We start from the raw sequence: 144,179 nt of genomic DNA, 5'->3' as shown, positions 1-144,179 counted from the left end.
TCCATATTTCTTAGTTTTTTTAATCTTGCTCCCTGTTCAATTAAGTGACCTCTTATGTATGCTTTGCTGGCATCCCAAATTATATTTATTGATGTATCTTTTTCTGTGTTGAACTGGAAGAATTCTTGTAGTAAATTTTTATTTTTTTCCTGTTCTTTGGGGTCTTTTAATATATTGTCATTTAGTCTCCATCTGAATGTTCTTTGTCCTTCCTCTTCTTCCCGTATTGTTATTAATAATGGGGCATGATCTGAATTTAACATTGGTAGAATTTGGGATTTGGTGACTTTATTTAGTATCGTTTTGGATCCCCAAATCATATCAATACGTGTCCATGTTTTATGCCTACTCGAGAAAAATGTAAAATCTCTTTCATTTCCATGTTGGAACCTCCATATATCCTGTAGACCTAGATCCTCTTTTAGATCTCTAAATCTCACTGGTAATCCCCCTGTGATCTTTTGTTTTGTCTTAAGGGTTCCCATAGACTTATCCTTCAATTCATCCAACACCCCATTAAAGTCTCCCATGATCAATAACTCATCATAGACTTGTTCTTCGATCTTTTTTCTCAATTTATCAACAAAGTTACTCTTAGAGTCATTAGGAGCATATATATTACATAGCAATACAATTTTATTACCCATCTCAATTTTAACCCCTAACATTCTTCCTTCCATGTCTCTGAAGGCTAAGACAGATGTCATTTTATCGTTAATGTACGTCACTACCCCCTTTTTTTTCTTTGGACCGGATGCGTAGTACATCTTCCCCAAAGCTTTGTGTTCTAGATATGTAATATGCTTACTCGAGATATGGGTTTCTTGCAATGATATTATATCATATCTACCTTTTTTAAGTCTTTGCCATATTTGTTTTCTCTTCTTTGGGGAGTTTAGCCCATTTATGTTGTTAGAGTATATCTTAACTTCCTCCATTTTGTTCTTCTTGTGTTTTTATCCTTGGTGTCATATCCATTTCGTTCATACTGGAAGCGTCGTCATTAAGGGTCGGTGATTTTTCTCTTGGTCTTTTCCTGCTTTTTTCCTGTTCCTCTTCTTCTGTCTCTTTTCGCCCTCCTCCTCTTTCTTCTTTAACTAGCCTTTCCCAGAATTCTTTTGCCTTCATTTCTGATGTCAACCAATATTTTGTCCCTTTCCACGTTACCATTATTCCCTCTGTTCTTTCCCACTTAAACCTAACGTTTCTTTTTTTCAATTCGTTTGTCAGGAAGTGGTATTTCCTTCTTCTTTCTATTATGGTCAGAGGGTATTCTTTCAATATTGCAATCCTACTCCCTTTATACATCGTTGGGGACTTCGCGTTCTCCTTTAACACCTCGTCTCTAGTTACTTTTCTTACAAATCCTACAATCACGTCTTTGGGGGTATTGTGTTTTTTGGAGTAGCTTGTTTGGATCCTGAAGACCCTGTCTATTTCTGCCTCTATTTCCCCTTTCCCTTTTTTAAGTATGCATGTTATTATGTCTACAGCAATCTCTCTTATATCTTCTTTGTCTTCTTCTATTATATTACGGAATCTCAATTGGTTTTCTTTTTCTTTAACTTGTATAGCTTCTATAGCATCTTGTTGATTCTGCATTTTTTTTACAGTATCTTCCAGATTTTGGATTTTTTTTCCTCATTCCTTCTTGTTGGTTTTTGATGACTTTATTTTCATTCTGTAGTTCCTTATTTTCTTGTTTCAATATTCCTATTTCCTCCTTCATTCCTCTCATTTCTTCTTTAATTGTTGTCTGCATTTCTTCTTTTAATTTCTTTCCCATTTCCTGCATTTCCTTCTTGATGTTTTCGCTTTGCGCCGCCTGACTCTCCTGTATTTTCCATATTTCTTTCAGTAAGTCTCTCAGACTTAGTTCTTCTGGAAGCGAGTCTTTTCTGGCTGTACCTGCTCCTTTTTTTCTCTCCCTTATCTTTATCTCTTTCTTTTTCCATTTTCCCTTTTTGTGCAGACATTCTTTTTGTAGGGCCAGAAATATTTTATTTAAGTTGTTTTCTCTCCTCGCTAGGTTTATTTTTATATACTCCCTAAATTGACGTGTTGTATCCTAGTGTCTATATGTACTGGGCTTGCTATGTTCTATAATCTATCTGTATCTTATACTCCCAATTTTCTCTGTTCCTAATCTTAGATGCCTATCTTTTTCTCTAATAAGTTTATGATCAATTCATAGTAGTATAATAGTATAATCACAAGTCTTCCTTCTTATATCAATTCGTTACCCTTCTAATGTCCTTCTGATGTCCTCTTCTTATCCAGACTAATAGTGTAAACTTTATGACGGGAATTTCCTCAAATTAATCTTCTCTAGTTCTTTCTTATTGCTCTATTTTATATTTTCTAATATTTCGGATCATTTAATTTCACTGTATCTTTACTCTTTGTATATTATATATTAACTTAACTTTTAGATTATTCAATTATATGCACTCGCCCAGATATTAATTATTACACTCTTATCTTAATTCTCCAGTAACAATTCATCCACTAATACATTCAAGACATACAGTTATTAATTATTGCACTCTTATCTTAATTCTCCAGTAACAATTCATCCACTTATACATTCAAGACATACAGTTAATAATTATTGCACTCTTGTCTTAATTCTCCAGTAACAATTCATCCATTAATACATTCAAGACATACAGTTATTAATTATTGCACTCTTATCTTAATTCTCCAGTAACAGTTCATCCACTAATACATTCAAGGCCTACAGTTATCAATTATATACATCAATCAATTATGTGCACCTGTCTATTTAATAATTATTGCCCTCTTATCTAAAAAAAAAGTCAGAAGTAATTCCAAGGTCTGGGTATATAGTTAATAAGTATATAATAAATATCCATGCAGCATCTATCTATATAGCATCTATTACATGTATATTTCACATTAACATCTCTAAGAATCTCCTTTATCTATATATTGTTTTACTTTAACACGCTGTTGCCTCTATTACAGTAATTAACACAATAATTGACACTACTTTTTGTATCCCCGGCCTCATATGGTCTAGTTACCCTGGTATGTTCACAGTTCATCCAAGTCTCTCTAATTCTGTTCCTTCAAAATTACTGTCCTTAATTCATTCAATGATGTCAAAATGGTCTTTCTAATCTAATTCTAATGATTTAATGGCAGTTAATCTAAAGTCCTTTCTCCCACACTGATCCTTTATTCCCTTGAATCCTTGCCTGTACCTTCTTTTCTTCCGTTTCGTTCTTCTCCTCTCTTCTCCACTCTGTCCGGTTCTTTTCCACTCTTCTCTTCCCTTTCCTACTCCTGGCTCCTTGTCTCTCTTGCCTTTCCTGAGGTATCTTTCTTCCGTTTCTTCTTTCAGGTCTCTGCCTCTTTCGCTGCTCGAGGTACCTCCTCCCCTTCTTTCTATCTCGCCATTCTTATTTCCGGTTTTGTTCTGTTCACTTCCGTTGGCTCCTCTCCGCTCTCCCCTCCCTCTTGGTTTCTTTTCTTTTCCCTTTCTCTTTTCTCTTTCTCTTTCACTTCTCTTTCTCTTTCACTTCTTCTATCCCCTTTCGTCTCTCTCGCAGTTCCGTCTCTTGTCCCCTCCTCTCTTTTCCCCTCCTTTCTGTCCTTTCTTCTCGGCACAGTCTCCGTTGCCTCCCTCGTTCACGCTCGATCTGCTCGCGTCCCTTTCACCATCCTCGGAAGGTAGGTGGATTCATGACCGTGGAGGGGTGGAGGGGTGGAGGGAGCTGGGGTGGAAGGGGAAGGGGGGGAAGGAGGGGTGCGGGGAGCGGAGGCTTACCAAGTCTCGCCGTTTTGCCTCCCTTTGAGCGGGTTGGAGTCGCGTCAGAGTTTGCAGCGCCTTCAGTCCATAGGCTGGAGTTTGTATTTCTTTATCGCGGATGAGCCTTTGTCCTTCTGGCGTTTTGGTTTGGTTTCTGAGCTTCTATATTTCGATTAACCCAGAAGTGAATTCCACTCTCCCACTCTTCCTCTCTCCTCTCTCTCCTTGCCTCTTACTTCTTCTTACTTATTCTCAGAGGTTGATAATTTCAGTCTGTTGTTTATTTAGCGTCGACCCACCTTCTCAACTTGGGGTTCCCTTTCTTCGTTGACTTCCGGTAGCGGCAAGATGGCGACTTCCGGTAGCGGCAAGATGGCGGCCGCCACGGTTCTCTAGAGCTCTGAGGGAACCGACCAGCTAAACACCCCTGGTAGAGCATACGCTCCCCCAACCCTGCAGCTAGAAGCGGGTTGGTGCCTTATCAATTGGACTGACACAGCCTGGAAATGGGGGAGCCACAGAAATGAGGAACCCCAACTATCGAATCCAGGATGTCTGAAGCCCAGTTGTGCGGGGTTTAGTAAGGACGCCCGGGGCAGCCGCAAGGCTGCAACGCGGGTTTAGACGTCAGCTGCTATTTTAATCTGAAAGAAATATGAAAAGCAGAAAATATATCAACGGAGTCGCCCGAGTTATTAATATGGCTGCCGAGCATTGGACGAGTTGTAATTTCCAGGCTGTCTTCAAGGGTAGCCCCACGTAGAGTGCATTGCAGTAGTCCAGTCTAGAGGTAACTAAGGCATGGACTACCATGGTCAAGTCAGACTTCACAAGGTAAGGTCACAGTTGGTGCACGAGTTTTAATTGTGCAAAGGCCCTCCTGGCCACCACCGACACCTGTGCATCAAGTGTAAGCGCTGAGTCCAGGAGGACCCCCAAACTGCAGACCTGTGACTTCAGGGGGAGTGCAACCCCATCCAGCACAGGTTGCTACCCAATACCCCGGTCAGACGGGCAACTGTCCTGGAGGATCTCTGTCTTGTCAGGATTGATCCTCAGCTTGTTCGTCCTCATCCAGATTATCACAGTGGCCAGACACTGGTCCAGTATCCACGAGGCTGCCTTGGAATCTTGTGGAAATGCATAGTGGAGTTGGGTGTCATCTGCGTAGAGATGGCACCATACTCCAAAACTCTGGATGACCCAGTGGTTTCATGTAGATGTTAAAGAGCATGCGGGACAGAATAGATCCTTGCGGGACCCCACAGGTCAAAGGCCAGGGGCCAGAGCAGGAGTCCCCCAGCTTCACCAACTGGGAACGACCCTCCAGGAAAGACTGGAGCCACAGAAGAACCATGCCCGCGAGTCCCATTCCAGCAAGTCTCCCCAGAAAGATACCATGATTGATGGTATTGAAAGCCACTGAGATATCCAAGAGAACGATCAGGGTCACACTCCCCCTGTCCAGTTCCTTACGAAGGTCATCCACCAAGGCGACCAAAGCCGTCTCTATACTGTGCCCATACTGAAAGCCAGACTGTGAATGATCTAGAAAATCAATGTCGTCGAGTTCTGCAGAAGAAAGCCTAGATGTGAATGGGAAAACTAAGAGGGTATCTACACTGCAGAATTAATGCAGTTTAACTCATGGTTCAACGCTATGGAATCCTGGGAGCTGTTGTTTGGTGAGGCACCAGCACTCTATGGCCAAGAAGACTAAAGACCTTGCAAAACTACTATTCTCGGGAATTTCCCTGTTTTAATTTTACAGTGTAGATGCACCCTAAGAGTACAAGCCATAAAATGTTAGCTATGACTGCAATTCATTTCCCACCTTTGATTGTGGTTTAGTATGAACCAAGGAGGACTGTCAAAATGGGAGAAGAACTGTTATCTTGACACAACCCCATGCACATAAAACCGTAAAGACCCTATGTATTTTCAGATACCAGCATGCCACTTTGCCTTATGGTTTGGTACAGGATGAGTCCATGGGGGTGACATCATGAATTACTTCACTGGGTGACACCACTACCTGATGACCTAATGCTGCACAGTTCATCTGCCACCTCTGGTGGTTCACTCATGTTAGATACAAGCAGAAAACAGGCATGGCAGAATGCGGCCACAAAATGCTCCAGTTTTCCTTGAAGTGAGTGAAGCTGAAATGTCTACAAATTATCATAGGAAGAGAGAGGAGGGAGAGGGGTATGGAGGATGAGGCAGCTACATGTTGTTTTCTTTTGTGTGTAGCTTTGCTTTTGTTGAGAGCAACAAAATCCAGAATTTGTCCAGAAGTATATCTATTGTATCCAGCTGTGCCTTCCTACTGCCCCTACCTATTATCTGAAGTTTACTCCACCAAGATGTGAGAAGTCTAGCATCATCCCACATTCTTTTACTCATTCTTTTTTAGTTTTGACTTATTTATTTTTATTGTTTACAGCAACCTTTTCTACACACATCAGAAGTTCTGGCAACAGAATTTAAAATTCCCTGTGCCCCCTCTGCTTCACCTAATTAAAACTGACATCTCCCGTTTTGAACTACAAACATAATTACCTGGTTTCTTCCATGAACCTGGATAGCTTCAACTGTCTATTGATAATTTATGAGCATCAGAGAAGCTGCCTAAGACAAATATCAGGCACTAGGGAAGAAGAAAAAATCTCACAGCAACTTCCCTTTGAAGTTGCAGTATCTGTGAGAAGGAAATGAACCTTATCCGAGAATGTTAAGAAATAAGCTCTGCTTTAAAAGAATGCTGCCACGCTTGTTGAAGTGATATCATGACAAGCACCTTGCTTTGCATTTTCAAACTTTTTACATGCTTGAGAAACAGTGGTTCACCAAGGGAATTTCCAGATGAGTTAAAAGGCCTGCATTTTCTTGAAATGCTATACTTGCACCAACCCCAGTCCAATGCCAGTAGCATGATAGCCCAAAACAGTCTTCCTCCTTGTAGTCTTCTCCAGATGATTGGTGAGCTTCAGGTGTTTAAAACTACAATCCCAGTTACCCCATCCAGTATAAGCAATGTCAGGAAAATGAGGGCCCTTCCAGACAGGCTCTATATCCCAGGATCTGATACCAGGTTTTCTGCTTTAAACTGGATTAAATGAGGACCCTTCCACACAGTCTTATATCCCAGAATATCAAGGCAGAAAATATCAAGGCAGGAGCCCCTGGTGGTGCAGTGGGTTAAATCCCTGTGCCAGCAGAACTGAAGACCGACAGGTCGCAGGTTCAAATCCAGGGAAAGGCAGATGAGCTCCCTCTATTAGCTGCGGGGACATGAGAGAAGCCTCCCACAAGAATGATAAAAACATCAAAATCATCCGGGCGTCCCCTGGGCAACGTCCTTGCAGACGGCCAATTCTCTCATACCAGAAGCGACTTGCAGTTTCTCAAGTCGCTCCTGACATGATAAAAAGGCAGAAAATCCCACAATATCTGCTTTGAACTGAATGTGCTATTTTCTGCCTTGATATTCTGGGATATAGGGCTGTGTGGAAGGGCCCGCAGATAATTTCCTCATTCAGGGCAGGGATATCTTTGCACCTACCATTACTTGTGTCATTTTAGTTATTTTCAAAACATTTATGTAACTTCAAAAATGCTTTTTAAGATGTTATAAAATATATACTCTCAGTTAATGAAAGTTGTCTGATTTTTGGACACTTGGCAAAATTTCTGTGAAATATCAGTGTATGTTTCCTGTGACTATGGTGGCAGAACATAGTGGAAATGTCTCTTGCTTTCCACAGCTTTGTTATGTGCACAAGTCACAGCTCAGAAAACACACCTCAGAGCTTATAATTCTGACTTTTTTTGGCATATTTTTAATTTTATAATGATTTGAGTAAGCAGTGCACTATGGCCATTCCCACCACCTCCCTTTTCAAGAATCCCTTATAATTGCAAATCTTATGAACAGTTACTTGGGAATAAGTCCCCATGAATTAACTGGGATTTGGTTATGAGCAAACATCTATAGATTTGGGCAGTGTACCATCAACAGTGGGTAAAGATATTTGGTTTGGTGCATTCATTGAGATTCTTCATAGACAAATGCATGTACTGGAGCCTATGAGAACAGTGAAACCGAAACAAGATAAATCTTCTAAATAATTCATAATATGCTTTCTTGATCACAGACATCAAAAGTAAGGGACTGTTGTTTTGTGATTAGAAATAAGCTGTTTGAGTGAAGAGTTCAAGGTCCAAGAAAGTCATCAGAAATTAAAATCTTCAAAATTAAATAGGATTCAATCAATTAGTCCATGTGACTGGAATAAATTAACCTGCTGTTCACAGATTGATGATGTGGATTTTAACTCATGCTGACACACTGACAAGGGGCTCAGGGCTGGTGACACTTGCTGGATGTAACAAGCTGTACTTCATTTCAGCAATGCATTACATGATTCTCTGAGGAATGTATCTGTCTACCAGATAAATGTTTGTGAATCCCTCTGGGAGCTCTTGCTTCCATGAAAACTATTCTGAAAGCAGCTTAGTGGCAGACATCTGAACAATTTCACTATAGCTCATTGGCAGCTGGTGGCTTTCTCAATATCCTTTTGGAGTTAGTGTGAACTTTAAAGGGCCATAAGAAATGTTGTATCCATAGGGTTCAGGACCCTGGATAGCTCTTTTAAAGTATCATCACTGCATCTTTGGTGTTAAAGCCTCCACTGTTCCACTGTCTCCACTCCTCATTCCCAGAAAAGCAGAATTATTCTAGTGGTTCTCGGTGGACTCCCAGAGAAAACAATCATACTCAGTTAAATGCATAGTGTCCCTGCCCTCCATTATTTTGATTATGCAATAATAATAATAATAATAATAATAATAATAATAATAGTCTCCCTGCAGCTCGAGGCGAGATATCACATTGTTAAAATAAAATTAAAATCTACTGATAAGATGCAAATTTAAAATTCGCAACTTCAGATTGACCAGGTAGGCCCGTCTAAAGAGATGGGTCTTCAATTGTATCTTAAATTCCAACAACTGATCTAGTTGTTGAGGCTCTTCTGGTACGTCATTCCACATTCTTGGGGTGGCTAATGAAAAGGTCCTCTGGGTGACAGGTGCCAGTTGGCTTCCAGCTGGTTGGAGTAGCGACTCCCTAGAGGACCTAAGTGTATGAGATAAGGCAATCCTGTAAGTAACCCAGACCCAAACCATGTAGGGATTAAAGGTCAAAACTAACACTTTGTACTTTGTCTGGAAATTAATTGGCAGCCAGTGGAGTGACTTTAGAATAGATGTAATATGTTCACTCCTAGAGGTTCTTGTAACTAATCTGGCTGCCATATTTTGAACTAATTGGAGTTTCCGAACTTGGTGCAGAGGTAGCCCAATATACAGCACATTGCAGACATCCAATCTTGAGGTTACCAGTGCATGCACTGCTATCTTTAGGTCCTCTAATAAGGACCACAGCTGTCAGAACAGCTGAAGCTCATAGTAAGCACTCCCGACTGTCGCATCTACCTGGGCTGATATTTGGAGGAATGGATCCAGGAGCCTTTCAGATGGAATGTAACCCCATCCAGAATGTACACACCTCTGTTCCTAGATTAGGACTCTTGATGGCAAGCACCTCTGCCTTATCTGGTTCAGTTTCAATTTGTTTACCAATGTATGCACATACCTTTTACAGACTAGACCTATGGAATAATGTTCAATTGCCTTTTAAAGGCAGAGAAACATATTCTGGGTTTAGACTTGACAGTCTCTTGATATTCCAGCTCCTTATGTAAATTAATTCACAGTGTTTCTGATTTTTTATATGCATGCATTTCTTATGAATCTTTGATATGCAGCTGCAATACTAACTTGACCAATACTAACCAGAAGTAATACTCACCCTCTATTTTAAAATTAACCCAACTTCATGTTAGCTAAAGAGACAGAGGTAGGCTCTTCACAGATTTAAGCTGTATTACATGGGAGATTTAAGCCAGTCACAAAGAATGGAAAGCAGAGTGAATGGTCCTTCTCGGTGCTTGGAATTATAATTGTCCCTGTGATTGGAATTCAACATCAGCTGCCACTCTGCATTAACACTAACACGGGTGACTTAGAGAGACATTTGCTAGTTAATCTTTAAGCTGTTAAGAGGAGCCCATCACTGAATTTATTGCCCATGAAAAGTCAATGTATTCTTAAGGAAGAGTGGGGGGGGGGGGGGGGAAGGAAGGAAGGAAGGAAGGAAGGAAGGGAGGGAGGGAGGGAGGGAGGGAGTTTCTCTGCATTACTGTGTCTGTAACTGACAAAACCACAAAAGGGTAACCTCTTCCTATCATTAATAGTCCAATGATTGTAGTTCCTTGTCTTAGGTGGACATTTTGTTTGATCCGTTGATCATAATAAATTATTCACTCATGTGGACATTGTGTGATGTGTTTTTTGTCTTGATCCTACAGCTTTAGAAATAGACTATGATAAAAAAGGATTCTTGCTGTATTATGCATTGATAAACTTAAATGTAGTCATTGTGAAGCCTTCAGAAATGTGCTAAGTGATGCAAATAGCAGAAAGACTGCTTTCCTGAAATAAAAAAATTCTGAAGGTCAAAGTACAATGCAAATGGAAAGCAGGAAAAATGCATGCTCTTTGTTTTGGAACTTCTACAAAATTGGAAGCTTTGCTCTCTTAATGTGAGATAATAAGGGAAGAAAGGGGTCAACAAAAAAGTTGGACAAGAATCCTATACCTTTAATAGGCATATAGTCAGAGAGATTCCAGAAGGTGTAATTTTTCACACAGCTTCCTTACATCCAAGACCGAAAGCACTGTTTTTTTTTAACATCTGCAAACCTATTTAGTATTTGTTCTCTTCCACTGTATTGAATGGGGGGACTTGATAGCATCACCACATGGCTGAATGCAAAAGGATCTTCTAGCACCTTTGAGATGAACTGAGGATACAACTTTTTTTTCCCTCAGGATGTCATTGCATGAGGCAGGCAAACCAGCATTGAAGTTGTACCATCACCTGACATGATGCCATGTGCATTCTGCTGCCGATCTGCTTCGTCCCTGAGATTAACCAATCCCTCACTATTGATGGATAAAACCTGCCAATAACTTGCAATCCTGCAATATTCCCATTACCTATCTAGATGCAATGGGTCCATTCTGTGTTTCTGTCAGCATACCAACAGTAAAGTGATATTATGAGGAAGGCTTCTCCTCCTGAGTCTCTCCACTCACACATTCTTCTCAAGCTTCCCATATTCTGTTTGTTTATGTTTTATAGTTATATTGTCTTTTTGTTTTTAATATCTGAAATTGCATAATTATTCTGAAAAGATTTTAAAAAGATTGAAGAATGGGCATGTAGGGTTATGAGAGCATATAGGAGCATGATCATGATACCACGGATTGCCAAATTGGCAATATTGAAGGTACACAGCTTGGTTTGTATTCATTTACAATTGTTGTTGTTGTTGTTAATAGACTGTCCTGCCTTGCTGAGGGGACTCAGTGCAGTTTACACACAAAAAGGCAAATATTCAATGCGTAAGCGAGTGAAAATATATTAAAAGCAATGCAGCATAATACAAATAATGACAACTTCAGGGCAACTACTGTGTGGTAGCAGATCTGTGTGATAAAATCCAATGTTAGTCCCAAGGTGGCTCGCCATCCCTTTGCATACTAACATTTCAGACTAACATAGCTGTGTCTTTGAATTCTACCCACATGGCTGGATGATAAAAATAACTGGCTTCTTTTTTCCCATAACCTGTAGCCATTTACAGTTTATAACCTGTAATTTCTATAATCTGCAACAGTTTATATGGTTTAGTAGTGATTATGTGTTGCTGCCCCAGAAAAAAAGCACAAACTTGGTAGTGGCCAAGCAATCCCATCTAGCTGAGTGACCAAGATCCCTAAGTTTAGACTGGAAAACAGGATAAGAACTGAGAAATCTGTTTCACTCATACTAGTAAGGTGGCAGGTATTGAATGTGTTGAAAGAAACCTGGAGGCAATTATAGATGGAACCATAAAACTCTTTCCATCATCATATTTTTAGTAAACGGCTATAGTGAATTTAGATTTTTCTCCCTATGACGTATGTTTTATATATTTAATTGCCATCATAAACCCAGGATTATAGTGATATTCATGTCTCAAAATGCATTAAAGTTTTCTTGAACATGTGCTCCAAGTAAAACACATTCATAGTTGAGCAGAACCTAAATGTCTGCATGCCTTTATTATCTGCTGTTAATTCTCACCCAAAGTAGTAATCCTTCTAAAGAAAGAGTTTTAAATAATAGAGCAGAATTCTGTGTCAGGCCAAAAGTTGTTATGTGTCTATCAGTTTGTGTCGATTATAGTAATTAAAACTGGTTAGGCCAGCTGACATTTTGTTAACATGCATTACTCAGAAACTTTGGGGGGAATAATTTACATGGTTTACCAAAATGTTAAACTGCAGTTCTATATACTTTTAAGAGGAGACTGCCTTGAACACAGAACAAATTGTTTTTTTTAAGTAGATCTAAAAATAAATGGGGACAAAATGGCTTTACTCTTTACTCAATCATATTCATAGAATCATAGAATCATAGAATCAAAGAGTTGGAAGAGACCTCATGGGCCATCCAGTCCAACCCCCTGCCAAGAAGCAGGAATATTGCATTCAAATCACCCCTGACAGATGGCTATCCAGCCTCTGTTTAAAAGCTTCCAAAGAAGGAGCCTCCACCACTCTCCGGGGCAGAGAGTTCCACTGCTGAACTGCTCTCACAGTCAGGAAGTTCTTCCTCATGTTCAGATGGAATCTCCTCTCTTGTAGTTTGAAGCCATTGTTCTGTATCCTAGTCTCCAGGGAAACAGAAAACAAGCTTGCTCCCTCCTCCCTGTGGCTTCCTCTCACATATTTATACATGGCTATCATATCCCCTCTCAGCCTTCTCTTCTTCAGGCTAAACATGCCCAGCTCCTTAAGCCACTCCTCATAGGGCTTGTTCTCCAGACCTTTTATCATTTTAGTCGCTCTCCTCTGGACACATTCCAGCTTGTCAATATCTCTCTTGAATTATGGTGCCCAGAATTGGACACAATAGTCCAGATGTGGTCTAACAAAACAGAATAGAGGGGTAGCATTACTTCCCTAGATCTAGATATTCAAATTATATGATATTTATTGGACTTCCGGTGGAGGCTCAATGGCGGCAGCAACGAGCTTCGGACGCTCTGAGTGTCAGTGAAGACTCGGGCCCTCCCTTTCTGGGTTTGGGGTCGTGGAGACCCATAAGCCGACGGAATTGAGGTCGGCTTGAAAGCCAAGCCTGAGGAGGGATTGCGGGGGCGGGAAAGCGCGGGCCCCCCTCAAGGGAGACCGCGGGTCCCGCCTGGCAACCTCCCGGGTTCGCGCCCAAGGGAGAGGCAAGGTTCGAAAGAACCACTTTTGCCGCTTGCCTCCATTCACAACAAAGAAAGAAGGTGAATAGTGATAAGAAGGAGAAAAGAGAGAAAGAATCATAGAAAGCGGGTACAATAGTTCACTTTTGCAGAAAGAGAGATATAACAGAGAGAAAGAAGAGAGAGAAAAGAAAAAAAAAGGAAGAAGAGTAAAGGCAAGAAGAAAGCCAGAGGAAATCGCTAAAGGAAAAGAGAGTGAAGAGATGTGGTGGAGATATAAAGGAGAAGGAGAAGCAAGGTAAGCCTACTCTCCTTGCAACCCACCCACAGCCCCACCCCGCCAAACCCCGCGGAACCTACCCCCCAAAACCCCCCATCCTCACCCACCCCCCTCCCCTCAAGAAAGAAAGAAAGAAAGAAGAAGAAAATAGAAGTAAATACAAGTAAAATACAACAAGCGGGCCGGTACCTTTAAGAGCAGGCCTTGAAGGGAAGAGGAGAGAACGCGGAACGTGCGTCCGCTACGTGCGTGAAGGGGGCGGAGACATAGGAAGAGGAAGGAAGGGGTGGAGCTTCAGAAACGTCCATCAGGAACGTCAGAGGAGCGGAGAGGGGCGGAGATACGCGAAAGAGGCAGAAAGGGGCGGAACCACAGACAGAGGAGGAAGGAACATCGCGCGAAGGATCTAGACAGAAAGAAGAAGGGCAAGGGAGGGAAGGAGAAGGAAGGAGAAGGAAGAGCGGAGATCCTGGGAAGGACGACCAAAAAAAAAAAAAACCATAAAACCACAAGTACGGCCAAAGAAAATAAGAGAAGAATCAAAATATAACAACAGAACAACATAAATAAATAAATAAGTAAAACAAATAAAAATATACAATTAATAGTCAGCAAAAAAAAAAGGAAGAAAAAAAATCTCACCAAAATAATTGCAAAAAGTACAATAACAACAATTTCACATAACAACAACAACAATAATAATAATAATAAATACAAATAAAATAAAATAAAATAAATAAAGATAATAAAATATTTTTTTTTAAAAAAAAACAACAACAACAACAATGAATCCTTCCAAAAGAAGAAGAAGAAGAAGAAAAAAGAATATTAAGGGGAGGAAAATAAAAAGTAAAATAAAACAAATAAGTAACAAAGTAATTAAGAACAATAACAAGAGAAATGGCTGACTACAAAGGGGAGAAAAAGACTGGAACATCTAAACAGAACAAAACAACAATTCCAATGACATCGGCACCAACAACACCGCCATCAACACCAATTCCAGCAAGAAGGCTCTCCGTACAATCTGAACCCTCGCTTTGTGACCTAATGCAGGAAATGACTAAGATACAAGAGCACATAGAAAAAAAAATAGAAGATAATCAGTTGAAGACACAGCAGAGCATGGAAAAACTCTTCCAGAGAGAGATGGGGAAACTAAGACAGGAAATGAAGGAAGATTTGGCAGGGATTAAAAAGGAAATAAACGCTATCCAAGAAGATATAAAAGATGTTAGGAAAGATAACGCAACACTGAAGAAGAACTACGGCAAAGTAGAACATAAAATAAAGACGCTAGAGGTAGTAAACGAGAAACTGGAAAGACAACAGGAAGTGTGGGCCAGTAAAGAAACCGAATTTCAACTGCGATTTAGAAATATTGAAGAAAATGAAGAGGACACCCTGAGAAATATAGTGACTGGAATTGCTGCCGAAATTGTAAAAATGAGTAAAGAGGAAATGAGTAGAGAAATTGATACCCTCCAACGAGTTAATTCGAACTATGCCAAGAAGAATAAGGTCCCTAGGGACATCGTGGTCAATTTCTGTCGAAAAAGTTTGCGTGATGAAATCATAAAGATGAAATCTAAAATCCAACCCATGTATAAAGGAAAGAAAGTGATAATACTTAAGGAATTTTCGACAACATCAATGAATAAAAGAAAAAAATATTACTTTCTTACTGATGAATTAAAAAAACATAAAATCAAATTTAGATGGGAGAGACTTGAGGGAATCTCAGTGTCATACAACGAAAGCAAATTCTGGTTGACGTCAGAAGACAAAGCCAAGGAATTCTATAAAACACTTAAAAGAGATCTGGATAAGGGACAAACCACGGCTAAAGATGAAACACCCTCAGAAAAGAGGAACGAGACAAGGAGGGAGGAAAGGAAAGGGAAAGCATGGGGGGAAAAGGAGAAGAAAAGACCCAGACCAGACTCCACGGAAGACGACGAAGGAGAAAACGGAATGGGAACCGCTGGGCAAGATAACCAACGAGAACAGGATGATGAAGAAGTTAGCGATATATGTTAATAATGTAAATGGAATGAACTCACCGAATAAAAGAAAACTAATTTTCAATGCACTTAGAAAGGGGAATTTTGATTTCATTGCTCTTCAAGAAATTCATATTGCACAGAGACACAGCTCTTATTTAACACAGACACAACTGGGCAAAGAGTTCTATTCACTAATACCACAAAAAAAGAGGGGGGTGGTAATTTATGTTAAAAATACCATAAATGCAAACTTTGCATTCAAAGATGAGGAAGGCAGGATGATAGAGATCAAAACCAAAATAAATGAAAAAGAATCACTCATCTGCAACATCTACGCCCCGACAGGCCCGAAAACAAAATTCATAAAAGTGCTAAGAAAGAAGCTACAAGAACAATCCTATGAAAACCTAATTTTAGTTGGTGACTTTAATGGTGTCTTGGACTGCAATCTAGACAAAACAAATACAAAAAGAAAAGACCCAAATGGAGGGAAATTACCAGCAAGTTTTCTACATCTAAAAAAAGAATTATTTATGAAGGACGTCTGGAGAGAAAGAAACCCGACGGAAAAGGACTTCACATTCTATTCGGACAGATATAATTCTTGGTCTAGAATAGACATGGTCTGGGCAACCAACTCCATGCTAAGTATAATAAATAAGATCAAAATACTTCCCAGAACCAACACGGATCACTGCCCGATATTAATCGAACTACAAGGGGAAAGGCACCAGAGGAAATGGAAACTGAATGAATTCCTGATAAGATCAGACAAAGACATAGAGATCAACAAAAATCACATCAAAGAATTCTTCAAGTTTAACAGCAATAAAGGAACGAGAACCGAGGTGGTCTGGGATGCCTGCAAGGCAGTGATGAGAGGGCACTTCATCCAACAAGGGGTTGCCCGAAATAAGAAAAGACATGAAGAACAAGAAGAGCTTAAAAAGAGAATAAACGACCTGGAAACAACTTTAAAAAGAAGACCTGGAAACAAAAAAATTAAATTGGAACTTGAACTGATAAAGAAACAACTGAATTCAACGCAGCTAGAACAAATAGCAAAAAATCTCAAATATACAAGGGTAAACTATTTCACCAATGCGAACAAGCCGGGGAAGCTTTTAGCTAAAAAATTGACAAAAAGAAGACAACAATATTACATAACGAAGATAACGAAAGAGGGGAAAAGCTACCACACAGAAGAGGAGATCAGGAAACAATTCACAATGTTCTACAAAGAATTATATCAAAAAGAAGAAATAAAAATGGAAGAAATAGTCAACTTTCTATCAGAACATAAACTAGATACAATAAATGAGATACAAAGAGAAAACCTTAATAAACAAATAGACGAAGAAGAGATAAAAAGAACAATTCAAAATCTCCCTAACAACAAAGCACCCGGGCCTGACGGACTAACAACAATATTTTACAAAGTATTTCAAAACGAGCTCATCCCATACCTGAAAGAGCTATTCAACAACATTCTACAACACGCAAAAACCCCGGAATCATGGCAAGAGGCGGTCATTACATTAATTCACAAAGAGGGATCGGAGACAGACAACGTTAAAAATTACAGACCGATATCGCTTCTTAATAACGACTATAAGATCTTTTCCAGCATAATAGCTAACAGAATGAAAACATACTTAAGCGACATCATTAATGAAGACCAGACCGGCTTCTTGCCAAAAAGGCAGATGAGGGAAAACCTCAGAACGATACTCAACATAATAGAATACTACGAAGGAAATCCACAAAAAGAGTTAGGTTTGCTGTTTGTCGATGCTGAGAAGGCATTCGACTGCGTCAATTGGAATTTCATGTTGCAGATTATCAAGGAAAGGGATATGGGCTTCTACTTTTCTAATGCGGTAAATGCCATCTATTCCAAGCAAAGTGCAAAAATCAGAGTAAATGGGCATGATACAGAAAAAATCGAAATAATGAGAGGCACCAGACAGGGATGCCCTCTGTCTCCTTTACTTTTTATTATGTCGCTTGAGATACTTCTTGATGAAATAAGAAGAGATGACAGTTTGAAAGGCACCAAGATAAGGAATGAAGAATACAAGCTAAAGGCATTTGCGGATGACATCGTATGTATAGTAGAAAACCCATTGGAAACCATTCAGAAATGGACGCAAAAATTTGAAAAATTCAGAAGAGTGGCTGGTTTAAGAATCAATAAAGATAAGACAAAAATCTTAACCAAAAATATGAACAAAATCAAGAGAGATAAGTTACAGGAAATTTCTCAATACGAAGTCTCCAGCAAAATAAAGTATCTGGGAATACAATTGACATCCAATAATTCACAGTTGATCAAACACAACTTCGACCCAACATGGAAGGCCATCCAGAAAAAGTTAGAAACTTGGAGCCAATTAAGATTAAATCTTCTTGGCAGGATCGCGGTTGTTAAGATGTGCGTCATACCGAAATTGATTTTTCTATTTCAAACAATCCCTGTCCTTAGAACTACCCATTGCTTTCTTCAATGGAAAAAAGACATCCAAAAATTTGTATGGGGAGGAAAAAAGACTAGGATCAAATATAAAATAGTAACAGATGCAGTAGAAAGAGGCGGTCTAGGCTTGCCTAACCTACAGCTATACTATGATGCCTGCGCCTTATCCTGGGTCAGGGAATGGGCAACTCTTACAAAGAAAAAATTACTAAATCTGGAAGGTTTCGACATTAGGAGGGGCTGGCACGCCTATCTGTGGCTCGGTAAGGCAAAAATCGAAAAGAATTTTACAAACCATTTTGTCAGAGCCGCCCTCCTGAAGACATGGGAGAAATATAAAAGGAATTTTTATGATAAAACACCATCCTGGTTCTCCCCCACAGAGGCCTTCCATAAAAGAGAAGTCCCAAGCAAAAACTGGCACACTTATAAAGAGCTTATAGAGAAAAAAGAAGGCCAATGGACCCTAAAATCTCTGGAAGAACTAAGGAAACGAGAGATAAACCTCTCTTGGTTCCAGTACATACAGGTGAAAGAAAGCTTCAAGGAAGATAAAAAAAAGGGGCTTTGCACTACAAGACACATTTTGGGATAGGATATTGAAGAAGGAAAAGAAAGTAATAAAAGCACTATATCAAAAACTTCTCGAATGGAACACAGAGACAGAGCTAATTAAAGACAATATGGTAAAATGGGCCAAGGATTTTGGGCACTCCATCCTGCTCAGAGAATGGGAGAGTATATGGAAGGAAAAAATCAAATACACAAAGACAGCCAATATAACTGAAAACTGGAAAAAAATGTTTTTCCGCTGGCACATCACTCCGCACCAACTAGCCAAATTTCAAAAAGGAGCAAATAATAATTGTTGGAAATGTGGCAAACAACTAGGTACTTATTTTCATGTCTGGTGGCAGTGTAAAAAATTAAAAAAAATTTGGTCTGAAATACATAAGCAAGTACAAAGAATTTTACAAATTAAATTTGAACTTAAACCAGAGTACTACCTCCTCCACCTGCTGGACTTCAACATGGATAAAAATAAGGACAAGTTATTTTTCCACCTGACAGCTGCAGCAAGAATTTTGATTGCAAGTATGTGGAAAAAGAAAGAATTACCAACAATAGAAACCTGGCTGCTTAAAATAAGAGACCTGATGGAAAATGATTCTCTGGCAAATTTAGTATTTGACAAGAGCAAGAAAAATAAGATAGATTGGAACCCGATAAGGACATTTCTAAAAGAAAGGAGAAACATACTGTTGCCAGAATAGGGAAGCGAAAGTGAAAAGGAAGATAAGAATATCACAACAGCAAGTTCGTGAACCTGCAATCTAGATTGGAAGTCAACTTTGTTTTTTAAATGGATTCACCTATCACTACTTATCCATCCCCCTCACTTCCCTCCCAATCACCCCTACCCCACCCTCCCTGCGTACCCTCCCCTCCTCCCGATAGCAGGTAATATTGGTTGTATAATGAAAATCTGTCAATAAAGATATTCCAAAAAAAAATTATATGATATTTATTGCTCAGTTAACTCACAAACCCCCAGTGGCGCAGCCAGTTAAACCACTGAGCTGCTAAACTTGCTGACCAAAAGGTCGGCTGTTTAAATCCAGGGAGTAGGGTGAGCTCCTGCTGTTATTTATTTATTATGTATTTATTTCAAACATTTCTATCCCGTACTTCTCAACTCCCAAGGGGGGACTCGGAATGGCTTACAAATGGCAGCCATTAGATACCGATAATAACATCAATCACATTACAAAACAAATTGACAATTAGGTGAACAACAGAATTACAAATATACATTAAAATGTTAAAAATAAAATGTTAAAAAATTGAAACATTAAAACATCACCAAGCCCAAATCACAAATCCAAATCAAAACCCAGAGTTCCAGTCCGATGTCTATTCATGGTTCATTCTCATCAGTCAATTGCTGTTACTGCTTGGTCAGCTGCCCAAATATTTGGTTTCAGAGTCATGTTTTGACCTTTTTTTCTAAAGGAGAGAAGTGAGAGGAATAATAGTGCTGGGGAGTGTGTTTCATAAGCGGGGGCACCACCAAGAAGGCCCTGTCCCTTGTCTCCATGTACCGCACTTGCGATGGTGGTGGGATTGAGAGCAGGGCCTCCCCTGATTATTGTAAACTCTGAGATGGATCATAGAGGGAGGTATGTTTGGACAAGTAAGCTGGGCCCCAGCTTCTGCTAACCTAGCAGTTCAAAAATGTGCAAATGTGAGTAGATCAATAGGTATCACTCCAGCAGGAAGGTAATGGCACTCCTTGCAGTCATGCTGGTCACATGACCTTGGAGGTGTCTATGGACAACACCAGCTCTTCAGCTTAGAAATGGAGATGAGTACAACCCCCCAGAGTTGGACACGACTAGACTTAATGGCAGGGGAAAACCTTCACCTTCACGTTATTCACAAGGAATATACCTACCTTGTTTCTAATAAGTGTGATTTTGAAGTCATTCACACTGATTAGATCCAACTGTTGACTGAAATCTGTGTTATGACTGTATGAATTGAAGTGCCTTTCTCTTAATCATTTATTTGTATTCAACATATATTTGAATTGAAGTGTCTATATATTGTTCAGTTCATTTGGGTTCAACATGTTTCTGTTCTTTTCATGCTATATTCCAAAACTTTTATTTTGTCCCTTGAGCTCAATGTATTTGGGAACATTGGTATGTATTCAATATATTATGAACACATAACATTGCACTTATATCAGAACAATATAATTTTTAACCATTCTGTTCAATCCTTGGGCTTCCCTGGGACAAGTGGACTTTAGAAAGAAAAGTCCAACACAGCTCTAGGATCAAATACCTAACTGTTAAAAATGTACTCCACATATGTATTTATTTTTTTATTGGGTTTATACTCAACCTTTCTTCTAAAAAATGGATTGTATTTGAGGCCACATTGTGTCCTTTGGCTGACAAAGGGGTGTTAAGACTAAAACAAATTAATGGTGTGCTTACAAAGAAACGTTTGAGCCTTTTTATATAGCAGGTTCCTCTAGGTACATGTTGATTTGTTTTAAAATTGAACTCTCTTCTGTCCATCTGAACTTGCAGTATGGTTAAGCCCAAAGGATAGCTGGAAATATTTTCCTTATTACTTGTCATTATCTGAACCATTGACCTGCGTGGAAAAATCTATACCTGCCTAGCCATTTCTTTAGCATGTACTCCCTCAGGTTTCCTTTGTGTTGCCAATGGGATTATGGCAAGTTGCCGATTCTTATGAAAACAAAGATGAACAACAGTGTCTCTAAGCAAATCTCACAACCAGCTTGAAAAGCCCCAAAATACATTTGAAAAAAGAGGGAAGCTAATTGCAATAAATGATAGAAGACTTAGGTATGAGAATCCATGTAGCTTTATGGTTATCATCCTGTGGTTTACACATAATAGATACAAACAATAGGATCCAAGATCTGATCTGTGTTCAATAGTGAAATGGACTCCTTGGAAGTAGGAGGTTTTTAAAAAACAAAGTTTGGATGATCACCTATCTATGGTGCACTAGCAGTGAGTAGGATTCGACAATACTCAAGGTCCATTTTTCTGCAATTCTGTGAAAATACCAATATATGAGGCTTCAGAGCTCTCTGTGTTTTTCAAAATAATGAGTTGAAGTTTCAGGTGGTCATAACTAGAGAACCCTAGAAATTAATGCCTTATGTCAGACATGATTAGCCTGCTTTCAGTGAGTCTAATTTAAGCATGACCACCAAGCATTAGACTGGCATCCTGTTGGTGACTTATATGCAGGTAAATACAACTTACACCTATGTAAGTGTGTGTCTTTTGAGATTGCCAATCTCCTGCAACAACCCAAATCCTCCCAAGTCCATCTTTTATTTGTTGCAGGTCCTCCAACAATAGCCTACGTTGGTTGTTGAAAGGTGGAGATAATGATGCCCAAGTGCCCAGCTCTGTATCTGCAATTGGAAAAACAATAATGATGTAATCCTCTGGAATCTCTGCAGGATCCCTGTTCATTGTATTAAAATATATTTTATTCAGTGTTGTTATTTGCTGTCAGGTCTACTTCAATTTAAGATGACTTTATGAATGTGGGAGTCCTAAATGTAGTACAATGCCCTTATCTATGGATTTGATATCTGCAGTTTCACATACTCGTGTGCCAAAAATATTTTCCTCTAAAGTGTTTGTAGTCTGCTCTAGATTCTTCAGTGCAACTTCCAGCCTAAGTAAATACAGAGGAGGATCTGAATAGAGTTGGAAGAGGCTATCTGGCCCCACCCCCTACCATACAGGAAAATATAGCCAAAGCACCGCTAACTGCTGACCTTCCAGCCTTTGCTTAAAAACCTCCAGAGAAGGAGACTTCACAACACTCCAAGGCAGTATATTCAATTGATGAACATCTCTTACCATTAGGAAGTTCTTCCTAATATTACCAGGTGCTGTAGGTAAAGTTTCAGAGCAAGGATCTGGTAAAGCCATCTCAGAATATTCCTTGCCTAAGAAAATTCTGAGAAATTAATGGAGTTACTATAGGTTGAAAGATGCATGAAAGTACATACATGCACACATGAATGTGAGAACTCTCAGAGCTCAGTCACCAACTGCCCTACTCGGTTATGACTTCTTTGATTAAATTAACCCACCTGATTCCTTTCTTCTTCTGCCTTCTGTTTTACTTAACATTATCATGTTTCCAAATAGCCTCAGTTTAACCCTCTCTGGAATGGGTTCAGGCTTTATTTGTTCTAGGATCAATTTATTTGACTTTTTGACTCTCCACAGTATCAACAGAACTCTAATTTCAAATGAGCTAATACCTTCCTATCAACTTTCTTCACTGCTCAGCTTTCACACCCATGCAGATTAATCAGAAATGTGATGACACAAATTATTCTGTCTTTGATAATTAATTCTATGTCTTTACACTTGAGATCTTTCCAAGTTTAATAATTCCTAGGCTGATTTTACAGCCATTCAAGGAAATGGAAAAATTCCATCCTAGAATCATAGAGTTGGAAGAGACCTCATGGGCCATCCAGTCCAACCCCCTGCCAAGAAGCACTTTAGGATGCCAAAAATACTGTGTATATAAATTTTGAAGCCTAAATGGCTCAGAAAAATTAGTGCTGTGGGAATGGTAAGGAGAAGGAATTTTGAAGGGATGCCATTTTAAAGTTCTGCAATCTCTTCTGTCAAAAAGGTAGAAAAGTAAAGGAGAAAAAGCGACCAATTTCTGAATAAAGGAAAAAGAAAAAAGGAGTGGAGGAAGGGAGATTAGCAAGCAGTGCTGTGATCTAGAGGATGTAAATATTCAACTATTTCATCCGTCCAAGTGAAGATAAATTATTTCTTCTGCTTCCTCCTGCTGTGGAGAAAAGAAACATTACTATGCAGCACTTGTTTGGTATTCACATGTCTTAAAATGTTTTCAGAAATTATTGTGTGCAGAAATATATGGGAGGTGATGCTCCCTTCTCCCCCCCCCCTTCCTCTTCCTCCTCCTCCATCATCTTTCTCACCTTTCCCTAGGCCAAACCAGCACAATGAAAATATCAACAACATACAAAAGTTTTAAATACGTGAGAAGGTTCTATAGTAACTACTTAGTGAAATAGTGACTGCTGACCCAACACTTACCATAACAATCCTGCTTTATAATGTCTGCTGATCTTCTGTCTCTTAGTATGTGGCAGGCTGATGTTTTCATCCCTCTTCAAGCAGCAATCTCTGGTGCATCAGTCAAGAGGAGGACCCTTGCCACTATTTTTTATCACACCAGAAATTGCTAGGAGGAAACATCAATCTGCTGTATCCCAACTGACAAGAGAACAGACCTCCATCACTCACAGTGGTTGATGCCTTGATAAGGCAGGATTGGGGGGATTTTATGCTCCCTTTGTATTCTCTACACTATTGCCACAAGTGTAATTCATAGGCATTGTGAATATGAATCAGTTACAGTTACACATTCATAATGGCAAATGTGTATTCCATCCATAATTAAACTAACAATAGGATTTAAAACATTTAAAAATGGGACCAGTAAAAGAGAAAACAAAAAAAAATCAAGAGTACAGCACATTCTGAAAGATCCTTTCAATGCAGTCAAAAGGATGTAAGAAGACATTGCTTTAATTAAAGCTATTGGGACTGCCTGAATTATTATTATTATTATTATTATTATTATTACTATTATTATTTGCTCTTCTACACATTCCACACTTCAGGACTATGCCACATTCTGTCACACTCTGGAGTAAATTACTTTGAGAGTTTTGCAGGTCCAAACTGCCACAAGGAAAACAAAGACTGGAAGAGGGGAGAGGAAACGTGTGCAACAGAATTATTAAATAGCATTGTCTATTTAATGCTATTTAATAATTGGTGGCGACCTTTTAAAAATTGTAATGTTCACTGTGCTCAGAACTCCAGAAAGAGGTACCATCCATACGCATATAACTCGAGGCCAGGTTTGAGGGCTGAAATTATGGATTTTGATAGAACCCTTTGATCACCGACTAAGCTCTTCTCTTCCCTTTCACTCTACACAGAGAAAAGGATGGCTCCTTTTTATTGGAGTTGGGGTACTATGATCACATTGAGCTTTTAGTAACTTTACCCAGAGTCTTTTTGTTTATTTTTAAAATAAAATTTATAGAGTTATAAATGAGTAGATAGGTTAGTTACAATAAAATGGATTGAGTCAGAACCAATGAAAATGCTCCTTACACAAGATGTTGACCAAGTTCCTACATCAGAGATGGAAATACAAATACTTAGCTACTATCATCTCCTGATCTAACTCCCCAAACCTACCTTAACAAACAGGAAGCATGCTGAGTGATGGAAGTGAGTTCTGTCAACAACTGGGACCTAGCAGGCCGGTATTTCGAGTCCCTTCCCACCAGTGATCAGCACTGGAACAAGGTGTTGTAGTAGGGATCCTAGCTCTGGAAATTATAGCACAAACTATTGGTAGAGAAAAAGAGGATCAAAAACATCATCTTCAATCAACAGCTGAACAAACCTCCGTTACTCAGTGTTGTTGGTGAGGGACATTTGTGATCATGACAGCAGTTCCACCATTGAATGCATAACCCTAGCAAACTGCTTAAAAGATTGCCCACCATTGTTCTTCTCATCATTTAAATGCTGTTTCAAAGCACCCTTGTTTTCCCCATAAATGCTTACCTTGTAATTCCAACGGCTATGATGAGAATCATGACATGCACAAGACAAGATTTATTATGCCTAGCACTCCATATTATAGCTGCTCCACTAACCACAATAAACAAGCTATGAAAAGCAATCATGTAGATAATGCAAGGCAGAAGGGGGGCACATCATTACCGTATCTTTCTCTATTTTCCTATAACATGACCCTGATCAAACTTATTCGATAAAAATAGGATCCAAATTTGAGTCTCTTAGGCTGGAATTCTGTACCAGCTACTTAGTTAAGTGCAGTATGACTCCCATATTCATAGGGGATGTCCCTGGATTTACCATGGAAATGCAAAACCATAATAATACTGAATTCTACTGAAATTTTCTGGTCAAAGCATATGATAGAATCACAATGGAGGACCTAGAAAATCTCTAGAGAGAACATATTTTTTCAGACACAGGTAAGTGCAACTGCTGGTACCAGTTCCATGGATATGGGGGTCATACCATAGCTAACACAAATATGAAACAGTTTTCTATATTTACTTGTCTGTAACCATTTTGTACACACAATTGCTGCTAATCTATTATTGTGACACTATTGCCACAATCAAAACTCCCCCAATTCCCCTGTGCTGGATGGGGTTGCACTCCCCCTGAAGACACAGGTTCACAGCTTGGGAATTCTCCTGGATTCACCACTGAGTCTTGAACCCCGGGTCTCGGCAGTGTCCAGGGGAACTTTGACACAATTGAAACTGTGTGCCACTTGTGTCTGTACCTTGGGAAGTCAGACTTGACCACAGTAGTCCATGCTCTTGTTACATCCCAAATAGACTTCTGCATGCACTCTATGTGGGGTTGCTTTGAAGACTGTTCTGAAGCTTCAAGTGGTCCAATGGGCGACAGCCAAATTCCTCACCGGAGCAGCCTAAAGAGAGTACCCCTCCCCCCATTACTCCAGCTCCACAGGCTGCCAGTCTGCTACCAAACACAATTCAAAGTGCTGACTTTAGCCAATAAAGTCCTAGACAGTTCTGGCCCAGCTTACTGTCTGAATGTATCTCCCTCTATTAACCACCTCGGATATTAAGATTATCTGGGGAGGCCCTGGTCTCGGTCCCACCTCCTTTGCAGGCATGATTAGTGGGGATGAGAGACAGGGCTTTCTCAGTGGTGGCCCCATGGCTATGGAACTCCCTCCCCAGTGAGATCAGATTAGCCCCCTCTCCCCTGACCATCAGGAAAAAATTCAAGACGTGGCTTTGGGATCAAGATTTTTGACAAGTAATTGGGAGCAGTGCAATGTGTGACTATGAAACAATGTGACTGACAAATGGATTGCCCTGGATTATGTTTTGGATGGCATGATTTTAACTGATGTTTTAATAATTCATGATTTAATTATTGGTTTTAATTGTAATTGTTTATTTGATATATGTGTACAGCATCAAACTGCTGCCTGTAAGGCCTCCTTGAGTCCTCTCCGGGGTTGAGAAAGGTGGGATATAAATATGGTAAATAAACTCACTTTCAGAAACATCAACTGCATGGAGAGAAGGAGATCCATTCTGCCAGTGATCAGAGCATGGTTTGGGAAGAAGTTTAGCTGGGATATGTTACTTAGTTATGTACTTAACCAAGTAACTGATGTATACTTTAGATTTTATTTTTTTAATTAAGTATCGGAAATTTAAGAGAAAATATATTTCCAAAGTCCATAGTTCATCTATTGTGATCCTTACCTATTGCACAGTTAATTCATCCCTACACTATCAATGTGCATGACCTGTGGCAAGGAGAGGAAATTGATTACAGCTGATATTTTGCTGCGAAAAAAAATCACCAGAGAGGGGAAGGAATGACAAGGCATCCTCCTTTCCCTATCAAAATTGATCTTTGCTGTGCTCCAGAGGGATATCTAGGTTTGTTGTTGTTCATTCATTCAGTCGTCTCCGACTCTTCGTGACCTCATGGACCAGCCCACGCCAGAGCTCCCTGTCTATCTAGCTTTACTCCAGATTAAATCGGATTAACCTGAAGTATCATTTGGATGCCTCAGGCAACTCCAGAAAATATCCCAGATTTTGAATCTGTGTAGATGGGCCCTGGAAGAATGTGACTTACCCAAGAACACCTGGTAAATTTCCATGATCAAGTGGGGATTTTCATCCTTATCTCCAGAATCATAGTCTAGTGCTTAAACACTTTATCACACCACCTGTACACATGGGAAATATTCATACAGAACCATTGAAGTTCTTTTTTTGGCAACTTATTCTCCCAGAATAAATTGCTAATGCAGACATCATCCATGGCGATTGGAGGATTCTGTATATTACAGTACACCAGAAAGAAATTTTACCTAGTTATGGTCAGAAGGCATGACTGAGCATAACTATCCAGCATTATTATAATGTGTAAACAAGTTAGTGAGACTGATAGTGCTGATAAACATCACACCTGACAGTTTACACCATAAATTTACACCATAAATTGGTGTAACGTCTAATGTAGCTTTTTATCCTTGACATTCAAATATATCAATTCTATTTTTAAAATTCAATATCCCGTCTCATGGTAATAAAGAGTTACATGGTAATGAAGTCCATATGTTAGTTGTGTACTCTAACATGAAAACAGGCCTTCTGTTTGTTCTGAAACATTTTGTTCAGTTTCATAGATGACTTCTCATAATATAACACTGAAATGCTAAAGAAAAAAAGAAAAAAAAGAAGCATAATCCGGCTAAATACGAGCACTTGTTATGCCTATGGAAATCAGTTTACTTTAAAATAAAATACCACATCATTTTAACTGGATTGTAATTAAAGTTAATTATGCAAGGCTCCAAGCATGTGCATATTTATTTGTCTCATGCTGTGATTCCATGCACACTTCCCTGGAAGTGATTCCATGAGATTTGGACATCGGATGATAAGGTATTTGTTATGGCTAGTAAAAGTAGCACGCTATATTTTTACTCTCATCACATTAGAGAATGAATCTACTTTAAATCCGGTTTCTGCCTCCTGCAGAATTATGGGGTTTGTAGTTTAGGGAGGAGCCTTTAACAGCCTCACTAAACTACAAACCCCAGAATTCCACGGGAGGCAGAAACCACATTTCAAGTGGATTCATTCTCTAGTGTGATGAAGTAGACAGAGAAGTATGGTTCCCCATTGGTATTTATGCTAAAAGACCAGCAGTCATTAAAAACAATTGCCCTCCAGTCAAAGAAAGAAAATCTGGTGAATGCTAACGGTTTTATTCTTAAAAAGGGAGAAACCTTGGTAGAAAACAAATGAGTCTTTTTTATTGGCAGCAGTATCCCTCTGGGCATCCTTTAGGGCACTAAAGGAATACTCATTCACACTAGGTAATTTTTTAAAAGTCTTTTTACAATATAATTGAATAGCTTCATAGAGATTCCTGGAATATTGATTTTACCTAATGGAATGTGTTATCTACTTGGGGCATTTTGTTCTCAAATCTGTCTTTACATGTATATAAAAGGGCTAGTAAGGCCTTTCCACTCTGCATCTAGCTGACATGTCAGCATTTAATTAATCTGAGACATCCAGAGCAGGTTATTTTAGTGCAACTCCCCCAAAATGTAAAGACAAAACATTCATTTGTGCCATGAATGCTCCACTGCATTATTATCATCATGTTGTTAGAATGTCGAAATGTAGGCACAGCAAGCATGACCAAATGCATGTCACATCTTGTTTCCTTTAGGGCTCAATTCCAGCAACATATTATCTTGCAGTGCAATACCATTTATTTGTGTTCAGGTGTTGAGGAAAGGCAAGGTAAGACAGTGCATTTTGACACCTCAACTTCCTAAATCTTTAACAACTAGTACTGAAGATTTGCTTAAGCTTGGAGTAATCTAATTTTTAAAAAGACACAATAAAACACAAATCCTCCCAAATGTGTGGTTAACCACAGCCTTGACAATGTAAGCTTTATGAATACTTTAAGAATATTTCACAGATGGAAATAAATGCTTTGTTTTGCTCATGCACATTTTGCATAAGAAATTCAGAACTTGCAATATTCAGTTGACCATGTTATCAAGGACCTTCAACCCCACCCTAATAAAAAACCTCCATGGGAATTATAGTTTCCCAAGGACAGAAGAACTGGAAATGGCCTCCATCCCCACAAACTCCCTCGAACCTCCAACAGACCACCAGCAGCCCTCACTCCATAGCCCCCAAGCACCCGCACACACACACACCCAGTTTAGCTGTTCAGCCTGAGCCGGTCCACATTAGCGGATCACCAAACCTTCAATGGAGATTGTCCATCTTACCCTGTCCCTTCTCCCCATCCAAGATGCAAGCAGAACAGCTATAATGTAGCCAAAGCACCTACATTTCCAAACCTCTGCTACTATGTATCTCTCTATATTTCTTTCATTTATTCATTTTTCTTATGTGAATATGTGGATGTGCACACAAGTGGAAGGGATAAAATATAAACAAATAAGGCAAATGACCCTTTCCATCTTGTGCTCAGCAATGGTGGGATTCTCTCTCTCTTCACCCCCTCTGTAACAGTGTTGACACATGAGAATTCTTGTGTATAAAAATGTCTGTTTATGAATATGCCTTTACACTTGTACTCTTCAAGCATCCGTACTGTACAATTGTCCCTTCTGTGCAAATTGAATGAAGTATCTGTCATTTACCTTCAACCTGGTGAGATTCCTGGTTTGTGACATGTTCTGTTAGCGAAGCTTGCCAGACGTCCCTCGGTATCCATGGGACTTAGAAAAACTCCAAATTTCTGGCATCAATCTTTCAGATTTTAGCATTTGCTGTGAATCTTGTGGCACCAACATTAAAAGATGATTTCTGGATTATATATTTCTTGGGGTTGAAGAAGATGAGAAGTTCAGCAGCTAAGGTAGCCTTTTAAAAGTTTAGACTAAAACCAAATGGTTTCATTGAAATAGGATACCACTGGGTGATATATAAATGAAGGCATTGCTGTTTGATTGCCATTGGAAGGCATAGATCAACCAGCACTTCCTCCATAAAAGCATAGGTAAGAACCACTAAGTCTGCTGCCAAACCAATGCAGGCTCGAATTTAGTGTGGGACTTATACTATATAAATGGATTTATATTTGCAGGAAATAGAATTGACCAGTTTCTTAATGTCTGTATTCAGAAGGAGCTGCTGTGATATTTATATGTAGAGGAACCAGTGAATACATTCCCAATATATTTCAGAACAAAAAAAAGCATGATGCTTTTTTCAGGACAAACGGGCCAATGTTCTGATAGATGTCTTTGCAATTCTCTAGGAAGGCTCCATTGCATCTCTGCAATGTAAAATGAAGAATCATAGTAGGAAAGAATAACCACTTGGCATCTTCAATAGCAGGCTTCTAAAGACTGCAGATATTTTGGAAGTAATGGCTAAATTTCAGTTCTTGCACTCTGTGCCCTTTTCTGCATTTGGTTCATGTAATCATGCTGAAAAGTCCTTCTCTTCCCTTGCAAAGGCTTACAAAATATCTGTAGAAGCCTACATTTGTAGAGCTCAGTGCATAAACTGTGTTATCTACATTCTACAAAGGAGACAGGTTATTGATCGCAAAACGGACCTCACATCCATCATGTGATATACACACGATTCCTTATGCATCTAGGCGTAAAGATGCATCTAGAGTCACACTCTGAGAGAAAGGTGGCATACAAATGCAGTAAATTAATAATATAATAGGCCTCAATGAAGGATGATGACCAGTGCTTAGATACTGCATTCAGTGCCTCCCATTGGAGTTTCTGTTCTTGCTCTTTCCACATGTCGAAAAGAACATCTGAATAGCTTCTGAGGCCTACAGCATGAAAGCAATTAATTTTTCAACATAATATAAATATATACATATCTTATTTCTTACTTTGTGCCTTTAATTTTACCCCAATTTATGATGACCCTAAGGAAGCCCAAGACCACCTAATGGGTTTTCATGTCTGAGCAAGGATTCAAATCATGATCTTCCAAATCCTATTCTAATGCTCAGATTACTAAACCAAACTAGGTGTCATAGATAGATAAAAAGATGGGCAGGTGGATGGATGATGGATATATAGCTGCCTGCAATGCCACAAAGTAGATTTTCAAATAGCCTCTTACTCATATTTAGTCAGAGTCACTCTTAGTTTTCTGTCAACATTGCTCTAATCTTTCTCACTCACTATATCACCATCATAAAGAACCAAAGTGGTAGTTTGATTCCATTTTTTGAGATTCCACTTTCTGTCCCTGTTTTGTTCATTGAGTTAGTGAAGTTTTGCCTTTCTCTAGTTTTACTATTTGATGACACCACTCATGGAGAGGTGCAGCCAGCCCTTAAACTCCTTTACTGAAAACAATGATCTGCCCCATGCCAAAATTCACACACAAAGGGTGAACAAACGAGTGCTGGGACATATTCATTCTTCTCTTCCAGCAGATTCTTTGCTTTTGCATCTGTTTTTTCAAACACTTGGGCAACACCCCAAAAACATAGGCTCTTGGATGTCGGCCAGATGCATGCAAGCAAAGACACATTGAGATGCATGTTCCTTAACATGTCTATCAAACTCAATTCAAACTCAACAACCTAGAGGGTACTGTAATCATGGTTTTAATATTTGAAACAGTCAATGAAAGGTATGATAATTTCCCCTTTGATACTCAAAAGGGGAGCAAGTATCTGCCTGTCTTATTTTGGAACATATTTATCCACAGTGATGGGAGAAGAGAACACTGGGAATACCATTGGAAATATCTGAAAATCACAGCATGTGTTGAGACTAAGAAGAGACCTTCATTATTCTATGTTAATGCAACCAATCTGACCATCCAATAAGGTTTCACAGAGAAAATTGCCATCTGTCATAAATAAAGTGGTCATGGCTATTTAAACTGAGATTCTCGTTCCATGTCTCTTCATAATAAAATTCCTGAAATATCCCCTTAGTCAAATACAATCAGTTGGTCAACATTATTGATTTAATTGGGGTTTTTTTGTCTGTTTTCTTTAACCTATAGAAAGTTGAATCAATAATCTTTATGAAGGTGACTGAGAAAGTAAAAGCTAAAAGCTAACAAACTAAGAGAGAAACTAAGTTTTTGATCCTATTTCCTTAGGATCAGTCACCCAGTTTCATTTCCTAGACTCATTTTTATGATTCACACTCTCACTCTCTAGGGTAAAATAATCATAGAATCATAGAGTTGGAAGAGCCCTCATGGGTCATCCAGTCCAACCCCTGACAGGTGGCCATCCAGCCTCTGTTTAAAAGCCTCCAAAGAAGGAGCCTCCACCATACTTCGGGGCAGAGAGTTCCACTGCTGAATAGCTCTCACAGTCAGGAAGTTCTTCCTAATGTTCAGATTGGATCTCCTTTCATGTAGTTTGAACCCATTGTTCAGCATCCTAGTCTCCAGGACAGCAGAAAACGAGCTTTCTCTCTCCTCCCTATGACTTCCTCTCACATATTTATACATAGCTATTAGGGCTGGGCGGTTTCATTTCGTTAATTCGTAATTCGTTAATAATTCGTTAATTTTTCCAATTACAAAATGATAACGAACCATTCTGGAGCAATTTTTTTAAAAAACGAATTTTTAAATAGTTTTGTAAATGCTTCGTATTTCGTTATTGTATTCGTTTCGTTATTGTTTTGAGGTCGTTTCGTTATTATTTCCGCATGTCTGGGGCAAGTTTTATGGTTGTTTTTTGTTTAATTAGTGAAAAAAAAATTATAATATCACACCAACAGTCAACAACAGAGGGAGAGGGAAGCTTCAGAAGTTTTTGGAGGTTTTTTAGCGTATTTCGCGGTCGCGTCCGCCATTAACGAATCGATTCGTTATTGTTTCGGAAATCGATTCGTTAATGTTTTGTAATTTTTTTCACATTTATGAAATTTCGTAAATATTGAACTTTTTTAAAGGAAAATTTTGTAATTATTTTAAATAACGAAACGCAAAAAAACCAAAAAAACGAATCGATTTTAGAAACAAATTTTTCCTTTGTTACCCAGGCCTAATAGCTATCATGTCTCCCCTCAGCCTTCTCTTCTTCTTAATAACAGAAAGAAGAATAGTAACAGGTGAGGATACATGCTGGTTCAATTCAAGCCAGCGCAACATGGGCAGACTCCCATATTGGGAGGGAACAATGTAGGACACTTTCACTCCACTTGTGGGCAGGACCTCTGCTGAAAGTCCAGTGACATCATGGGATGAGCAGTGTTCTCATGGTGGAGAAATGTCCTAGGATACTTCCCAAGTCCCATCTGATGAGGTCATTAGACACTTATTGCAGCAATATATGGCTATTATTGGCAGCACTAGGCCTTAAAAAGGCAAGTGGCCAAATATATTTATTTAGACGATTTTTTTGTGGAACCTATTCAGATGGAATTATAAATTTTCAAAGGAGATTTAGTAAAGGACATTTTTAAAAAATCCCTTCAAGAATGAACCTACCAAGTCTTTCACTGTCATCTTAATAAGAGCTCTCCTGATTATTACGCTTTCTGTAAAAGTAAGGCAATAGTAAAGACCCACAAGAGCCAGAAAAATAGTACAGGTCAATGACTGGCTTAGAAAATGGTGTCAGGAGGAACGCTTTGGCTTCCTCGACCATGGCCTGCTTTTCCAGGAGGATGGCCTACTGGCAAGGGATGGGGTGCATCTCACACAAGTAGGAAAACACCTTTTTGCTCACAGACTCGCAAACCTCATTAGACGCACTTTAAACTAGGTCTACCGGGGGAGGGGGACAACAGCCTTGCGAACACTACTTTACCCATAATGTCTGGGAATCGCCAGAAGGCTAAATGGAGGGCTGCACAAACACAACAAGGATCAAGTACCAAAAGCACAATAATCCCAATTAAACAGCTCAAGGGAAGATCCCAGGGGCTCACATGTCTTTACACTAATGCACAGAGCATGGGAAATAAACAAGACGAACTCCAACTTTTAGCACAACACCACAAATATGATATCATAGGGATCACTGAAACCTGGTGGGATGACTCCTATCGCTGGAATGTAGATATCGAGGGGTATAACCTCTTTCACAGAAACCGAACAAAGGGGAGAGGAGGCGGAGTAGCCTTATATGTCAAAAACTCTTATGCTGCAGAAGGGATTCAAGACAGCAATCTGGGAAACCAGCTTGAAATCATCGGGATAAGAATCAAGGGAACTGGGACTCAAAAAGATGTCGTTGTAGGCGTCTACTACAGACCCCCAAGCCAGGAGGAAGAACTTGATGAAGTCTTCTGCCAACAGTTGACCAAACAGGCACAGAAAAGAGATGTAGTAGTCATGGGCGATTTCAACTATCCCGATATTTGCTGGAAAACAAACTCGGCCAAGAGTACAAGGTCCAACAAATTCCTCGCTTGCCTTGCAGACAATTTCATGGTCCAGAAGGTAGAAGAGGCAACAAGGGGATTGGCTACTCTTGATCTCATCCTAACAAATGCGGAGGACCTGATCGATGCGGTCGAAGTGGTAGGATCCTTAGGGGCAAGTGACCATGTGCTCCTGCAATTTGAGGTACAAAGGAAGGCCGAAACTAAGCCAAGTCAAACCCGCATTTTGGACTTTAGGAGAGCTGATTTCCAAAAAATGAAGGAAACACTGAGCAGCATTCCGTGGACACAGATACTAAAAGACAAGGGAGTTACGGATGGATGGGAATTTCTCAAGAGTGAAATATTCAAGACGCAATTGCAAACCGTGCCAACAAAGAGAAAAAATAGGACAAGTGCAAAGAAGCCAGAATGGATGTCCAAAGAACTTCTAACTGTGCTAAGACACAAAAGAGACATGCACAAGAAGTGGAAAAAGGGAGAAATCACCAAAGAAGAATTCAAACAAATAGCCAACACCTGTAGGGAAAAGGTCCGCAAGGCTAAAGCAAAAAACGAGCTCAGACTTGCCAGGGACATTAAAAACAATAAAAAGGGCTTCTATTCTTATGTCAGTAGAAAAAGGAAAAACAAGGAGGCGATAGGACCTCTTCGCGGAGAAGATGGGGCAATGCTGACAGGGGATAGGGAAAAGGCAGAACTACTTAATGCCTTCTTTGCCTCGGTCTTCTCACAAAAAGAGAGTCTTCAACCTCAGCAAGATGGAGTGGATGAGGGATTGGAGGACATCCAACCCCAAATTGGGAAACAAGTCGTCCAGGAATACCTGGCCGCTCTTAATGAGTTCAAGTCCCCAGGGCCAGATCAACTACACCCCAGAGTATTGAAGGAACTAGCGGAAGTCATTTCAGAACCATTAGCAACCATCTTTGAGAGTTCTTGGAGAACGGGAGAAGTTCCAGCAGATTGGAGGAGGGCCAATGTGGTCCCAATCTTCAAGAAGGGAAAAAAGGATGACCCAAACAACTACCGTCCGGTCAGCCTCACGTCGATACCGGGCAAGATCCTGGAAAAGATTGTTAAGGAAGCGGTCTGCAAACACTTAGAAACAAATGCAATCATCGCTAATAGTCAACATGGATTTATCAAAAACAAGTCATGCCAGACTAATCTGATCTCTTTCTTCGATAGAGCTACAAGCTGGGTAGATGCGGGGAATGCCGTGGATGTAGCGTACCTGGATTTCAGTAAGGCCTTCGACAAGGTCCCCCATGACCTTCTGGCAAGGAAACTAGTCCAATGTGGGCTAGGCAAAACTACGGTGAGGTGGATCTGTAATTGGTTAAGTGGACGAACACAGAGAGTGCTCACTAATGCTTCCTCTTCATCTTGGAAAGAAGTGACAAGTGGAGTGCCGCAGGGTTCCGTCCTGGGCCCGGTCCTGTTCAACATCTTTATTAATGACTTAGATGAAGGGCTAGAAGGCATGATCATCAAGTTTGCAGACGACACCAAATTGGGAGGGATAGCCAATAGTCCAGAGGACAGGAGCAGAATTCAAAACGATCTTGACAGATTAGAGAGATGGGCCAAAACTAACAAAATGAAGTTCAACAGTGACAAATGCAAGATACTCCACTTTGGCAGAAAAAATGAAATGCAAAGATACAGAATGGGTGACGCCTGGCTCGAGAGCAGTACGTGTGAAAAAGATCTTGGAGTCCTCGTGGACAACAAGTTAAACATGAGCCAACAATGTGATGTGGCGGCAAAAAAAGCCAATGGGATTTTGGCCTGCATCAAGAGGAGCATAGTGTCTAGATCTAAGGAAGTAATGCTACCCCTCTATTCTGCTTTGGTTAGACCACATCTGGAATATTGTGTCCAATTCTGGGCACCACAATTCAAGAGGGATATTGACAAGCTGGAATGTGTCCAGAGGAGGGCGACTAAAATGATCAAGGGTCTGGAGAACAAGCCCTATGAGGAGCGGCTTAGGGAACTGGGCATGTTTAGCCTGAAGAAGAGAAGGCTGAGAGGAGATATGATAGCCATGTATAAATATGTGAGAGGAAGCCACAGGGAAGAGGGAGCAAGCTTGTTTTCTGCTTCCTTGGAGACTAGGACGCGGAACAATGGCTTCAAACTACAAGAGAGGAGATTCCATCTGAACATTAGGAAGAACTTCCTGACTGTGAGAGCCGTTCAGCAGTGGAACTCTCTGCCCCGGAGTGTGGTGGAGGCTCCTTCTTTGGAAGCTTTTAAGCAGAGGCTGGATGGCCATCTGTCAGGGGTGATTTGAATGCAATATTCCTGCTTCTTGGCAGGGGGTTGGACTGGATGGCCCATGAGGTCTCTTCCAACTCTATGATTCTATGATTCTATGATTCTATGTTGGGTTGTTGTAGGTTTTTTGGGCTGTATGGCCATGTTCTAGAAGCATTCGCTCCTGATGTTTCACCTGCATCTATGGCAAGCATCCTCAGAGGTTGTGAGGTCTGTTGGAAACTAGGAAAACTGGGTTGATATATCTGTGGAAAGTCCAGGGTGGAAGAAAGAACTCTTGTCTGTTGGAGCTAAGTGTGAATGTTTCAGTTGGCCACCTTGAGTAGTATTTGATGGCCTGGCAGTTTTTAGGTGTGGCTTCTTATTGCCTGGGGGAATCCTTTGTTGACAGGTAATTAGCTGTCCCTGATTGTTTCCCCTATGGAGTTTCCCTGTGTTTGAGTGTTGTTTTATTTTTTAAAATACTGGTAGCCAGATTTTGTTCATCATGTTGCCTGATGTCTGAAAGTATAAAATGTGTTTTCTAATGAAAGCAGTATATGTTACTCGCATACTTAAACACTACAAAAAGCAGGCCTATTGTGTCCTTTGATTGATTAAAACCAGTTTTTGACAGGCTATATTTCACTTGTTGCTACTGAAGAGGCTTGCATGGAGATTGTTGCCCTCAAAAGTTAGGAAAATGACACCACTTGATTAATTTTCTCTCTTATCTGAATATTCATTTGATCACCCAGATGTGTTCAAAACCTAGCCCCTCCTTCACTTTAATCTTAAAAAATCTAATATGAAGAGCAATACTTCATCCAAGGAGGAAGAAAAGATTAATTGTCACACTACCTTCATTATTTCAGAAGAATCCATTAAAATTACATTTGCATACCTCATTATGAGGTTGATATATAAACCTTGCTTCCTTTTGGGGGGTGGTTTCAAAAACCCTGTTTATTCATTTCAGAGCAGAGTTGTTTAATTGTACAGAGCTCAATAAATAATGTGCACAAATTGTAGCTTATCACTGATATTGCAAATAAATTTAGCTGGAAAACACGGAGGGTTGAAAGAACCCTCTATTCTGCCTTGGTTAGACCATATCTGGAATACTGTGTCCAGCTGAAGGGAGATATTGACAAGCTGCAATGTGTCCAGAGGAGGGCAACTAAAATGATCAAGGGTCTGGAGAACAAGCCCTATGAGGAGTGGCTTAAAGAATTGGGCATGTTTAGCCTCCAGAGAGAAGGCTGAGAGGAGATATGATGACCATGTATAAATATGTGAGGGGAAGTCACAGGGAGGAGAGAGTAAGCTTGTTTTCTGCTGTCCTGGAGACTAGGATGCAGAACAATGGCTTCAAACTACAGGAAAGGAGATTCCACTTGAACATTAGGAAGAACTTCCTGACTGTGAGAGCTGTTCAGCAGTGGAACTCTCTGCCCTGGAGTGTGGTGGAGGCTTCTTCTTTGGAGGCTTTTAAACAGAGGCTGGATGGTCATCTGTCGGGGTGCTTTGAATGCAATTTGCCTGCTTCTTGGCAGGGGGTTGCACTGGATGGTCCATGAGGTCTCTTCCAGTTCTATGATTCTATGATTCTATAAACCCTTCTGGTTATTTTATTCAAAATGCAGGTTATAAATTCCTGGCTCCTCAGGAAAACATCTCGAGTCATTAGTTCTCCTTGATGTGATGTTGGCTGTTCTTTCCTGACCATTAGCAAGCAATTGGTTTAACAATAGATGGGCAGCTTCAGCAAGCATCTCTAATAGCATCTAATGTGCCATAACATTTTATTTTATTTTATTTTACATTGTCATTAGGCCAGCTTACTTTTTTTCTGGAAAAAAGGCCTAAAGACATTTCCAAGAGTGATCTTTCATCTGCACAGCTCAGTATCACATTGCCCAATTACAAGTTAAATGAGAACGCAAAAAAAAAATGCTATGAATGGGGTTAGGCTTTGATATATTCCTGTGGGAAGTTTAATTTTGAAGTCAGGTGTGTGGGATGGTGTTTAATAACTGGGCCAAACATTGCTTTTCCTGCTTGCATGCTTGCTCTCTCTCTCTCTCTCTCTTAAATCATATGCAACACCACATGCCTATACATGAAAAAAGAATTTTTAACAACAAAAAAGACAAAGAGAAAGATGTCAACATTTTCCGAATCATCATCTGACTATCTGGTGTCAATGACAGTAAAGTCACTTTGACTGCCTGAGCAGGTGTTTAATTTACACATCATGGCTGAGAAGAAATATTAATTCTTAACAGGGTTAAAACCATTCCAGCAGTCTTCAAATTACAGATAACATGACAATCTGTTTAATTATTCTAATCTTATTTGGTTAAGATTAAATTTGCCTGCCCTGCTGGAGATTTTATATTTGAAATTATTAAAAGCATAACAATTATATCTATGCCAAGGTGTGAGGTTTTTTTTAAAAAAAGAATTACTCATTTGTGTCTCAAAAATGATAAAACTTACACTTTTGACTGACTGTGATACCCTCCTCCATGTAGTTCTAAAGGTCTGCAATCAAAGACCTATTCCACGTTAATATCGGAGTCATAAGGCAATGCTTGAGAGAAACAAGGAGTCTCTTTTCAAGGATAACACAATCAAATAGCAATTTTGTGTTAAATCCACTCAAGAATTTAGGAATCTGCTTCAAAAGTAAGGTTTTTTGGGTTCCTTATTTGAACATGACGCCACCGGAAGAGTGATTCACCTATTTATGTTTGAGGATATAAGCACATCTTCACGCATAGGTGATCTGTTTTGTTGTGACAATTTCCTTGATGCAAATTTAGTTGGAACATCTAGAAACATGCCATGTACCATGATATGGAGCCTATACTTGCATTCTTTTCAATTTTGAGGAAGTGAGGGAAGCTCAGATTGGAAACCTTCAAGACTTATCCACTGTACATCCTTTGCAGCTTACATATAAGGCCATATGTTTGAAATCCTTTAAGTTTATTTAATTGTACACTGTTCCAAAAACCTTGGATATAGGGTGGTATACAAATCGAGTATCCAGAAATGTGAAATCCAAAATGCTCCTAAATCCAAAATTGTCCACATAGAGAATAGCACTTTTGCTTTCTGAATGTAAAATGTATACAAATGTATATACATTTTGTTTTGTGCACAAAATTATTTTAAAATATTATGTATAAAATTACCTTCAGGCTATGTGTATGGAATACATATGAAACATGAACAAATTTTGTATTTAGGTTTGTATCCCTTCTACAAAATAGCTCATTATGAAATATTCCAAAATACTCATTTGTTTTCCAAATCAAGATTCACAACACTTTTGATCTCAAGTATTTCAGATAAGGGATACACATTCAAATACATAAATGAATAAATAAGGCTGCCCTGTACAAGCTCTTAGCAAATATGCTTTGTCATGGACATATCCAGTGACAGGGATGAATCCAAGAGCAACCAGGCTATGCATGTCCTATAGGCGGAGAGCAATTCTCTCCAGAACAGTGAATACCCGGCTCATAACACTATATAATATTAGCACTCATTTATTTATATGAGTAAACTAAGGAGACTCCCAGGCAGCAATTATACTGTTTTCTTTTTTATTACCAGTATAAGGCACCTTTGAGCTCCATCCCTTTCTTCCTTGCACAAAAATGACAGGAAATCAAATGCACCCTTCTAATGGGATTCACAATTTAAATAGGTAATTTCTTTTCTCATACATGTTCAATAATTCTTTCACTGTGGGCAAGATACCGAGGCCACGCATTGTCTGGACTGTGAATTATTCAGCAAAGACTCCAATGCACGGACAGGACAAGAGCAGCACTAATTAGAGATAAAAGAAAACATTTTAAAATGTTTGGCAAGTCTATAAAAGTAATTAACCTGTTCACCTTGGCCCAGCCTTTTTTTGGCACCAGGAACAGCAGGTTGTGTTTCCAATATCATTAAATGCTTCTCATTGTAACAGCAGCAGAGGAAGTCACTACCCAAATTAATTAACCCCATGAGTCCAACAGGCAGAGAAATGCTTTGGCTTGCCTAAGTTTCATTCACGGGATGATCAAACAAAATTTATTAAAGATGTGGCAAGCTTTCTTTCTCTTTGTGAAGACAATGAATGTGTGTATGTCTATGTGACAGTATGTGTGTACTTGTCACACTAGAAAATTTTAGTGTTCTAGGAAGCTTGCAGGACGCTGGGAGGATGCAGTCTGCTGGAGCCCATCATATGACGTAGACCGACGTAGACCTATTAAACCTATTTTTTTAATGTAATATACCATCTATGAAACATTTTAAGCCAATTATCTTTTTAAATCCATCGCATATGTATATATTTTTTTTGTTCCATATTGATTTTTGCTGAGGTCTTAGAAAACATAATGATCGACCAGAAAAACAGGTTTTTCAATGGTTATTGTGTGATTTTATTTAAACAGTTGAGGTTGTTGATTCATACTTAATGAAACCACCAAAGTATGCCCCCATGACATAACAAAGGGTCATCCGTAGAGCTCAGGTTTTGGCGAAGGAGACACAGAGCTTGGGATGTTCTTGGCTTGGCAGCCCTAACTTTTAAGATCTCAAGTGAGTGGAGCAATCAGGAAAATTATACCAGTCCAGTCAAGGAACCCCAGCAGCCTGCATTCCTTGACCTTCAGTTCCCATTAGTCACACTCAACATGGCGAATAGTCAGGGTGATGGGAGTTGCCAAATGGAAGGAGTGGCACACATACCCGCCCCCCCCCCCCAGGCCTATGAGAACTTTATCTTCATATTTGATCTCCTACACAACTAATAATCTCTGCATGAGAGCAGAGAAAGTATAGGTTGACTCCTATAAAAAGTGGTACAAGTATTTATTGTGCTATACAAATAAATCACAAAACCACTGTTTTACTGACTTGTATATTTGAAAAAAATGATAATAAGTCCTTGAGTGTTGTGAGAGCATCTAATGTTGTTGCTGTTGCTGCTCTTGTTCTAATAAATTAAGATTGTGACAGGAAAGTGACATGTGAAGCAGCTTTTAGAATATCTCAGTCTGCCTTTACAGGCATTCTCCTCTTTGTGTACACAGGTAAATATTCATGAAGGCAAATCCCCCACATGCAGTGAAAGCAACAGCAGAATGAAGAAGTTATCTATTCACATCCAGGTTTTGATTTGGACCAAGTTGTCCTCTAAGGAGCAGCATTAGAAACTGTCCTTCTGTAGAGGTGAAGTTTACATTCTCTTTGGACCCATTATTGTTCTAGTCACATTCATTGCAGCTTAGTAAATTCAAAACACATCACTTCTCTCTCTTTCCACATCACAAAGAGTGGATCTGTACTCTGATGAGTTATTCTACAGGGACCTGAAGCCAGGGGTCTGCAAGGTTTAGCTTTGCATTTTTGATATCTCGTTCCTTTGTGGGTTTGCATTGTGGAATGACACACAACCATGCCTTTGTCACCTAAATCATATTTGTATGTAAATGTCCATCTGTTGGAATATTTTGTGGAGTCTACATTTGCATCTGAAATCCAACTTCTCTTCCGTTGGCAGGGTCCCATTCCCATCCTGTTTATTCTTCACACTATCAGCTTGGTAAATAGAAAAGCAGGATTACAAGGCTAAATAATGCATTTTATAATGTGCAGCTATATTTTACATTTTTTCCTCAACTTCTAAGCTAGTGTGCCAGGGAGGCTAGTGGCTGATAGTGTGCTTGAGCCCCAAATCCAGGTTTTAATTATCACTGCTGTCAAGTTGTCTTCAAGTGAAGACAGTTTTATTAATGTGATTCCTCCAACAGTTCTGGTCATCATTGGCTTTGCAGATTTTGCACATTCAGGGCAGTAGCTTCCTTTACTGAAACAATTCATCTCTAATGTCTTCCTACTGCTTTCCACTTACCAGGTTTCACAACTATACAAAAGAAATCAGAAATGCTAAGATATGAGTGATTCTGAGTCCGATTTTTAACTATTTATTTGCACATTTGAGGACCTTATCTAGTAGCTTCAGAGCTGCCATTTCAAGTCTTGTTCTTCTGATTTCCTGACCATGGCCTCCATTTTGATGTATGTCTCAGACAAAGTGTAGAAAATAACTATTGCAATCTTCTCCAAATCCTTTTTAAAGTTATTGAAACAAACTGTTTTCATTTCTTTTGTTTTCTTAATATCTATCTCTAAGCCCGTTTTTGCAATTTCTTAATTAGTATTTAAACGTTTTTGCTGTCTTCTGCTAGAATTCATCCAATTTTCATACTCCTTCCTCTAAGGCTAATCTTCTCTAACAGAGCTATCTCAAGTCCTGAAGAAAATAGATCTAGCACCTTGGATAGCTCATCCATGGTCCAAATGAAAATTCAAAACAGTCGTTGTGGAAGCCATCAGCTGCTACTGAAATAGCTTGAACTGATGGGGAAAAAACAGGGCTCCTATAATTTTAATAGCTGTGTGGAAGGGTTCATGTCAGATCAAACCTGTCATGTATGTTTCTTCTGCTTAAATCCCTTTTTCATAAAGAAGTTCAATATAAAAGAGACCTGCCTTCTTTTAAATATGGTCACCCTAATGTGGTGATATGATCTGGGTCAAGGTCAAGCATGAATGGGTGGGAGAGATTTAACCTTTCCTTAAATCTTCCTCCAACCATTTCTGAAATCCCCCCCCCCCCCAACACACACATGGTAATAGCCATTGGTGCCAATGTAACTCATGCACCACATATGAGAATTTGGGGGTGGAGAGGGAAAACATCAAGGGAAGATTTTAAATTCCCCCACTTACATGTAGTAGCCATATGCATTAAGTAAGGGTAAAGGTGGGCTGAAGTCTGTGATAGATTTAAGATAGCAGTAGTTTTGTCCTTGAGCACAGACTCATTCATCACTTTCTTTCTTCTAGTCTTTTAACACAGCTGGCCTGTATAATTCACACGCCTACATAAAGGTTGCATTTATTGCTATTATATGCAATGAAATGCTCATTCATGTGGTTCCTGTACTCCAGCTGATTTGTATCTAACAGACAAAAAAGGAGCAACAGAAGAAGAAGAGAACATCAATTACCTTGATTCAAACAAATGTGTTCACTTTCTTGGATGGCAGATATAGATGGCCCACTCTACAGAAGCAACTTTTATCAAGCTGGGTAAATGGTTGTCTACAATTAAGCCTTAACTCTTAAGCTTGGCAGAAATGCTGAGATAAACAGGTTTCCCTCCCCCTGGCCAATAATCTAATTGAACGTGGTCAGGGCTTGGTAAACAATTCCGTTGTGGCTATGCTATGGAACTCTGAGAGCTCTACTTCCAAAATGAAATATTGTACAAAGGATCTCATCTGATGAGAGTTTTTTAAGGGGAAAAAACCCTTTAAAAACATTGGGCTGCCCTTTTTAAACCTTATTTTAGGGTGTTGCACACTACGCATCAGATGACGCAGGTCATGGCGAAGTCCTGGCATCGTGAGGAAAGGAATTGCGGGCCTACGGAAATGTGGTCATCAGGGACAGCGCCCGTGTTATAGGTAAGCTTTGCACTATTTTCTTACTTTTTTAGCGCAGTTTTGATTATTTTTCCAGACTTTTTTCTTAATTTTTTATTTTTTATTATATTTTTAAAAATCAGTACATTTGTAATACATTTACCCACAACAACGGGGTGCCCCATAGCAATTGCTCTACCCTTCCCTCCCCATCACATGAGTCACCCCATCGCCTTCCTTTCCCTGCTGTAACATTACCAGGGGATGGGGATGGGGACGGGATGACACATCTGATAAAGTTGTAAGTCTAACTATGGGCTCTACATAAATTGGAAATATCTGTTGAGGGCCATCTTGCATGTATAGAACCTTTGATGAAATCATGTCAGAAAGTTTCTTCCCAGTTCAGTCCACTTTGAGCACACCCTATTGAACATTCTTGAAAAGATTAATATTTCAATGTATTGTTGAAGGTTTCATGGCCAGAATCACCAGGTTGTTGTATATTTTTCAGGCTGTATGGTCATGTTCTAGAAGCATTCTTTCCTGACGTTTCACCTGCATCTATGGCAGGCATCCTTAGAGGTTGTGAGGTCACAACTTCTGAGGATGCATGCCATAGAAGCAGGCAAAACATCAGGAGAAAATGCTTCTAGAACATAGCCATAGAGTCCGAAAAACCTACAGCAACCCTGTTAATATTTCATCATATTCAATTTGTTCATTCTAACAACAATCTTTTGAGAAAGGTCCCCATGCCCATTTTACAGTATAGGTTATAAAGTGAGCCTAAGGCATAGAAATGAATAGAAATTTCTGTAAGGCTTACCATTAATGGATTACCATTTGATGAATTATAACAAAATGTTCAATGTTCTGACTATAAAATAAGATGGCTGTAGTGAATTTGTCTTTCTTAAAATGTTTAAATCACCTCTTACATGTAGACTTCTTTCATACAAGTCTTTGGGAGTTCTCCTGTCATTTTTTTTCCCCGGTTTTGTGTGTGTGTGTGTTTTGTTTTTTTTAACTGTAGACAAGGAAAGATAATCAATCACCATGGACTGAACAGAGTTATGGGGTGGAAAATTTTCCCAAATGGAATGATGTATTTTTATGTTGAAATTTATCTGCTCTGTATGTATGAAAGAGAGTACGCATGGGTATGTCTTTTACCCTTAGTTGTCTGAGTTGTTTTACTACCATTTATCATGTTGGATAGAATATGAAGTTCTTCTTATTCTAAGAAAGGAGAGTAGCATTGACGTAACCTAGCGTTCAGAGAAATAGACTAACAAATGAACATACGAATAAGCACATTTTTATTTCACAACATTTCTTGCTTCTCAATCTATCACAAGTACAATTAGTCAAGACAAAATGTGATAAGTTGCCTGTGCCTAGACTCACATATATTGTTAGTGAAATAAAATATTCAACTAGTACTCAATCATGTTTTCCCTTGACTTGAAATAGAAGTGATAAGTAGTATAAAGAGTGAGTTAAGCAGTTATACTTCAGCAAAAGATAGTTAAACTGTTGGTATAAAGTACAGTATGATGTCTGTTGTGTCCATGGATGATACATTCCTTGGCTTCTTGTGGATGTGTACAACCATGGTTTAAAGCAGGCATCCTCAAGCTACGGCCTCCAGCTGTTTGGACCTTCAACTCCCAGAATCCCTGACAATTGAATAAGCTTGTTAGGGTTTCTGGGAGTTGGAGGCCCCAACAACTGGAGGGCCACATTTTGAAGATGCCTGCTTTAAAGCAACTGATTTTGAAGTAGATGTAACTGTTTTTAGTATCCATGTATATTTAAAGTTATTTTATGTTCCGGCATGCAATGCTTGTCATATATATGCTGTGCTCTGTCCTGAGTCCCCTTCAGAGTGAGAAGGGTGGAATATACATGTTTTAAATAAATAAACAAATAATAGACCAAAATGAACCCAAGTTTGGCCCAAGATTATCATGGAGTATGGCTGGTGGAATTAGACAATGCCCAGTGCCATCAAATGCTAATCAAGGTGGCCAATTGAAACATTCACACCTAGCTCCAACAGACAAGAGTTCTTTCTCCCACCATTGGCTTTCCACAGATTTATTATTATTGTTATTATTATTATTATTATTATTACTATTATTATTAACCCAATTTTCCTAGTTTTCAACAGACCTCACAACCTCTGAGGATGCCTGCCATAGATACAGGTTTATTTATCGTGTCATCAGCAACCATTGTTTTACAATTCTAACAGAGCAAAACAAACACAGAGATTAAAATGAAAAAGAAAAAAAAGAAAAAAAAACCACACAGATTTTGTAAATTTGGTATTTGGTTAAATGTCCTTTGACCAGTATCTGGCCACTTGGAGTGCCTCTGGGGTTGCCACAAGAAGGTCCTCCATCGTGCATGTGGCAGGGCTCAGGGTGCATTGCAGCAGGTGGTCAGTGGTTTGTTCTTCTCCGCACTCGCATGCCGAGGATTCCACCCTGTAGCCCCATTTCTTAAGATTGGCTCTGCATCTCGTGGTGCCAGAGCGTAATCTGTTCAGCGCCTTCCAAGTCGCCCAGTCTTCTGAGTGCCCAGGGGGGAGTCTCTCATCTGGTATCACCCATGAATTGAGGTGCTGGGTTTGGGCCTGCCACTTTTGGACTCTCGCTTGCTGGGGTGTTCCAGCGAGTGTCTCTGTAGTTCTAAGAAAGCTATGTCTTGATTTAAGTCGTTGACGTGCTGGCTGATACCCAAACAGGGGATGAGCTGGAGATGTCTCTGCCTTGGTCCTTTCACTATTGGCTGCTACTTCCCGGCGGATGTCAGGTGGTGCAATACCGGCTAAGCAGTGTAATTTCTCCAGTGGTGTGGGTCGCAGACACCCCGTGATAATGCGATAGATACAGGTGAAACTTCAGAAGAGAATGCTTCTAGAATAGATACAGGTGAAACTTCAGAAGAGAATGCTTCTAGAACATGGCCATGCAGCCCGAAAAACCTACAACAACCCAGGACTTATTTTGTCAGATGTGGATAAATGAAACTGCAGGCAATAAACCCTGCAAATGGGACTGTATATCAGGTGCAGATATACAGTACTCTCTAGGCATATTAAAAAGGAGTGATAAATATAAAGATAGTATTTACATGCAGATATGGAAATAATGGGGTGAGACCACAGAATGGAACTAAGTCCACTTTATTAATTTCAATATAAGCATCTGTAGAGTGACAAATGTACTTTACACAGATAATTTCCCCTTCTCCTCTAAAACAACCTTAAGAAATTTTAAAGTTGCCTGTTGTTTTTAAGGCTGTCAAAACATATGGGGGGAAATCAACACAAACAAACCACAATTCCCAAAACAGCAATTTTTTTTCAACCAAAATCAACTTTGGATAAGAAAGTAAATGTTATCCACTTTCAGAGATACTTAGATCAAAATCCATGCTTTTCATATGGAATGTGGTTGAGTCTGCATTCAGTGCTAAATAATGAATGCAACAGCTGCCAATGGCCCTCTGAAAACATAACACAAGTGACATCCAGGGAGGCATTGATTCTGAAAACGATGATCTCTTTTCCACCTTTCTGTTTGCTTTGGAATTATGCAAACGTGAACTGACTTCCCAGAACAGCTCCTTAGCCCTCAAAGCAAATCTCTTAGCATATTGCAAACAGTGCAATAAAGAAGAACCAGAGCATTAAGTGCTTCTTTGCCATGGAACAAATGTATGGTTTTTTAAGTGTACTGAATTAGCCACTGCTGATTGGCAAATCATAGAATCATAGAACAAGAGTAAGGATGGGAAGGAACCAATGTACCTCCAGGTTCATGCTCCAGTCAATCATCCTGACTGAGGGGGATGAAAGCAATCCTGATTATTTGAAGGACTATATTCTCCCATTTTACTTTGCCTGTGTTTTATCTTTTGGAAGGAAATCTTCTGACTGCCCCATAAACACCACAGGTGCATCTGGTGGGAATACCGGAGAGGGCTTTCTTGGTGGCGGCCACAGACTCTAGAACTCTCTTTCGAGATAGGCATGCCTTTCCTGCTCTCTTTCTACAGGCACAGAGTTTTTTGTTGTGTTAGGTTTTTTACAACTGTTCTGTTCACAGGAAACAGTAATTGTTTTCTATTGTTTTTAATGTTATTGATACTTTCATTACATTTTAAAGTTTTGTATGAGATACAATTTTAGCTGTGTTTGTTTCAACTGTTATGAGCCTTCTTGAGTCCTAGACTGGGGCCATAGTAAGATATAAATAAATACTACAACAGCAAGAGGGCTGCTGCTAAATTAGGTTTTGAGTATCTTTCTGGGCCACAAAGAAGCTGCTAGCCATTTTTAATATATATATTTTAAAAAAAACTAAGTAGAGGAAACCAAAGACAATCTGGCTCTCCTTGCCATTGGATGAAGCCACCTGCTGCTTACCATCCCCTTAGGAAAGCACTATGATTCCACTTTAAGTGCCAATCCTGGGATTGGCAGATTGAGAATACAGACATGTATACTTCTCAGCCAAAGAGCTCCTCTAGTGTGTCATCAAACTACTAATTCCAGCTTTCCATAAGATGCAGACATGACATTTAAAGTGAAATCATAGTGTAGCTTTAATCAGAGTGTGTGGAAGGACTCCTGCTTGAAACCCATCAGTGTATACATTCCAACAATCAGTGTAGCCAGATGGCCAAAAGTGGTCAGACTGACAGATGTGATTTTTTGTTCAGTGTTAAGCCCAGGTGTTTGCGTGCAGGCATTTCCCTTCCTCAACTTGTATCATCTCTTGTTGTCAGTTCTGCAGCAGCTTGGGAATAACTCTACCATATATACTCAAGTATACGCCGACATAAATATAAGTCAAGGCACCTAATTTTAACACAAAAAACTGGGAAAACATATTGACTCAAGTATAAGCCAAGGGTGGGAAATGCAGCAACTACTGGTAAATTTTAGAGTCAAAATAGATACCATGAAATTACATTAATTGAGACATATGTAGGTTAAATGTTTTTGAATATTTACATAAACTATTATTCTAACCTTCTTCAATGTAAATGTGCTTACGTATTCTTCCAAAAATAATGAGAGAAAAATAATAAATGTAATAATAATAATTGGCAATAATATAATAATATAATAATATAATAATATAATAATATAATACATAATATAATGATATTATTATAATATATAATATTATTATACTATTATATATTATTATTATATTATAATATTATTGTCAATAATAACTTTGATAAAAACACGATCTGTCAACTGCAAAAGGCCACCTTACTTGGATCTGCACGCATCACTCGAAAATACATCACACAGTCCTAGACACTTGGGAATAATAATAATTAGAGTAAAATAATAAATGTAATAATAATAATAATAATAATAATAATAGCAGAGTAAAATAATAAATAACTTTGACTCGAGTATAAGCAGAGGGGGGCTTTTTCAGCCTAAAAAATGGCTGAAAAATTCAGCTATTAATACTATCAGTAGTCTGGGACAGTCTACTGAGGAGAGTCTTGACTAGCCAGGATGAGAAGCCTTGGCCAACAAGCTGAAGGTTTATCTTCCTGATTTACACAATCTGTAATCAGGCTGTCAGATTCAGAAAGGGAATTGAAGGAGAAGGTGGCTATCATCCTTGAGACAGGAGCCAAGACTGAGCAGGAGAGGAAACTCCCAACACCACATATAGGTAGTAGCTAAAGGTGAGCTTCAAGTATGAACAGTCTACCCCATCTCACCTGAAAGAACTGTGTTCACATAGAGTCGCCATTTGTGGAAAAACTGGAAAGTCATTCCCTGAAAAACCCAAGTATTGGTTTTCCACACTTTCCATTACAGAAAAATTAAGGTTTTACTTGTTTCCCATTAATTTTTAATGGGATAAAATGGTCCACTTTCGGGATAAAATTGGTCTGATCCATGCAGAATCCAACCAGGAAAGCAATTGAGGTATGTGTTACTATGGCCAGATTTGACACCTCAGGAAATGAGTGCCGCTGATCATTAAGTTTCAATTGTGTTTTATACTATCTTAATTATTTTCCCCATAATATTGATTTTTAAAAAAAAAGCTTTTGTAGAAATATTTTTATCTACACTGTTTTTAACAGATTACACAACAACAACAAAACCAACATTTTTTTCTTGGTATCTTGGTTTTTAAGGCTGCTTCTGGGGTTATTTGGGGCACTCATTCAGAAAATTGCATTGGATATGGTTATCATGATTTTCTTTGTTATAATTATTATGATTTTCAGTGGGAGGGCAGATGAAAAGTGGTACATGGCCTATGTTTTATATATCAAAAACTAGAGCTGATCTGGGGAAATGGAACAATTTTTGGAAGCAACAGGTCAATTCTACCCAGAAACAGGGTTAACATTTGAGGCACCAAAATGTGTGTTGGCCAGTGTGTTATCAATTATCTTTAATCCTATACAAGAGAGAGTTGGAATATAATGTAAATATGTAAATGAACCACACGTGCTGTCCATTCATTTAGTGGTGGAGCAGCATGATTTACAATGCAACAATCTACATGTCTACTCAGAAGTAAGACTTACTGGGCTTGCTTCCAGTTTAGCCACTCTAGGACCATGGTCTTATTCCTACTGCAGCCAAAACATTGGCCTCTTATACAGAATAGATGCCAAACAATTGAAAAAGAGTTTTGAACTATTATGACACACAACTTTGGCATGGAAACATGATCTAAAGCCAAGCTGCCACAGAGAACCAAGCCCATTTGATTAAACATCACTCTTCTACTCCCAGAGTTTCAGAGCTGAAGGCCATGTGTCAATGGAAATATTTCCAGCAACATTACTGGCCAGTCTCCAAAGGCTTGCAGATAATAGAGTATGGTGTGCAAGTCATTAAGATTCCTGATTTACAAAAGCAAGCTTGTGCTTTAAACAGAAAGCTGAGTGCCTATTAATATAGAGCTTAAAAGCCTCTCAGCCTCATTACTGTTTGGCTAAAAGCCTTTGAACATGCCATCGCTGCTTCTGATTTCCTCTCTTCTCTCCTAAGTCAAAATGGACAGATGAGGAGAAAGGTGTGGTCGTTACTGCATGATATTTACTGCCCTATTCTTGGGAGCATCGCTTTGAAAGACCAGCAGGTAGTCAATATAGGGAGTGGTCCCATTCCCACATACAGATGTTTGACTCCAAGTGTGTCTGGCGAAAGGATAGAGTCATCATGACTTCATATACTTAAATGACCAAGCAGATATCTAAAATCTTGTAAGAAGCACCTGCTAGACAACTTATAGATGTTATTAATCATCTCAGGAGATTATCATACCAGTCTGTAAAAACCTTTTCTTACAAGGTCTAATTTTATGAATCATTCCAATGATTCAGGACAGCAATGGCAAAAACATAGTCTGCTTTCCTTCACAATCAGAATTGAAACTGGATTATTACAATGAGACATTGTCTCAGAAAAAAGTCACTGTCTCTCCCAACAGATGCAAGAAGTCTGGCTCCAGAGCAATTGCCAATACTTCTATAGTGGAGAAATAATCATGAACTCTAATGTTCATGTGAAGTCTGCTCATAGTTCAGGAAAAAAAACCTGATCTGTGTACCTTATTGGAAAAGACGAGAGACCTTAAGCTTCATAGAAGGATGAAGGTTTAGAGGACATGCTTATCAAGTTTGTAGGTGACACCAAATTAGGAGTGACAGCTAATACTCCAGAGAACAGGGTCAGAGTTCAAAATGACCAACAGTTTAGAGAGAGGGGCCAAAACTAACAAAGTGAATTTCAGCAAAGACAAATGCAAGATACTACACTTAGGCAGAAAAAATAAAATGCAAAGATACAGGATGGGTGTTGCTTGGTTTGACCACAGTCCATGTGAGAAAGATCTTGGAGTCTTCGTGGAAAACAAGTTGAACATGAGCCAACAGTGTGATGCGGCAGCTAAAAACCAAATGGGATTTTGCTTGCATAAATAGTATAGTGTCTAGATATAGGCAAGTCATGGTCCCTCTCTATTTGGCTTTGGTTAGACCTCATCTGGAAGACAAAAACACCTGGAAGAACAGAGCTTGGGAAACACTGGCCTAAACTATGTGATGGATTGATCCAGTGGAATGTCTTTCCTTGTATAAACGAAAGCTGGGAAACAAAGCCATAGAGGTTTGTAGCTCAACTTGGTGGGTAACACCATAGACTTATCCAGAGTATGTTTAGGGTGCAGTTTAACACAAATGGTGTAACTGGGCAAGATGTGATCAGTGACAGAAAATAGATATGTTCAGTGTTTATAGTTTCATTAAATGGCAGTGTTCATCAACAATCTTGGTGAAAAATTGCAGAAGCCCTGTTTTGGAGAGGTACCACTTCGGGTAATACAAATTTGATGAGGCAGGATTATTTCTTGCACGGGATGAGTGTCTCTGAGTTGGGGTTGATATTGAGGCATGAACAAATGGATTTGTCTTCTTGATTAATAAATTAAGAAAAAAATCATAAATGAATTAACATTGCTAAGACGATTCCTATTGAGTCGCCTTTGGGCTGAGAAAGGCGGTATATAAATACGATAAACAAATGAATAAATAAACTGACACGTAATATAAGCAAGGAGCAAAAGATGCTTTCCTTTCTGTTTGTTTTGCTCTCCTCAGCCTCCCTTTTTGAATGTGGGGAAATCCCTGCAGTTGTAATATTTGCATTTTTTTTAAAAAAAAAAAACTGGATTCAGTGAAATACTTTGAACTTAGTATAGCTAAAAATAGTGCCATAAATCAAGTTTTGGTGATTATCACAGAAAACTGCAGGGAAATTTATCTTCCTCCCCAAACATTAGGAAGACTGGTAAGAGCTGTTCAGCAGTTGAATATGTTGCCTTGGAGTGTGGTTGGATCTCCTATAGGGTTTTAAAGCAAAGGTTAGATGGCCATCTGTTGGGAGTGCTCTGATTGTATTTTACTGCATGGCAGAATGGTGTTGGATCGGATGCCTGTGTGGTCTCTTCCACGTCTATGATTCTATGTTGTTATCCCATTTCAGTGATGGATTAATCTCACCTTTGCCTCAGCCTTATCACAAAATGTCATGGTTCTCCCAGTGGTATATAGAGGCATTGGGAATTCTTCATTGCAGCTATGGTTCAGGACCCCGTTTGGGAAGACAGATCTCGTTCTGCTTCATGAGGAGGATGGCTGAATAGCAAGTGTGCTGAGGGAGCAGACCTGTGGTCCTTCCCTTGATTCCCAGAGAAATCTCCCGCAGGGAAGCCTTAGCTGTTTGGAGGAAGACAAGACTTCCCAAGAGAATAGCTGTGGTTTCTGATCTGTTCTATATCTAAAACCCCATTTTAGATATTTTTGGTATTTTTTTCTTAAAGTGAACAGCTTGCTGTTATAGTGCAATCTTGATTTGCCTTTGAAAGTCAAAGTACATGTCTTCATAGAGGTGTCTTCTAAAGTTCTCTCTTTTCCTGTGGTGCCATGAACCACTGTGCTCAATACACACACACATACACTTTCTAAAGGCAGGAATGCAATAGCCTTGGGATGTCATGTCATTATTGTGTTATTATGGTTTAACTCTGGAAAAAAATTAAAAAGCAATGGAAATGATATTGCCAGTATCGAAGTGCTTATAGAATGGAAAACAAATTAATGGAAGTTACGCTATGAAAGCACAAATGCGGCAACGATGTGATACGCAGCACCAGCATTCAACTATTTTCCTAAATACCTGTGAAATGTTCTTTGAATAAGACAACTCAAAACAAATTACTAATAAGTACCTTTAAACATGTATTTCCATCTATATATAAATACGGCAATTCTATTCTGCTTACAAAGAATTTATTTGGTTTCTGCATGGTTCCATTACTGAAAATAAAATGCAACAGTGACATCTAGTGATCATATCTTGATAATACAATGAAATAGGTATTACACTAGATGTTTTGTCTTGCAATTTAAGGATGATGCTTAAACCATGTATATAATTTGTTTTGTTGCTTTTAATAGCACAGTTTCTTACCTTCCTTCCACAATGCACTTCTTACATGTTATTTCCCTTTAATACAAAGCTTTCATTGGACATGTATTGGGATGGTCAAATTGCTAATGTCCTTCTCACTGCAATTCCAAAAAAATGAAGTTGGGAGGGAGTGGAGAAGTGTGGGAACCAGGGGCCTTCAAGATGATGCTAGACTAAAACTTTCTTCTGCTATAAGTGGTGCTGATGGCAGGAGCTGCTGTCCAACCATGTTTTTTTGAGGAACACATGTTCCCTATGTATGCCAAACAGAATAGAACAACGGGCCTTGCTACTATTCACTTGTTCGTTTGCTTGTTTAGAGTACTCTTATCTCAAACTTTAGGCAAAAGTTTCCCAAATTGTTCCATGTCCTCTGGCTTAAAATCTATAAAGATATAAAACATGGAAATGGAGTTGGCAATGGGAAATATGATTGTGTCAAGCATTCTTCTGAAGTCAGGGCAATGGTAGTTAGGATGGAGGGAAGGTCTTTCATTTGTCGGCATAGTGGAGTTGTCCCTGCATCTTATTCTTTGGAGACAAGGGTAGTGGCAGTGGGAATGGAGGGCAGGCCTTTCTTCCACTTCCGCATGATGGGATATTGTTTACTTGTCTCCTTCCTATAAGAACACATGGACAAGTGAGAGTCCGTGTGCAAGAGGATAAGCATCTCATATCTTGCTCAAGCATGTCAACTGATGATAGTGTTCATTCACATACAGAAGGTGCAGAGGTCACTACAGAACAGCACCCATAGTACACCAGTTGCATAAATGGGACACATTTGATCTAAAGTAGGCTGCTTCAATTCGCTCTTGAAACATCTATTGCTGGACTCATTAAACATTAGGATGAACTTCCTGGTGGCAAGAGCTGTTTGCAGTGGAATATGCTTTCTGGGGGCATGGTAGTCTTCTTCTCTGGGAGTTTTTAAGCAGAGGCTGGATGGCCACCTGTTGGTAGTGCTTTGATTTTGTATTCCTGCGTGGCAGAATGGCTCTTGTAGTCTCTTTCAACTCTACAATTCTTTGACTCTATGGACCAACCTCTCTGAATGTGGCCCAACAACGAGATCTTTCTCATTCTACCAACATTTATGTATTTGCTTTTCTGTTATAATGCCACTTTGGGGAGAAAAACCACAAAAACACCAAATACAATTCAAACAGAAAAGTGATAAACTCAAGAGCTTTAACATTTATGCCTGTAACATTTCCATTCCTGGAGTCCGGGTACTGGTGTTGGCACAAGATGATGCTAAATATGTGTCATTTTGTGATCTAATTAAAAGAATTGGTCCCAAGTCTTTCCTTCTCCATTTCCTTTATTCCAAAAGTGACCATCTTTTGCATCTTCTGTTGTTCATAGAAACCATGAGTTGGAGTGATGGCTCATGCTAGTTGATGAGGACCACCAAGAGCATTTTTCTTTCTAAATGCTCATAGTTTTCTTCCAATTTCCTTCCAATTAAATTCCTCTATATCTCCCTTATTCACCCTTTTGACTCTCCTTTTAATACACGGACTACAGAGGGATTTGTTATCAAAAGGACACCTTCTGCTTTCCTTGGAACAGAGATTGATCTGTTACATATTTAAGACTATTGTACATGTATGTGTTTTAAAGGATTCGCTTCAAATTCACATTATACAAATCAGGAATTTGACACTTGCGGATGATAAAAAAGGAGTTTCTGTTTGGTGGGGGAAATGATTGATCATATAAGCTCTATGGCTTAGGGGGTTCCCCAAAATATCTCCTTTAGGGCTCCTCTCTCCTACAGGGTTATATGACTCAGAGAGAGTGACGGCCTTCCAATAATGATCGGTGGTTGGCATAGCAGCTAGTCCAAGAATATCTGGCTTCACACCATTACCCATGTCTCAGTGCTTCCCCCCCCCCCCCCACACACACACATACAACTAGTTACTTAGATCAATTACCAGTTTTCTAATTAGGTCAATAAATGGCCCATTTATTTCTCCACATCTTGTGTCTGGTCTCTATTTCCTGGTGGGGATTCAATATACATTTGGAATTAGGAATCTGGAATTTTCTTTCACACTTTTAAACACTGTATCATCTGCTGGACTTTCTATGTAAGTGTTGCTGTCATATTTTTTACTGGTTTTAATTTTATTTTGATTTAACTGTTTTTAACTATTCTGTTAATTCTTAACTACCGCATGTTCATTTTAACTTTTGCAAACCACCTCGAGACCCAACAAATCAATTTTTTAAAATGAAGTCTCCTCCATGCAAAAGTGTGCAGGATTATCTATGACTTTGAAAGGAATTTCTCTCTGAATATTAAAGCAGAAAAATATTGAGTAAATCCTATAGCAAGGCTCTTCCAAATGAAATTTTGTTAGCGAAAATTGAGAGAGTGGTGGGTTTATCTCATTATTTATTTCAATTCTCTGTGTGCAAGGAAATATCCATTCCTTCAAGCAGAGCTATTAGTCTATGCCAGGGAAATACAGAATACAGAATAGAAAGTTCCCTGAGGAACATTACAGAAGAAGTTAGCTTTTGTGTTGTCGTAAGTACAGAAAAAAAATGTTTTGACCGTGTGAACTTTATATTTAATGATTTCTGTCTTGTGATACACAGGTTAAATTGATTTGTTGGTTCTTGCCAAAAAAATATTGTAGTGACAGAATAAAGGGAACAAATTAACCACAGTACAGAAACAAAATAAGGAACTGTCACTACCAACTACTGTTCTCCATTAATTTAGGTTCTTCGTGGCAGCCAATAATAGTATATCCAGAATGTATTTATTATAATTCTCTTGCCTATAAAAAAGATGCATTTATGAAAGAGAGTCCACAAGTATTGCCACAGCTTTCACAATTTTCTTCTTTTGATCTGTGGATGCATGACGTCCACGAACAGTTTGGGAGACTCCTTAACAAGCAGTTCATAGATTAAGCCAGCGCTCCTTCCATCCATGTCCACCAAATGTTACAACAAAAAAAAAAAAAAAAGGAGGGGGGGGGTAATAAAGGAGCCAGTGTCTCTGGTGGGAAGGCACAAGCCCCTGACTGTAAGAAGACATGTGGAGTATGACAACTTGAGGCGTTTCCCATTCCATACCACGAACAGAGTCTGGAAATGAAACAAGACCCAGGCTCCAATAAAGTAGATTCTTTCCAAGCAGTTGAGAATCTTTGGACAGCTGCAATTAGAATGGGAAGTGTCAGAGTCTGGGGCGAAACAAGAAAACAAACATTCAAATCCAAAACCACTTCTCACCTAGAACCGAGCTGAATGCACTTGTCCAATGAGCTGCAAGGAGATAAACAAAGCGCCTGAGATCTCATGGAAAAACTGCCCAGATGATCTGGTGTGTGAAGAAGAGCTATTTTTTGCCATTGCCAAATGCACAGAAGATTCTGTAGAAACAAGCAAGGCAACGACAAACATTTTGGAGCTTCAAGACAGCTTGGAAGAAGGCCAGATGAACAACTGTAAAGAAGGCCCCCTTCCCAACAATGGCATCTCAACAAGCCAAAGCTCCTTGCAGTGCCACTTTGTCAGCCTGAAGCAGCAGATCGCCCAGCAGAAGGCAGAGTATGAAGCGAAGGTTTTCAGGTAAACATTCAATTTATGAAATGCCTAAAACTGGGTTTTTTTTTTCCTTTGGATGTTAGCTACTGCAATCAATAGGGCAAGGACTTTATATTGGCTTATGAATACTGTGTACAGTAATATATTGGTTTCAGAAAAACTGCTACTGAAAACCCATTAAAATTACTATTTTACATACATTGACAATGTGCTATAGTTTTAACTATACATTTTAAAGGAACAATTCTAATGACTGAATTTGCCCTTTAAAGCCAGAATTACAATTAAGATTTTTCTCCCAAAAGTAAAATAGTAAAATATTATATATACTTCACAAGTACTGGTGAGTCTAAATGTAGTTACGAAATGATTGGTTTATTAGCAACAGGAGATTATTATTATATTTTCCAAGCCATTCTTCATCTGCATAAAACGTACCGCCTAGTACAGTGAGGTTTGGGCTGCTAGTGACATGTGCATATTTGCGCCTGGGGTCCTTGAGATTGGATAAAAGATCAATGTGTGACAATGGCGATTGCAAAAGTAATACACATATTGGATGCAGAAACAAATCTAGTGCTTTTGGATTAAGGCGTGTCAGCAGGACATAGCCATCCTTCAGGTTTCCTGTTTAATATTAGAAGTTGAAAATAAAGTACTTGAAGAGCAATATATTTTCAAAAGTAACTGTATCACAAGATAAAGGCAGGGAAGAGACTGCAAAGTGGAAAACTACACTGCCTGTTTTTATGCCAACAGCCTAGAGCAACAGAACAAAGAATTACAGTTAGAGATTAAAGATCTGCATTCAAAACTGGGACAGCAACGGAAGTGGTATCATTTGGTGGAAATTAAAATGCGCAATGCGGAGAGGGCACATGAAGATGCAGAGAGAAGGAATCAACTCCTTCAAAAGGAAATGGAAGAATTTTTTGATACTTTTGGAGAACTGACAAATGAAATAAAGACACCAGAGCAAGCTGCTCAACAGTTTTAGATACTCATTAGCCTGAAAATGAAACAATGCCTTCCAATTAAAAAATCCTGGACTTTTTCTTTTTAAAGTAATATAATCAGAGCATTATAAAAGATTCTTCCTGCTTATATTTTAGATAAAACATTTAAATGTTAATTTATAGAATGGTGTCCTGTAAATTATGTAGAAACCAAAATTGTTCACTGTAGAGAAATGTTCTTTTAGACCAGGATTAAGATGTTTAATTAAGAGGGAGGGCATGGAATATGGGAAGATTTGGAATGAAGCAATTTTTTTGAAAAATGTCAGGTTCTAGGAAAGGTTGCAAAAAGAGACCATTGGGACTACAAAGAAGAGCATCTCTTATCTGGAATTCCAAAATCCAAAGTCCTCCAAATTCAAAATTGCTCAAATAGCAATACCTTTGTTTCCTGATGGTTCAATACACAGAAACTTTACTTCATTAAAAAATATTGTGCATAAGATTACCACTGGGATATATATATAAGCTGTATGTGAAACGTCAGTGAATGTTGTGCAAAATACTTCCTTTGGGGTGAGAAGGATGGGGCATAAATGCAATGACTAAATAAATAATAAATATGAAGCCAGAAAGAGCAATAGAAAAAAAAATAAGGTAGGGACACATTGCAGTGTCTCATTTGAAAAAAGTGTATCAGAACTCCATGGAAGTTCATACAACACAGGATGGGATGGTGGAATGATATATCTTTGGAACAGGTCCATTTTATATAGAACCCCCCGCCCGAAAAGGTGGTATTTTGCACAACAGAGCTTATTTACACAGAATGGTGTCTTGGATAAAACAAAGTTTCCCAGATTTTTCTTGGTCCAGAACGCCTCTATAAATTCCATCTGGATAATGTGTATCTTGAAAAACAAATGTCAAGGTTCACAGCATTAACCATTATTTTGGGTTTAAAAATCAGTTCATTTCCTACTATGTTTGAAGTGCATTGCCCTAATTTTTGGAATTACAAAATATTTTCCATTTTATAATTATTTGTGTTCCATTGACCTCTGTGTACCAGAGCAATAAAATACGTTTGATGCTTTTTTACTACTTGTTTCGAACAAGGAGGTTTAGTTTTTGTGACAATCAGAAAAAAGATTTTTGGAAAGGTTTTTGTGCAGGCTCAGCCAAATGTGCTTGCTTTAAGTACAAAACAATGGCATTCCATTAAAAGTAAGGAGCTGTAAATAAAAGATCACCTCATTATTGTTGCATTTCTTGTCTTCTTGTTCTTTCTGACCCATTAAAAGACATCTGTACCACATACAAAAGAGGTTTTTGTCACCTTTAAAACAAATACCATATATACCCAGGTAGAAATTGAAGGCTTGGGTTCCAAAATTATTAATATGACCTGTGGAAAAATAAAAAATCATTCCACTGAGAGGGGTAAATGCTAACCTCTGGGGGCCAGTTGCCCCTGCCTGCTGCTGCCTTTTTCCTTTCCTTCCCAAATATTTGAAAAGGCCAGTTGTGGAGAGACAAGAGGGGGTCAGGGCTTATTTAGGTCCTTCTAGAAAAGACTGAGCACTCTTGTCATTGAACAGTCTACTCAGAGAAAGGGATGGTTCCCTTTTTATGATGAGAGTTAAGGTACAGCACTCTCACTGACCCACAGATAGGTTTACCGATTTTTTTGTGATTAATTTGAAGAATACTTCCCAGCAATTCCATTAAAAATAAGTTCAGTACACACAGAACAGTAAACCGGAATTCTTATATACACTTTGTCCACATTTATTTCATTTTACAGTGTATTTAATATTGATGTTGTAAGACAGGACTACCAGGGGACAGAATCCAAACTTAAACACTAAAAGCTAAAGTTTAAAACTTTACTATCAATAACATTCTTTTCAAAAGTTAAGCTATATTGGGAGGAGGCAACTAATCTTTTTGAAGTTACTAGGACATTAAAAAGTTTGCTTCCATTTTCCACAGAGCATATTCTTATTGCATAAGCACCAAGATTAAACTATGTCAAGAGCTTCATTTCATAGGCAGAACAGGCCACTTCATGTATCTATACAATTAGACTTCAAAGGATTTGTCTCAAAGCACACTGCAAACTAACAAAAATGACAGCTGAGGACTCCAAACATGATACAAATATTAGGGCTTGATGCTATTTTCTGTGATAATTTGTATATATAATTATTTGAACATATGTACGTACAATGTAACACCTTCAACAGGGAATAAACAATACTGGGAAAATGAATGCTTATGAATAGGGGAAATCTTGTTAATATCAAGGTAGACATGACAAAGCAATGTAAGGCCATTTTAAAAATCAACTTTTAAAATGATAGCACTTGATAGTTCGCCTACTTAGGTTATAAACTTAATATACTGGTATCTTCAGTATAAATTTGACTTAAATTATTGAGAGCTTTCTAAAGCTATCTGATTGGGTTTGGGTAGTGGGAGATCTTAATGAATTCTGCCCTTAATGAAAATGTAGCTGGATTACTTAAAGTGACTGAAACTAAGGAAAGATCCAGGGAAGTCCATTGGACTAAGACTGTCTTAGCCTAATGTGGCTCTATCTGAAATGCAGGGTCTTCAGACCGATTCAAACAACTACTTTGGGGGATTCATTTCAACTCAGTTATATCCGGAGGTTGAAAATATATCCACAGTGGAGGCTTGAATGTGCCACCCTCAGTATATTTACCTCCTTGAATTTGCATGGCACAAACACTATTTGGCATGAGCAATCTAAGATTGTATGAGGTTGCTTTTGGAAAGCTGTAGATACATTAAAACAAACAAACAAACAAGCCAGACATTAAACATTTATCACTATATCTCATCTTAATAGAGTTGAGGAAAATACTTGAAACATGCTTACAAATTCCTCTAAAAATCTTAGAATGATATACTGGACTGATAGCTTTGTCTATTAGTTTAAAAAATTCAATTGAGCAAAGTTAGTTGTATGACACTTCTGGATTTACTAGTCATGTTTGGCCCCTGAAAATCATTTTTATTCATTACCGAGTACAAGATTCAAATAGGCAACAGCCTCCTGTTTAAAAAAAATCTACACTTTTCTGCAACAATCCACAATATTCCTGAAAAGAAAAATGAAATACTCTGGAAAAGTTCAATAGCCAAACATAAAGCAACAATCATTATAAATATGTGTATATAAAAATGTCAACCATATTGTTATGCCAATTCTTGTTGAAAAAAGTCATCTAGTAATCAAAAAGTCATTAAAAAGTGTGCAGATTTCTTTTTCATTCACCACTTTTTCTCTAGAAGATTATAGCACCTCAATGTAGAATCGGCTATGAAAAATCTGAAAAGACACAATTCCACTACTCATACATGTTCCTTCAGCAATCAAATATGGCCCTCATTAATGTACATAATTGACTTTCATCAAGAACGTGAAGAATGTGATTAAGCTGTCTATCGTATTTCACTTGAAGACACCCACAGCAGCACTAAGCCTGACATCTGCAGAAATTCATGCACTTTTGATATAAATGCTGAAACCATCAAGGCTTCTCATAAATGGCATCCACTGTCTATATAACATGTAGAACTTTTTGTGGGAATCTGTATGCTACAAATATTGAAAAGCTACTTTGTGATGCATAGCTAAATTTTAACGTGGAAACAAAAAAAAATCAAACGAAGGATCTGATCAGTAGCACCGCCATTCCTAGTCTAAGCCAGAAAGCCATCAAGCACTTAAGACTCATGGGAATCAATGTAAGAAGCTCACAGCTAAACTTCACAAAAGTGCAGACAGATTTTAAAAGCACTTAGCAGAATGGAGTTTGGGATTTTAGTTTTGCATTTCAGAAACAGATATTTCAAACCTATTTTATGCTGTGTTGTTGTAGGTTTTTTCGGGCTGCATGGCCATGGTCTAGAGGCATTCTCTCTTGATGTTTTGCCTGCATCTATGGCAAGCATCCTCAGAGGTAGTGAGGTCTGTTGGAACTATTTTATGCTGTGTTTTAATTCATAAAAGGTGTGCCTAAAGATTAATTTCAGATCATAAACTTCAATTTCCTACCTCCATCCCTCAAGCCCCAAGAGAAATGAGGTTAACAAAGACCACAAGAAGCCTTCCAATGCACAGAAGGACCCTTATAGGAATGGAGTCCTATTTTTAGCTCCCTCTTTCCATTGTACAGGCAAGTGATTGTGGACAGTCAGCGTACCAGCTTTTGTAGGTAAAGGAGGCTGCTGCATGCTTTCTATTTCATCATGTTTTCTACTCCATTTGGGGAAAGCAAATAAGCTCCAAGGTTGGGCTCCTTAGCTGAGCAAAAGGAGCAAGCTGGTGAGAACCTCTATACAAGCCTAACACACACACAATGCAGGTGAATGGAACAAGGTGGTACACTTATGTGCCATGGGAATCCTGCCATAAACAGGGGCTGTGCTTGTGCTAGGCTGTTTCTCCAGTTTTAGTGTATAAAATTAATGTAACAGCACAGAAAGAAGGCATGGTTGTGATCAGAAGACTCTAAAGGTGCTTCAAAAAACAATTAACAATACAGGTTGCTGTGCAAAAATGCAGGCACTCTTGAAAAAAACTAAGCAGCACTTATAACAGAAGGAAAAATAATAAAAGCTTAAATACACAACAATTTAAATCTTAAACATGTTTAGGTTTCAGCTTTGGAATTAGTTCAATTTGGAATTCTAGAAACCAATGAAAAGAACTACTTCCAAAGTAGTAGTTTTTGTTTTATTTTTTAAATTTGTAAAAGATTTGAAATATAGGAACCAGACCTATCTAAAATATCCACAATGAGTCAATGGCACTGAAATCCATCATCAGAACTACAACAACATATATAAAATACAATTGTTTTATAGCTAAAAATGAAATATGTTTTTTTTGTCTTGCACATATATTATGAAAAGATGCCTTGCCATTATTTTGGAGGCAAAATTCACAACATGCATAGTAAACATGTTTCCTAAGCAACTGTACTAAAGAAAAATAAACCAAACAAATTACATTAAAATGTTGTTTCACTGTCTTATATACCTGAACATATAAATAGTGATTGTGCAATATTTGTGACAAAATAATGAAATCAATTATCAGAGAGAGAGCTCAGGGAGCTTAACCTGAATTCAGCTTATGTATACAGCAACAGATATGCACACTGCATTAGTTTTGAAAAAAAATCTCTTAAGTACACACATTCACAATTTCCCAGGACATATTCCGACTCCTACAGTATCAGCTAAATGTAGCATCAAGCCCAGATCATTTCCCTACTACATACAATTGCTTCATCTATATGCAGAATTTTACAGACACCACCAATACTGGACTGACAAGAGTTAATAAAAACTCCTTAATTTACAGTTTTGTACCTTTTTTTTACAATCCAGCCACCTAACGTAAAACTATATTGCTGTAAGACTGAATCTGTATTCCACTTGGCATGGTCAAAAAGCTGTGTCCCCATTTGGAAGGAAGTTTTCAGGCATGTGTAAAGAATGCCATTAATTTTGTTTTGTAAAATCAGTGTGCCAATCAATAAATGCTGAAGTTTAGAATGTTTTAGCACAACAAATATTGACATTATTTTCCTGAAAGGTGGTAATTTTGGCCCAGAGCTTTAGATCCATGTTGTTATTTTTAACTGCATTAGGCCTGGATCCAAAGAATGTCATGCTAGTGGAGTTTTGATATAGTTTACAGCTCTAGTACATGGAAGTATCTTCTGAATCGGAGAATTGTTGCATGAAACACTTTGTAAGATGGAACATGATCTATTATTCAATGGAAAAAGGAGAGCCAAGGCACATTGGGTGCAACTCAAGCTAAATCACCAATCTAATCCTAGCCCCTCTCTTGAAATTTACATACTTTCCAATGAAACAAATGTAAACATAATTAAAATGTTAAATCTAAGCATCTCATTCTGCAACAAGAAGTTTGAAAAGATGGATCAGTAAAAGTACTTGTTTTCAGCTGAATACGATGCATATGGATGCCCAAATAAGTCAGTATTTGGGTACACAAATAACCCCTTTAAATTAGATTTTGTCAGCCATTTTTTTAATAACAATTCTTTCTAAAATAAAATGGCACTATTCCAAAGGCTTTGTATAAGCCTCAGTATGCAGGGCTTTCTCATACATTAATAGGAAGCAGCAGAAGCATTGGTGATTTGTGCTTCCTTTGCACTTACATTGCAACAGCATGCGAAGGGAGACATTTCATGCATTTCCCCAGAGAAAGCCCTGTGTGCCTCATGTTTACTGCTTCCTGAAATGTATCCCCCACCATCAGTTCTTAGTTATTTATTCGTGGTTTGTGCACAGCAGACACATGGCTTCCCTTACATAATTAATCATAAATATGCATGTTCACATGAAGTAATCTCTTCAGAGCACTTCCAACAACCAAGACTGAGAAATGGGTAACTTCCAATTTTGTAATGTTTCTAAACCAGTGACAAGGGCACATGCATAAACACCTCATACATCGACTCCATTTCTGCAATGCTATTCAGCTACTCAATATATATTTAAAGTAATATGTAGAGTATAGAATCTGAACATGTTACTAGAAAATTTCTTCAGGTGAGCAGTTAAGAACAGGAAATACAATTTACTATTGGCACATTATGTCTATTAAGCATCTCACAATATGCTATAGTGGTCACGATGGGGATTTATGATTTGAAAACAAACTCCATTACTTACATCAACACGCGTAACTTCTAGAAAGATGAACACTGAAGCAACTAGAACACACCAGACTACAGAAGGCAGAAAATATTTACCATATATAATTTACTAATTAAGAAATTACCCTTCTGAAATAGTGTATAAACGCCCTTATGAGACCATTAAGAATAGAATGGATGCATGTTCTATCATACTTACATTCTTTTGTGACGATAAAATCAGTGCAAAATTTATGCTCCAGCTTTAGATTTTAGTCCTAACAATTATTCAATGACAATAGTTAGATTTTTATTTATAAGAAAAAATGATAGAATTAAACCATTTTCTCTTCTAAGGCAGGCACAGATATAATGCTACCAGAAAATTATCTGAGGTTAAATTACAGCAGTTGACCATTGAAATCATGTATTTTACTACTTGTCTCTTCCTGTTATGGCTGGATTTATTTTCTTAACCATCAAGTGACACTTAATCAATGCCATACAAACTGGTCAAAGGAATAGTAATTTGATTTATCTGAATAACATTAAATACTCTGAAAGAAAACATCTTGCAAGTTTGAGTATCTTTTAATCTTTTAATTCTACTTAATTTGATGCTGACAATTTACAATATATAAAACTTATTTTTATGATTATTATTCATTAAGGTCAATTCGACCATGGAAACTTAATGGAAGGGCTTCGACTGAGTTTCCATGGTTGAATTGAATTTCCTTAATGAATATAGTCCAGGTTTACTAAATGGAAAAACTAGGCACACAGAATAATATTTTAATTTACTTATAGAACCTTTTCTTTAAAAATGTTGTTAAGCACTAAGATGCCCATCATTTTAGTCTCGATTTTTAAAAAATGGTTTAAGAGGTGCCCAACCTTTTCAGTCTGTGAATACAAGTACTATTTGGGGGGAAAGGGCTACGGCACTATCACAAAATGGAAGTTTTTGAACTAATAAAGAGTAAGGGGGGGGGGGTAATCTCTCACTGTTTATATTTTACACATAACCTTGAGCCTCTTATGCTGCTGCTGTTGCTATCTTGAAAGGGTCATTCAACTTTGTGAATTAGAGAAACTAGAGGTGGTAGCTCTGCAGTGCTTTGACAAAGTCTTCCACCTCTGGTTTCTATAATTCACACTCTTTTGCCACCTCAGCTCTACTTTTCCCCACCCTGTCCTATTGCCCCAGCTATCTTCCACCCTTTCTCCAAACCTCTCTATTGCCTCCCCTCCCAACTCTCTCTGGACTGGTTTCCCAATCATAGCTCCTTTCCACCTCCCCATGCCTTCATTACACTTTCCCTCTCACACTGCCTTTCCCCTCTCCTTTACCATCCCATTCCTTCCCAAGTGGCCACTCAACTCCCACTTTTCTGAGGCTGCAGTCATTTTAAAATGGCCTCTATCTACAAGGAAGGAATTGGACTAAGTTTTAAACAGGAAGACAATGGGTGTTGGTGCAACAAGAGACACAAGGTAGTATTTTGCCATATTGACAGTGGCTGCATTTGGGCTACTGTTCATTCTGACAAAAGCAACCACTGCTTTCTCCCAGGCTTTATAATAAAAGTAATACAGAAAAGCTTGAGGCAGAGTATGGTTTCCTTGTGTCCTCTTTGGCCCATGTATCAAGTATGTGAAAAATTTGTGCCTTGAACTTTGATTAGATACAGCTTACTTCGTGATGCCAAAATAACGGTCTGTGATTCATTATATTAGCTTAAATAATTGTGGTTAAACAATCTGTAGTTCAGTCAATGCAGAAAGCTACAAACACAGAAACAAAAGTTTTTAATTCCTTCTCTCAGCTATTGTGGAGGGGAGAGGGCAAAGCAATGTGTCAGCCTGGTGGAAGGCTAGCTTGTTACTATAACATGGTTTATGACATCCAAATGCAGCCCAGCATGTGAGGCTCTCTGTAATAAATACGTACATCCCATAATTGAGCTGGCACCAGTATGTTTCATGTTGTTCAGATAATAAAATGGGCATTTACCCCACAAAAGACCTCAGAAATGACCAATTTTTGATTTAGGTGATACACTTCAACTTTCATACAGTAAAGACAAGCCCTTCATTGCTTCTGAGGTGTGTTAGTGAATAACTGCATACTTTCCAATGTGTCCGAAGGAAAAATGGGAATAGATCTTTGCATGAATGTGTAGTTTCAGACTCTAGATAGAGTCACCAGGTGAAAAACAGGGCAGGTGACTGTACCTTCTATAACTGTGTAGAAAAGGGAATTTCTATAGATACTGCTTCGTATGCAAGCTTCACCTGCCCAATTTATTCTTCTTAACATCTCTTAAAGGTATAGGAGCCCTGTGCTGTTTTTCAGCTGGTAATCCTATCTAGAACACAGTATGACAACATGGTCTAGTGTATAATGGTGGAAGCATACACATCTAGATTCAGTGCACCACGTGCAGAAATTGCAACTAGAAGCTCATGCAAGAAGCTGACTTCAAAAAAGAGCAGAGTCAAGCCATAAATAAATCAGTTATACCAACACTAAATTAAAAACATTTATAGAGGCTAGAGGTCCAGTTTTACAGCTGAGAAACATTAACTGCGCAATCAACTGCATGTTTACTCCAAAGTATGTCTTACAGTGTTCAATAGGGTTAAAGTCAAGCAAATACAGCATAAGATAAAACTGTAAATGACTGCCACAGAGGATTCTTAAACAAAAAGAACAGCTGATCATGTGGAATGCACCTTTAAGTATATGCAGAGCATTTCCCTCACCACTGAACAATTGCACCGTCCTCCCAGTATTATAATTAAAGACTTAGATGTCAAATCTTCCCTACAGACCTGAGGTTCCAGCACTCCTGTACTTAAGACATTTTAGTACTACCCATGTATGTGGACGATAAACTATAACCAAAGCTACATTATACAATTTTCTATGTCAGAATCCACTAGTTTTCCTCTTCACTTTCCTTTTAAACAACACTTGACTCACAACTCTTCACAAAACTTTGTGAAACATAGAGAAGTAACCTCATTACTGACTCTCAATGAAGACACAGCTAAGGACTGCTTCAATATCAGAAAGAACTCTCATAATATGTGAAGCACAGGCAGGGTATGTTTCAGGCATCACTTAATAACTACTGCTCTCCACTTTCCTTAGACACTCAGAATGCAGGAACAGCTCTAGAAATTAAATTAAATTTGTGTGGTGTGAATTTCCTGGGACCTAAAGCTGCAACAGAACAAATCTGACCCCTGCTAACTGCAAAAACACGCCAGCATTCATATAATCTCCAGAGCATCCACCAGTATTTCTGCCTCCATTCACCAAAATGTTGTGTTGTGTCCTTGAGTCACCACTTGAGAAAATAAAAGTATCAATTTTGTATCAAAAACAAAGCAAATAATTCCACGCTCAACTATCACTGAGCACTACAGTACAAACAGAATGAGACAATACGATGACTATATACTTTATAGAAAGTATACAAACACAATCTTTGAAAGTCTCACAGTAAAAAATAGTCCCAGTACAATACTCACTCTTATAGTGGTTCTGGACATACAATGTAAACTTTGAAACTCTTCTTAGCATGTAAAATCACATACATTTAAACATACGTATGACATTTATATTTTTCCGAATTGAATTATGACAGGATTGATGTCAGTGAAACAGAGTTTCCTTTTTCAGTTTTAGGTTAGGTACATAACTACAATGCATTTAATTGAGAAGATTTTTTTAAACAGAGACAACAACAACAACAACAACAACAACAACAACAACTAAGATTTGCTGAAAGTTAGTCTGCAACAGCTTTCACACAACTGTTAGTCAACATGCTAAAGGGTTGTGAAAGTCAAATGAGTGTAGAGCAACATCATTAAACCAGCAGATATAACCAATTTGTTATATTTGCCTCAAGATATTAAGAGGAAAGTAGTTATTTTCTGTTTGGTAATAAGATCTGGCAAAACGAAGGCTTCTCTGGCCACAACAGGACCTCCTACAAAAATCAGAATTGGGCAAGACATGATTTAGCCTAGCCTCTTCTCGTTCAGAAACTTTCATTTCCTGCAGCTTCCCATGTTGCTTGAACTGGGAATCCTGGTAACTATGCCTAGTCCTTCAAGCCAGTTTCCTTTGAAATGAAAATAGTCTAAGTTTGTCAATGTCATTTATACCAGACAATATGACAAACTAATTAATTGATATTTCAAGTGGAAGATTCTAGATACCTTCCATTAGCCATGCAGGAAGGGGAGGGGGGGGGGGAGATGGGAAGGAAGCAAGCAAGTTCCAGAGGTGCCTGATGTCCTTCACATCTTGTCATACTATAAACTGCTGAAGTCCAACTATTGTTGCCATGTACTTTGTCCTTTCAAGAAAAGGAATCTGTTAGGAAAACATGTTGAAATGCTCTGCCAGTAGAACTCCAGGCAACATTAGAAATCAAAGTTTAAGGCCAAGCTGTCAAACATACTGACATCTTAATAAAGATCTTATTAACTGATTTGTTCTCTGCTTTTCTCATTTCTTCTCTCTTTATTCGATCCATCACTAAGTTGCAATTTGTGTGAAAGACCTCTTTGCATTGGTTGGTATATATTTGTCCATTATTTTTCTTTATATAATCTGCTATACATGTAATAGCTTACTATATAATATCCATAACCCACAGGGCTACACAACTACTTTAAAAAGTGCACAAGGGCTTTCACCTCCCAGCTTCCCTCTGCTGTAATCCCTTCCATCATCAGAAAAAGTCAGGAATCTTAAAGGTGAGGTGTGATGTGCAAAAACTGTATCAAGAAGGAAAAGTTGTAACCACACACACTTTAAAAATAACGGATTTGGGTTCTGCAAGGACTTTAATTGCAAATGAATGGGTTTAAGATTATTTTTTTTAAAAAAACCCTTCCTGAACACATTTACCTGCAATTAAGTTCTACTAAAACTTATGAAATGTCTGGGTAAACGTGCTTTGGAAGGCAGCAAATGCCAAGAACTCAGGGATTGCATATATTAAATAGCCACCATAAACAGATATTTCATGTTCACTCATATCTCAATTACAGCATTTCAGTGAAGTTCATATGTTCATCTGCAATTTTGAAGTGATAAGGTATTAACTGATTTATATCAATATTTGAAATAGTCCTAAGACTCAAGAGCTAATTAAGAGGGAAACTTAAAGAGTAGCACATGCAACAGCCTCCTGGACCAGACTGAAAGATTTGTTGTAATAGTTGTTGCCAAAGAAAGCTCACACTATACAAGACTAATTATGTTGCAATCTTATACATTGACATAAGATCCATTATTCAATGAAATGTATTTTAAAGTAAGCATGTATAAGATCGTGCAGTTAGTAAAGTGCTGGTGCCAGAGCAGGAACGTGGGATATGCAATCTGCCTTTAGACCTTTTTCTGCTTGTGGGACATACATATGTCCTTGATAATCCAGAAATCTTCATTTTTTCTGGATTTTGTGATAAACCTCAGATGAACAATTTAGGATTGTCTTTCAACTTTTGCCAGCCACTATCACATCCATAAGGATTCTGTGTGGTGTTTGAGCACTGGATTACAACTCTGGAGGATCCTGGTTAAATCTCTTTTTACCCATAAAACCCACTGGGAGATCTGCGGCAAATGACACTGTCTATGCTTCAGAAGGCAATGGCAAACCTCTGAACAAATCATGCCATTATATGGCCTTAGGGCCACCATAGTGTAGAAATTACAAAGGCAAACTACAACTATCGTATCTGTAATGCACAGTGCTACCCCACTTACAAATAGCTTTTGAGTAACAATCATTTATGGAGCTAGGAGACAACTGAAAAGATTCAAGCCGATTGAAGGCTAATGTTTGTCATCAGAGTCTGCTAAAGAAAGGTGAGGAAGCAATTACATTTTTAAAATCTTATTAAGTCTTTTCTCATATGGTACAGAGTCTAGAACACTCTTTTTTAAGATCCATCACTCTTTATAATATATTCTGAGTGTTAATGTATTTTAGATCCAAATTAAAGTGTTTATATACTTTACATAACATAGTGGTCCCTTAGAAAAACATCCATACTCTCAGTAGGAATATGTATGCCTATTCAAGGGATCAAAAATACAGCATAATTCAATATTTGATTTGATTTTACATGGCAATGTTGTAAGAGAAGGAGCAGGCAAGGATTTTTACAGGTGTCATAAATCACTTTAAAAAGACCAAAATACCCTATTTTAGAAATGCACTAATTCATAAATTCATGCAGTTAAGAAAAACTCCTACACTACCATTTTTTAAAACTTATTCCACCTACTCCAAAATAAGAGCACTGGAAGAACACATTCAGAGAAGCAGTTACATTCAGATGTAGAGATGAAATAAGAATTCACAAGTTTGTTTCTTCCATGGAAAGGTATACAAAATTATTTGGGGATGGTGAGAAAAAGGCCTCAAGAAAAGAGTGCTATGCACAAACACAATTGCATCTATATTTTACAGTACTGAGAGTACCAGCAAGATACATTAATATGTCATATGTCTGTAATCATATTGATAAGAAAGAGGATATACATTCAACAACATTTACAATGGCTTTAAAAAATTATATTGACTATGTGCATGTTTCAGAAGTCTGGCCAAATGCCCAGGAACTCCTTTAAGCTTGGAGTTATTTTAACTGCTCACCTGATATAGGCCAAAATAGAATAAGTTACAGAAATGCCTATATTTGTGTTGCCTTGAGATACAAAGTTGCTTTCGTTCTACAATATTAAGCAGACAGTCTTGTGGCAACTGAGTAAAGTCACAGGCATTATTTTAGAAGAACATGCAGAACATGGAGGTTTTTTTTTTCCTACTTGGTTCCATGAAACTTACAAGCAATTCAGGCCCAAGAGAAATAAAAAATAATTGCCAATGTTCAATTTTCGGACATGATCACCGGCATCCTTCAAGTGTTCCTGTCAAAGCATCAAGGCTGCTGTCTGTGTCTGAAGCCAGTGTTTGTTCTGTTGACATGGATGAAATGTCATTGATTGATGATGACTGAGAAGGGCTGGTATTGCTATTCACTGCTGCATCTGTGCTAAGTAAACCAAGCATAAGAAAATCTGAGGCAAGACATGGTTGAGAGCATAGATGACATTTTAGTATCCACAGAATTCTTTCTCTAAACAAAATAGCTTACTGATGTATTTATACAAGGAATACATATGAACATTCAATGCATATTAAAAGTGTTTTCCTTAAGATAAAATAGCTGTGGTCATCAAGTATGTTTAGAAAGTAAAATATTTAGAGGAAATTTTAGAAAAAGTAGCTAATGATACACTGCAGATGTTTATCAAAAGGTTGTATTTCCTTTCTTTGGCAATCTTTGATGTGTACAATTACCAAAACAGTGTGATATGGCAGCTTAAAAAGCCAATGTGACTCTATGCTACATCAATAGGAACATAGTGTCGAGATCAAGGGAAGTCACTGCTTTGGTCAGATCTCACCTAGAATTCTGAGTCCAGTTCTGGGCCCCACAATTCAAGAAGGATATTGACAAGCTGGAACATGTCCAGAGAAGGGCAACCAACATGGTCAAAAGTTTGGAAACCATACCCTATGGGTAGCAGCTGAGGGAGATGCTGATTGTAAGGCCGCTCTGAGTCCCCTTCGGGTTGAGAAGGATGGGATATAAATACAGTAAATACTACTACTACTACTACTAATAATAATAATAATAATAACAATGTTTAGCTAAAATAAAAGAAGGCTGAGTGGGGACTTAATAGCCATGTTAAATACTTGAAAAGATGTCACATTGAGGAAAGGGCAAGCCTGCTTCTTGCTGTCCTGGACACTTGGGCACAGAGCAACGGATTCAAACTGCAGGTAAAGAGATTCTGCCTAAGCATCTGTCAGGGTGATTAGACTCTGTGTTCCTTCATGGGTTTGGGTTTAGACTGTATGGCCATAGTGATTGCTTCCAAATCTATGATTTTTTGATTCTATAATTCTAAAATGTTTTCACCTATTACAGACAGATTCTGCTCATACCATTTTTCAGAGGAAAATGCAGATTTCTACAAAATTGTAATTGTGCACAGAAAAAAAATCACTTTCACATACAGGCAGTCCCCAAGTAATGGATAAGATCATTCGGTAGATTTGATCTTAAGTTAAATTGTTTGCAAAAGAGAACAGGTACATTTTTAAGTGTAACTCCAGCCAAATATGTGTGTGTCTGTGTATGTGTACGTGCACACGTGTGCTTTGGATAGCATAGGGAAGGGTTAACACCTCTGTGGTGTTTGCTTTGCTGTCTGTGCCCTGTTCAGAAGATTTCACCTCACTTTCTGTCCCTGTGATAACTGGATTTTGAAAACTTTGGCTTGCTGTGGAAACAAGAATTGGTGAGAAAACTTTAATGGAGACACCTTTTCCTCATGATAACTCTTACAAGAGTGAATTTCCCTTCCTAGGGGTAGATCTATCACACATCCTTGTTGTCTTACCCCTGTTCTTAACTATGAGTCATTTTGCAAATTTGATGTTTGTAACTCGGAGACTGCCTGTATTGTATTTTTTCATGGGTATAATATTCACTCAGGGTATAATACAGATATTGGCATTACGGGGTATGCTTTACTTTTTCCTTGATGAATGGGAAAAACACCTCACTCATTCATGTCATACTCAAATTATCTAAAGCAAGGAAACTGGAAATGTGACTGTAAAGACCTTTTTTGTGTCAGGAGAACTTGAGAAACTGCAGATTGCTTCTGGTGTGAGAGAATTGGCTGTCTGCAAAGACGTTGCCCAGGGGATGCCCAGATTTTTTTATGTTTTACCATCCTTCTCTCATGTCCCTGCATGGGAAGCTAGAATTGAGATGGGAGCTCACCTGGCTCCCCGGATTCAAACTGCCAACCTCTCGGTCAGCAGTACTGCTGGTACAAGGGTTTAACCCATTGTGCCACCGGGGGCACAGACATTTAGAATAAGAAGCAGCTTCTTCTTAAGAAACAGCTTCTTCTTTCCTTTCTGGCTGCAATCCTGTATATAAAAGTTAAATCATTTTCCTAGGGGCAGAGTTATTTTAATATCAGTGAAATTCTTATCCTATAGCAGTAAGGAATGCAGTCATACCATTTTTATTTCTCACTATGATAAAACATATATTTCCTTATGTCAACAGGTATCACTCAGAATGCTGAAGAAAGTCTCCCTGTCTCCTGTTAGCTCAACAAAATGGGAAACAGAACATTTATGTACATTCCCTACAGTCACTCCTTACAAACCAAACCTAGACACACATAGTGAATAAAATCAAAGCTATTTTAAATCAGCCTTTAAGAAGATAGGACATCTCTCCAACCATATACATTTTAAAACTTGGAAGGTTACAATAGAAGAAAAATTGCATTATTTAATTTACACAATCAAAACACATGAAAAACTCTTAGAAACAAAAGCAAACCATTACATCAATGACTAACCTGAAGGTTGTTCTTTTACTAAACCATTCTTATTCCTTTCTTCCCAATCCATTACTTCTTTATAAATTAGTTCTGCATATAAAAGGGAAGGGTGAGAAGGAAAAAGAAAGAAAACAGCTAATGTACTTTCATTATTTTTAAAAAATCTTGAAATATTTAAGACAATCTATGACTTCATCTTCATGTACATTGCCATCAGAACAGAAATATACAATTAAAATAAGTCTAATAATTTATTATTATTATTATTATTATTATTATTATTATTATTATTATTATTGTACCCCGACTCCATCTCCCCAAAGGGATTCTGGGCAGCTTACATGGGGACAAGTCCGAACAGACATAGATTAAAAATACAACACAATAAAATAAACAGCATCATAATGACCTATACATATGAAAATAAGGATGTGAGTAAGCCTCCAATCCTATTTTTATCAACTCTACTCTTATATAAGGTTTTTTACAATGGGAAGTAAAAGATCTCGTATAAGAATAGAGTTCATACATATGCACATTGTACATAGCTAGAACTATATATAGAAATAAATATACTGGTACTACAACCATGACGTAATGTGATAGATGTTTTGGGTATACCCAACCATCAAACAGAACAAGAAATAATATAAAATTCAACAGGAAATCCATAATAATCAATAATAACCTTACCACATTTTACTGATTTGGTAAATTGTATGATAGCAGTTTCAATCTCTGTAGCAGACTTAAGTTACTGATTTTATTTAGCTGTACAAAAAAGATAATCATTTTGCAAGAGGCACATATTTTTTCAATATTATTTAAGGCATTTGTGGCCCATTCTGTAAAAAAATATTCTCAGAGCATCTCAACATTGATTACCTTTCCATTCTTCAATTGCATGTTCTCTTTCTTCTAACTGTGCATCATAGATTTGAGGTGGTGGCTACAAGAAAACCCCCAAAATGTAAAAGGTAATGCTTCCACTTTATCTAATGCATATACAGGAAACAAAAAACCATGCATATACAAGAAACAGAAACGATTACTTATTAAGTTGGGGGCTAACAGTTTGTGGAAGTTTCAAGTGTGAGTTACATGACAATGTAAAAGAAAATGTACAAGGAACAAGAAAACGTCTAGCAGGCTTCTTAGAAACTTCTCCCTTTCTTGAGTTTCTATGCTTACTGTATAATGGATAATTAACTAGCATATTTAACTAAAATAGTGAATTAATCAACCTATTTAACTGATAACTTAATTGATTATGTACACTAATTTCATTTATACTTGCTAGTTTTAAAAAAAGAAAACTATGTAAGAGTTGTTATATCACCTAATTAAAGGACATTTTAAAACTAAACAGGACAATATAAGCATGCTTACTGTTGGTTCAAATTTAGGCTGAAGAAAAGTGAAGAGAGAGAGAAGAAGAGAGGACTGCTTTCCTTTCTCCAGTTTGAGCAAGGGAGGACAAATGGGTTAGCAAGACTTCTCATTTCTGCCTCTTGTTAGTGCCTTTACACTGGGTTCTTATTCCAGCAGTGACTCTTGTATAAGTCAACCCAGTCTTTTGGGGATAATTTTTAGTTTAAAATTTTTTCAAGCTATGCATGAATATATACAATACTAATTTTTGGTACTGGTAATGGGTACAGCTTTTTAGCAAGGCTCAACCAAAGCATTGTAGATTTGGGTGCTGGGAAATGACAATTGCAGTGCCCCTGGTCTCAGGACACACTGGGAAAAGAAGTTGTATCAGGACTCTGAGGGCTCTCTGCATCTACCTGTTCAACCAGGACAGCAATACAGATGTGATTTCCCAGTTTACCAATCTGCAATGTCTCAGAAATCCTACAGAACTGTCTTAACTGCAAATGAAGAATATTTTAAAACTTCTCCTAAAGTTTTGTTGTTTAGATAGCATAAACATGACTTTAAAAATTGAATAAAATAAATAGAACAGGAAAATGAAACTACAAGCTCATGGCATCTAGTATTTTTAGATTTGGGACTTGTTGGATATGGGCTTTCAGTCCCAAATCTCTTATAAAAATGCTTTTCACCCTATAATTAGCTATGGCCTAATTATCCAATAATATAAAATTAAATAAAAAAATAAATTCTTAACTGAAACCAGTGGTTCTCAACCTGTGGGTCCCCAAGTATTTTGGCCTACAACTTCCAGAAATCCCAGCCACTTTACCACCTGTTAGGATTTCTGGGAGTTGAAGGCCAAAGCATTTGGGACCCACAGGTTGAGAACCACTGACCTAAATGCAATGCTCAGTTTCATACACAAGGCCTGTGTTCTACTGATTTGGAATGCAAACATGTTTCACTTTTATGTTTCCAAGAACTGTCTCTACAATTTAAGTTTTTCCATACACAAATTACCTACTTAGAAGGAGCAGGAGTCTGTCTTTTGATTCATTCCACAAACACTAATTTCCAAAAATAGGTGCATAAAAATCTGAAATGAACATATTTTATCCCACCTCAAGGCTGAAGAGGGGGGACTTTCAAGAGAAGCTTGAAATTGAAACCTGTATGTATTTCTATTAGAAAATTGTCCTCCTCCTCCTCCTTCCCTCTACTCAGAGTTAGAGTTTACCACAAAGTTTGCTTTGTGATAAACACTTTTCTCATGCCCCTTCCCTATAAAAATGCTTTTTTAAAAATCCTGATAAGCTCTTAATCTATGAGAAGACATCAATCCATTAAGGATAAGACAGTGTTCCTAATACTCTCTTCTAAACTGCCATAAAGCTACAAAATAAAGCCATGCGCCTGGATGGAATGTAATTAATGACCAGGATCTGAGAAATGAAATGTGTAAATTGAAGGCAAGTTTTAGGCTAAAAATTATAGATTTTTCTATGAACCCTAAATAGGTGCAAAAATAATACACAAATCTTGAAACTTAAAAAAAAAATCCAAATTCTGTGTATATATATGGCACCCAATATTATCATTTAAAGCAAAGTATCATTTTTGGCTTTGAACAACCTCAAACTAATAAGCTAGGTGCGACCCCATCTGGGCAGAAAATGTTTCGCTAGAGCTATCCACATTCTGGGATCCTCCTCTTTAGATTACTACAATATGCTTATGCATACTTTTGAAAATGGCCATGAAACTTCAGTTAGTCGAAAATAAGGCAACAAGCTTTTAAAACTGAAATGACCAATATTGCAATCTTTCAAGAAACACATTGCCACCTGCATTGTCTTCCGGCATATTTTTGCACCCACATTTTTAAATAATCTACACTAATTTCTAAACATCTCTGTGAAATCTATCTCTTTCCTGCTTTGAAAGCCTTGCCTTGCATCTTAAATTTTGTCCTTTTGGGACCAGATCTTCTCGGGTTTTTTAGTTGTAAAATACTTCAGTGTTTTGTCTTGAAATTTTCACACAAGTCTTATTTCCTGTCATAGGGGGATACACTGCTTTGACGCTTCTATTTTATTTCTACTTTGCAATGTTAATAGCCTTAGAGAACGCTGGGTGAGACACACATATTTCATTTTAAAAATTAATAAACAAACTTCAACTTACAGCTTCAGCTTCAGCTGGATCATACCAAACAGTGATATAGGGGTGACGTAACGCTTCATCTACTGAAATTCGTTTGTCTGGATCTACTACTAGCATTTTTGATAGTAAATCTCTAGCCTGACTAGCTAGAAAAGAGAAGGGAGAAAATCACTGTTAACAATTAGAGTCTTAAAACATATGGTAGAAAATATTCATCACACTTAAGGTAAATAACTCCTGAAGAAATATCTGAAATTCATTAACTGATAGATATTTCAGCAATAAGACAATGTATCAAACTATCACTTTATTGAGCAACTAAGCTGCACTTCAAAGTTCAAAGATGTGGAAGCATGATTCTGAAATCTAAAAATGTAATTTTCATATTTGTCTACTAGCACAGAGGATTTACCCATATATACCATGTATAAGTCAACCTCATGTATATGTTGAGGACAAGTTTTAGGCACCCTGGAAAAGTTGAGTCATTCCTCCACCACTGCCACCACCATTTTCCTTCCAAGGGATCCCAAAATGACTTTTGCCACTCAGAGGGGGAAATTGTTCCCTTTATGATAAAAGTCAATGTAAGTATTAACTCTTATCAAAAAAAGGAACCACCCCCTTCTCCAAGTAGAACGGTGAAAGGTGAAAACTGAAGTCTGTCTTGGAAGAATCTAAAAGATGCACCACTCCCTCAGACCCTCTCAGCACTCCTTTGAGGGCACATGACAAAGAGCTGATGTCCATGCCATTGTCTTCCCACCCAGGCATTCAAAAGGGGCAGAAAAAAGAAAGCAGCAAGGGATTGATGCTTCTCTTGGGTTCTCCTGGGATAGATTATGCTCTTTTCTTTTCTTTTCTTTTCTTTTCTTTTTTTTTTTTTTTGGGGGGGGGGGTTAATTTGTAGATTAAAGTTCTTAGACTTATACACAAGTATGTACTGTACAGTATTTCACTTAGCTTCAAATGTAGCTTGATTCAGGCAAAAAATGCAAAGTAAACCAACAAAAGCAATGAGACCCATTAACTGAGAGTTGATTGCATATTGTTCGAAGGCAAAATGTCCATAGGCATACAGTGAAAATGTACATGTCCCAAAAGTAAGAAACAAATCAATTCATGTTTTATGGAGTAGCAAAAAATTCTCCAATCTACTTTAGAAAATTAGGAAAGAGTGTATTACAAAAATGTTTACAAATTCTTGACGAGATTATTTTTAATACATACACACTCAAAAGAAAAATGAAATCTTACTTTTTAATTTGTCACGATCAGAGTCTGATGGAAATATCCAGTCTGGAAAGAGCTCTTCAAATTTAATACCTGGATATTTTGGTCTGTTTTCTACGTAGTTCCTCACAGTAGGCTGTAGTTTCTTCATAAATTCTGTTGATGGTGTACCTAACTGTTCAATAACTTTATTCCACTGGTCAATATCTGCAAATGTGTTTAGGAAAATAAAGTATCCCTCCCCCATCTGCATAGTATAAAGTCAGGGGATTTAGGATCTTGATTTTATAAAGCATGTGCAAAACCACAGATGTTCCTTCTATAGTTTTAGAGCCAACACCATTAATTTGTGTAAGCAAATTTCACAAAATAATTGTTGGCTATTTTGCCAAAATACACTGGTTAGATCTGGATAAAGAAATGTATCACAAATGAGCAGGGAGTGGGGTGGGGGTGAGTTACCCTCTCTGAGAGCACAGTCTTATGTATTTTAACTGAGTTAATCTTTGGTAACTGTATTTAGGATTGTGCTCCAAATTCAACTGACAACTAAAGCCTTTCTAAAGAAGGAAAACTATAATTACAACTAGCATATGGTACATTGAGACATTTTAAAACAACGAGAGTAAAATATTTAACTATTCAGTATAATAAACTCTGAAAATTCAAAATGAATTTATTTGCAACCCACTTTCCTTTTTATACATGGAATTCAGCGTAATATTATGAATGAATAAATAGGAAGGTTTGGTCACAGCTGCTGTCTGTCAATTGGTGCTCTGTGCAGCCCTTTAAACAGGAAATTGCCTTTGCAATCCATATTAAAAGAATCCTTTAGACATGAGATGAAGAGATTAGAATTTGATCTTCTCAGTTAAGTAGCACAAACTCCTATATAATTGTATACAAACAAGACCAAATGTTCTTGAACATTACTTCCCTCTTACTGGTGTGGTATTTAACAGAATTTTTGTTAGGAAGGAAAAAGGCAGTATGAGAAACTACATGGATATTAGAAAAGCTAGTGTTGTACACGAGATAAGTTTTTATTCTAGATCTCTGAACAATTCTATCTCATTGTTTGGAAAGTAACAAAACTGTAACTAATAGGAGATACCAGGGCCATTCAATAAGGGAAGCTGAAGAACTAACCTCACCAAATTTGTTAATTATTCTGAATATGAAAATCTGGATTGGTGTGACTGTGTAATCTATATTATCAATTTCTATACAAATATGTGTGTGCAAATGCATAGAAAAAGGCCACCATCTGTGCATTATATACATTTACTCTGACCTTAGTGGTTCTATTCATATATATATATAAGCTGAAGGAAGCAATGCACTCCTATTTAACTCAACTCCTATTTACCTCAACAAATATCACACCTAGGAACCTCTTTTGATACACATAGCAAGGAGAAAGAAAGATGATGTAGGTGATGTAAACATAGACATCAAATGAAATTTGAAAAAAGTTACTAATGATAGTTTAATATTATAGGCAGTCTCCAATTTACAAACATCCGACTTCCTAATGACTCATAGTTAAGAATGGGACTGAGACAACAGGAAGTAAGAGAATCTATCCCTAGGAAGGGAAATTTACTCCTCAAACAGTTATCATGGGGAATAATAATAATAATAAAACTTTATTTATACCCCGCCACCATCTCCCCAAGGGACTCAGAGCGGCTTACATGAGGCCAAGCCCAACAACACATCAAAAACAACAAGCAATAATAAAACAACAAGCAATAAACAAGATAAACAGTACAATTAATGTAACTCACAAGTAGACAATAACACACAAGAATTTAAAAACCTATGGCTGGGCCAGATGCAATAGTTAAAACTTTAAAAATCAATGCTGGACATGAACAGAGGATGTATCTATTAGGAGGGTTTTAAATCAAAAGTAAAGAGCAACCCAACGGGTAATTAAAGTGCTTCTCAGAGTATTTGAAGGGAAAGGGTGGCTCAACTGAAGTTTTATCACCAATCTTTGTTTCCACAACAAGCCAATTTTTTCTAAATTCCAATTATTACAAGAACAGATAATGAGATAATAATAAATCTTCTGAACAGGGGCAAAGACTGCAAAACAAACACCATCGGGGTGTTTACCCTTACCTATCTATCCAAAACTTACACACACACAGCTGGAATTACACTTTAAAAATGTACCTTTTCTGACTTATGTGCAAATTAAATAAACCTACAGAACCTATCTTGTTCATAACTTGGGGACTGCCTGTATTTCAGAAAAGACCTGAAATGTTTGCAAATCATACATTGAACCTTTACTTCTCCTCAAACCTTTCTGATTTCTATAAAGCCTGTTGGAAACGACTGGAGGGGAAATGAATGGAGGGAAAAATCTAAGCTTTCTTGTTAGTATGTTCTTATTGGGATGTAATGCAAACCTAGAGCTGAGAATCATCACCATACTCAGATAGGGTGGGCTATAAATAAAATTTCATTACATTTATTTCATCATATTTATGGATTGCACAGTGCAATTCGTTTCAATTCACTTCTGACACAATAAATAAATATCATACTGATGTAGTGAGAAGCCTCCAGTATGTGGATGCCAGGATCCTCTGCCTTGGAACTCCCATAAATTATAAGTATGTTACTTGTGATTGCTATAAACTCTGAAAATGTTATATGGGATTTAACATAATAGTTAGTGGGAACCAGCACCAAACACCTGGAAGATAATGGACAGGAGTCTGGGAGAATGTAGAACTGAGACCTGATGTTGTTCCTATGTGAATTAGTGTCCAGGTAAGTGATATAATGTTAAGATTTATTAGCCAATTACAGAAAGGCCACAAAAAGTGTAAAGGCTAATGACTCTTGGATGGAATATCATATAGCATTGGCTGCCAGTATTTTTCTCTCTGTATTCAGGATATTTCTGGATGGCATTTAAAATCCTAAATGCTTGAACCTTGACACTTGAGGGAATGCCACTTCCCATATGAGCCTGCCAAAAGATTAAGGTCTGCTTGGGGGAGGGGTCTCTTTCATGTCCTACCAGGGAGGACAATACATTGTGTTAGGACATGGGAGAGGGCTTTTGTTACTAAGGTTGCAAGTTAAAAAGTTGCTATTTACCAAAGCCTTGAGACCTTATTAATTATTAATTAAACTGAAGACTGTTATAATTTTTAAAACTTTGAACAATAAAGTCTACGTTTTTGTATTATTAAATGGCTGACACTTTAGTGCTTAAATAAAAGCTTACTCCAGTTAAGTATTCAATAGAATTGATCATTTCTTTCACACTGGATCTCTTACAGAGCTGTTCCACATAGGCAGTTGGTCATGAATATTAATTTTCTTTACTTAGGCCAATATGGCAAAACACTGGCTGGGAAGTACAGATCTACATGAAAATATACATGTTTTTCCCTCATTATGGTCAGAGGTAACCACACCACCTTTTGATGGAGAAAGTGAAGCAAATACCATGATTTATCTTCTTTGCTTCTATAGGCTTTGCAGAAACAATTCCAGATATAAAACTACACAGAGGACACAATGAAGAATATACATTTAGAATATCCTAAATAATGACTAAAATTAAACTTAACAAATATTACTTACTTTTGCCTTGGTTAATCAAATGCATTCAGACAGAATTTCAGTATTATAAGTACTATAACAAATACTTTAAAAGCCCTTCACATACTATATTATGCAAATAAAGTCAACTTTGAATCTCCATTGATAAATGTATTCAGCTGAAGAACTCCACCAATCTAGAATCATTTTTACAATATTTAAGATAAATTAACACACACACTCTCTTTTATCACCTCCCTCTTTCCAATATCTAGAGCCACCTCATGAGGTGGAACTTTGATTGCCGTGTCTCCTTTTTTGTGGAAAAAGGTAACCAACATAATGTCTCTATCTTAAAAATACTACCAATGTTGTATTCAACTGGAAAAAATGGGACATCATGCTTGAAGTAAAACAGTCTGTTTTAATTGCAAGACACGGAGGTTGAGAAGATCGGGATATAAAAGTTTTAAATAATAATGTTCTGCCCTGGTAATGAACAGCCCCTTCTGAGAAAAATCTTCTCTCGATGAAAGGCCTTCGGGCTGAGAGGGGTGGTATATAAATATGGTAAATAAATAAAAAATAAATTCTTTGTGCAAAAAAGACAATATGCCATTTGGATGTTGCAGTGATCCTTCAAAGCAAATTTCTCACACATGGAGCATTGCCTTTGGGACTTCTTATACTACAGTAACAACTGAGGGCAGGTGGCTTATTCTGCTAATGGTGTCAATTGTCAGTTCCAAACTACTGAGAAATTGCTCCTCATAGCATTTTATCAACTATGGAAATAAAATTCAACCGACATGATCACTGCATTGTAAACAAGCCGGATTTGCTGTGGTGTGTGAGGCTCATTGGACAGGTAAATGTATCCTAATACAAATATAACTCAGTGCATAGAATCTGTTTTTTAAAGGGGTATTGTAAAAAAAAACAGTTATGAATTCCATCTGCCAAGTAGAATCTATTGAGTGGAATATAGTCAATTAAAAAATGAAACGGTCCAAGCTCTGGCAAAAACATGTCAGATGACAACAGAAGTGGTTCTATAATATGTTAAATTGTAAGTCTTTGTCCCAACTACAGTAGCTGAACTGTTATCTCAAATGATATAATCTTGAGTAATAGATGGGTAGGGCTTACTGCCTGGCAAATTCACTAATCAAAGTATCCTCTGATATAAGACACCTGCTAAGTAAACAGAAAATCTAAAAGCATAGGACTGCACTGGGAGAATGATGTAAAAACCTAGTAAAACAGCCTGAACACAAAGGTTCGATTCACTTTCCTCATCTGTGCCTAACGACCATAAGAACTCAGTTACCTCAATGTTAATGAACCTAAAGATTATGCAGCTACAAGTGCATCAAGTGATATTACAGAACTACATGGCATTTCACTTTCCTAGAATTACTAGATAAAAAGTTTTAAACTTTGCTTTCTACAGGCCACAATCATTTCCAGGTTCCACAAGGCCACTCTCATGCATGGTACACAGTCTATTACTTAGAAAAGGTATTGTACAAATGCACCTGTAGAGCCCTAAGCTACAGAGGAAGAATAAAGAAATTCATTAGGACTACAAAGAAAGCACGGAGGTTTCTTCAGTGATCTCAAAATAACTTCTTGCACTGCATTTGGCAAGCATCTCCATGGAAAAACAGAGGGGAAGGAATTCTAAGACACAACATTCTGTATCCTGCCACAAAGATTTTCTCACGTCAAGAGCAAAAATGTACTTATTTTAATGGTTATTAATCTTTCACAAATATATTTAACTCTTGATGTCATGGCCTGTGAAATATGCTTCTTCTTATCTCTGGAAATATGTAGTTATTTCTCTTTAAGATGTAATATCCCATATAATATCAGAATGGTTCTTGCATCCAACATATTATATGACCCATATTGTCCTTCTCCTTAGGCCATTAGTTTAAAAGTAATCATTAAAAATTAATAACCAGATTCTTAATTAGGTAAGGGGAAAATTGGGGCTCTGTAAATCAGAGCTGGAAAAACATAAAAGAGAAAAATACAGCATTAGGACAAGACTTATATCTTCAGTTCAAAAATATCAAAGTACTAAATACTTTGAAAAAGAGTGTTTGTTTCTGTAAATCAATTCGAAATCAAGAAATCAATCAGCATAAAAATGGCCAATGAAAGAGGCACTGGATTGGTGGAATTCTACCAAGTACAATACATTTACTGCATACAGATTCGTTAAGCATGAAAGACACGTAACATGAAGGCAGCAAACATGAAAGCTGATGATAACATGCAACCAACAGGAGAGATAGCATACATGAAGAATTGTGTTAGGTTGGTCATAAGGCTTTGGAGAATAAAATAATATATATGGGAGAAAATTGAAAAAATGAAAATCAAGCTTCTATTTAGGTGTGTTACTGGGTTAACATGATCAACCATTAAGATTTCATGAAATCAAGCATTCAGAATTATATTTTTCTAACCTGTGTGCCTTTACTATCCAGTTGAAGATAACAGGAAAAGAACTGACAAGACAAAACCATTGTTGTAAGCCTATTGCCATTATGCAGAAAAATACAAAAAAGCAGTTAGTTTTTAAAATGTAACAATAATTTTATGGAGTTTTCATGTTAAACAGTGGCAATAATGACAAGGAAATTTGCAGCATCATTAAGACCGCAAAAAGGTCAAGTTCTTAAACCAAGATGAATTGTTCAAACAGTGAAGTTAAATGTAACCAAGAAGAGAGCAAAAGTTTATTGGTGGTTCATATCAGAGGTTTTGAATGTGTGTGGCAGATTTTACTTAAGAAAGATAAGTATGCTGAAGGCAGGGAATAGCATCTTTTACATCTATCAAAGGAATACAAATAGTTCTTTGGTAAATGTGGATTAGGATTCAAAGATTACAAGGGAAGGATACGATCAGTGCCTTGGAATATCACACAACCTTTCACCAATTCTCCCATGATGCAACCAACTGACCAGATATCAACTGAAAGTAAAAATGAAATGATAAAATTATGAAGTGTTATGAAATAAAGTGGAAAACAAAAAAAAACATTATACATTAAAAACACAACAATGCAGAAAATGAAACTGCTAACATGTTTTTGAACAATAATAACAGAAACACTTACCATATATACTCATGTAAATAAGATGACCTATATAACTTGAGGTCAGATGTCAGGGTCAAAATTGTGGATTTTATATGACCTGCAGATAAGTCGTGGGTCATACTGCGAAGAAGGGAAAGCATCAATACTGTCCTTGGCAGTTACTGACAATTCCTCACTCAGGTATTAAAGGCGGCCAGAACTGGCATTGTGGCAGTGAGAATTGTGCAGGTTTGTGCTTCTTTTAGGTTCTTTTGTGGCAGATCAAGCTTCTTACTTTTGCCATTCTACTCAGAGAAGTGGTGGTTCTTTTTTATATATAAGAGCCGTCGCAAACTCTGTTCCTGCGAGAGAAAACCTTGCTAGCATGTCCCTGACGTCACGAGACTCCGCCTCTCTCCCCGCCCCTTTCTCTGCCCCTTTCTCCATGCGAGCGTGGTTTTTCCTTTGCTAGGGCAGCATTGCCCGCATTTTCTCTCAATTGGCAGAATTCAACTGAGAGAAAATGCGGGCAATGCTGCCCTAGCAAAGGAAAAACCACGCTCGCAAAGAGAAAGGGGTGGAGAAAGGGGCGGGGGGAGAGGCGCAGGCTCATGACGTCAGGGACTTGCTAGCAAGGGTTTCTCCAGCAGGAACCTAGTTTGCGACGGGCCTAAGAGTTAAAAGAGTGCTTTGATAAAAGTGCAAGTAAATCAAACCAGGTTATTTGGGTTGATTTTTTTGAATAAAATGTCTGGAATTAAACATGAGTATATAGAGTATTCTCATTGCAAATTTTAGATTTTAGACAAAAAGAATTTTGTATTAAAAACAACATATTTTAATGGAAAGTCTATTAATTTGTCAATATATACTGTACTCTTATTTTTCATCTATAGGGTTCTATTGAAGCGCTTTGAAGGATACAATCTCTTCCTGGAAACAGGACCTTATGGAGGACCATTTCTGCCATTATGCACCCAACAGACCAGAGATCCACTATCAAACGTTAGGTGTAATGGGGACAAAAATTAAACATTTTTCAAAAATTCTATAAATAGATTTTCAAATGCTGAATATTTATAATCACACAGGAAAAAGAAAGGTTATTAGAAATCATGCATTTTTTAAAAAACCACAGGCTGCTTTATACAATCTTTCATAAACCATAATCTACCATGGGCTCTCCAGATCCATAATTTTCATCAACTGATAATTGCATCCTATATATAAAATGTCAGTGACATGAATGTGGAAGCCCTGAAGTATCCGCATGCATAACACCGCAGTTTAATAATATGGGAGGCAATAATCCACTTTATTGGCATCTACAGATCCAGAGTCCCACAGATCTAGGAGGCTCACTGTATACTCCAATCAAAAGAAAAAGTGTTGTATTACTGGGTTAGCAAAATGATTTGCAAATTATACATGAATGTTAATTATATCCTACTGAAATTAATCAAACTCAGTTATCCATTACTAACACATTTAATTGCTACCAATAAATTAAATAAAGTTAATTTTTCTACACTATAAACCCATTATTAATATCAATTAATGTAACTCTATCACAACTGAACATTTTTGAGAAAAGCATGTCATAAACCTTCAGATTTGATGTTCTAGCAAAAACTGCCTTGGACTGAGATTAGTTTTTGAACATTACTGGCTTGACATGAGATAAATAAGTCATCATTCTGTCTTATCACTACAGATTCAGCCCGCCAGATGGGAAGTCAGGAGAAACTGTTCTTCTGTAGCAATCGAAATAAAGCATGACATTATTTTAAACATGTAGTCACAGATAGGGCATAAAGTAGTGAAAATATTAGCACTCGCCCATCACGACTAAGAGGTAATCATGGGCAGTATGTGTTGAGCAAAAATTCAGGGCTTTCTGATAAATGAGAACAGTAGCTAGGTTCATATGCAGATGTCCTCTCAGGAGTCATATGCTTTTGGATAACATTTTCTCACAAATGGGCTGCTTTTAAAAGTAGGCTGTGTGCTTTCTGCTTTTTCTGCTTCACCTGCTGCATCTCTCAATGGAAGAATGTTGTAAAAACCGCTTATTCAGATTTCCCAGCCATGCTGTCACTTACCCAAATACCCATAAAACTACATGGTAATAAGCTTACCAAAATCCCTCTCAAACTTCAACAAGACAGCAAAAAATAGGATAGGCTAATAATTGATCAAATACCCTAGTCAAACAAATATGGTACTTCTATCCTGCAACTTACCATTCTCTTTGTATCCCATGCCAAGAATAACTTCCGGTGCTCTGTAATATCGTGTAACCACATATGGAGTCATCATGAAATTAGTACATGCTGTCCTTGCCAGTCCAAAGTCAAGGATTTTAAGAGTACAATCTGACTTTACTACTATATTGCTGGGTTTTAAATCCTAAAGAGAAATGCATTCATTTAAAAGCTCAACAAGTGGTATAATTAGCTCAGCAAACACAATACAGTCTGAAAAATTATTATTCTAAGATAACAGTTTGACATAGATGTGTCACCCCATGCAAAACGTGGAATACCAGCTGTTATTTGACTCTATTGTTTAGAGGGGGAAATCTCAGGAGAAAACAAGACCTTCACCCTGACTCTTCCAGGGGTCATGCAGGACTTTGCTGAGCCAAGACAAAAATTCCCCAGAGCCTTCAGAAAACAATCTAGACCCATCGGCCACCTATGGCAGACCATCTTAAATCACTTTCCCACCCTGCATAAATTCTGAACCCACACTTGGCAGTGATCTCTCAATGGCAATATAATTACCATTCTTCTATTCCAGGATTACATTGCAGTCAGCTCCCTTTAAAGCCAAAGGGATGGTTTGGCTCAGAAATGAAAACAAGGTCCAGTGAGGCCAAATACCATCAGGCAGACTCGTGGTTATCTGACAGACACTACACTCTCCACCACTCTTGACAGGGCAGATTAGAACAGCGACTTCCCTTTTGGCGTTCAGAAAAAAATTGAAGACCTGGATATGGGACCAAGCTTTTGGATATTCTGGCAGCTAAGGAAAGATCTGACGATAAACAAGGGCGAACGGAATGGAATGGATAAACGGACTCTGAACACTGAGCATGAGATTGTTTTGCTATTTTACTATGTATTAATGTTTTTAACTTGTTAATCGTTTAAATTGCTTTTATGTATTGTTTGTTTATTGATTTAGGCATCGACTTGTGCCTTCGTTTGTAAGCCGCCCTGAGTCCCCCCTAGGGGGTGAGAAGGGCGGGGTAGAAGTAATTGAAATAAATAAATAAATTGAAATAAATAAATAATAAATCATGGACACTGAAGCCCTTTGGTACAACATGCCAATGGAACTCTAAAAACCATCCTGAGACTACCCCAGCTTGCTAAAGAAGGGAAGCTATTGAGCAATGGGATGGGCATTACAACAAAAGAATATTTATTTTGTTCCAGCCTTCTACTTCAGATACATTCATACACTTGAACCTAGCTGACAGTGGAACAGGGCACCACATTTGTTGAGGGTGGAGTGGAATCATTTTAGACCACTGTGACTCTACATTCCTATCCCTTCAGAGAACCCTGGCAAGCAAAGTTGAGAGAAACTAACTCGCCGCCATCACCTTACTCGCTTCCATTTATTTTGCCTTGTTTGGACAACAGTTACAATTTCTGAAAGGAGCCTTTTCCACCTCCTCAAAGCTTTCTTCACATTGTTTGTTAGCTATGATGGTGATTTCTTGGAGCCCGTATTACTTTTTCCTCTTGTATACATTCTACCTGTGAATCTGAACCTTTTTTCCAATGTCAATATGAATGAGGGCAAGTAATAAAAGACAGGTATTAATATGTTTGTAATAGCACTACCTACTCTGTGGATGATACCAGCTGAATGAAGATGTTTGATACCACATAACATCTGATATAGAAGGTAGGACATTCTTTCATGATCCAGTTCCATATGAATAACTTGGCACAAATTAGCATCCATCAGTTCCATAACCAAATACCTTAAGTATTAAAAAAGTATTATTTGTTTTTATTCACACATAGATATATAAACATCACCTGTGCAAAACCCACTGCCTTGCATAAATTCTTAACTTACTTATACAAAAGACAGTTCCATTGAGAAAAGCCCATAGTATTTAATATATTTACATATTTATCTGGATATTCAGTCTGTCTTTCCATAATAAAAATTCAAGGTATTAAATTATAAATATGTAAAGCATGAGAAAATTAACCTAACGAACCTAACAGTGCAACACTGTCATAAATAGCAGACTAACAACGTAACAGAAGAACAATGTATTAAAAGCTTTATTAATATGTCAACAGCAGAAACATAATAGATACCATAAAGTAAATTATAAATAATATTTATTTAAATCCAACTAGTAGTTCCAAGCCAAGCGAATCTATTGAATCTATTTCAGAAACTAAGACTTATGTGAATTATGCTGTTTTAACAGATAAAAATGAGAAACGGGTAATAAAGCACCATCTTTAAGACTAACCAATGCATTGTAGCATACATTTTCATGGATATCAAATGCCTCAATAGATATCAAGGTCACAATTTTTTAAGCACTGCTACACAGTTGTGCAAGTGAGATTGAAAATAATAGGAGATAGGATGATGATGTATATTGTGACCTTGGCCATACTCTTCCAAGAGCTGTGTGAGATTATACAGGAATTTTGATCAGTTAAGAGTAGTCTTCAAATCAGCTTGTTAAGAATGACATGTCAAAATCTGCATCCAAACTCTAAAAGGTTGCAAGATATTCTATGTTTAGTTTCTGGTTGGAATGCTTTTTTGACAAAGAGGGCAAGCAACAAATAATTGAAGACATATAGTCAATGAAAACAGAGGCTGGGGGGGAGGGGGGGACAAAAAAACAAAACAATGTTTTTTGTTTTTCTCCTTGTATAATCTCGATAATTCCCCGAACAATAAAGCATCACAGCCTACATCCAACTAGTACACACATGAATCAATGAGAAACGCACTGAATCAATGGGAACCTATATTGAAACATTATTTTAAGTTCCACTGATGCAATGAGTCTACTTTAGTAGTGACTAACAATTGGATTTAGGCCTTTACATATAAAATTAACTGTGAATAAAATTCTGCTACATAGAGCACATGGAGAAATTGGTATTTTTTTCTAATAACATATATTCATCAAAAATGGGAAACTTACACATCTTGAAATTCTTCTAGTGACTTCTGTGGTGTGAATACATTTAATAGACTAATAATCTGTAAAAGAAGAAGTAAAGGGTAAATAATGATCACTAGTGTAATTTTGTTGTTGTTGTTCATTCGTTCAGTCGTCTCCGACTCTTCGTGACCTCATGGACCAGCCTACGCCAGAGCTCCCTGTCGGCCGTTACCACCCCCAGCTCCCTCAAGGTCAGTCCAGTCACTTCAAGGATGCCATCCATCCATCTTGCCCTTGGTCGGCCCCTCTTCCTTTTGCCTTCCACTTTCCCCAGCATAATTGTCTTCTCTAGGCTTTCCTGTCTCCTCATGATGTGGCCAAAGTACTTCAGCTTTGTCTCTAGTATATTTCCCTCCAGTGAGCAGTCGGGCTTTATTTCCTGGAGGATGGACTGGTTGGATCTTCTCGCAGTCCAAGGCACTCTCAGAACTTTCCTCCAACACCACAGCTCAAAAGCATCGATCTTCCTTCGCTCAGCCTTCCCTAAGGTCCAGCTCTCACATCCGTAGGTGACTACAGGGAATACCATGGCTTTGACTAGGCGGATCTTTGTTGCAGATCTCTTGCCTGCTTAAAGGACAAAAGCCCATTTAAAGGCCAACAGCAAATAGAAGGTTAATGCAGTAGTTCTAGAATGTGTAAAAGTATACTATCCCCAACTTATTAAGGCATAGCTGTATTGCCATCAGCAAAACCCAAAACCCACAAAACAGTGATACACAGAAGTTACTCTGCTGCTGTTAATTGATATGAAATTTATTTCTTTGTTTGTTTGTTTATTTACAGTATTTATACCTCACCCTTCTCACCCCGAAGGAGACTAGAGCAGCCTTACAAAAAGCAACAATTCAATGCCATGTCAACAACAAATATAAAACAAACATATACATTAAACATAAATATAAAAGCCATATAAAGATTAAAAGACATTATTAAAATCATGCAATCCAAGAACATAGTTAAAAAAGCCATGTTATTGCCTGTGTTATACCACCCCTTTGCCCCTGCTCCCCACATGGCCAAGAAGGAGACTAGCCTTTGCTTGCACCGATATTGCTCTAGACCAGGGATTCTCAAACTTTTTCAGCCACAGAGCCTATTTTTAAGCAAACGTTTCTCATAAAGCCTCAAGACGTGGTGTGTGTGTATATGTGTGTGTATATATAAATCAGACATGGGCAAACCTTTGGACACAGAGCCCGCATTGTGTTTTAAAATTTGACAGACAGGCTGGGCCAGTGGCAGATAGATGGAGAGTTTGTGTGAATGAATTGGGGGGGAAACATGAACAAATTCCTATGCACACTGTATCTATCTCATTTGTAGTGCAAATAAAGAATAAACAATACAACATAGGAGGAGGAGGGGGAGGGGGAGAGAAAGAGGCAGGAAGCAGCATGGTGCTACAGAGCCCATCACTATCACTCATAGAACCCCAAGGGCTCCACAGAGCAAAGCTGATAACCCCTGCTCTAGACCATCTTAATGGACAACAGAAGTATCATCTGAGACAAACTGTAGGATTTATGACATTTATTCTTTTGCATGATATCTAGCATGTGTGTGTAATGAATGAACAATGTATTTAGTGTATTTTAATTGGTCTAATAAAAGTATCATTATTTTGTAGAGTTTGCAGTGGTTTGTCACATACGTCTAAAGAAGAATCTCAATTTCCTTATAAATGCAGTGCACTAAGCACGTCAGTTTATTGATGGACTATAACATTTGAGATATATTAAAAAGAGAATGAAACAGTTATTATATATAATGCTTACGTTATGTTAGTAGCATGGTTTCATCTAACAGGACTATAGGAAACTTCCCTATCTATATAAATAAAATGTAATGTTCGTTTGTGGTATTCACAGAACTCAAAAACCCCTGGGTGAATTGGCACCAAATTTGGACACGATACACCTAACAACCCAATGTATGTCCTTCACTCAAAAATTTTTGATTTTGTCATTTGGGAGTTGTAGTTTCTGGGATTTATAGTTCACCTGCAATCAAAGAGCATTCTGAACCCCACCAATGATGGAATTGAACCAAACTTGGCACACAGTTCTCCCATGACCAACAGAAAATAGTGGAAGGGTTTGTTGGGCAGTGTCTTTTGGTTTTGGAGTTGGAGTTCACCTACATCCAGAGAGCACTGTGGACTCAAACAATGATGGATCTGGACCAAACTCTACACGAATACTCAATATGCCCAAATGTGAACACTGGTGGAGTTTGGGGAAAATAGAATCTTGACATTTGGGAGTTGTAGTTGCTGAGATTTGTAGTTCACCTACAATCACAGAGCATTCTGAACCCCACCAACGATAGAATTGAGCCAAACCTCCTACACAGAACCCCCATGACCACCAGAGTGGGCCACAGCAACGCTTGGAAGGGAACAGCTAGTATTAAGTAAAATGGGAGGAGAAAAACTGATGGGCACAAGCGGAAGGTAAGTGTGGAATTGGTATGGTTAAAAAAAAAGGACATACCAAATCGAGAGAAAATTTAAGTGGAATATCATTATCTGTCTGAGGATAACACTTTTAATAAAAGAACTACACATAGGTTTGTTTGTTTTTTACTTAGATTAAACTGAGGAAACAATTCAGAAGAAACCACTATGTTTTGGTTACTGTTGACAGGCACACACACACGATTGTACATACACTATTACTTACTTTTACAATTACTCAGTTGATATGCTACCAATGAAACATGAAAAATACTCATAAATTACTCACATTTTTATGATTGACACACTTTAAGAGTACAAGTTCCCTGTAGGCTCGTTTTGCATGTGTTTGGTTTTGAAAAGGGCGACTCAGTTTCTTTACAGCAACATTTAGTCCAAGGACTGTATCAAATGCAGCACTGAAAGGTTAAAATAGAAACATCCTAACAGAAGTTCTTTGGGATCAGGAGCACACACTGAAAAAGCTACATGCTCACATCAAGCTGGCTCTGTCTTTTCCAGTTTAAACAGAAGGCTATAAAATACCTCAATTAATTGTTTTTTTAGGGTGAACTCCACTCCTCCCTGCTCACAGTTTGTTTATGTAGATCTCTCCTGTGCTGCTTTCTACCAGCTCTCTAACACAAACAAGTACTAATAGCAAAGAGCCTTGCCACCATGAACTGAGGAAATGCAGTGCAGGATCATGGTGAGCCTGCAAACGTCAGTGTATTCTTCTGACTTTAAAAGAGAGCACATATATTTGGGATGCAGAAAAAGATCCTGTGATAACAATGCTATGAGTTGTAGTGAACTCATGTGAGATGGAAGGCAGGCAGAAACAATTGCTTCTTCCTCAAAGTAAATGGCAAATTATACTACCAAATTAATCAACATATGTATGATTAGAAAAGGTTTCTCAGAGAAGCCTAAAATTATGTCAACTATTCTATTTAGGTGACAAAAAAATCATATCTTATTATGAACACTTTTGTATACAGGTTAAATTGTTAGCATAGACAGTATATTTTAAGGCATTGTCAGAACTATAAAAAGCAACTACTGTATTTCATAGAATCATAGAATCAAAGAGTTGGAAGAGACCTCGTGGGCCATCCAGTCCAACCCCCTGCCAAGAAGCAGGAATATTGCATCCAAATCACCCCTGACAGATGGCCATCCAGCCTCTGTTTAAAAGCTTCCAAAAAAGGAGCCTCCACCACACTCCAAGGCAGAGAGTTCCATTGCTGAATGGCTCTCACAGTCGGGAAGTTCTTCCTCAAGTTCAGATGGAATCTCCTTTCTTGTAGTTTGAAGCCATTCTTCCGGGTCCTAGTCTCCAAGGAAGCAGAAAACAAGCTTGCTTCCTCCTCCCTGTGGCTTCCTCTCACATATTTATACATGGCTATCATATCTCCTCTCAGCCTTCTCTTCTTCAGGCTAAACATGCCCAGCTCCTTAAGCTGCTCCTCATATGGCTTGTTCTCCTCTGGACACGTTCCAGCTTGTCAATATCCCTCTTGAATTGTGGTGCCCAGAATTGGACACAATATTCCAGGTGTGGTCTAACCAAAGCGGAATAGGGGGTAGCATGACTTCCCTAGATCTAGACACTATGCTCTAGACACTATTATCATATTAATAGTGTCCCATTGGCTTTTTTTGCCACCACATCACATTGTTGGCTCATGTTTAACTTGCTGTCCACAAGGACTCCAAGATCTTTTTCACACGTACTGCTCTCGAGCCAGGCGTCCCCCCCATTCTGTATCTTTGCATTTCATTTTTTCTGCCTAAGTGGAGTATCTTGCATTTGTCACTGTTGAACTTCATTTTGTTAGTTTTGACCCATCTCTCTAATCTGTCAAGATCGTTTTGAATCCTGCTCCTGTCCTCTGGAGTATTGGCTATCCCTCCCAATTTGGTGTCATCTGCAAACTTGATGATCATGCCTTCTAGCCCTTCATCTAAGTCATGAATAAAGATGTTGAACAGGACTGGGCCCAGGATGGAACCCTGCGGCACTCCACTCGGCACTTCTTTCCAAGATGAAGAGGAAGCATTGGTGAGCACCCTCTGGGTTCGTCCATTTAACCGTCTATTTCTTTGATTCTAAGACACACTTTCCCTCCATATAAACATCTCCAAAAACAGAATGTATCTTAGAAAGGCAAGTGCTTGTGCTTGTGTGTGTGTATAACTCTTTTCTGTTGGTGATACTGAAATTAGCGTGGACTGAGCATTTTATATTTGATGGCTTCTTAGAAGTGAAGAAATACGACATTAAGAAAAAATTATATTCTTTGATAAAAACGAAACTAATAATTCCAGTGAATATTTTATATTTGGAAAACACTCCATTTACTTTTTATTTTTTTCACAACACATTTCATATTTTGATACCTACTGCCACTTACCAAACAATGCCTTGCGCCCCAGACCCAATAGGTTTCAATTGCTGGTATCGTTTTAGTACAGTGAACGTTGAATCTGCAACTTGTACACTGTAAAACTGACTATCACATTTACTCTCACTCATGATGTAGTGTCATGTGGTTTATTTCCCAGGATCTAACACAGTTTCCAAGATCTGTATAAAAAGAACCAAATAAACATGTTTTAGCAAACTTGTTATTATATCATCCTGTTTCTTTTGCAGCTTACAGAATTGGCCTATGACCTTACACTTATTAGATAAAAAGAGAAGGAACAAAACCCAATTACAATCAGATAAGTTTCAGAAGAATATTTTCAATACATTTTAGCATAATGCCTTGTTATTGAGCGTCACGCTCTTGTTACATCCAGGATAGACTACTGCAACATGCTCTACGTGGGGTTGCCTTTGAAGACTGTTCGGAAGCTTCAACTAGTACAACAAGAGGAAGCCAGGTTAATAATTGGGGCGGCATACAGGGAGCACACAACTGGCTGCCTGTTTGCTACCGGACTCAATTCAAAGTTTCACCAGTTTTCCAAAATATCATAAATTGCCAATTGTACAGTATATAACATGTCTCTCAACATAATTATTCAGATCAGCTATTATCATATGAAATGCTATAGTAGCACTGTTACAATCACAGTTATTTGATAAGGTAATCTGAAGAAAGGTCTTAAGTGATAAATTAGTATATTAACAACTAATGAGAATTCTGTACACAGAGCTGAACTCTTAAGAGTGATAGCAACTGCCTTCTGGCTATTCCTACTCTAGGAATTAGGGGAGGTGGTTATGTCCTATCTCACCCCAGAAATATAGAACATGTTCTTAAGTCTAGGATGGGATCAATCATACAAAATGATTTACCTATATTATCTTTGGAACACAAAAGTTCCAAATATTATAAAAACCTAGAAATTAGTACTAAGTTAAAGACTATCATTAATCTCCAGTTTTTCAGAGTAGCAGCTATTTCCACATCCTCAGACAGGCCTTATCATAGGCACACTATTTCACAACTAGATCTATATCTTAATAGGCAAGCATTTACATAATCAGAATGACTGTGGAACAAGGCTAGGTATATAATTTGACCATAAAACCGTTTAGAGTCCAAAGCTTCGGAGTAAAAGGCACGTTACATGTAAAAGATACTATACTCCATTTATATTATCATATATACTGATGTATATGGCCCATGGGTAACTCATTCCACAGAGAGGATAACCCGCCATCACAACCTGAGGAGTCAAGCTGCAATGGCCACCACTACTGCAATTTTTTGCAGGCTCCTAAAAGGCAGTTCGCCATTTTACCGAGGATCCATCTGTACTGTAGAATAAAACATTTGGATACAACATTAATTGCCATGTCTCAATGCTATGGAATCACGGCGGTTGTAGTTTTACAAGGCATTAAATTTCTGTCAAAGAGTGCTGATACCTCACCGAACTACAACTTCCAGGATTCCATAATAGAGGCATGGTAGTTAAAGTGGTGTCAAACGGCATTAATTCTACAGTGTAGATGCATCCTCAGAAAAAGAGATGGTACTTCATCCACAGGACAATGTAAATATTGTGCCTTATTAAAAAAAAGAAACCATCTCCTTCTCTGAGTACAGATCAGATAACTTTCATAGGGTTATCTAAGGCAAGTTCCTACTTCTAAAATATAGCCTACAGCACTTTATATTGGTTGGTGGTTTCCTATCCAAGTACTAATTTGGCTGTTGTAATTATGTAATTATCTCCAGCAAATGATCACCGCCTTGCTGTGGCGCTGGAGCTTGAGCACCTCAATGATGTCATGAGCGAAACCGTGAAGGGCCACCCAAGACAGGACGGTCGTGGCAGAGAGGTCAGACGAAGCGTGATCCCTGGGGAAGGCAATGGCAAACCACCCCAGTATCCTTGCCAAGAAAACGAAATGGACCAGTACAACCAGAGATATGTCTGAAGTGACTGGACTGACCTTGAAGGAGCTGGGGGTGGTGACGGCCGACAGGGAGCTCTGGCGTGGGCTGGTCCATGAGGTCACGAAGAGTCGGAGATGACTGAACGAATGAACAACAACAATTATCTAAAACATGTCCACTTCTTTGACACCACAAAAGTATGCCTGAATTTCTAATATAATTTAAAGATGCATTCAGATACTCTGGTTTAATGTTATTACAGGGCAGGCAACTCAGTCCTGTAAATGTTGGATTACAGTTCATTAGCCCCAGCCAATATACACTATAGTAGTGAAAGAGAATGAGAGCTGTAGCTGTCTGTATGCATTCCACTGTATAAGACTGTAAGTGCAAGCAAGCTGACAAAAAAAAAATTGTACAGTGCTGCTATTGTCACTTGATTCTTCAAATATAAATGTTCTTCAACCCTTCTCTTACTAAGATTTGACCTCGAGGCTATTGTATGCAATCATAATTTACAATATACTGGGGTGGATCTAACATTTGACAACCAAAGGAAGAAAGGAAGATACTTCTATATCAGTGGTTCCCAACCAGTGGTCCATGGACTATATGGTTTCTGAACTTGCTTACTATCACTTCACAATTCTCCCAAATTACTAGGTTACCGCAGGTGTCCCCTGTTTCCTCCCCCCACCCCTCCAAGTTCTACTATTTCAGAGTTTGCTGGTCTTACCCTGATGGCCTGCTTGGAAATATATCATAGGTTTAGGCAGAATTGCCTAGCCTAGGCATGGACAAACTTAGACTCTCCAAGTCTTTTGGACTTCAACTCCCAGAAATCCCAACTAGTTTATTGGCTGCTAAAAAATTTGCCCATGCCTGTCCTAGCCCATTTCCAGCTCTAAACTGAGTTGTGTCATGATCTGGTTCTGAGTGCTTTGGCAGCTCCCAAAGCAAGCACAATGCAGATGAGGAACAGTTCTTGTCTCATGAGGAATAATCTACATGAGGAATGATCTACATAATCTGAACTTCAAAAGAATATTGAATTGTGGGGACAATCTATCCCACAGTTTAAGAGGAGGGCTGGGGCTTGCCACATTGGAGAATTGGGACGTGCATTCATTCAGAACAGGAATAAATTTAAATTACTGAATGCTCTTCTTCCAGTACATAGCAAATGGAAGGCTAAAGTAGAATGCTTCTCTTGATGGCCTATATTCTAAGTTGAGCATCCAATCACATCCAATGTTCAAAGATACTACTTAGCATTGTGCTTGCACCTCCTGTTTTTGACAATCAGGCTTACATTTATAATGGTTATGACCACAACACCTTAGACCAGGTCTGCACAGCCTCTGGCTCTCCAGGTGTTTGGGACTCCAACTTCCAGAAACCCTAGCCAGCTTGTCCAATGGTCAGGAATACTGGGAGCTGAAGTCCAAAACACCTGGAAGGCCACAGGTTATGAAGGCCTACCTTAGATTAACAATTACCAAGTATCTGTTACAGAATCAAGAAATTCTTTTTAAAATCTGAAAGGGAAGTCAGCAGTATGGGTATAAATAACAAGCTGCTTTTATTTTTCACCATGATTACCCCCTCCCCCAATATATGCCATCTGTTGAATGAAGTAATAATCTTTGCTTAACATATTTCCTATGTGATGAAATATACTTTAGTTTAGAAAAGTGTATACCACAAGAATATTTTAAAAGACCCAAGACTCATATTTGCTTCCTTGTGTGCCTTCTTTTGTCCATCCTATTCTTTTTGTACATATTGCAAGATTCTTTGTCACCTAATAGCATTAGTTGAGTAACACATACAACTATCAAATCATGTACACATCAAGTACCGTATCACATTAAAAATTCAGAATCACAAACTGGACCTAAAGTTTCCAACAGCTTTTTTGGTTTTGTTGTGTGCATTCAATTAGCTTATGGTGACCATAAAGTAAACTTATTACAGGGTTTTCTTGGTATGTGTAACAAGGGAGTGTGCCTCTACTTTCTTAGCAGGTGAGTATGATTTATCAGAGGTCACAAAGTGGATTTCAATGGCTGAACAGGGATTTTGCAGTTCAGCATTCAAACCATTACACCACACTGGCTCCTTCCAATATGTATTGATACTGAAATACAGTATTTCATCTCATAATAGTCAGGCTCCACCCCCCACCCCCACCCCCATGGGCGATTATGCGATGGTGACTATTACGCAGTTTTAGGGGCTTCTTTCATTGTGTAATAATCAGTAATCACTGGCTCACACACAAAAAAAGAAAGAAGACAGGTGGAGGGGAGGCATTGTGGGGCTTGAGTCAAGCTCCACAGTGTCAAAAGGGCAGTCTCACTCCTAGTTCACAGGGTTAGGCCAGTGAACTAAAGGTGGAACAATTATGTTGGGAAAGGCAAAAGTCTCATATGCCTTTCCCAAAAGCAAGGTGCGACTATTATGCAGTGGTGATTATTATGCCATGAAATACAGTATTTCAAAACATGTACAACTGGTCACTAAACACTATTGACCTGACAATGAAAAACAACGGAATACAACAAAGCAGAAATATTATTGTGTGACCCCAGTCTAAACTTAATATATGAAATATTGGTTCCTTATTTCATGAAACTCTTACAAAGGTAATTCAAGCTGTCACTAGACCAAGATTAGTATTAACGAAATGTAACAGACTCTAAAAGAATCATGTCTCATACAGATAACCTGAAATACCTAGCCATTAGACACCATCTAATTAGAACCAAAACAACACATCATTTTAAACTTTGGAGCTGAGTGAAAACAGATAAAGCATTATGTGGCCTTCACACTGCATGGGTTGTCTACACTATTATCCTATCTTCTCATCGTCACAACATGAATGATCAATGCTTAATCTAATACAGGTTCAGGATTACTTATCTCAATAAAATTTGGATAGACTATCAGTGATTTATTAAAGAACACCCTTTCATATTCACTTGTTCGGTACCTAAACACTGCTTCTCAGGCAATATAACCTGGAAGACTAGAAACTTTTTTGCCAATGTCCCAGGCGGCAGCATTATATTTGCACCCATTGGCTTCCATTATTTTTTCCTTTCCTAGAACTCTGCCATGGACTAGTAGCCAAGAGCTCTCTGACTGACAGACTTTGAGTATCATTGCTTTAACACACACGTATTTCTGAACACTTAAGAATACACAATTACACTGGCAATCAGAGAAAAGATTTTTCCTTGCTCAGTTATTAAGTGCATGCCAGTGAATAATGACCATGTATAGCCAATTTCTACTGGAAAATTACAGAACCATTTTTTCCAAAATTCTCCAAAATTATATCAATGATTGTAAAATAATATTGTCTACTTTTAACCTCCTACATTTTCTCTTTAGATAAACTGGGCCTGACTACATTTCCAACTATATCATAGTCAACTGCTAACTCTAATTCTGTGTTAATGTTTGTACATTTGTAGATTTTAAATTGCATTGAAATGCTTTTAATATAAGTTGCTTTGAGTCTCCTTTGTGGAGAGAAAAAAGTGGGGTTTAAATAATAATATAAAATAGTAGTAGTAGTAGTAGTAGTAGTAATAATAATAATAATAATAATAATAATAATAATAATAAATATCCACAGACAGCTATTCCAAAAACAGATTGAAATAAAGAAAGAACTGGATCTCTGAACAAAGAGATAGGGTACAATATATAATTTGAGCCATTGATCTTTAGGCTTTCAAATGTCATCATGGGAATAATGAACATATACAGAAATCACTACTCAACAGTAGTTAACTCTTTACATTTCAGTAATAAAATACAGCGTATTCTGTATGTAGTAGGTTGACCCATGGGCAAGTTTGGGGAGAGGGGGGTGTCAAAATGATAAAAGCTGACATGACCTGTGGATAAGTCGAAAGTAAAATTTGGGAAACAAAACAAAGCTCCTCTGATACATCCCATGGAGAGGCAAAAGGGCCATCACCATCCCAGGGAGCTAGCTGCCTCTGGCTGTTGCCGTTTTCTTGCCCAGACATTCAAAAAGGCCTTTCATCACTTTACCACTCTAAAAGAAGTACCAACGGTACTTTACTCTTTCCAGCAGTCTTTTGCAAGGCCTAGGGGCAGGGAGGAAATTATTACACTGGCAGTTCTTTGTTGCTTTCCCACCACACCAGAAAAGAGTTTTCTCCTACAATATGCAATAGCCCCAAAAGAGCCACCAACAACAGTTGAGGGAGATGTTGCTTCCTTCAGCTGCTCCCAGCATAAACTAAACTCTCAGACTCTCTGAGCTTACTCCATTGAAAGAAGTCCCCACCCAGTCTGCTCCCTTAGCTGAAAGGCTAAGGCACTGCCTGCTACTCCTGTCCTTCTGAATGAGCTGTGGTCAAACTTCTGCCTCCCATGAGCCTGCTTGATTGTAGCTTGGCAGGAAGGAGGACAGGTCTAGGTTTGTCTCCCCAAACCCTATATTGCTTTCTTTATCAGAAACGGTCATAGTTCCCCTACTTGTGTATAGGTGCACGTGCCAGGTCCAAATCCATTCCTTAGCAACACTCGGCAATGCTGAGCACCGGAATCGCCATCGGGCTTGAGAAAGGCGGAATAGAAATATCATAAATAAATAATAACTAAACTGTGCATTCTCACGGCTTGCTTGTGGACCACCAGCCACTGCCTTGCACAGCACCTTGCTCCTTCTTTGGTCTGTTTTTTCTTCTGGCTTTCTTCATCAAATTATTGAGAAGGGCACTTCTTGCCTAAATATTCATTCACCTGGACCAGGAAGAAAAGCTTCCCATCCTACCTCTTCTCAATTTCATCTTAAGTTCTTGAAATAACCAAGGAGCAACTACTCTGCCATGACAGGAAAGGGCCAAAAAACCACCACAAGGAGAAATGCCACAGTTAATATGCTGACCCATGTATAGGCAGTTCCCAAGTTAGAAACAAGATAGGTTCTGTAGGTTCGTTCTAAAGTTGAATTTGTTCGTAAGTCGGAACAGGTCCAGCAAAAAGTGCACTCTTTGTAATTTGGCCAAAAAAGGTGCACATTATAGTTCCTGTGTGAGTAGATTATCTTTTTTAAAACACCAAAGATTCCAACCAATGGAAAGGAAAAAAACCATCAAAATAGATAACCCTTCCATTTCGTGTTTATCCTGACCCAGCTTCCTTGTGGTGTGCTTATGCTATGAAATGAATGAAGTTTGACACCACTTTAACTACACTGGTTCATTGCTATGGGATCCTGGGAGCTATAGTTTTACAAGATCTTTTGCCTTCTCTGCCAAAGAATACTGCTGCCTCACCAAACTACAAATCCCAACAATGCATAGCATTGAGCCAGGGCAATTAAAAATGGTGTCAGACATGATGGGGAGAAGAGGAGAGGTAGAGAATTACAGGGAGGATGAAGGAGATACCGATAGGAAGAAAAAGAAAAGAGAGTGGAGAGATCAATAGGAAGAAGAAGGAAAAGGGGTTTGGAGAGATCAATAGAAAGAAAGAGGGAAAGGGGTTTGGAGACAGGGAAAAAAGGAAAGGGGAGAGATCAAGAGGAAGAAAGAGGAAAAGGGGTTTGGAAAGATTGAAAGGAAAAACATGGAAAGGGGTTTTTGAGATAGGAAGATAGGAAGAAAGGGAGTTTGGAGAGATTCATAAGAAGTGGGGTTGGAGAGATACCGATAGAAAGAAAAAGGAAAGGGGTGGAAAGATACAGGCACACTTTGGCTCAGCGCTAAGATTTCATGGCGGGGGGGAGGGGGGAGGCCCGGTCGTAACTATGAGTTGTTTGTACATTGGATGTTTATAACTTGAGGATGGCCTGTATAAGTAAACTCGGTTTTTTAAATCATCTTTTGGGTAGCTACAGTAGGTTACTTTGATATTATTTGTATAGATGAAGAACAGGGTACTGTTTTTCCTCTGGGTTTTACTGAAGCTAAGAAGAAAACAGCAATTCTACCATACACCATTACATAAAAGAAGACTGGAGGTATGCGTACACAAGTTTTGTCCAGAATACATGGCAGTTACATACTATTCCTGAACTGTATTATTTCTCTCAAGCACCCAAGGGAAACAGGAATGAACCACCACAGAATCTTCCAGTAGTGATTGAATACTAAAATACAGCTGGTCAAAAGTGAATCATACATTGATTGGAGCACATCCAGGTATGAACCAGCAGTAAAGTGCCACTGCAAATGCACCAAATGGCATCTTATGTCACTGTTGTGAAAACTGAAGATTGTATAATGCTTGGTCATGTTCTATGATATATATATGTAAGAAAATCTTCAAATAAAAAAAATCACAAGATTAGCTAACATATATTATTTATTCATTGAAATGTAAAATATGCATCTGCACTAAAATTAAGTAATACTCCCTAAAACAAGAAGTACGCTTCCATGTCTACTAAACTGCAAGAGCAGAAATTACATGATCATTCCCTATAAAGTATATAAATTAGAAGTTACTGATACTATGACATTGCATGTACTGGTAAACATGTGCGCTCAAACCATAGCATATAGCTTATTAACTATGCTAGGTCATTGTCGCCTTCATGAGAAACACATGTGAAAGTAAATCTCACTGAGTGTATTTGTGTACAACAGAGTTGCATGGGAATAGATAACAACACAATTTGTTATAGAGGTGCAGCTCCAAAATGTCAGCTAGTTTTGGTTTTCTGTAGATTTATCCAACAGAAAACATATTGGATTTGGATTTGAGTCTCCATGATTGCAACATCTGTTGTAAACCCTACATTTACTGATTGCACAGTCAACTTATATAGTAATCTGACAAGTCAAATCTCCCAAAATCACTTTCCCGCTGTCTTAGGAATTAGTGATTTCTCCCAATAGTGAACATATGTTCAAGAAAGTTATTAATGTATTTTTCATATAAGGAAAGTAATCGATAAACAGTAATAAAATTGAAGAAAATAAAATAAACATCATGACTGAGACATACTATAGGAAGAGAACAATCTTTTGCTAGTAAAGAAACTAACTGCCCTAACCAATCAGTAGAAACAAATCAGTCCAACAACCAATCTTAAAAGGCAGTATATGAATTTGAGGACAGCAGGATATAACACAACCCAGACTTAACAATCTCACATACATAACTTTTTAAAAGAAGAAACAAACAGACACCTACATGCAAAGCAAAGTAATAATGATGATGATAACTATTTTATTCTTATATCCCACCACTATCTCCCCAAAGGGACTTGGGGCAGCTTACAGATGGCACAAACAAACATAAAAGTAAACACAACGTAAAATACAATACAATAAAACAATGGACATATAAAAACATCAATTCAGACTGCAATCCTCTAACCGTGGAGGTAAATTGATGGCAGCGTGGCCAGGCTATAAACACTGGAATAAAATAAGTGCCATCCACGAAGAGTCTAGAACTGCCTCCAACACCAACATCTCCAATAAAAATAGTGCAATATATTGTGGCTGGTTTGAGATGGCATTTTGTAGTTACACAAAATGGAACTTGTGCAATTGACCCTTAAAAGTAAACCTCATTAGTAAATTCATTTGAAACCCTACTTTCAAATGAACAGGTGCAGAATTGTGCTACTAATTCCCATCTCCTTAACTACCCCATGTCATAGACTAGGGTGGGAATCATAGTACCTTCCAGATGTTGTAGGGCCTCAGCTAGCATCACGCCTAGATTTGTGCTTCAACACCTGGAGGCCCACAAGACCCTATTTCCCAGTGGTTCTCAACCTGTGGGTCCACAGATGGTTTGGCCTACAATTCCTAGAAATCCCAACCAGCTTACCAGCTGTTTGGATTTCCGGGAGCCGAAGGCCAAAACATCTGGGGTCCCGCAGGTTGAGAACCATTGCTATTGCCAGAAGAGACAGCTGGATTCACTGATTAATGCATGATGTTCACCTCAAGCAGGGATGATGAAGAGGATGTGTGAGTGGACCAGGAGGGGAAATGGCTTTCCTGAAAGTCTTTCTCCTCGCCAAAAAAGGAGACCTTGCCCATCGCATCCTCCAAACCTTAAAACAAGGGTCCACAACCGTAAGCCAATGCTGAGATTCGCAATTCAACATCTGGATGCCCACTATGGCCAGCAGAGACAGTTCCCTGCACTGATGATTGCAAGATGCTCACCTCCAGAAAGCGCCATATGCCTAGCCCGTGAAAACGATGGGTGCAAGTGGCGGGGGAAGGGGGGGGGTGGCTCGGGAGAGGCTGCTGGCCCAAGGAGGAGGCCTGGCCCTTCACGAACAAGGGCCAAAAACCCTCTCCGGGGCCAAGCCGCATCCCAAGCCTCTTCTCCTGGCCAAAGAGCAGGCGAGGCGGAGGGGAGTGCGGCCCCCGAGAGGGGAATGGGCAAGGCGCGGGGGGGGGGTAAAGGTCGCCCCGATCTCCGAGGCCTCGTCGGGCGAGTCCCAGGCCAGGAATGGCTCTAGGCGGGGGCGCAGGCCGAGGCGGATGGTCGTAGCCGCCGCCGCCGCCCCCCTCAAGGTGGCTCGGCCCCCCTCCCCTCCTCCCCGCAGAAATCCCGCTCGCTCCTCGGCCGCACCGTCGGCGGCGCCTCCTTCGGCCTGCCTCACCTCCGCGACACCCGCTCTGGGAGGCGCACTCGGCGGCGGCGGCGGCGCTCGTTCCCTCCAGAGGCTCCCCAGACTCTCCAGCTGCAATGGCCTCCCTCAGTCTCTCACAGGCCGCACCAGGCCCCGATCTGCTGACGGACACCCGCGCGCCCAATCCGCGCTGAGGACCTCCCAGGCTCAACCAACCAGCCCTCGGAGGCGGGGCTTAAAGGCCACTATATATGGCGGGAGGCGCTCTGCGCGCCTTCCTGTGTCACCGAGGGAGGGGAAGGAAGCAGGGAGGGGACGAGGGAAGCTTTTGAGCTCATGTCATCTGCCTTTGAATTTGACACTCTCCCTCACTGTCGAGTCCGGAGTCCTATTATTATTATTATTATTGACACAAAAGCACAGTATGTCACAGCAAACGAGATCTATATGCTGGATTTCGTATGACAAAATCACAAGTTGAACACTTCTCAAGCGTCTAGGACTATTATTATTGTTATTATTATTATTATTATTATTATTATACAGACAAAAACACAGTATGTCACAGCAAATGAGAGCTATATGCTGGACTTCATATCACAAAATCACAAGTCGAACGCTTCCCAATTATTATTATTATTATTATTATTAGAAACACAAGATGAGTTCACAGCAGAGAAGATCACTCTGCTGGCTGTTGAATTGGATCACACGTCGGACACTTCCCAAGTGTCTAGGACTGTGTGATGTATCAGCAAATAATCTGTGCAGATCCCAATAGGGTGGCCCTCTGCAGCTGGCCGATGGTAATTTTGTCAGCGCCAATTGTGTTTAAGTGCAGGCCAAGGTCTTTAGGCACTGCACCCAGTGTGTCGATCATCACTGGGACCACCTTGACTGGCTTGTGCCAGAGTCTTTGCAGTTCAATCTTTAAATATTTGGCAGTGTGGACTTAGATAACTCAATTCAAAGCAGATGTTGTGGGTTATTTTGCCTTGATATTCTAAGTTATATGGTTGTGTGGAAGGGCAGGAAGGAAAACATAATCAATATTAGTTATCAAAATACTTGAAGGGAAAAACTGAGAGGAACATGTTTTCTTCTTTCTGTCTGTACTCATATGTACAAACCAAAAGGACTTTCCAAAGCCAGTGAGGCACCAATTAATAGATGTTTATTATGAGTTGGATCCTACTTCAGTATACCTGCAGCACATGATGTTTAAATGGATGCATCTTAGTTTTGGCTAATTTGAGTGCTCCTGGTCCACTTTTTCCATCTTGACCCAATCCTGGTCAGTGTCAGCATATAAATCAAATTGTAGTTCAAAAAGTGGTATGTCATGGGCAAGGAAAAACAGCTGACTCAAGCACTATGATTGTAAATAGAAAAAAGCACCCCCAACAATGAGATAAATCTGCCTTGACCTAGCAATGAGATACATATTTAAAGTGGCAGTTTGATCACTCTGTCCTCATTTCAATTAATTGTGTTAATTGTAACTGTGTGTTTTTTAAAGGAATTTTATTAAATTTTATATAGAATACAACGAAAGAGTGAGAACAATTAGGTATAGAAAAGTAAAGAAAAAAGAGAGAGGGAAAGGCCAATAAAGTAAGAAGTAAAAAAAGATATCCTAAATAAAACCCTACAAAATCCACATACAAAAAAAATAGAAAAATAAAAATAAAGAAAAAAAGTGACTTCCATTCCATCTTCTTGGATAAAATATTCTTGTTATTCAAAAATATATTTTTTTTATTAAAGATAATAAAATTGTCTCTCTTGTTTTTTTATATTCGCAAATTGTCCAGATAGTCATGAAGATTGTCCCAATTCGTTCTTTTTATTATCATGCCTGTATTTTTCTTCAACAAAAAAGTCAGTTCGTCCATGTCCTTTATTTCTCTGATTTTTTCCACCCAATCCTGTACGGGTGGTACTGTGCCTTGCTTCCACTCTCTAGCAAAAACAATTCTAGCAGTGGTCGTTGTATATGTAAAAAGTTTGTCCTCTTGTTCCGTCAAAGATTTCAGGGTAAGGTTTGAGCCAACCAGTTTTTGTGCTCATTTTATAGTTGAAGGCCATTCACAATTGCCATTCTCAATAGAGGGAGAACATGATGAAGGGCAAGCATGTAGATTTATAGGGTTTATGCTGATTTGAAGGCATAGGACTGGAGAAATGGCACATGGTGCCTTGTATGGCCAACTCATCTCTGTTTGCCACAATAGTGTCCTAATGGCTCACTGACAATTCTATAAGGAGTAAAAGTAATAGCTCTCTCCTATTAATTCCCAGCAAATGGTGCTTCCCTGAAGTTGATAGTTTCAAACAACATACCATTACTTGGGGCCATGCATAAGACATATCTATTTGTGTAATTCCCTTTCAAAGTTATGCAAGCTAGTGGTAATTACATCTTGTGGCAGGTAATTTTATCAATTAACTGTGATTTGTATGAAGATATTTGCCAGGAAGATTCAGAATTCTAGTGTAGGAAAGAAATATCTAATTTGCCCCTGTATATAGGTACTTATATTTCAATCGTGGCTTGCTATCTATCCATATACAATCATACACAGCAGATGCCACCCTAAACACAAGAATCCAAAGGTGGCATAGACAAACACAATTTAAGACAGACTATATTGTATGGTTATACTTTTTAGAATAGGCAATTTAAAATAAGTGAGAATCACCTGAAACTTTGCAAATGATAAAATTGAATTAAAATCAAGTTGACTTCAAAGGGTTTAATAAAAAAAATGTGCTTACTCAGTGCCAGAATGCTTTGTATCAATGTTGGATACCCAATGGATCTCTGAGGGAAGGATATTCCACAATTTGTGAATATCCGTCCTATCATACATGCCTGCCCTCTTTTAGTTTGGGATGCAAAGGCTGCCTTTTTTTTAAAGGATGTTTATGTACACAATTCTTTTGGGGCAATTAGTACTTCAGTTTTCAATAAGATAGACAGGTTAGAATCTTTGGATACAAGAGCACAGAGGCATCACAAAGCTCCTTTCTTGCCCAACTTCATCCTTTTATATCTTTTCTATAACTAGCTACCACCTTAGTATTTCTGGCTATTGGTTTTTGTTGTGTATTGTCTGAGCTTTAAGGCTGATGTTTTTATACCCATTTATTTGTGTTTTATCTGATTATGTTTTGTTTTGGTATGTTTTATTTTAATTGTATTTTGTTTTTAATGGATTGTTTTGCTTTTATGTTTTTGCCTTATGTACTGAGTCATGCCAGCCGCATGACCTTGGAGGTGTCTACGGACAATGCCGGCTCTTCGGCTTAGAAATAGAGATGAGCACCACACCCCAGAGTCGGACACGACTGGACTTAATGTCAGGGGAAAACCTTTACCTACTGTGGACGTTTTGTCCCATGTCTAAGCAGCCCTGAGTCCCTTTGGGGAGATGGAGGCAGGGTATAAAAATTATTACCACACACTAAATTGATAGTGTCATTGAGCTATACAGTTGTTTCTGTTTCCTTGAATTCTTTATCCATAGATTCAATCATCCACGGGCTTGTAAATATCCCTGCCCGCCCCCACCCAAAATCCAAAAAACAAACCTTGATTTTGCCATTTTGTTTAAGACATTAATTTACCATAACATTGTTTATAATGGTACTTGAGCATCCATGGATTTTAGTATCCAAAGAGTGTCCTGGAACCAAACCCCAGCTAATACAAAGGGCCAATTGTACTCATATTGAGATATACTCGTTGAACCACCTCAACATCTCTTTATAGGTGAAACCCCAGCTGCTCAGGCATTTTCACTGTCACTGGTGATTTCAGACTTTTAAAATGTTAAGCTTTTCTTCTCTGTAGAGCCCTATCCTAAACTACAATTTTGAATACCGCTAAAGCAAGATCCAGGGCCCACTTTTCCATGCCTAAGACCTCTGTGTACTCCTTTCCCCACAAATTTGGTCCCACAAGCTTGGCTGTGAGACCAAGCTTTCAGGATGATGCAATAAAGCAGCAATAGGAAACCTTACCAGGCCAATTAGATTGGACGCAGATGATCAAGACAGTTTTAAACAGTGTATTTTAATATTTAGACAAATGTTTTTAATGTTTATGTATGCATATAATGAATTCTTATCCTGGCATTGAATGTTTGCCGTATATATGCTGTGCTCCGCCCTGAGTCCTCTTCCTGGTTAGAAGGGTGGAATATAAATGTTTTAAATAATAAATAAGTAATAAACACCAAACAAACTGGTCTAAGCATCAAATTTTCTAACACCTTTGACTTTTCAAAAGGCACAGGGGAGGCTAACCTTGTTTAAAAGGGAAAACCACAGTTCCAGGTATAGCAGTTTCAGAAGGGGGATTTTTTCCCTTTGCTTATTTATTTACAGTATTTATATACTGCTTTTCTCACCCCTGGGGGGACTCAAAGCGGGTTACACAGAAATAATGGCAAAATTCAATGTCTTACATACATAAACCAAATCACAAATCAACACCATATAATTAATCATAAAATTAATAGGACAATTTACTATAAGATAAGGAAAAAAAGACATTTAAAATGTGAAATATAAGAATTAAAACACCTAATAAAAACATTAAAATCACATGATCCAAACGCGTAGACCAGGCTATTCCAATGTCGATGCGTGTACAGACATGATCCAGGGGTCATAGAAAACAACTTGGAAGGTTGCTGGCTACTATTGTGAGATACTAAGAAAGCAAGACGGAGTGCTGTGGACTGGCATGTGTACAGTGTCTAAGAAGGAATCCATGAAACACACACTGTAATCAATATTTTCTTTAATTGCATAGCATTTGAGCTGTTCAAAAAGAACCAACAGATCTGAGCTCACATAATATTCTATAACCTTACAAGTATTTAGGCCTTACAAGATTAAATAATACTGTTCAATAAGATGAAGAGAGTTTGGCTCAAGTAAAATGGCATTTGGACAAAAAAGAACCACAAACAAGAGAAACTTTAAGAGTTCATAACTACTGAAAGGTACATAGATGCAATATGAATGGAAGGATCTGTGGAAAGATGCAAGAGTATTTTCTCAGGTACATAACACTAGGGGGGGAAGGCAGAAAATAATCAAAAACTTTGTACTTAAAGTTGCACTTAAAAGTAAAAAAAGCAAACAATAAAAGTACATAATTAGCAGGACTTTAATGAGCCCAGAATGAAAACTTGAGCATTACCACTACTACAAGCAACCGATAAAGTAAAAATAACTTAAATGCTATACATTTGTGCATATATAAATACTTTGTATTTAAAAGTAAGGCAGCAGTCCTACGCACATGTACCTGGGAGTATATCCTACATCTACATGTATAGAATCAGCCTGCATGTATAGTGTTGATTTATTCACAGTAATACAGGGAAAAGCTATGTACATACATATTGCACAGTTATAGAAAATACCATTCATTAACCATATGTAAACAATGATTTTCTTCTATTCTTTGGCAATGTTTTTATTTCAAAGACGCTATAAGCAAGAGCACTTAGGTGCAAGGCATGTAACAAACATGTAAAGGCACAATAAGCAGATTTTTTCATTAAAAATACCCTTCCAAATACTTTCCAGTTAGCAGTATCTCCATTCTATTGGTTCCACATTTCCATCATCAAAATCCCACTGAAATATAATTATGCTTTGTAGTGGTGTGCTTTGTAAAGTCAGTGTCATCAAAACACTTTGTTAAAAGATCTTGTGATAGAAAAGTAATTTAAGATTCTTTGTAACACATATTTTAATGGCACTACACTTATTCCACAGTCACAGATTTGGCCAAATTTCTTGGAAAATCCACCTGGAATAACAAAAAAAAAAAAAAGATTTTCAGTATGCCAACCTCTTGTAGGGACATTTAAGACATTCATGCTCATCACTAAATCAAATAGTATAAGAATGTAATACTGGCTAGATTTCAGCAAAAACAGAGAATGTTTATGGCTATGTGCCCAAAACTTGACATCCACCTCTTAGGGTCACTTTACCTCACCACCCTTTTCCCTTGACTGTTGCTTCCTTTTTTGACTCCCTCATATGTATCAGGAGCTTGGCTTTTTCTGCATTTCCCTTCAACTCTTTTCAGCCAGTTTACAGAACATCTATGAAAGCAGACTCAAACTGGATAGAGATAATACATCTGCCACACAATGAATTTTTTTTTTTTGTAATCTAGAGACCACAACTGAAAAGTCTTTCTCTCCCTGTTTGCCAATTTCTTAGCTCTAGAGAAGACTTGAGGAAATGTGATTTCATGTTGTGTCAACTTAGGGCCTGAACTATGAAAATTAGTAGAACACATGAACGTTGAATTACATAGTGCTGACCTTCCCCACAAAGTTAAAAGATAGGAATTCAACCTCAGATAAATTCTGAAGAGCCACATTCCAGAGGTGGGTGAGGTCAAAGGCAAAAAGCTGGGACCAAAAGTAATATTATGTTGTGTATTTAAAATCTTTGTGCCAATAACTGAGATTTAGAGGAAGCATTTCAGCTTTCTTTTTTTTAAAAAATGTGAAAACCCTGTATTTGAGAAATCTCTATTATTGTTCTGTTGGAAAGGAGATATGGTTACCTGAGGAACCCAATAGGGGACAGTTAGAAGAGTCCATAAGGCCTTTTGGGGAGAGAGGGCAGGTTATAAATAAAGTATTATTACAATATTATTATTATGAGGACCAAGGTTGACTCCAGGGCCTGAGGCCCCTAAGCCCTGCCGTAATGGCTCCTCACATCCATCCATGTTATTGCCCTGTGTTGGTAGTTGACAAGTTCATATTTTGAATAATGATACTGTTATGTGCCAACCAAAATGCCAAGAAGTCTGTGACTTGAACAAGAAATCTGTACATTTGTTTAGACATTCTGCTGAGTGTACGCTGCACATTAAAGATAAATAAAATCAGATTTGAAAGGGCAAAACTATTTCTTTCTCTAAATGCCATGCAATCATTCCTGTTTCTAGCCAGGGGAAGTATCCAAGTGTGTTTGTATAAGTGCTTTAATTGGAGTCTCTAAATATAGAAATAACTTACATCATATCCTCTGAGAACAGCCAGGTGGAATGAAAGCAGCTGTAGAGGAATAACACTCAAAACCCCTTGCAGACAGTCCACAGTCTGTGGAAGCTCAATAGTTTTGTAAGCAAACTTGGAGCTCTCAGTATCTTCTCTGGAACATAAGATAACAGGGCGACCCTGTACAAAAATGAAGTTGAATGACATTGATTAGAATTTCTACATGATTTGCTTCAGGCAATTTTCCAACATATAGCAAGAACTATGGGCCCTTCTACACAACCACATAATCCAGAATACCAGAGCAGAAAATCCCACAATATCTGCTTTTGGATGGTAACCTTCATCCACACCGACATATATTCCAGTTCAAAGCAGAACATGTGGGAGTTTATTCAGCTGTGTGGAAGGGGCCTTTGACTTCACTTGATCTTGACACTATATTGCTATTGATGCAGCCTAAATCACATTGGCTTTTTAAGCTGTTGTATCACACTGTTGACACATGTTCAGCTGGAGGTCTACTAAGACACCAAGATCCCTTTCACGTGTATTGTTTTCAAGCAGGTGTTCCACATTCTATATATCTGCATTCCATTTTATTGCCAAAGTGTAGTATTGTACATTCCTCCTTGTTGAAATTCATTTTGTTAGTCTTGGCCCAGCTCTCTAATCTGTTGAGGTCATTTTGAATTCTGATCCTGTTCTCTGGGGTATTAGCTATCCCTCCTTTGAAAGAAAATATATGAATACCAGATGTCTGGTAAAGATAACAAGAGCTTTTTATACCCACATCTATAAACCTTCAAAAGCCCTGACACTTCTGTATGTTGCAAACAGGATTCTGGACTTCATTGGCCCCTGGTATCAAGATTCTGAAAACAGATTACCATTCAACAAAACAAAATTATTTTGTTCTGTTTGTTTAGACATTTTTTAATGAAGAAGATTAAATATTTGTGTAGCATGCTAAGGAACAAAATTAATGAAGTCTCAATCATTTCCTATTTCCTAACACTGCATCCCTTGATGTTGGTCTACAACTCCTATCACACCAGAGAGCAAGGAAATAGGTGAGGATAATGGGAGTCTTATTTCAATATTACCTGAGGGTTCAAGATTAAGAAAGACTAAATTGTCAGCAATAGCACTATTTGTTTAATAAAGGAGAGGAGCAAGAATACAAATTCCTTATTCTCCAAACTGTGCCACTTCCTAGATGGAACTTTTTAGTCCTCTAGATTATATAGCTCTAGACTGAGGCAAAGCAGAAACCGCCATTATGATTCTGTAGACTTAACACTATCTTCAAGTATATAAAATGGTTCTTGGGCAGCTCACCTGGCGAGCAGTGACTTGCTGTAGAGCGTTCTGGCACTTTGTGAAGCAGGGATCTTTCATAATAATCATGATCACTGGCATCTGTTTATCTATCAGAGCCAATGGTCCATGTTTCAGCTCCCCAGCCAGGATGCCTTCAGAATGCATATAGGTAATTTCCTTGATTTTCTGCCAAGTAAATAAAACAAGACCCGAGTTAAAATGGTAGATAAAATGCATAAAATACTTAAGTGCAGTAACACAGGACTAAATTAAGTATTAGTTACAACTATTGTAGGCCCACTAAAATGAATGTGACTTGTGTGTCACAACTAACAAGAGTGTTATCCATTTCATTGGGTCTACTCTAAAACTTTATTTAGCTTGAAGAAATATATTGAAATCCAAAAGCTATTTCCAGTGTGCCCAAAGACCAATGGGTGATTTTTAATAAGTTACATAGCTCTTTGGATCCTGGCAAAAGTGCTTGTACAGTTCCCATGTGTGAATACATAACAGGAACATTAGAGACAAATCCATCAAACACTGTTTCTGCATCTTCTCTATACATGTCTGGGATGTTCTGGAGTTTCTTGCACAAGATATAATGCATGGAAGCAGTGCAGATTCAATCACTGGCTGTACTGCAAAGTGAACAGTATTGGCTGATGACTCTCATGTAAATGGTCAATGGTCATCTGTTCGCAGTTTTAGTATAAACTGTGAAGGAGCCATCCCTAGCACTGAATTCTTCTGAACTGTGGATAACTGCTTAAATTTTGAACTACAACTCAGAATAGGGGACCATTATAGCCAGAACACTATAGAGCAGTGGCACACAACCTTCTGGACTTCCGCTCCCAATATTCCTGACCACTGAACAAACTGGCTAGGGCTTCTGGGAGTTGGACTTCCAAACACCTGGAGGGTCCAAGGCTGTGCACCACTGGTCTATGGCCTGAGAAAAGCTACCAAGAAGGACCTATTTCATGTCCCCACCAGGTGGGCATATGAAACCACCAGCCATCTCTGAAAGTGAAAAATGCACCAGTATTCCTTTCTTCAGTAAAAGCCTCTTTTGAAACATAAAAAGCCAAATTGTATTACATGTCATTTTAGATAATTAGTTTGACATCCCCCAAACTAATGTAAATGAATATGTTTTAATAACAACTATAAAATACAACTGTCTTCCTTTCAAGTTAAGATAAATTCATACCAATGCACCTTCCAAGCAAGTAGCATAATTGTAGCCACGACCCATAACCAAGAGTGATCGCTGTTTATACAGTTCAAGTGCTAGATCATGTATCTTTTCATCCAAGGACAGTACTTCTTTGATCAGCTCTGCCAGATATTAAAATTGGAATTATTTTCATTATTATATTAGTCAGTACAGATATCTATTTCAGAAACAAGAATACATCAGATGTAGCTGGGACTGCATTTGAACTTTCTTGAACTATATCTTTATTAACAAAAATGCACTTGGTGATATCTTTATTAAGCCATCCAAAGAACCCAGTATGATTTCACCAATTTTGCCTGATAAAGTGAGTTTCAAATTCTAGCTCCCTATCCATCGCTCCCAAATACACTTTATTCTTTTATGAGACTAAGCAGAAGACTGACCAAATAGCACACACAGATAGTCTTCCGCTTGGCCTCATAAAGGAATAAACAAAGTGTATTTGGGATTTTATTTAGTAATCAATATAACTATTCCCAACTTTGTTATTAACTAGTAAAACATCAGCACTCGAGAAACTCCGATTGCAACTGGCATCCCCAAAATGTTTAGTTGTTATTTCAAAGTGGATTCATAGGCATTTCTTTTTGCAGCTCTTAATATTAACAGACAGATTTTAAAGCTCCCCGAGATAATATGCTTTTTTAAAAAGAGCAGTATAGGGGTTGATTTGAATGTTAACAAGAAATGGCCTGGGGCTTAATTGGTTTGGTCATCAAAACATTCCCCGGATTATTATTTTTATTTGAAGGCTCTGAATTTCTACAGAGTAGTATGTTCTTGTAAAATATGAATACTTCAAAATAAAAAAGTTATTTAAAACCGATAACATAATTAAACTACAAATTTCATATTACAGATATTCTCTATACAAAATTGTTTGGAATTTTGTTGGCAGGAGGAGCAAACTCCCGGGTTTAATGTACCCAGGCACAATTTTGTCGGTTTGACTAGTGAGATAGCAAGCATAAGCATTCAGGGCATGATTCTATTTTTCAAGTTTGAATATTTCTTCTCAGATTTTCCACTTATTTTCAAATAACTGCATTAAATTAATAAAATGCCAACAACCTACATGTGATAATGCCTTTCAAGATTATTAAATCAGTGATGAGCTGAGTTGAACACTTAGGGCATGTTTATATGTAAAATTTTCAATACGACCTACAAATTTGGATTTTAACTCTCTCATATCATATCCTGATACATTCCATATTAATTTGAAAGGCAGTAAAATGTATGCATACCAGGTAGTGACTTTAGACCATTTATGATCTCCTGTCTCCTATTTTGCAAGGAAATTCTGTCTTCAGACATCATCAAACCAAACATTACAAGAGAGATGAATTGACTGTTGTAAGCCTGAAAATTCAACAGGAAGAAAAGGGAATTTATTTGAAAATTTACTACCTTGGTGCCAAAATTGAAAGTAAAACTGCAGCATATTTCAGGGCCATTTTTTTTCCTCTTGGGACTCCTTGAGAGTCGTGCAGATTTCAAAATAACCAAAACAAAACCATACTAGACTTAGCTTGAAGTCCACTTCTGGTTCTGTAATTTTATGAAGTGAGAAGGGCTGATGCTCTGTAACAGAGCAAAGTTCTGCATTTAGATTTCAGATTTGGTTCATAGCATCTCCAGATATGTATGGGAAAGACTCTCGTCTGTCTCCCTAGGGAGCTACTGCCAATTAAATGTAAACAATGCCAAACTCGAAACACTAATACCACATTTTATAATATAATGGTTGCATTTTATGCTTTTTTGCAGAAAAGGGTGTGCGACCATTATGCAAAGAAAAAATGTGCTTTTGGTTTTTGTTTCAAATTGGAGCTGAATGGGGCTTCTCCCTTCACAGAGTTTGTAATTCTTTTTAGGAACTGTCTTACCTCCTAGGTGGAAAGAGGGAGAAGGGAGAGTCCTAGCCTGAGCTGTCTCTAATGTAACAATTAAGTGAGAAAACATAACAAATTTTGGCAGCCCAAAAGTGGAGAGAAATACAGTAGTTTAACATGTGTGAGGCTGCTTTTTACAGCAGCAGTGGAAATCTTAGGGCCATCCGGACATTGCAGAACCACAATTCCTAGCATTCTTTATTGTTGACTATGGAACTACAGTTGCTGAGACTTGTAGTTCAAGCACTTGATACCAAATCATTCTTACAGAACCAAACAACATAGTTCCTAGTACAGTAAAACACATATTATGTGGAAACTCTATGAAGACATGCCAAGTTAAACAAAGAGGAGACAAAATACCAGTGAAAATGGATGGCAGTTACCTTTGTGCTTGCCACTCCAATCTCAGGCCCTGCATTGATATGGACCCCACAGTCTGTGTCCCTGGAGATTGAGCTTCCAACAGTGTTTGTAATTCCAACCGTCAAAGCTCGGCGTTCTTTACAGTATCGTAAAGCCATCAGTGTATCAGCAGTTTCCCCTTCAATACAAACCAATAGTGGCATTTATGTGTAATTCAAAACTACAAAACAATCTTTAAGTGTTATTTCTACTATATTCAATGCAGTTAAACCTAGTTTAGAAAATGTCACACTCAAAATAATCTATTCAAAGAAAGACTACATCAAGTTGGAAAACCCCACTTGCCTGGAGTTTACATGCTATTTCTCCTTCTTTCATGATATTCTCAAGGTATGTAGTTTAAAAAACAATAGCTTGACAATTGTGAGGCAAGCCCGACTAAATACAGCTCTGACTTATTTAGTAAGTACTTCTCCCAATAACTACACTAGTAGGGAAGGAAAACCTCTCTTCCCCTTCTATACTGTTAAATACCTAGAGCAAAGAAGTCCTGTTGTTTTGCAAAGACAAGCACATTTACTACATCATGCTTATGTAAACGAAAGTCTACTTCATCAGTCACTTGGGTATATAATAGGAACATCACGGGAGAGGATACAAACCCTATATAATCAAATGTCAATACAATGTGGGGGGACCTGAAAATTCAATAAAGCCCGAATTTAGGCAAAATATGGCAACATTTGATATTAGTAATCTCAACTGTAATCTTTAGTACTACCATGTTAAATCTTAAAGTGGAACAGGAAACTGATGTCCCAATATGTGTTCAAAAAACAGAATCTAATAGACTGGTGAGGTCTATTTCAGTCATTTCACACTGAAATTTTCCTTTGAAATTCCTCTATAGGCAAATGGCAACTCCGTACATATTTTTAATTAAATTTTAGAATCACATTTTGTCTCTGATTGTCATGTAATTGGGACAAGTAAAGCAAGATCTACAAGACTATTTTGAAGATAGAACCCATCTAAAGACATTATTTTTTGTTTAATATACAGCATATACATAACATGAAGGTAATTTCATATAATATTTTAAACATTTTTGCACAGGAAACAAAGTTCGAATACAGCAAACCATTCAAAAACAGAGGAGTCAATATCTTAACCAGCAACATGGTTGATTTCAGTGTATTTTCAAATTTTGGGTTTCTGGATAAGAAATGCTCAATCTGTAGTGAAAATACTCTCACAAAAAGCACAAAGTCAGCCAATATCTAATTGTTTAATTGAGAACAAACAACTCTAGCTTTTGTCAGATTATCTTCTTAAATATAGATTGAAAATATTCACACCTATTCTGTGTTTTCACTTTGAATTCTGATTATCTTTTCCCAACAGGAAATCTCCTGTTAGGAAAAGCTCATTTATTTGGTCAAAGAGATCCAGTCTGGATCACTGATCAAATAACGTTAAGGAGATTCTTAAAATGTAAGCTTCAAGTCAACAGAATGCAGTAAGTGGGAGTGACTGCAGTATTTACTTAAGATGATATCTTCCATTTCCTGGAGATCCTCGTTGCCTAAGCCACATTCATTGTCCATTGTTTCTTAGAGCAAAGAGAACAAGGACACAGCAAAAAAAAAAATGCAGAGGAGTAAAAAGAGACCAGACCTCAAGCTGGTGCCAGATGGAGAAATCACTGAACTGAGAAGATCTTAATGCACTTTGATAGCATCTCTTCTTAAAAAGCAGCAATGCTTATGTTCACCTACTCTAGAAAACTGTGTTCTCAGTTCTCAGACATTTATTCTCCATTTGCCACCTGTACATAGATGGTTTTTTGTATTTGCCTTATCATTGATAAAAAGAATCTGGAGACCAATTGCTCTGGTGCCAAATGCTTTTTCATTTCGTAAGGACATTGCTTAGTCCGACCGTGCAACCACTGTTTTCTAATGCTTTACTGAACTCATTCTGCTTATAATTTTGCTTTGCAACATAAAACTCATATATATCAGTGTCATCCTTTAGCTTTTAAGTCAGGAACCTAATTCCAATTTACTAGCTGTAGGTAATGAGTTATAAGTCAAAATACTACATTACATTGTTATTTTATATCTTGCTGGCTATTCCTTTGCAATTGTTGATTTGCTCTGGGAAATTCATGCTGTCACTCACAATCTGGCACCTAAATGACATGAATGTGTTATGTGCCATTTTATAGAACATCACTTCTAGATTACTAACTAGTTGTAAAATATGGGTGTAATACACACTGGAAAAATGCCCAATGGAAACAAAAAATTGCTGAATGCCCACTTCTCATTCTGAAAAATGGGGTGGGGGATGTTAAACATTGCAGGAAGATACTTTGTGGTTCATTTAAAAGGTAAATAACTGTTCTTAGAAGCATCTAGAGGAAGCAATTCACCTTTTACCAGGAAAATGGAAATTTAGTGAAACTGGCAGTCAAAAAAATATCCATGGTATAGCTATATGCAGCTTCATGGCCAAATGGTGCTCACCTGGCTTAAAATGAGCACCTTAGACTCGAGTTACAAACTAAAGTGATAATAATCCATGTTGTTCATAGTTGTGCCTTATCCCTTCATAAAATGTTGTAGCTGTTAACTGCCATGGTGGACTTTGACAGCAACTCTATGAATGGCAGACATCCAAGATACATCAATTGCTCTGCTCAGGTCTGGCAGATTCCTTGATTAAGTCTATCCATCAAAAGCTTACTGGCCTTTAGCAAACAAGAATAGTTTTTCTTTACATAGCTGAGGTTACCAAGATGCCTTCAAAAGTTTCATACAAAGTTCACTGTAGTCATAGTGAAAGATGGCAACAACATTTCTTCCTACAGTGGGAGCAGTTGTCCTACAAACCTAAACTATAAAAAAAATACCTGTCTACAGATTGGAATCTACCATGTTGGTGGAAAGCAAGTGGTTATGTTACTGCAGATGCTCAAGCCAAATTGTGTATGGTGGCAAATAGTAATCAAAATTTCTTCAGAGCTCTTTATTAGTGCATTAGAGTTCCAAAACACAAAACAAATAGTGTTTGTTATTATGGAAATTATAAACTCACCAGACTGGCTGATGAAAAAGCACACATCATCTCTAAATACAGGAGTATTCCGATCCAGAAAATCACTGGCAAGCTCCACCATCACAGGTAGTTCAGTCAGTTCTTCCAACACTTGACGGGTCTATAAAAAACATGACAGTTAGCCTTCATCTTCAATGTAGATGTGATGGATGGATCAGCAAAGTCAAGCAAAATCTATTTTAGAAAAACACCGCATCAGTTTAATAGCTATTCTGAATGACAACTTTAGTTTAAGGGAGCTTTCTACAACAGAGTCATCCTAGAAAATTGCACAGCATGCGATGAATGCATTTATGTGCAGAGATAATACAAAATGTGAACAAACTATTAAACACCACAAGGCTCACATACTAATACTGCCAAGAGTTCTCTAAACAACTTTCACATTTAAGAGTAAATTGAACTTACAGCCACAGCCGCATGATAACTGGTTCCACAGCCAATAATTATCAGTCGCCTGCATCTTCTGATTTCTTTCAAGTGATCCTTTAAGCCGCCTAAAAGGACTATAGTTTCCACAAAACAGAAGGAAACAATTTAGTTCAGTTCAGTTGCAATTCTTAAAGAATAGCAGTAAAATTGAAAGGGATGTGAAGTTTCTCCAACATACCTGTATTGGTCTCAAAGTTCACCCTTCCTCTCATAGTATTGAAAACAGATTCTGGTTGTTCAAAGATCTCCTTCTGCATGAAAGCACTGAAGTTCCCTGTTTTTACAAAATATGATCAGTCAGTTTCATAATGATTTTGTAATTATTGCTCTTTAATAATTATTACTCTTTAACAGCAACTCTATGAATGGCAGACTTCCAAGATACCTCAATTGCTCTACTCAGGTCTTGCAGATTTAAAGCCACTGTTTCCTTGATTGAGCCTTGATTGAAGGTGGTATTTATAGCAGAATAACCAGGCACAGAAATACTAACTCAGTAGGACATTAAACTGCTAAACCAAGTGGCAGGAGTAAGGCCAATTTGTTCCACTCAACATATGTAACCATCTACAGTAAATAGGCCTAGTTATGTAAGTGAATAATGATAGATTTGTGATTTTAAAAGCCATGGTACAAACCCTTGCTCAGTATTGGGAGCCTGCTGCGTGAACCTGGGCAAGTCATACTCTCTCAACATTTAAGGGAGGCAACAGCAGCTTCCTCCCCTCTGAACATTTATTTTATTTATTATTTTATTTACTTCATTTGTTGACCGCCGTTCTCAGCCCTAGGGCGACTCACGGCGGTGTACAACATATAAAAACACAGTTTACAATAGAGCAATAGCATACAAAATATCAGCAACTATCAATAATACAACAATCAAATAATTGTTGCCAAGAATCCCCGTTACACTTCCCATAACTTTGAAACAACTTAAAGGCACATAACCGCAAGAAATCTATTTAAAACCTTCCTTCTTTACACAGACATTTCTCCATCTACTGAATTTTTCCCAGAAATACGTATTTATATAAATAATCCCTGTTTTCAAAAAGTATTGTCTTTCTATCATTGCAAGTAATCTTGAAAGACTGAAATGGCAAACACAAAGAGTATAAAGGTTTTAAATAAAATCACTCATCTTTTAAAATGAGTTACTGATAGTTAAGATGAGAGCACACTATACAATGTACAAGCAAAGCCTCAGATCTGATATTCTATACTACTGGCTATAGCTCAGGTTTCAATAGAAATGTTTCTAGGTTCCCAGTTCCCATGAAAAAGGCTTTAAAACTATTTATGACAGATCTCTTCTCCTTGCAGGACCAGTCACCGAGGTCCTATCACCCAACTTTGACCTATTACACTTAAGATCTCTCCCTGATTGCGGTACTTGGACCATAGTCAGGGAGGGATACTACAGAGGTATTGGTTCAGTTTGTTAAGACATGGCCAATTCCTCATTATTAATTCTTAAATGGAAATAGAGAAAGAGACAGAAGTGTCAAAAATAAAACTGTGAAGATGTTGTTTTTTAAGTTAAACATGGAACATTTCAATCCCCTCATACAATGTAACATGTTAGTTAAATTACAACTTTTTCCTGACCTCTTTCTATATTCAACTCTCATCAAACCAAAGTTCGTATTCTGATCTTATCCATTCATAGCCTTGATAATTTCTCTTTTCCTACCTGGAGCTTGAATTTATCCATTCTTATCTGCTTCTGTTACCTATCGCTAATTATCCTTACCTGAAACTATTGTTCTAATATCCTCTTCCCCATAACACTTCTGCCCACAGCATTGTTGGCTCTACATCTTCAAGCTCCCCTCTTTGTGCCCTTTGATTGCCGAGATTGCTCAGGTGGCCTTACCTTTCATGATTTGCTGAAGCTCCATTTGCAAGGTCTGTATAGCTCGAGAAGGGTCATCACTGGCTGAGCGTTCTAACCGGTGAATAGAAAGCTTCCCTTCAGCCACCGCTGCAATGTCATCATCCTCTAGAAAAATGACTCTGTTGGTATGCTCAATTATGGCACTATACAACAACAACAACAAAGAAAATAGAGAAGCAAAAACAGATGAATTAGCAGGTTGTAAAATCTCCCATCATAGCAAAGGGCCTAGAAATAGCAAACACATATATCCACTGCAAACAGTCTGGATGCAATCATCTTTCCTTCCTCAACCCCTCTTCACAGATAGCATAGTGCTAAATACACTCTAGTTGCATCCTAGCTATGCATTTAGTGAAAATGCCCAGGATAGTCCACACAGGCAGATCATTTTTGTCTAGACTTCCAGGAGGTTATTAACAACAGCTGACACTACCAATGGATTACATCTTTATAAATTAGAAAAGCAAAATTAAACCAGTACTGCCATTGTCATTTAAGTTACCTTGCATCTGAAGCAAAGAAAAATTCAACTGCCTTATCTCCAACAGCATGAAGACAGGTAGAACTGTCCAGCCTTTTCATCCGTGTTTTGCATATATTCTTTACATTTTCAATATTACCTATCAATTAGGAAAAAGGGGAGAAAGTATTAAGGTAAATGGTTACGTTACTGTGGGATCGCTACAGGGTGTGTGTTAAGAGTCACAGGCTGAGTAATTAAGGTCAATCAGTTTGGGCTATTCCCAAAGGGGTATAACTGGGAGTGTTTGGTCTGTGAGTTGGGTTTGCTGAATCCTTGCTACTTGGCGTAAGTTCCTGACTTGCAGCCCATTTGATGCTGACAAGTTTGTTTTCTCTGGTTGTCTCCACGTCTAAGGAAGGAAAATTGGAAGAGACATATTTTCTACTGGAAAAATTGCATGAGTCAAATGCATGGACTATTTGCAAGTGTAATACTCAGAAGAACTGTGGGTGTATTACTGGTTTGTGTTGAAGTCGCTATTTTCTTGAACTCTGCTTATACAAGAATAAATATGAGTTTTGCATTCTCATATTTTGAGTTGTTCATCTTTGAATAAACAAAGGGACTAATCTTCTGGACCTGAACGCACTCAACAAACTGTGCCATATCCATAATCGTTTGTATCAAGTTAAAATACAGAATGCAACTAGTTTGAAACAGGTTATGAAAAACTAAGAACTAGGCCCACAACCTCATGAAGAAAATGGGTCAAGTCTCCTATATCTAGAAATCCAAAATACTCCAAAAAACTAATCTTTTTGTTGCTAGTGACGCATTTCTTCCTTCAGGAAAAACAGCTTTTCCTCAAGGAGCCCTGTACAAAGCAAATATCCCAGACTCTTCTGCTCTAACCTTCTGTCTGTCCAATGGTGGGGCGGATGACCTAAAAACAGCCACAAGGGTAAGCAATGGAGTTGCCCCATCAGCCACTGCAAAGGGAATTTTCTCCTTCCTTCCTGGCCACTTTGCTAAAAGGCCAAAAATGTCCTGTCAATAGGGGATGCATTTAGGATGCCTGTTTTCAAGAACCCTGTTTAAGTGGAATCCTCGCCCTCATCCTCCTTGAGGAAAAATTCAGTTGTCACTGACTGGAATTGGAACTAGACCCCTTTCCCCTCATTCACCATGTATATCTAAATATAGACATTCTGAAAGAAATCTAAAAACTTTTGGTCCCAAACATTTTGTACAAGAGAGTCGTGACATTTATTCAACTTACTAATTTCAACGGGAAAAATGTAAGCACAGGATCAATATATCAATCCATCTCATGTATTCATCACAATTTCAGATGGAATCCACTTTCCAATGTACAACAACATTCTGAATCCCAGTGCCCTGAACTTATTAAACACAGCTAGAAGACCTTATTTTTAAAAATGGATATACTTACTCTTGCCAATTCTAAAACTAAGGACTTATTTGAGCATTCAGATCCTGCTCAGATACAGAAGGAGATAAATTCCATAGGATTTCTAGTGACACATTTTTGTTATAACCAAAATTTCAAATGAACCATTCTACCTTGCAATCCATTCCCAATAATTGTAACAACTTACATGTTCTATATAAGATTGGAATTTCTTCAGTGGAAAGTTTAGATTCACTGCGAACTCCAATAAGCAAAGGACTCCCTCTCCTGTCAAGCAATGGGAAAATAGAGAAGGTGGTTATGTATGTTTCATGAAGAGTAAAGTGAGTCTACAACCATTTTCAAGGCAAAGATCCATCCAGGACCCTTCTTAGGAACTCTTCTGAATTGATGGAAAACCAGACAGTGAGTTGCTATGAAAACCATGTCTTGATTAGCAAACATTCCTGACTCTCCATATATCTGCAGCTAGCATGATGCTGTATACATATTATGCAGAGGTCCACTTTACTTACCTGGTTGTAACAGCTTCCCCAGGATAATGGATACTTTTGAAAACCAATGCAAAAGCTCCTTCCTGAGAAGGAAGAAAAATATACATAAATTGGTAAAATAATGGGATAATAGTAAAAAATATTTGTAAGGGTAAGAGAATAAAATGTCTTGGTCAGAAGCTGTCTCAGGGAAAATGTATTAGCAACAAAGGAGTAGAATAAAAATAAAAACTTGCATTCTGTCAATTAAATAAATACAGCACTGTGCACATAGGTGTGGGTTTTAATTCTCACTAAATTCTGCCAAACTGTTTAAATCAGAATTTAATTAATTGGATAATAATGTATATATGAAAAAGCAACAGGCAAGACATAAATGCAAAAGGGCCCTTCCTATCCTTTCCCCTAGCCACTGATATTCAATGATCTGTCTACTGCCAATGTCAGTATTATATAGTCATCAAAACTACAATCCACTGATAACCTCTATGAATATGTGTTTGTTAGGAATGAAAGCCAAGTATAATTAGGTATTGAAAATCATTTTTCATTGTTCCATACCAAACAAAATTCATAAGAGAATTTTAAAAAGTTATGTGAAAGAAAAAGTCCAGAAAGAAAATAATAATAAATACTGCTAGAAATGTTACTATTTAATGTAGAATCATAGAGTTGGAAGAAACAACAGGGGCAATCCCATCCAAACCTCTGTCATGTATCTAATCTCACTTTAACTTGCAGCCACAAGGCATTTTTTAAAAAAGTTAGAAATTATGTTTTCTTAAGAATGAAAGTAAAGTATAACTAAGAATTGAAAATCATTTCTTTTTAGTGTTCCGGAACATACAAAATCCATAAGAAATTTTCAACTGTATTAAAGTAATAGGATTTCTCACTCACCAGCTGATGAATGACTCTTTCAACTAATGTAGAAAAGCTGATATCTTCAGTCTCTCTATTATCGTACACATATTTGATTAGCTTTGCTATGGTCTCAGTATCGGTTTCAGATTCAAACTCATACCCTTTGGTCTCCTGGAATGTTGTAACAGAAACATTAGGTCAAGACTTCTTATTTAAGGTTTTTGAAATTTGTATACAACATGATCAAGTACAACAAAAGGAGAACCATTTTCCACATGGGTTCTAAATTTCTAACTTTAAAAAGTTTGAGATGCTTAGATACCAGGGTGGAGTCAAGGGCAGAGTAGACAGGGTCAAACATAATTCTTACAAATGGGAATATTCTGTTAGCAAGGATACAATGCGCAACTTAGTCCTAGGCATTTCTACTCAGGACAGATCTAAGGGCAACTTCTTAATTGAATCATTTACTTGCCTATGACCCAAAAGCTCAGTTGTATACAACATATTTCAATACCTTTAAATAACATCTTATTTCTACCCATTAGTCAAAATAAGAAGTCATACACAAGCCATGGATTCTGTCCATTAGCTGCCTTGATCACCACTGCTGTCCTTCAGACCACTCAACAAAATTCTGATGATAGATATAAATATTTTACTCAATTGTCAGTTTCAAAGGCATTAAAATCATGGTGTCTCATAAGTAATTGGGCTAATTCCTGTGAGACTCATAATTCCTATCAGGAACTGTATTGTACTACTTCCTAACAAGGTATTTATGCTTCATTATCCTCAAGATCTTTGTCATCTCATAATAAGCTGGTAAGGCTAATGGCAACATAGGACAGATTTTCTCAAGAACTATTATCGCCACTGCTAAACCAAATAACCAAATGATGGCACAGCACTGGAATACCAAAAAAATATTTACGCATTATTTTGTTGTTACCAGCTTACCAAGAACTTCCTTAGATCTTTATAATTTGTAATGATCCCATTATGGATTACAACGAATTCTGAAAAGAAGAAGAAAAGGTTAGGAGTGTAGCATAAACCCTCAACCATAAAGGTGATTTAAATGTGTACTGTAAAAAAAAAAAAAAACCCAGAATTTTCAAAGTGCAAAGGGCTCAACAGTCATTTTGGTTTTTTTGTACTGAAATTCTATCAGCAACTTCATCAGATACTATTGCTATGAATTCCCTTTAGTTTGTAGGACAGTATTAGAGGTTTGTTGAATATTTCCAGCACAATTCATTTTGTTTTGTTTTTTCAATTTGTATAATGAGGGGTACCTACCATTGCTTTTATCTGACCGTTGAGGGTGACTGTTCACTGCATTTGGTGCTCCATGAGTTGCCCAGCGAGTGTGAGCAATGCCAAAATGTGTCTCAAAATCTGCCTTTAGATCCAAACCATCTTGTTCTATGTAGATAAAACATTAGTACACAGTGGTCACTTTAAAGTCAAATTATAGTAAAAAGAGCACATGATTAATAAACTGTGAACTTTTTGCATCACAAAAGATATAAAACTTGAGATACATTTTACTTTTAATGTCTGTTTTTGATTGGAAGCCACGCAACCTTAGCGCAGCCCTTCCCTGGTTTGTCATAGAAATAGAATCAAGCTCCAAGATCCCTTTCCATTCCTTTTCAGGCAACTACTTTTTTTTAAATCTGGCTTTTGACAATTTCAGACAGACAGAAATTACTCACAAAAAGGATCTAGAACAGCAGGGAGGCATATGTGCTGGCACATAAGTTTCCAAGACCTGAATGTAAACAAATGAGCTGCCCCAACCATTTCACCCCATCCTTTCACCACACTAAACCTGCATGCGCCAGTCCCTGCTATGTACATTTTAGAATGCAAGCTTAAATAATTAAATAAAACAAAAATCTATTAAAACTACAAAGTAACAAAACTAATCAGTTTTAAAATAATTAAAAATAGTTAAAATAACATTCTTATATAATTTATCCGCCACCAACAAGCCAGAGTAAGGTACCGTGTTCTAGTCAAAATTGTAAAACATAATATCAGTGTCATCTTCAAGCAAGGCCCTGTTGCAGTCTTATATAGTATTCTACATATGATTAGATGTCCTTAAAAACACAGATTTTATCTGAATTTTTAATACAAATTGTATTTAATTCTGTTTTAATGTTTGTATATTTGTAGATTTTAAATGGTATTGAAATGCTTTAATGTAAGCCGCTTTGAGTCTCCTTGTGGAGAGAGAAAGCAGGGTATAAATAATAATTTTATGAGCTAATTAATTCAATATTTGCATTGATATAATAATATTTGTAACTGAGTGCACTAGACCCTTAGTATCTGCTGCCATTTAGCTCCAGGACCCCACGGATACTCAAATCCATGCATGTTCAAGTTCACTTTACATACAATGATGAAGTAAAATGGGGCCCCTTATATAGAAATGGCAAAATAATGCTTTGATTTTTGGAATTTGTTTTGAATATTTTCAAGAGGTGAATAGCTAAATTTCAATTGACTGTTGTGTGATAAATGTATCCTTTTGCACAAAATGTGGGTGTACACCACAGGGATATATCTCCCAGGATACTCTATACTGCCAAAAGTGGAAAATCCACTCTCACATACTAGTGGATACATGTGCTACCCACCCTGCACCACACCCAATATTGTAATGAATTCTTTCTAGAGACAATAGAATTCTCTTTAGAAAGAACACTAAAAAGCAAACAAACACAAAATTGACACTCTGCTTAGGGTCACTCTCTATGCCATACTGGCCACAAATACACCCAAACACATAGACTTACTTTGTAACTCCTCATCAAGAGCCTTTACTTTTCCTCTTTTTTTAACTAATTTGATGTTCCTTTCCTTCTCTTCATTGTTATTTCCATCTATTGCAACACCTGAAATGCAGAACACATCTTATCATATAGTGTAATAATATTCATTTTGCTGACAGAGAATAATGGCACTGTAGTCCAACACATCTGGAAGCCACGAGGTTGGGAGATGCAAGCCTAGTCTCTCCCTCACATAGCTCCTATAACACTTGCTTGGTACAGAAGAAACAGCACACAATAATAAGTGGCAGCAGGCACTAATGTCAACAACAATATAGTTTACATACCTGCAGAATCATATCCCCTGTATTCTAACCTTTGTAGTCCCTTTATTAGAGTTTCAAATATCTCCTTCCTGGTCCTGGGCACTCTATAGTTCAGATAAGCGAAGATTCCTGTTGGACAGAGGAAAAGGGAACAATGAATGAATTGTCAAGTATTGCCAAATATTTGCGTACATTGAGAAATAAGTGAAAAGTTCAATTGAGTCAACATTTTCCAGTGAATCTTGCAATGTCCTTTTAAAATTCATAATAAATTTTCTTGCATAAGCAGTCGTCATTAAAATAGTATCACCCAATTCAGTAAGTTCAAAATCTTATCTTTGACACCAGGCCTGGAACAATAGTCAACAGGCCTAACAAATGCTGCCAAATGATTGCTTTTCTTATCAAGACCAAGTATTCCACAAAGCCAAGAATGCCAACAGAGTGAAACGCTTCCCTTTAGCTATGGCGTCATTTGTTACTCAGTCAAAAAGTTGTTACCTGTTCACTTACTTACACCTCTCCTCTTCTCCAAATGATGAGACTCAAGACAACACATAAAACTTAAAACAGCATGGTTAATTACAGTACAGAAAAAAGGACACTACTAAAAGCCCTAAGTTTCCAAAAGCCTAGTGAAACAGAAAATTTTTCATTTGAGAACACTGAAACAACAGAAGGGAGCCCTCCTAGCCTACATGGTGGGACCAGATAAGACTACGAGAAGGGCCTTACCTAAATATCTTATGAGTCTGGGAAAGAACATAGACTGGACTTACATCATATAAAGCTTTATTGATCCTAACAAGGACTTTGAATTGTGCCCAGAAATGAACTGAGAGCTCTTAGAGCAGTTTCAACAAGGGGAATGAATACTCCCTGTACACATTCCTAATAAATATAGAGCATGTTACAGTAAGCTAAATGGGATGTAACCACTAGATCTGTCACCATAAACAGGTAATATATTTCCAGGAAAGGATGCAGCTAGTGCTGTAGCTTAATTTTGTAAATGCTCTCCTGGCCATTGCAGAAACTGGACCTTCAGGCTCAAGGCTGAATCCAAGAGTAAACCCAGACTGTAAACTTGTGCCTTCAGAGGAAGTGTAATCCCGTCCAGCAGAGGCTGAATCCCTATTCCTTGATCTGCACCAGAATCTTGTCTAGATTAAGATTCAATTAATTCACCTAAATCCTGGATAGTACTGATGCCAGCCACTTGTTCAGCACAAAAGTTTCCATGGTGTTAAGTGGGAAAGAGAAACAGAGATGGGCATCACCAGTTTAATTGTGGCACCAAATCCTACACCTCAGATAACCTTTCGCAGGGATTTCATGCAGATATTGAATACCAGAGGAGTCCAAACGTAGCCATAAAGGACTCTAGAGGTCAATGGCTAAAAAGCTGAGCAAGCTTTTTATCAATTTGTGGTACTGTTATTATGTTATTATGAAAATATTTGTATCCTGCCCTGAAACGAAATATCTCAAGATACCATTAAAATAATATTTTGATAGTAGCTGATATGGAGAAAAACTTTATAGTCAGTATTTCACATATCTGTTAAAGAGATACAGACAAATTGTCCAAGACATTATGTTTTGGGTAAAACAGACCAGATATAATTCATGCCTAAAAGGAAGATTGCCCTGGCACAGCTAGATAATCTTCCAAAGGTTATGACACTTAGAATTTTTCCACACACTCAGCTCAAGTTCTGTGCTCTTTTTCCAGAGTTGTACATTTTAAACATTTTCCACACAACTGCAGCTTTAAAAAGCAGGCCTTTCCAGCTACTTTCTGAACCAGTAGTTTAACTAAGTATGTTGCCTGTCAGGTTTGTGTTAAAAGATAGTGCTTGAAAGCCTATGTTACCCCAGGAGAAGTCTTTTGAGGGATCCTTTCACAATGCAGCCAGTGTGCTATGATTGGTAAAAGGTCCTTGTTTATACTGAACTCCATCGCTGTTCCTATTTATGCATACCAGGAGACACGGAAGCCGCTAGAGACTTTGTGCTGGAAATGATACCAGCAACCTGGGCTGCCAAAGAATACATTTCAGATTCTCTGGGCCATGGGAAAGAGATCATACTTTCAATGCACATATTTCATTGTACCTGCTATTACATTTTTAACTGTTTGTCTTCAGCACACAATGTCCAGCATTAAGATACAATTACGTGGATTTACATGTTTTTAAATATATTTCAAAGGGATGATATTGTTTTAACTCTGAGATTCTATGGCACCTCTTTCAAAAGCTTTTTCCCCCTTCACGTATCATCATAATTTACAAACCACTTTCTTCCCAATAACTCAAGGCAGCTATTCTTTAAAATACTGTAAACAGACTGCCTCATAATTGTGTTCACTTGGTTCTCAGTTTTCAACTTTGAAAACATTAGAATGAGCCTACATTTTACAGTAAATATGAAGTTGAGACAAAAACAATACACCATTTGAGCCAAGGCTTGTAATGACAATACTTCGCTAAATAGAAATAAATCTGGTATTTTTCCTTTGTCATCTTGCTGAAATGTTGGTCAATAAGATGCAAAATTATGAACTAGTTCCCCATTCTTTCCCACAGTGGAAACATGTGTTGATGCTTTATCACAATCACTTTGGGATTTAATTTTAGGGGAAACCTCAGACACATTTTAAGTCTCTTTTCCTGCTTACACTATTCCTTTTTTTTTTAACAAGAAACAGCATCAGCTACACACACACACAGAAAGAGAGAAACAGTGGCATGGAAATTAAAGCAGAATAATTCCTAGACCAGTCTTCCATGCCTGGACAATGATTCCTTGGAAAGACAGGAATTAAGCATGGAGCCTTGGGAATTGCTCATCTATGGCAATTTAAAGACAAGGAACTTTATTTCTGCCATAACATTTTGTGGAGCAGCAAACACCTAAAATGTGTACAGCATGAAATGCAATCTTTAGCATTATTGTAAACCTTATCTTCATAATAGTACTATTTCCTTTTGGAACTCATTATCTTCATTTAATTATATCTTACGTCTAAATCCCATCTACCAGTGAACACCCCCAAAGTAGAGTGTCACATTTCAGTCTTCAGTCTGTTGTTTTTAACCATGCAAGAGAAAACAAACAAGTATTCCTACCTAGAAATGACTTAAACATTTGGTTTGATTAAAAAGATAAACTTGCTTTTCAGTGCCTACACAGAAGGAATCCTGTCCAGGAAAATGCAATATTCTTATTCTTTGAAAACGAGTGGCATAAAGAGTCTATACATGGGTATTTAAAACTACTCTAGTTCTGCAGTGATCTAGATGTTGTTCAAGCTCATCTTTGTTTCCGGCTCCTTTTATCTCTCCTCAAGGCTTTGAAGTACTTGCTTCCATATTCAGGAATGCAAATGGTTGAGTAAATAAAGGTTCACTGAGAATTTTCAGTGGGAAAATTCCAGGAGAATGTCAGTGCTTGGCCTTCTTTATCCAGGATCAAGATATGGGTCACTTGTATCTGGAGCACAACAAGCTGTGACATTGCTCCCCTCTCCATCTCCACTTTTAAAATATGTATTGCTTATATTGTTTCAAACCCCTCTGCTCAAAAAAGAGCCTTCTGCAATGAATTGATCCATCTTGCAATTATGTATTGCTATACTCCCCATGTAAGTACTTCACTTCTTTTATTTTCGTACCATACATACTGAAAAAGTAGCTGCATTTTCTGTTAATTTGGAATCTCCCAGTTTGCCAGGATCCATTGCAATGAGTTTCAGAGTTCAGGACTAAAGAGTGAGGCTTAAGCCACAGGTATGAAAGTTACATGTACCTATGCCTTCCTTCCTGGTACTTGGCTCAATGGGTTTCTCAAAATAATAAAACAAATTCCCCTAATTGTCATCAGATGCACAGATTGGAAATGTTATTGTCTTTTGAGAGTGTAACTTCCCTCATTCCAACTAGTATAATCATCCTACTGGCTGGAAAGTTCTGGGAGTTTTAGTCCAGAAAAGTAGTGCTTCTGATTTGCCATGAAAGCTAAATGAGACCTTACTCATTTACAGTATACCTCTGTATTTCAGATCCTGCAAATCAACACAGAGTGGAATTGTTCCCTTCATGCCTTGGTTCGAAGGTAGAAAAAAGCAACAGCCTGCCACTGCTGGAAATATAACCTTAAACTAAAAATACAAACTGCTTTTGGACTCTAACTCCTATCTTCCCTGACTACTGACAGGCTAACGAAGCGATGGGCAAACTTCGGCCCTCCGTGTGTTTTGGACTTCAAGTCCCACAATTCCTAAGAACCAAAGTTTGCTCATGCCTGGGCTAACTAAAGATACTGAAAGCTGCAGTTCAGCAACATCTGAAGGTTGGGAATGACTAAACTACATTTATTTATTTATTTACTATACTTATACCCCACTCTTCTCAACCTCTGGTTTACAAATTATGGCAAAATTCAATGCCACATTATACAACAAATAAATATAACATATCAAATTATAAAACAATTAAAACATATACATACAATAAAACTGATAGTTTTAGTGGAGCAGATGTTCCATCAGGGGAGGAATGGGTTTGTGGTTAATCAAACAGGACAAAAAGTGCCTTTAAAATAAAAAGAACCACTGAGAAATGTAAGACTTCCCCCCGTTCCGTCAAAACTTAATTTATTAGGTTTACTAACAGTTAATCGGTAAGCAAATCTTCCATGAATTAAGCATACCATGCCCAATATTAAATTTAGTGTTTTAATTAATGTTAATCGTATGCAACTATAGCCATAACTTCATCACCAGCCAGCAGACTACAGCTGTGCTCTCCAACATGAACAAGAGTGCCTGTCTTTAGAAAAAGGAATGCATTTAAAAAAAAACCAGCATATCATTTGATTTCTAAAAAGTTTCCACACACATATTCTGGAACAGAACGTAACCGTTTCACATTAAACTTCTGTATTGCCAGGGTTATGTCTTGAAAGACTTTCAGCCAAGAGAAGGAAGCTTCCAGTGACATTACTGGAACACTGTTTATATCACGAAAAATTGCCTGGTTGCTACGACAGCAGCACCAAAGGGTGTCAGAAAGGCTGAGTACCGCTCTGAAGTCACACCATGTGCCATTGCTACTTCATACTGAGTCAGCCACACCACTCCTTAGTTAGCACTTTGTGGAACAGCACAAAATCCCCACTTTCTTAGTCAAAATACAGACACACTATTTACATTAACCTCATTTCCAGCATACAAATTACGCAATCTTGAATCAGTAGGTAGTTGTAATACTTGGACTGTGCAGAAGTTCTGCTCTTGTACACTCACACTATTTCCATCAACTCCTACATGATGGGGGCTGGCTGGGGACAGCCCTCCGGAGGGTAAACCCTGGAGAATCAGGATATAAAATCTATTGACAGAAGAAGTTCTTCTGTTTTTAAAAAGTCACTTGCCATACAATGCAAATGCGGGAGAAAGTTGAAGGAAAGCAAGAATAGCATGCTTCCACATCTCATGGTATTAGATGAACAAAGAAACAGCACGCTCACATAGCGTTCCAGTGCTTCTCAACCTGTGGATCCCCAGATGTTTTGGCCTTCAACTCCCAGAAAGCCTAAACAGCTGGTAAACTGGCTGGGATTTCTGGGAGTTGTAGGCCAAAACACCTGGAGACCCACAGGTTGAGAACCACTGCATTAGACAGATGTCCTTCCTCATTTGTGCTTTTGATTTTCATGGATTTGATTAGAATGTTCTCTCTAGAAATCTCTAGGTCAAGGGAATCAAACTCATTTTCACTGAGGGCCACGCCAGCCTTATAATTGCTTTCAAAGGGCCATTTGTGATAGCAAGACTGTATAAATTAACTATGTTGCCCTGGCATTTAAGTCTCATGGGCCACATAAAATGATATGGCCGTCCAGATTCGGCCCGCAGGCCTTGCATTTGCCGTGTGTTCTCTAGGTCCTCCAGTTTAACTACTGTCAACTTCCTCGTCATGCCAGAGAACCAAGATCCCTAAGGAATCCCTCTCTATAATTTCTAGGTCCTCCTATGTGATTCTATTATCAGTTTCCATCAGATGTTGATCACAGAGTCATGCTGGAAAACCTAGACATTCCTAGAAGGATTTTTTTTCAATGTCTTTATTCACTTTTTTCACTTTCATGGGAGCCCTTTGCCCCTAGCCATAGGGAATGCTGAGGCCTGGCTGTACAGTTTTCTCTGATTTGTTGTAACTCAGCAAGACCACTCTGAAAAATGATTTTGATAGAGAACCTTCTCTAATGGATGAAAGCGGGCACCTTTTAAAGAAGGTCTGTTAGCTGACTATGTCTCCATCAGAGTGAAAATGTAGATCCAATCCAATTTTTCATATATATGTTCAGGCATATAAGCTATATCCACTCACAATCCCTTTTACTTTACTAGACTTAACTTCAATGTTTGAGGATTTATTTTTATCAGAGGGCTATTATCCCAAAATAGTCCTAATGTGATGTGATGTTCTGAGATAGCAATTCAAATGTAGGAAATGCTTCCCACAGTTTCAGAGCTCTAGTCATACAGCCTTCCTCTGTGGAGTTAAAATACTCATTCTCCCCTGAATTATACAACGATCATAGCAAGATTTTAATCCTTTGCAGGCACTCAAAACCACCTTCCATAATTGTGTTTTGCAGTAAGGTTATAGAAGCCAGATCTGCTCCCTGGTCAACCAAACATACAAACAGAATCTTTATATGCAGAACGCACACGATGATATTCTTATTCAGGACTCGGACATCTAAATTAGTGAAATTCAGAGTGGGAATTCCTGGATGGGAGCTGCTCCCTGAACCACTGGAGAGTTTTCAGAAAAGGGAGAAACAATTGTGGACAACTTGTACAAATATGATGCCAATTCTTGGCTCACAGGGAAAAACAAATTGATAATTCTTTATATCAGAAATACAGATCTAAGGGTCCTTCCTCTTGAAGGTGGATTAAATTTATTTATTTATTTCACTTACTTATACCCCGCCCTTCTCACCCCGGGGGGGACTCAGGGTGGCTTACAGAGGAGGCACAATTAGATGCCCAAATCAATTGACAAGCAATACAAAATACAAAACAAACCAATGTCTGGATTTTGTTATCACTCCACCCACTCAACTTTATTTTTTTAATGGGACATTAATTTTTTAAAGGCTGTGTTTTGATTGATGCAGCATCTAAAAAAGTCAATGGGATTTTGGGCTGTATCAAAAGGGGTATAGTATCTCCATCGAGGGAAGTCATGGTGTTTCTCTATTCTGCTTTGATCAGACCTCACCTGGAATACTGTGTCCAATTCTGGGCAACACAGTTCAAAAGAGATATTGACAAGCTCGACGGTGTCCAGAGGAGGGCAACTAAAATGATAAAAGATCAGGGGACCATGCCCTGTAAGGAGCATCTTAAAGAACTGGGGATGTTTAGGCTACAGAAGAGAAGATTGAGAGGAGACATGATAGCCATGTATACATACGTGAAAGGATGTCATAAGGCAGAGGGAACAGGTTTGTATTCTGTTGCCCTGGAAACTAGGACTGAGCAATGGGTCCAAATTACAGCAGTGGTTCCCAACATGTAGTCCATGGATCACTATGAACAAAAATATGGTCCTCAGCCTCACCATTACTACACTGTTGCCTCAAAACCACGCAGCAATGAAAGTGACTGGTCTCATGAAACCCTCTTATAGTGCCAGGGAATGGGGATGTCAGGAGGGTAGAGGCTGACTACCCACGAAAGATTACTACTACCACATCAGCTCTACATTATTAAATATGGTTTTCTGTGGCCAAGCAGATGGTGACTACTGGATGGCATATATTTTGAGCTAATGTGGTCTATCCAATGCAATTTTCTGAATCAGCACTTGAAGTAATCAAACTGAATCTAAAGTTGACCAAAAATTGATTTGTAACTGATTGGTAGTACTGTTGGAGAGTGATCCCTGGTCAAAAAAAGGTTGGGAACGACTGAATTACAAGAAATGAGATTCCATCTGAACATTAGGAAGATCTTCCTGACTCAAACAACTGTTCAGCAACGGAACTCTTTGCCTCAGAGTGTGGTGGAAGCTTCTTCTTTGGAGGCTGGATGGCCATCTGTCGTGGGTGCTTTGATTGTATTTTCCTGTATGGCAGGGGGTTGGACTAGATGGGCCATATGGTCTCCTCTAACTCTTAATTATGATTGATCTGGTGGGGTTTTATTTTCATATTTTCCTACTGTTAGCTGCTTGGAGTGCCATTTTGCTAGAGAGAAAGGACACAAAAGGGCCCTATGCATAAAATTAGGAGCCATCACTATGAAAGACATACATTGAACACTTAACATTTGTAAAAGGCTATTGTCCCAAATTAACGTAACATATAATGACACATACACCTCTCCAAACCTCTTCTTAATTTAAGTTGATCAGGGGCATGCGGAATTTACTTAACATCATGTTACATGAGGCAAAATAGCCCACAGTTGCACATAGTACAAACCTGGTGCTGTTCATGAGCGCCATATATCTCAAGAACTAAGAATGATGGCAATTTAAATTCCTGGTGTGTGAAGTATGGGTACATCAACAGAATTAATGCAGTTTGACAACTTAACAACCATGGCTCAGTTCTACGGAATCCAAGAAGTTGCAGTGTAGCAAAGTCTTTATTCAGCTGGGGTAATGTGAGTTTTCCAGGCTGTATGGCCATGTTATTTAGCCTTCTCTTTAACCTCACCAAACTACAACTCCCAGGATTTCATAGCATTCAGCCACTGCAGTTATTAATTTATTTACTGTATTTATATACTGCTTTTCTCACCGGGGGGGGGGGGGGGGAGGTCAAAGAAGTTTACAACAAATAATGGCAATACATTAAAAACCAAACCATAAATCTAAATAAAACACAACTATGCATCAAAATCAATAAGACAATCAAATATAAAACTTAACATACATTTAAACACGAGGACACAAAAATTAAAACCACCTAATAATAAAGGTAAAAGTTTCCCTTTGACATTCAGTCTAGTCGAGTCCAACTCTGGAGATGGTGCTTATCTACATTTCTAGGCCGAAGAGCCGGCGTTGTCTGTAGACACCTCCAAGGTCACGTGGCCAGCATAACTGCATGGAGTGGTGGTACTTTCCTGCAGAAGCAGTACCTATTGATCTACTCACATTTGCATCTTTTCGAATTGCTAGGTTGGCAGAAGCTGGGGCTAACAGTGGGAGCTCACCCTGCTCCCTGGATTTGAACCGCCAGAATTTCGGTCAGCAAGTTCAGCAGTTTAACCCACTGCACAACTGGAGGTTCCTGATCACACAATCTAAACTTGTAGACCGGGGCCAGTAAAAGAGATGTCAAACTGCATTAGCTGTACTTTGTGGATGCCCTCCCTCTATGCTCCATGTCAATATTGAAGGCCAATGGGGAAAGCCTTTAATGAGAAACAACAGCATTCCAAATGAACCCCATTAGGTCTTCAGTCCAGACAAGCCTTCACCCCATTTCCCCTTGCTTACGACTTATCAGGAAGGCGCACAGTGAACTTGAGGGGGGTATTACTGAACATCCCACTCTGCCACGCGTGTCCCACTGAAAGAAACCCACTGAAATGTGTTTTTAGAAAGGGCGAAGGAGGAAAGGGGAAACCTGAAAGGGAAAGTGGGTTGCTAGGTTGCTGTTTTTGAGTGACTGGGGCTTGCTCTGATTTCCTGCCTGCACAAAGGGGGCTTTCACTGCAGAGGAAACGGCCACGGGAGAACTTTCCCAAGTGTGTGCCTGAGCTGCCCTTCCCTCGTGGAGATCTGATTACCTTTCAGGGCTGGAAAAGAGTGGGAACTTCCCGCTTATAGCGTTGTTTTTCACAGGGCATGGATCCCATTGGGAAAAGCACAGCAGCTTAAAGAAAGGGACCCTCAGCACAGCCCGGAAAGCAAGGAGACAGCACAAGCCAAAGCTTTAATGGCTCCCTAGAAGGAAAAAAGGGGAAGAAATGGATGCAGGCATCCAAGGATCAGGATGGGCAAGGGGGGGGGGGGGAGACTGGGAAGGGCGGAGAAAATGCGAAATGACCCCGCTTTGTTGTGAGGTTGTCGCGGGTAGGAGGAGCAGAGGACTCTTTGCAAGCTGGAGCGACCCCCAAAAGGGACAGGAAGGGACACCTTGGAGTTAGCGAAGGGCTTTTGTTCTCCTTCCCTCCCTCGCTTCCCATTGCAGAGCCCTGCCTGGATCCCCTTCCGCCCGCCCTGACTCACCACACATGGCTGATGCTGAGTGCGACGATGCTGAGGAAGAAGATGCCCGCTGGAGGGATGGATGGATTTATTTTCTGCCTCTCTCTCTCCCTCTCTCCACGTTGAACACTGCAAGCGCTCGCCTGACTCCCCTCCGCCTGCGCCCTTTTATAACGTGACTGGGGCTGTGTCCCTGCGCCGCGCCATCTCATTGGCTAAGCCAGTCGGAGGGGGCGGGGCCAGAGGCCCGGGTTCGGAGGGGGCGGAGCCAGAGGCCCAAGGCGGGCTCAGTGCCGGGAGGGCTCTCGAGGGAGAAGGAGGCAGAGGAGCCAGGGCGGTAATAACGCGTTCGTCGCGCATTGGGCGTTAGGCTGCCACTCTGGAGACCTGGTAGATGCACTCTCTCAGCTTCAGAGGAAGGCCATGGCTTGTCAAGAAACCCCTATGGTATAGGGAGCATCTACACCAGGCATGGGACAACTTGGGCCCTGGGTTGTTGTAGGTTTTTCCGGGCTATATGGCCATGTTCTGGAAGCAATTTTTCTCCTGACGTTTCGCCTGCATCTATGGCAAGCATCCTCAGAGGTAGTGAGGTCTGTGAGAAGTAGGAAAAATGGGTTTATATATCTGTGGAATGACCAGGGTGAGACAAAGGACTGTGAATGTTTCAGCTGATCACCTTGATTAGCATTCAATGGCTTGGAAGTGCCTGGGGGGAATCTTTTGCAGCTGCAGCCCTCCAGCTGTTTGGGCCTTCAACTCTCAGAGTTCCTGACAATTGAACAAGCTCCTTAGGGCTTCTGGGAGTTGGAGGCCCAAACAGCTGGTGGGCCGCAGTTTGAGGATGCCTGTTCCACAGTATAGATCAGGCATGGGCTGATTTGGGCCCTGCTGCCTTCAGGCGTTTTGGACTTCCTAACAGCCACAGGCCCCTTTCAGCTTTAGCAACTGAGAGGACCTGTTAGGAAGTCCAAAACACCTGAAGCAGCAGGGCCCAAATCAGCCCATGCCTGATCTATACTGTGGAAGAGGCATCCTCAAACTGCGGCCCTCCGGCTGTTTGGGCCTCCAACTCCCAGAAGCCTTAACGAGCTTGTTCAATTGTCAGGAACTCTGAGAGTTGAAGGCCTAAACAGCTGGAGGGCTGCAGTTTGAGGATGCCTGGTATAAAGTATGCCTAGTACAGTGGTTCTCAACATTAGGCCCCCTGATGTTTTGGCCCTCAACTCCCAGAAATCCTAACAGTTAGTAAACCAGCTGGGACTTCTGGGAGTTGTAGGCCAAAACACCTAGGGACCCACAGGTTTATTTATTTATCTATCGTGTCAGGAGCAACCAGACATTTGTATTACATTTTCAACAAAACAGACAAAACACAAAGTTTGCAAGCTTGGTAGTTGATTAAATGTCCTTTGACCAGTATCTGGCCACTTGGAGTGCCTCTGGTGTTGCTATAAGGAGGTCCTCCATTGTGCATGTAGCAGGGCTCAGGTTGCATTGCAGCAGGTGGTCTGTGGTTTGCTCTTCTCCGCACTCGCATGTTGTGGATTCCACTTTATAGCCCCATTTCTTGAGGTTGGCTCTGCATCTCGTGGTGCCAGAGCGCAGTCTGTTCAGCGCCTTCCAAGTCGCCAAGTTTTCTGTGTGCCCAGGTGGGAGTCTCTCATTTGGTATTAGCCATTGATTGAGGTTCTGGGTTTGAACCTGCCACTTTTACCCACAGTTTGAGAACCACTGACCTAGTATGTATTCATAGAGTTTCAGGCTGAATCAATGCAGTTTGACACCACTTTAACTTTTATTTATTTATTTCCAGTATTTCTACCCCGTCCTTCTCAACTCCCGAAGCGGGACTCAGGACGACTTACATTTGGCATAATTTGATGCCATTAAATATTATAAAGTAATATAACAACAATTAAAACAATAAATAGAACATTAATTAAAACAATAAAAACAGTATTAACTGCCTTTTCACCATTCCAGTCAAATTCCATATCCAAAGCGCCTCTTGAGGTGCATTTGGTAGTGGGGGCATTTTTCATCTTGTAAACCTGCAAGTCCATTCACATACACCCCTCATTTCGATCTGCCCCTTTTCCCCATACATGAAGGGAAACAATAGGCCCCATGGGTGTATTGGAGGCTGCTGTTACCAGCTGTATATAGAAGAAAATCCTCCACTTTTCCACAATAACAAAAGGACAAACAAAACCACTTCTAGAGCAAACAAGAAAACAGCTACTTAAATCATATTTATTTATTTTATTTCTAGTATTTCTATCCCATTCCTTCTCAATCCCCGAAGGAGGACTCAGGGCAGTTTACATTTGGAAGCAATTCGATGCCACTACATATAACACAGCAATATAATAACAATTAAAACAATAGGTAAAGCATTCATTAAAACAGTAAAAAAACAGTATTAATAGCCATAAAATCATTCCAGTCTCTTCCATATCCAATTCCATGTCCAAAGTGCTATCTGTGTCTGTTGTCCAAAAACCTGGTCCCAGAATCACGACTTCAATTTCTTCCCAAAAGACAGGAGGGATGAAGCCAGTCTTACCTCGTTGGGAAGCGAGTTCCACAGGCGGGGGGCTACAGCCGAGAAGGCCCTGTCTCATCCCCGCCAGATGTATTTGAGACCAGGGTCCCCCCAGATGATCTTAAACTGCATGGTGGGACGTAGTGGGAGTTGCATTCAGACAAGTAAGCTGGGCCAGAGCATTATAGGTCAAAACCAGGATTTTGAATTGAGTTCCAAAGTGGATCGGCAACCAGTGGATCTGACACAACAAGGGGGTGGTATGCTCCCTGTATGTCGCTCCAGTTAGTAATCTGGCTGCAGCCTGTTGGACTAGTTGAAGTTTCTGAACAATTTTCAAAGGCAGCCCCGCGTAGAGTGTGTTGCAGTAATCTATTCGAGATGTAACAAGAGCATGGACCACTGTTGCCAGATCAGACTTCCCAAGGTACTACCATGACTTAGTTTTCTCCACACCATAACAAGTTACAACAACAGTTTGCTTCTAAATGCTGTAAGGCAGTGGTTCTCAACCTTCCTAATGCC

General features: G+C 38.4%; 3 protein-coding genes across 6 annotated transcripts; 1 reads left to right on the top strand and 2 right to left on the bottom strand.

The window, feature by feature from the left end:
• The first annotated feature begins 57,535 nt into the window (after window positions 1–57,535).
• On the top strand, window positions 57,536–59,003 carry LOC132768924 (rho GTPase-activating protein 24-like). Its single transcript, XM_060765379.2, has 2 exons — window positions 57,536–57,931; window positions 58,667–59,003. Exons 1-2 carry the CDS (start codon window positions 57,621–57,623, stop codon window positions 58,902–58,904), a joined length of 549 nt encoding a protein of 182 aa, XP_060621362.1. The 5' UTR covers window positions 57,536–57,620; the 3' UTR covers window positions 58,905–59,003.
• Window positions 59,004–60,630: 1,627 nt separating this feature from the next.
• Window positions 60,631–107,324, bottom strand: MAPK9 (mitogen-activated protein kinase 9). Of its 4 annotated transcripts, none has more exons than XM_060765374.2 (12): window positions 107,185–107,324; window positions 96,612–96,784; window positions 94,484–94,613; window positions 91,716–91,774; window positions 90,374–90,512; window positions 88,753–88,918; window positions 87,434–87,505; window positions 79,861–80,043; window positions 78,625–78,749; window positions 75,946–76,009; window positions 75,079–75,150; window positions 60,631–72,669 (listed from the first exon to the last, which is right to left on the bottom strand). In XM_060765374.2, the coding sequence occupies exons 2-12, from the start codon at window positions 96,731–96,733 to the stop codon at window positions 72,527–72,529; spliced, it is 1,275 nt and encodes a 424-aa protein (XP_060621357.1). In that variant the 5' UTR covers window positions 96,734–96,784; window positions 107,185–107,324; the 3' UTR covers window positions 60,631–72,526. The 4 variants fall into 4 exon arrangements, with proteins under 4 accessions (XP_060621357.1, XP_060621356.1, XP_060621359.1 ...); XM_060765373.2 differs by lacking the exon at window positions 87,434–87,505 and adding an exon at window positions 86,332–86,403 and having other exon boundaries at window positions 107,185–107,322; XM_060765376.2 differs by lacking the exon at window positions 87,434–87,505 and adding an exon at window positions 86,332–86,403 and having other exon boundaries at window positions 72,556–72,674; window positions 107,185–107,323.
• A 4,623-nt stretch (window positions 107,325–111,947) lies between these two features.
• On the bottom strand, window positions 111,948–141,272 carry GFPT2 (glutamine-fructose-6-phosphate transaminase 2). Its single transcript, XM_060765380.2, has 19 exons — window positions 141,128–141,272; window positions 130,881–130,988; window positions 130,558–130,656; window positions 129,047–129,172; window positions 128,705–128,763; window positions 127,781–127,915; window positions 126,902–126,963; window positions 126,574–126,653; window positions 124,994–125,111; window positions 124,468–124,631; window positions 122,767–122,862; window positions 122,565–122,662; window positions 122,136–122,256; window positions 119,054–119,211; window positions 118,020–118,134; window positions 116,743–116,870; window positions 115,545–115,712; window positions 114,222–114,383; window positions 111,948–112,987 (listed from the first exon to the last, which is right to left on the bottom strand). Exons 1-19 carry the CDS (start codon window positions 141,132–141,134, stop codon window positions 112,943–112,945), a joined length of 2,049 nt encoding a protein of 682 aa, XP_060621363.2. The 5' UTR covers window positions 141,135–141,272; the 3' UTR covers window positions 111,948–112,942.
• Between the last annotated feature and the right edge of the window lie 2,907 nt (window positions 141,273–144,179).

Source organism: Anolis sagrei, chromosome 2, assembly GCF_037176765.1.
Source record: "Anolis sagrei isolate rAnoSag1 chromosome 2, rAnoSag1.mat, whole genome shotgun sequence".
In the NCBI taxonomy this organism is placed as follows: Eukaryota; Metazoa; Chordata; class Lepidosauria; order Squamata; family Dactyloidae; genus Anolis; species Anolis sagrei.
Note: the sequence above shows the minus strand (reverse complement) of the source record. Positions and strands in the feature narration are given on the sequence as shown.

Excerpts from the sequence above, each read along its gene's own strand:
- LOC132768924 (XM_060765379.2), top strand. The coding sequence starts at position 57,621 with ATGAGCTGCAAGGAGATAAACAAAGCGCCTGAGATCTCATGGAAAAAC. Across the intron at positions 57,932-58,666 it reads TATGAAGCGAAGGTTTTCAG|CCTAGAGCAACAGAACAAAG; the intron begins GTAAACATTCAA and ends TTATGCCAACAG.
- MAPK9 (XM_060765374.2), bottom strand. The coding sequence starts at position 96,733 with ATGAGTGAGAGTAAATGTGATAGTCAGTTTTACAGTGTACAAGTTGCA. Across the intron at positions 90,513-91,715 it reads CTAGAAGAATTTCAAGATGT|GTATTTGGTTATGGAACTGA; the intron begins GTAAGTTTCCCA and ends TTAATACTTAAG. Across the intron at positions 76,010-78,624 it reads ATCCAGCTGAAGCTGAAGCT|CCACCACCTCAAATCTATGA; the intron begins GTAAGTTGAAGT and ends GTTTTCTTGTAG.
- GFPT2 (XM_060765380.2), bottom strand. Across the intron at positions 126,964-127,780 it reads AAAGAGTCATTCATCAGCTG|GAAGGAGCTTTTGCATTGGT; the intron begins GTGAGTGAGAAA and ends CTTCCTTCTCAG. Across the intron at positions 122,863-124,467 it reads GCTTCAGCAAATCATGAAAG|GGAACTTCAGTGCTTTCATG; the intron begins GTAAGGCCACCT and ends TTGTAAAAACAG.